The 144,179-nt window shown below is 40.2% G+C and overlaps 7 protein-coding genes and 2 non-coding genes across 19 annotated transcripts in view; 5 read left to right on the forward strand and 4 right to left on the reverse strand.

Annotated features, from left to right (window-relative positions):
- Nucleotides 1–29,819: 29,819 nt before the first annotated feature.
- LOC143896255 (uncharacterized) lies at nt 29,820–50,240 on the reverse strand. Its single transcript, XM_077403972.1, has 8 exons — nt 47,716–50,240; nt 47,167–47,397; nt 39,426–39,539; nt 39,134–39,220; nt 32,205–32,405; nt 31,883–32,068; nt 31,063–31,772; nt 29,820–30,894 (listed from the first exon to the last, which is right to left on the reverse strand). Exons 1-8 carry the CDS (start codon nt 48,017–48,019, stop codon nt 30,853–30,855), a joined length of 1,875 nt encoding a protein of 624 aa, XP_077260098.1. The 5' UTR covers nt 48,020–50,240; the 3' UTR covers nt 29,820–30,852.
- Nucleotides 50,241–61,933: 11,693 nt separating this feature from the next.
- On the forward strand, nt 61,934–63,980 carry LOC143896206 (ceramide-1-phosphate transfer protein). The gene is made up of 4 exons (XM_077403864.1): nt 61,934–62,511; nt 62,896–63,104; nt 63,178–63,353; nt 63,417–63,980. The coding sequence occupies exons 1-4, from the start codon at nt 62,384–62,386 to the stop codon at nt 63,537–63,539; spliced, it is 636 nt and encodes a 211-aa protein (XP_077259990.1). The 5' UTR covers nt 61,934–62,383; the 3' UTR covers nt 63,540–63,980.
- Nucleotides 63,603–68,508, reverse strand: Cnt2 (Concentrative nucleoside transporter 2). The gene is made up of 12 exons (XM_077403862.1): nt 67,856–68,508; nt 67,644–67,700; nt 67,173–67,341; nt 66,889–67,060; nt 66,651–66,816; nt 65,883–66,077; nt 65,555–65,716; nt 65,355–65,448; nt 65,108–65,267; nt 64,824–64,992; nt 64,402–64,741; nt 63,603–64,303 (listed from the first exon to the last, which is right to left on the reverse strand). The coding sequence occupies exons 1-12, from the start codon at nt 67,883–67,885 to the stop codon at nt 64,215–64,217; spliced, it is 1,803 nt and encodes a 600-aa protein (XP_077259988.1). The 5' UTR covers nt 67,886–68,508; the 3' UTR covers nt 63,603–64,214.
- An 8,464-nt stretch (nt 68,509–76,972) lies between these two features.
- LOC143896401 (uncharacterized) lies at nt 76,973–86,272 on the forward strand. Of its 3 annotated transcripts, XM_077404276.1 has the most exons (7): nt 76,974–77,365; nt 77,584–79,263; nt 79,519–79,545; nt 83,962–84,083; nt 84,200–84,442; nt 84,532–84,762; nt 85,232–86,272. In XM_077404276.1, exons 2-7 carry the CDS (start codon nt 77,726–77,728, stop codon nt 85,327–85,329), a joined length of 2,259 nt encoding a protein of 752 aa, XP_077260402.1. In that variant the 5' UTR covers nt 76,974–77,365; nt 77,584–77,725; the 3' UTR covers nt 85,330–86,272. The 3 variants fall into 3 exon arrangements, with proteins under 3 accessions (XP_077260403.1, XP_077260402.1, XP_077260404.1); XM_077404278.1 differs by having other exon boundaries at nt 76,977–79,263; nt 84,532–84,758; XM_077404277.1 differs by lacking the exon at nt 79,519–79,545 and having other exon boundaries at nt 76,973–79,263.
- Nucleotides 86,273–86,569: 297 nt separating this feature from the next.
- LOC143896402 (NAD kinase) lies at nt 86,570–106,571 on the reverse strand. Of its 9 annotated transcripts, XM_077404283.1 has the most exons (9): nt 106,003–106,571; nt 105,161–105,217; nt 93,921–94,004; nt 90,499–90,628; nt 89,688–89,813; nt 89,246–89,417; nt 88,815–89,167; nt 88,063–88,145; nt 86,570–87,278 (listed from the first exon to the last, which is right to left on the reverse strand). In XM_077404283.1, the coding sequence occupies exons 1-9, from the start codon at nt 106,119–106,121 to the stop codon at nt 87,086–87,088; spliced, it is 1,317 nt and encodes a 438-aa protein (XP_077260409.1). In that variant the 5' UTR covers nt 106,122–106,571; the 3' UTR covers nt 86,570–87,085. The 9 variants fall into 9 exon arrangements, with proteins under 9 accessions (XP_077260409.1, XP_077260412.1, XP_077260411.1 ...); XM_077404286.1 differs by lacking the exon at nt 105,161–105,217; XM_077404285.1 differs by lacking the exons at nt 105,161–105,217; nt 106,003–106,571 and adding an exon at nt 103,557–103,685.
- Trnag-ucc (transfer RNA glycine (anticodon UCC)) lies at nt 102,306–102,377 on the forward strand. Its single transcript has one exon. It is a non-coding gene; the product is annotated as a tRNA-Gly (tRNA).
- Nucleotides 102,725–102,795, forward strand: Trnag-ccc (transfer RNA glycine (anticodon CCC)). The gene has a single exon. It is a non-coding gene; the product is annotated as a tRNA-Gly (tRNA).
- Nucleotides 106,572–112,489: 5,918 nt separating the features above from the next.
- Nucleotides 112,490–144,179, forward strand: part of LOC143896317 (uncharacterized) — a 70,974-nt gene continuing 39,284 nt past the window's right edge. Inside the window, exon 1 of the mRNA XM_077404104.1 lies at nt 112,490–112,653. The gene's annotated coding sequence lies outside the window, so the exon portion shown is untranslated. The remainder of the gene's footprint in view (nt 112,654–144,179) is intronic.
- LOC143896315 (uncharacterized) overlaps nt 117,824–144,179 on the reverse strand; it is a 28,204-nt gene continuing 1,848 nt past the window's right edge. The window contains exons 2-3 of the mRNA XM_077404098.1: nt 123,851–124,056; nt 117,824–121,515 (exon numbers count right to left, since the gene is read on the reverse strand). Coding sequence (XP_077260224.1) covers nt 119,959–121,515; nt 123,851–124,056 — 1,763 coding nt within the window. The 3' untranslated portion in view covers nt 117,824–119,958. The remainder of the gene's footprint in view (nt 121,516–123,850; nt 124,057–144,179) is intronic.

Here is a 144,179-nt window from a genome sequence, read left to right on the forward strand (position 1 = left end):
GAGACCCGATCATTTCGCATTTCGAACGAGATACGAGTCGGATTCGAGACGTCTCGGGGAAAGGGTGTCGTATGAATATCGTGATAAACCACGTTCCATTCTTTGTTACGAGCTGTTTGGTTGAGTAATAATTAAGCAAATAATAATTAGTTGATCCAAGAAATTAATCTTTTTTATTGTATTTTATTTTTACCGCAGTTACTAAAATAGACTTATCATAGAATTTTCTTTATTTTACTACGTTGAGGTCAGTTATTAGATGATGTTAAAAAGTAGAGGAGAGATCGTTATTATATATTTTATATTTTATAAATTAGACTCTTAATTTTATACATTTTTATTCAAATTTTTATTCAACATATGTGAACATAATTATCATATTTTAAGATCGCATTAAATTCTTAGTAGACAACATCGTATTAAATTCCACGCTGATTCGTGCATTGCATGACGATGCCTGGAAATAAGAGAGAGACTTGACGAAGTGTGCCCGCGGGGCCACCAGCCCTTGATTACCAAGATCTTCATCTACATGCTAAACATCGCTCCACGGCACCGTCTTGAATACTCTTGTACTTACGTATGTATCTAGATCCATGGCCCGCGGATCCCCGTTCCCCGTCTCCGTTCGCTTGCAGCACCCGAGGTATTCCACCCTTCTCGATCTCCCTGACACCCCCTGAAACGCATTGCCGTACCATCTGTATGATGTTTGCTTAGATTAAATTAACCGACCGTGAAGCCGTCCTTTGTTCTTCGTGCAGCGTGGCGAAAATGCCGACACGCCGAAAGGAATGGGAAAAGAGGGAACGTCGGGGAAAAAAGCTTCGCTTGTACGGTGATTCTGGGATTTTTCGCGTGTTCGGATTGTGAAGCGAAATCAGACCTGTTACAATTTATCAACGGTACAAAATATTTATAGCGTTGAAATATAAGCAATGTTGCAACAATTCGCAACCGGGAAAGATACATACGGTTTTTTCTTGTATTTTACAGCAATAGAAAAGGAAAAGGACTTGGATAAGATGTAAAAAGTATAATTTATTGTATTAATAAGATTCTTTAAAGAAGGCGCCATCTTTCTTAGTGGTGACTAAGCGTACTGGTGGGTTCTTAAAAGACGCTTGCCGGCGGTGCACCTTCTTTAAGAAAATATCCTTATTCTTTCTTTCTTACCGACTCGTTTTGCTCCAAGTTTAATAGCTATTCACCCGCTAATCTTACGTCGATTCAGCAGCAAATGTACAAGTTATGAAAGTCGAGTCTTTGAAATGAGGGACTTTATACTGTCTTTCTTAATTCTTAAATATTTTTCTGATTTAAGAAAACCAAGTTTCCGTGAGAAAAAATATTTCTGAATCTCTGAAAAATAAAAAATTGGAAGGTTGGCCTCTTAAAGATGTTAAGTTAACGAATTTACTGATGAATTATATTACGTTAGTGATAAATGCTTCTTGCATTTTTTAAAACTCGTTTTTTACCGACCTTTTGGCGAGCTGCCTTACCACGAGGGTGACGTTTTCTTAGAGCTAAAGAAGGCTGAGAGAAGGAGGAGGGTGAGTCTTCTTAAAAGTCTTTACCATTTTCCTCGTACGAGGGCGACACCAGTATCGCCTTAGGAAAAAAGATTGATAAGACAATGAGATTATCTTAATCTCATTATGTATACTTTGCATTTCCTCAAATTTGGACTTCAGTTTTTTGTCATTAATAACGAGTTTGCAAAGTTTAATTCGCGGTGAGTTGCAGCGAGAACTTTTATGATTATCTCAAATTAATCTATTTAAAAGAGATTGCAAAATAAAGTTTATAATTATTTTATTCCACCGCGAATAATTTTTCTATCCTTTTATTTCTCGCCCTTGTGACATCTGAATAACTTTACTAGAAAGAAACTTTCTTACGAGAATATATTTATCCAAGGAAATATTTTAAAATATCTGCTATTTGTAAAGTACATAAAAAAATGCGTCTCTAAGATTGTTTTTCAAAAAGAAAATACAAGAGAAAAATGTTTCTTTACTTTCTAAATATAAATATATTTTTGTATTATACATTAATTTTGACGTGCAAGAGTATTAGTATTACTTGTTCTGAATGCGACATTCAACAATATTTGATCCGCCGAGTTTTCGTGTGAATCATGAGCATCCGCGCATCGGGTCATCGTCAAGTTGGTCGGTTAGCCATTTCTCAGCGTTCGATTCTCCGACTCCGAAGAACCTGGTCAAACGCGCCAGAGAAATATGCGAGAGCCTGACCTGAAGCAGTAGAGAGAGATCTCGGAGTATCTTGGCCGGGTCTCGCCGGTAGCTAGGCAACCCACCCCCAGGGCCCACCGTCTCCTCCTTCTCTCCTCATCTCTACTCTCGCTCTCTACCCCTTGCCACCTTTTCCTCCACGAGACTGTGCCTTCTCCTTCTCCTCGTCCTCCTCCTTCTCCTGCTCCTCTTCCTCCTTCTCTTCCTCTCCTCCAACTACCTTTACCACTACCACCTCGACCACCGACCCTCTTTCAAAATCCTCCCCCCCTCTGGTTTCTCGACCATCCATCCGGCACCCCCCTACGGTCGCGCACTCACCTCCCTCACCGCGGGGGTGCGCGGGTTCCCCCAGTCGCTGCCGCAACGGCCACGCTGGGGTACCTCAGAACCCCCAGGCTGCAACCTGCCAGGTTGCCCACCTCCGCGAGGTGTCAAGACTCGTGAGAACTCTCATGGAAAAATTCTAGTCGATCGCCGTAACTTGACGACGGCTATTCAGAACGGGCATCACCGGGGAGATGAAACAGAAACGCGACATGATTTCTACGTGAACGCACTCTACATTGTCATGACGGATGTCCTATTGTCCTTCTTTTCAAGATAAAAATAAAATTAGAATAAAAAGATAAATCTTTTTTGAACTTATGTTAAATTGGTATTATGCTGACCGATATATGTATTAGATGAATATTAAAATTTTGGCAGTCTATTATGTAAAGCAAGTTAATGCATATAACGTAGGCATTCACTTCTGTTGGCCATGTAGACTAGGTAGAGTATGGTATTAATAAGAAATGTGTGTGACGTGTATTAATTATGAGCGATAAGAAGTTTTGTCAAGATTTCTTTAAAAGACGGTCCGCTCAGTAAGTCCCTTTTTCGTTTATAATATTCGCAATTATCGCGTTTAATTCAAATTTCTCGGAGAATCGCCTTGAATCGCCGACCTACCGTTGAAAATCTTAACAGTTTCCTGGGCTCCATTTTGTTTTGCGGTTGGAATGCGCGGTGCGTGCATGAACGAGGCGGTTCTGCGCATCGTCTTGCGGTTGGTTTGTGGTTCTGGGGGTGGCTAGGCCCGATCATTGGCCGCGGGGGTGTCAGGGGTGGTTTTTGGGGGTGTGGTGGCACCTTGCGGTTTGCGGGCTGATCTGCCACCAGAAGGGGGCGGCCCTCTTATCGACCTTCCATTGGTTCTCCTTACGATGGTGAGGAATTGACTTTAGAGTGAAGGATTCAATCAACATGCTGACTGATTTCCTGTAGTCTCCCTATATTAATTTTCTTTTTTTTTTATTATTTACTGACTATTATATACAGGGGAAGAAAAACTGTATACAGTTATTTTATAATTAAAATACACAGTCAGCGATCATAAAGTAACAAAGTATTTTTTATTTTTCTAATACATTTTAATACGAAATATTAAATAATATAAATTAGAAACATTTAAAAAACATTCCTTTTTCCCTTGGATAAGTTTTAGATGTACCTATACTGAGATATAATGCACATAAATACGAGGTTTTAACAAGTTGCCGCAATCTTTTGTGTGTTATAGAAGACAATGATTGGCTCAGTGATGGGCTCAGTGCGCATACCGTATATGTCAAACATGAGCAAGTGGATAGAAATTAAACGATCTTTTCAAATTCGTAGGCTTGTATATTACTTGGCTCACTCAGCCAGCATTGAAACAACCCTCGCCTGGGGAAGCTACTCCCGACGTTTAATTACGCGTCCCTCCGTGAAGCGACGAAGGCTCCCTTTCATTAAGGCAATAATTTTAATAATTTTTATCTTTCTGTATAATCTGCCTAATTAAAATTACGCTTTGATCGCGCCGCAGTACCCGCCCCTACTTAATACCGTTTCCCCGACGGCATTTTGCACCGTCTGCCGTCTTAATATATGGTATCATTCAGAAAGTCCTTATCTTTCCCCGTGATACCAAAAATCTATGAAGTATTATACTTAAATTTAATATACATTAATATAAATTGCTTTTCGATTATTATAAACAATTTCGGATTGTAAGAGTTAAGGAAAATAAAATTAAAAAGGAGCGTAATATCTTTTCAAAGTAAAACCAGAAATCCATGGAAAGTGAAGAGAGCATCGTATCAAACCGAGTATCTTTTAGAAAACTACGAGGTTTACGTTATCAGAGCGTGTTCCTTTAACGCTTTTCGTTTCAACCAACACTTTTGAAAACTTCCCAACCCGCTCGTCCTTTCTCATTCATTTTGCTTTTCTCAGCTCTTTTCGCTAGCTGGCCGTCTACGCAAAAAGATCCAAAGGGCTGGAGGTTGTTTAGGTAGATCTGGAAAAGTGGTGAGAGAGAGAGAGAGAGAGGGGGGGGGGAAAGGGAGGGAAGGAGGAAGAGGAAGAAACACGAGAGAAAGGGAAAGAAAGATAGATCGATTCGCAGAGGAAAAGGAGGCACGTATTCAAATGTTGATGAAATTGACCAGACGCACTTTGATCTGGCCTCTTCAAATATTCGCCAAGAGATTGGAGTGAACATCTGAGGAGAGCGAGAATTATCTTTGCCGGTTGGAGAAAAAGGAAATCTGACGAGCACGCTTCACTGCGCATGCATCATCCAAATTATTCGCTCGCGATCACTGATTACTGCGTGCGTGAATTTTTACGCCGAGACTAAAGCAATTTTAAATTAAAGTATAACATATACCGTAATTAAAAAAGGTATTACATAATTAGGTATCTCCATAATTCAATGATTGACTTATGACATTTAAATTTATTTTATGCAAATAGCAAATATAAGTGCTATTTTTCTTTTTTTTTTTATTAAACTAAAGAAGTTAGGCGCACGCGCGCGCACGCACACACACACACACACACTACGAACTATAGGTACAACCAAGTATTTTCCATTGTAATAAACGAGCCGTCGTTTTTCCGAGCAACGGAAGTCGCAGACTTTCTACAAGTTTGCACATGTCGGTGTGTAGCATTTGTTCCTCGTTCAACTGAGCGGGCTGCGCATTAGTGTGCTTTATGTGAGGAACGGCTGCCGCGAAACGAAGGTAGGGCATGCACCCTCCGTTGGATTTAATATTTAAAAGCGCATCTGAAATATGTCGATTCTGGCACCATAAACACGAGGGCACCCTGCACCGACTCGCCTTTTAGTCGCTCGGAGTGTCTCGCATGATTTATTCGTCGCGTTACTACCCGGACTGTGAGGTTTACCCGAGACGGAATTTGCATTCTCACGTACATCCTCAGTCAGTGAACTATTTAAACGAGCAGTTCGGCAGGCTTTGAAATCATTTCAGCAGCGAATTATTCGCACTCAAAAATGTAATGATTTTCTTTCCTATACCAGCAAAAATTTTCTGTAGTTAGATTCTCAATGCTTTTCTTCTGATGTTTTAGTTATGAAAGTTACTATTGAGCGATTTTTTTACAGTTACAAACGAAATAATCGTTTCACGTTACCGATAGCTAACGCTCTCTGATATCTCATCAGAGTTGTACGTAACTAGAAACTCATTTTATAATCGGTATTACGGTCGCGAATGGCATGTACCTAGAAATTTCTCGGCAGACTGCAGAGTCCAATAAGAACTCCCTCATCTCCTTCGAAAATTATGCGCAACGTTTGGCGTACCCTACAACACTGTAAATCCCCACGTAACGTACACACATGAGACGCAGCCCACCCCTAGGTAGCATTGTAGCCTTTACAGCCCTCTCCACGGTGGCACCATCGACTCCCTTAAACGCGAATTTGATATTCGTAAATCTGCCGGCCGGTCTCCATAAATCAAAACTACCCTCCCTTGGTCTGGTCCGCGGAGAGAGATCCACGCGGTGATGAGAGAGGAGAAGCAAAGTACCCTCTTGGTAGAGTCTGCAACATCCGCTCGACATCTTTCGTTCTCTTAAAAATTGATTTCTTGCGCGCGCTTTGATGCCGCGCGGGAACCTGGAATTCTTTTAGACGACTTAACGTGCACTTTATTCGTCGATGAACTTGACTCTCATCATTTTAATATTTTATCGTTAGAATGTCAACGCTACGGCTATAAGATATTGTTGTTGTCAACCTGCTCATGCTTTCCCCGCTTAGACAGCGTCTATAATTTTCACAATATGTGCGTATGTAACGTATATAACAAACGTAACGTTATATACGTTTTATGCTTTCTATTTAAAGCATCACGTTTGTCGATAGCAATACAAGTTAACACAAATGATTAAATAACGCTGCGTTCAAGTTGAAGCGCATCGCGAGAAGGGGTAAGCGCTGCTTCGGTGGGCGGAGGGAGGTTTTTCGACGAAATACCTCGCGCGATACCGCGCATTCTTGCCGTGGGAGTCACCACCGCGCCCTTAATTAAAAATCCAACGAACCCCCAAAAATGAGCCCCCGCGGTAGCGCGCGTAAGAGAGACGCGCTCAGAGAGAAAGGGCACTCTCTCTCCCCGCGAAAGAGAGAAGGAGAAGGGGCCAGAGGGCCACGGTTAAGGGTGGGTAGGTTGTACGTCGAGGCAGACCGCATTCTTTCGTTTAATTCCCGCGAATTTATAGGAGCGAGAGACGACAAACCGTGCCGCAATACCCGTTGCACAGCCTTTTCCGTGTTCCTCCTCGTTGCGGACTCACCCTTAAAAAGTATTGCCATCCCACGTGCCCGTAATTGGATCCGACGCTGTCGTAGGAGGACCACGCGCCTTTATTGCCACTCTCCTCGCCCGTATCTTTGTAATCCTGCGTTTTAACAATATTTTATTTAAATTTTCAGTAGAGAGATACATTGCAATAGTTGTACGCAGTTACGAGTGTGCTATATAAACAAAAACTATTCGTGAGCAATTGCTGTTACATAAGGGATTAATCGAGCGATCGTATTCAGACATATACTAGGCATCGAGAAATCAGTGCACGTAGTGGTATCGTCGAGATGATGTTCGATAATCGAGAGAAAATCTATACCGCATGTCGTCGACGTCGTTTAGTTTTGAGGGAAACCGAGACCGAGGCTCGTGAACGAGGGTAACCGAGAAAGGCGGCCAAGGAGGGAGCCAGCTGAAATAATTAAACCGACGCAAGTTTTTACGACAAGGTGTTCATTACCGTGGGTAATTAAGACGCCCCTTAACTAGACCCGCTAACCACCCCCGGGGGTGGTAAACCAACTTCTCGGTCGGCACCGCGTGGGGGACGTTACCGCCTTGGAGAAAGTGGGAAGTCGACTCGGCGGCAGGAGACTCAACGAAGAAAAGTTTTCCCGTTTTTATAAGCGTAGCCGGACTATTATCGGCGATTATGTTAACATCGGCTTTTCTGCTATCGTCGAAAACTACGACGAATTGTTTTTATGAAATGCTTCTTCGTACATTTTTAAATCTTTTCGTTATCGAAGTGATTAATCTTTTTACCATTAGAATGTATTTTTTTTAACTTTCAATCATTAACCCGACCGAATTGTTACGAACGATAATTACTTAAACTTAATTCAATTTATTCTAGATATCAGATTAACAAATTTTCGCGAATGGCTGCAAGAACTGAATAGAACCGCTGCTGTTTTGAAAGACAAGCAGGCCCTAAGTACGTCGAGTCGGGTATTAGCAAGGATCCAAATATCGGCTAAGTCCTTTCTAAGCTGTGCTCTGGCTAGGGAATTAGCTTGGCCCTGCGCCCGCATTAATAAGTGACCGTCCTGGTCAAACAACGTCAGTGATCCCTTGATTTCAAGGCTAGCAGGATTCTCTATGTTAGCGCTAAACTTTATAGGAGATCACGATGCTTTTGAGACGTTTCGGCACATTTTCTCATCTGTCAGTTTATTCATATGATAATCTTATTTGATTAGTGTTATTATAATGTAAATTAAAAATATCTAATTAATTTATCGAGAACATGAATGGATATTTGATAAATTTATATATATATATATATATATATATCTTTTTTTAATTTATATTTTTAATAATTTCTATATTACCAATCGTAAATATCTATATCGAGGATGCCTAATTTCCTGCATGCTTTACATTGGCGAGACCTAATCGGGGAATCGATCCTAATCTTATCCGAGACACTGGAATACTTGTGGGTAAAGGTAAGGCAGTCAGGGTCAACAAATCTTCGACCGGCGCAAACCTCAGACAGATCTTGATATATATATCGAAAACAGCGGCATGTATCCAGACCTCGCAGACAGAGGATAGAGAGCGCGAGATAGTCAGAGTCTGCTGGGGTGTAGGTAGTAGGTACGACGTAGAATCGTGCGCTTGAGGGGGGCATAACTCATCCCCCGGAGCCAGTGTCGGTGATGTACGGCGGTTGTGGGACAGTCCGGAGGATGAGGTCTATCGGTAGGAGACAATGGCGAGGGCGAATCAGCCCTTAATAAGGCAGAGTGCACGCGAGCCGAGTGCAAAAGAGAGTGGACAGAGATAGAATCGAATGCTTTCCTAGCTGCAGGTTTAAACGCGAGAATCTTGGGCCTTGGTCGTCATTTAATGCCGAAAACTACTCTTAAGATAAACCGTTCTTGAAATAAAAAGTGATATTGCATAATTCTTTTAGATTTTATACGTCACGAAATTGAGCATATAAATTACCGGCTTGCATTGTAATTAAGAATCGTCAAAGCGATATATCGGATATTATGGTTAGCATATCGTAAAAATTGTTTAAGATATCATGAAATATTTATTGCTTGATGTCCGAAGAATGAAGAACAATTTATTTTTATCGGAGTATAAATTGTAAACGTGTATAAGTATCTCGTTGAATTTGCTATCAAATTTGTTGATGTATATGTTTGAGAACGAAGTGGACTCTTAAAACAAAATGCGCGGTGAATCATGAGTGCGAAACAAACCGGAGCGTAGATATACCTACCGATCGTCGTCGAAGAGAACGGAGGGGAGAGGGAGGTGTCTGTATGCCGAAGCGTAGAACACAGAGGCACCGACCACCACCGCCACCACCTCACGAAAGGGGAAATTCCATGTGGCAGAGTTATGGCCCTTGGAGGTGTCGCTGGAGAGCTTGTCTCCAGGCTGGCTCTCGAAGAGCCCTCTCTTTTTTGCATCCGGCCCCCGGTGACAAAAAAAAAGAAGAAAGGGACAGAGGAGAAGAACGGCCGAAGAAGAGGAGAGCGCCCGCACCATCGGCTTCTCCAGTCTCGTTTAAAAGTGATAAATGCGCAGTTGGGAATATGACTGAGAAAAATAACGCCGAGGGCTTGGCGGAAGAGAGCGGGTTGCCGAAGCGGGACAGGGAGGGGGTCGCCGATTGGGGCTCGAGAAATCGAAAAACTAATATCCGCCCCCGGAGGCCGTTTGTTTCGTATTGTTTCGGACGCCAGACTCCCAGGCGGTTGTCTTTGGCGTGATTGAGTATCGCCATTCTTCATGAATTTTGCGCTTTCTTTTTATCGCGTCTCGAGTTTCCCGATGACGACCGGTGTAACGAAGGGCAGAAGGAAGGAGCTGATTGAAGTGCCAACAACATGGTCTCGCATAATCTATATGCGAGATTTTCAAGTTAATGTGAAATCATTTCTTGTAGTATATACGCAATAGCTTACAATGAGATTAATTATAATTTTGAAAAGGTAGACTCGATAAATGACAATCTGTTATTTACAGTATGAGATAGAATTAATATCCATGTAATAGGTAATCTGCGAATTACTCCTACAAACATAAGGGATACTGAAGTTTGCCCCTTTCTACTTAGTTGGTCAACAAACTCAAGGGCATCGTGCTTTAAGGGAGGTTAATACGAATACCCTAAAGGGTGTAAATACGAGACCATCCAATATCTCTAGTTCTCGTAAGCCCCATCATCCTTAATTATCGTATACCGAGATGAACCACAATGAAACCGATTAGGAGGTTTAATATGTGAACAATATGATATCTCCGTCAGTTTTTTGGAAATGTCGGAGAAATAAAAAGAAAAATTTAGGAGAAATGTATGTCGTGTTTTGCTTAAAATTGGCACGATACATTTCGAGAAGAGACAGCACAAAGCAGCGCTCGGTGCACAGTGCTACAGCAGTTTGTTCTGCAAGGCAGGTAATGACCATTTAAATGCATGGAATTAATGTAATGTGGAGGAAATGTTCTCGTCGCGTCTACGGAAGCAGCCACTATAGCCGAATAAAATTCGCGGTGTTGTACCCACGTGCCTCGTTCGTCCCTCCACAGGCCGCTTCGATTCAACTAACTGGAAAGTCATCCCAGATTTTAACCGCGAGAGCTTAACCGAAAAAAATAACTTCGGACTGTTCAATCGACACTTTTGCAGATTTTTGTCGATCGATGAATCCGCAAAGCGATTTGCGATTATATTTTAGGGTGCGTGCGATGCGATTATTTGTTTAAATGATGATGACAAATCTTATTTTTTATTCTCGGTGAAACTGACCATTATTCGGATTTCTTTAAATCATAGGAATCTCCTTCCTGTTATTTGGCAAAATATTTTCTCTTCGCTTCTTGACGACGTGACTTTTTAATTCGACGGATTTTTCAATTTGATTGGCCAGACCTCGCTGCAATTGCGTGGGGTTGCGCGAAATAAAACGACGGGCGGCGTCTGCGTAACCGAATTTAGCGATTTTTAATTCCCAGGATCGGGCGCTTGGAGCCAATACAAGGGGCGGCCCACCCTAAATCACTAATAAGGCTTCGCAAGCCTCCGTACATCCCGCCGACAGGGATTTTCCTACTCGGTTCTCATCCCGAATGCTACACGCGGCCATCCGATTAATCCAGACGAATCCCGATAAGAGTTATCGCAAGGGAGAGCAAATTTTGGCGACTCAATTTTGAAACGCTTTTTTCGCGTTAATGTATTACAAAAATGTTGTTCAGAGATACGTACGTCTTAAAATTATTTTTCACAAAATTATATAAAAAATTTGTAATTTATTGAAATTTTGTCGCTCTTGCGCCAACTTGAAACAAATCTCTGTTGTATAAATGTTCCGAGAAAATTGGTTTACATCAGCCGTAATTCGCAGCCGCAGCAGCTCGATGCAATTAATTTTCTTGCTGCAGCTGCATCCGTAGACTTTCTATGCTTTAGATACGTTCTTGCTGCAAGAAACAATCTGCTTACTCGGCAGTCGAGTTTCTCGCATACACATCGCCGATCGATCCTGTCCCTAATTTATATACTGTGCAAAATATTACTTTCAGCTGTCAATTGATTAGATTATGTAATTACAGCAAGCGCAAATATGTGTCTTTGTTACAGAGAGAGCTCTTCTTGACATTTTACCATAAAAGAAATTTTGTGAGATTTCTTTTACCAAGAAAGAAATATTGTGAGATTTTTTTAAAGCTAATAATTACAAAATTATGTATATAATTGTGTATTATATATAATTTAATATTTTTTATCTTTATATTATATACACTTGTATCTTCTTTTGAGATAGCATAGTTAACTTGTATAGATGTGCAGATTATTTAATGTTTGGCTTTTTCGAAAGATCTGAGAACCGCTGGGTATTGATGCTCGATCAGGCAGCCCCTGGAGGTTTAATTAAATACAACCCCCCCCCCCACTCTCCGACGTGGCTCGGCTTCTATCGCCTGTAAAACGAGCAATATTTTTCACGAAAACCGCCTCAACGGATGAGCTCATATCTGGCCTCAGTGTCAGAAGTCAGACATGATAAATATCGTTAAACGTTAAAATATCTTAATTAAAATATGCAGTATTTTGTATTCTAATATTTGAATTACGTTTTCGTTTTTTCTTTTCACATCCTTTGACGTCTCTCGCATGTCTGAATTTAATTATTTATGGATAGATAACTGGCAATTACTGATTCTTCGATATTTGCTATTGAATAGTAATGAGAAACGATTGGTTATCTCCGTTTATTTTTAAGCTGATTGCCAGAGGTTTATCATTTGCAGGTACACACACAGCAGCCACTATATATATATATATATATATATATATATATATATATACATATACATATACATATACATATACATATACATATATACATATATCATGGAGGAAAGGGCGTTATCCTACATTAGGTTGATCGCGTCAGCGTACGATCCTATCGTACCGATCGGCGCGTGACGTTGGCAGTAATGCTGCTGGGGATATGACAGGCGCGCATGGCACGGGGTGTTGCAACACCCCCCGCGTCAAGAATTCATGCAGGCCCGATGGGGGACCATAATTAACCGAATACCGATACTCACCCGCTTACCCGACTCCATCTGCGACATACGCGACGCATATATAGCCACCAGCGCGTAATTCTACGCACACCTGTCCATGCGAGAGTATATTATGTGTTATATGCATTTTTCATAAAAAAAAAGGCAGATCCTTTTATAGAACTTCCATTTAATGCGATAACAGAAGAATATATTTGCAAATGAATAAGATATATACGTAGAAGTTTGGTAACTGTAACTAAACACTATCTTGTTAAATATTATAAAGATAAAGATAAAAGGAAGATTGTCTCTCTATGTTCGATGTATATAGATTAAACATGGATATCATTTCAAGTTGTTGTCGAACCAACTTACGATTTTATCATTATCTGTTTTAACATAAAATAATCTTGCAGCGTATAGGTTCTACAAAAGTGTTTCATATTCGATATCGTTTCTGCGCGTATTCTCGTCTGATATTAATTGGACGCCCGAAAATCCGTGGGTGAAAATTGTAACGTTAATGCCGTCTCGAACCGAGTTTTTCTCGGTCAGCGATAACGGCAACGGAATGGCAAGGGCAGAAGAAGATCGGACGGTAGAAGGCCGATTAAAAATTCCGTCTATCCTGTACCGAAAAGGCAGTCGACGCACTCTTATCCACGTCCGTCGGTGTAACATCTGCGCCGCCTGTGCAAAAAGGAGGCGACGAAGCGAGGAAGGAGGAAGACCTTGCCGAGTGTCTCCGTCGTACTTCTTGCGAAGGAGCGAGGTTGCGTCTCTGCCCCCACCTCACACGAAACCCCGCTTTTCCTGTGTCGTCTCTACCCTGGTGAGGCAAGCTGCCCCGTTAACCCCTCGCCACCCATTCGGAGAGAGAGAGAGAGAACCCCCGCCCCTTTACGGGTCTGCTGGCGGTGGCGGCGGTGTCGTATCTTGGCCTCCGTGGCGCGCCGCTCTATCGACGTACAGCCACCCTCGGCTCACCTCCTCACCTTCTCCACTCCGTTTCCTATTCTCTCTCTTTCCGACTTGGCCTCACGCTCCCTCGCGGTCTTCCTCTTTCCGATATACTCTCGCGTTCTCCGTCCTTTTCTCTCCTAGACATGCTTCCCGCGTCCGTCTATCCGGATTTCTCTCCGACACGTTCGCTTCACCGACCTCTGTAACTCGCGATTGCCGAGATAGCGAGAATATAGATGCAGTCGCAGGACTGCCTCGGCTGCTTGCCTCCTGCGAGGCCTACGAACGAGCGAAATCAACACATTATTGAGACGTCTGTCGGCGAATTAGGGCTTTCCATGTCTTATCATTTTAGACGTAGCCTTAGACGTAGATTATGCCGACTATAAACCAGATCTAATAATTTAGCAAGATGAAAGTCTTGCGGAAAATAATCTATTAATCCGATTATGAAACGAGTCTTTCGTTGAATACACACACGAGAACGGAATAAGAAAGATTAAATTTATCGCGAAATTATTTATTTGAAATTATATCTTATTCGTGATATTCAAGTTTACTTATTATTGCTACTGGAATAAACTATTGAGAATAAGTAACACTTACGATATTAATAGTATAAGAAATTAGTATAGGATCAGTCTAACTCAAACTAATATTATTATTTTATGAAATACCTTTAAGTACGAGCGATGTTGGCGATTAAGTTGATGGGCGCGATATTTCGTCGAAGAGAATAACGCGGATCCGCAAAATACTGAAAGATCAGACTGGTCAGGCAGTACTCGCGGTGTACTTGGGGAATACGCGTGGCCCTAAATCAGGGTTGATATCCTCGAAACAATTCGACCCTCCGAGGATGGTGTCCGGCAGCAGGCACTGGCCCGGGCGGGTAGCACGGAAGAAGATTTAATTAAGCCGGGACCGATTTATCTCTCTGACAGCTAACCCCGTCCTTTCTAGACCCCCTCTTTCCTCTTTCCCTCCTCATTTGGATTTTCGGTCCCTCAAACCTCGCGACACTAGATTCTAGACTCGCCGAAAGGGCAAAACCCTTTTGCGTATAAACGACAGAGTAGGTATCCCATCGGCATCCACCTTCTATCGATACTTTCTATCGGTACCACAAAATCTCAAAACATTCTATGAATTGAATCTAATCAGTCTTTAATGATCTTATAATTACTAAGGTAGAAAAGATACAAACGAGTCTTGATAAAATTAGCATTTTTTTATCTTAAGAGCTTTGCTTTTTTAAAGATTATTATCACGATTATTGTTTTTAATCTGAAAATGAAAATATCGTTTGCAAATCAAAGTATATTTACATTTTCTGCTAATTTGAAAAATGCAATTTATCGAGATTGCAAGGGTAAGGCAAGAACGTGATAGCGCGGGTGAATGCACTTTGCTCCGAATTATCGGCGAGCCTTTCGCGCCAACCGATGGATGCACTTTGTAACGAGATAAAGACGCGACTCGAGAAAAGAAAGGTGAACGTACTTTGTTGACGACGATCGATGATCTCTACTTGCTGTTAGCTGCACGTATGGTCCTCTGGCTCTCACCTCTCGGTCTTCCTCTTTCTCTTCTCTCTTCTCCTTTCTCTCTCTCCCGTCTCTTTCTCTCTCTCTCTTTCTCTCCCTCGAGGGACTGGTGGCACCCTCCTGCAATTATTAATTAACGCTCCCCTCTCAAGGCATTAACGCGGCTAAGAGCAACCCCTCTTACGTCTCCGCCAACCCGTACGACCTCCTCCAACTCCTTGCCACTGACTCAAAGCACCATGAAGTAACGATACACCTTGGCTAGGGAGACGACTCGACGTAGAAGGAAGGAGGAAGTCGGAAGAGGTCCGACCTGGCGACCTCATCGACTTTGCTCCACAAAGAGAAAGACCCTTGTTATGGGGAGAGCGTTCAGATACGCACGGCGTGAAAACGGCGTTCAATGGGAAGGGTTAACTCGTTCGCGGGGAAGGCCGCTATATTTTCTCATCTTTGTTCGTTCGTGTCTTCTCTTTTCAGTATATATACGCAGATAATATATCTCAAAATTGTGCATGTGCGCGTATTTATTTATGTTATTGTTGTACGCTATTAGGTATATGCAAAATTAAAGAAAATTATAAAATTAGTTGATTTTTTTCTAGTATTTAAGAAAATGGTATTATAATTATTAAATAATAAATAAATGTGCTCGGAACTGTAAAGAATAAACAATTGTGCGAGTTTTAGATAGATTAACCCGATACCTAATTATTTATTTTTATAAAATGAAACATAACGCGCGTAACATAAATCCATGGCAGTCTGCTCATAAGCATCAGTTCGTTACCGCGGTTCGGTAGTCGGAAGGAGACCGTGGTGAACGGACAAAGGGCGCGTGAATCCAGCATAACGCGAATCCTGCGACAGAGGACAAGATCCTCGACGTGCACACGGAGTCGGAGGGTTCTGGCGGTCCGCGCGAAGCGGGATAAGGATTTATAGTTTAATATCTCGGGCGGCCGGGTCGTCGTCACATTTTCAACCCCCGAGAGAAACTATACACACGAACCCGCCACCATCCGCCACTGCCCCCCCTTCTCTTGGCTCCCTTTATGCCGCTACTCCATCCGCGGAGATCGTCCTAGGTTTCGCTGTAGCTGGTTTTCGCTTTTGTGTCTCTCCGTTAGTTCGGGCGGTAGGAGATCACCGGGCAAGGATTTCAAGAAAGATTTGTTTCGGTTTGATGGGGCCGTTTAGACGTGTAGATGCGCTCGTTAGATTGGAAATGCGTGCCCGGGATCGATGTTAAACCCCGTGTAAGAGAAAACGGGAACGTGGGCGGGGGTGGATGAGGGCGAATGGATAAAAAAGAAGGGTGGTAGCGGTTTATTGGAAACCCGGAGCTATAAAGCTCGCGCTAGATCGTACAACTAGAGGACGCGTAGAGCGTGCTTGCGAAATTGTCTAAAAAAATTTACTTCTTTCTTGATAGCGGCAAATTCGTTAAGATGTTTTATATAGCGCCTTATTCGACTTTTATTTCTTTAGATATGGAATAGACATGTGTTTTTGACTGTCATAGTATTATCCATAATTTCGCGACATTGCTGTAATTAATTGTTTTGTGCGATATATATATATATATATATATATATATATATATATATAGACTTTAAAACATTTTAAATAAATAACAAATATGAAATTGAAGCAATACGGGAATTTGTAGGAATTGTTGCAATGGTTTAGTTGAAACGAAAGGACATCCCGCGTTTTCTTCTGGACCTTTTTTGGCTTAAATATACGGCGCCATGCACCCTTTCGTTTCTTCTCTCTTCATTGGCCAAATCTCTCACAGCACACGCACGTCATTAGAGCATGCTCGGACTATCGATACCTAGCCTATGCTGGACGCTAGTGCGTGGATCGTGTTAAGCGAATAAAAAGCCTATTGCTCTCTTATATAACGACAATGATATAATGGTGTCTGGTAGTCGCCAGATAACCGAATATAGTTTTTGCATCGTGTCGATTGTCGAATAACAAATTATCTAATAGAAAAAGATAAATTTACAATTCTTTTGCAATTTAATGCTTAAAACACATTTTTAATGTCGTTTTAATTTTATAAATTTGCCGAGTTGTGCGGCATTGTATTATATATATTACTGACATTTTTTATTTATTAATCGCTATAAATGGTATATTTATTATAATAAAAGTACAAGATATAAAATTATTTAACATTTTCTGATTGTGCAAATAATAATAGATTCTTTAATGTAAAATATAAGTTATATAATATATATAAGTTATATCATAATATAATTATATAATATATTAATATCAGAAAGCATTGAATACTTTCTAGTTTATAAACTTTTTGAATTGGAATATGAGGAATTATGATTCTGTGTTAAAATGAAGCTTTGTGCGTAAGTTTTTTTTGCTGCCGTTTTTACCCTTCGTACGCAAGGTTCAAACATTTAGACGCCGGATGCGAGACGCCTGCCGGTGGCATGAACCCGCCGGAAGTTCCTAAGACTCGCGAGAGTACTGTAGGTCGCTGGGTACGGATTTCGATAGGGTGGCCACCTACGGATATTAAAGGAAATGGCGGTATGATTAGTCGAATACGTGCGCTGGTTTCGTTTTAAGTAAGCACGTATTCGAAGCTTCCGATTGGTTTTGACGCGAGATTTGCGTTATTATAGATCAATATATCTATCTATTTCTATATATGAGCATTTCTACTTATCGTAACGTTATATAAATGCAATATCAAATAATCAAGCAATTTATTTGTTCAAATAAATTTTGTATATAATTTGACAAAAACTTTGTATAAATATTATATTCAATGTCATAACGCTCGCGAGTAGATACAGAAAGAGGCAGTATTGCTGAATGACCGAAAAATCAGAGACATCGTAATTCTGGACATTGTCGGAACCGCAAATGACCAACCAGCTGCGTAACTGCTTGGTTCTCGTGTTTTTGGGGGTTGTTTGCTTGATTTAGGGGCTGAAAACCGCGTATCACGTCACGTGGGTAACCCTTTCTCGCGCACATCAATAGCTCATTATGCCTACCAAAGATATGTCTTCTAATCGGTTCAAATTTATCTTTGACATTTTATATCTATAATAATTCTGCTAATCGAAACTCCGTCGATCTTCTAAAATATTTGCTCTAGATCTTTTAGAAAATTTTTGAAAATTTTTTAAATGTATTTTATTGTAACAAAGACATATGTGCGTTTGCTTATTGCTATCTATATCCCATACAGAATTATTTTTAATCAGCTAAAATTTATGAATCTTTACGAGAATTTGAGCTCGTTGAATCATCAAATACAACGATCAGATATTCCTGGTTAAAATGGTCTGAAAATCAAGATGTTACAAACGCAATTAAAGTCCGAGTTCTCCAGAGTCCAGAGAGCCAGCCAGTTCGTACAAACATCCTGGTTATTTACATACGGGCGCATCTCTCTCTTCCGCGCCCTGGTGTTCTCCTGGTTTGTCTTATAATATTAATAAGGGTAGTTTCCGCCCTGGCGTGCCGCGGAATAGGGGCGGGGGAGGGTCTGGCAAGAGCTATGCTCGCAATGTCCGGCAAGGGTGGTATGTTGTAGATAGTCCTCGACGCAGCCCCCTGAGGGATGAAGTCTGGACCTTGTTAGAACGAGAATGCTAATTTATTAGGGAGCGCTGGTGGGATGGGAATACCAACTGGAGTCCGCGATTTCACGATTTTTCGTCGCATGTGATTACCTCAATTATAACCTAGGTTTAATTGACAATTTTTTACATATTAGCGTAATTGATAAGGATTGTGTTGCGGATTATAAGAATATCAAATATTAACGGCACATGATATTTTTATTAAGAAAAAAAAATCAAGTATAAAATAAAATAACACATTGTAGATAAAAGCAAGCACGATTAAGCCTGTCTAACAATATGTTACGTATATTAAAAGAGGTGAAAATAAAGTTAATGTGAGTATTACGAAATAATCATCATTCAAGAAAAAGTGAAATCCGTGATCAATGCCGATGGGGATAGATATCAGAAGTTATACTTTTAATAAAGAGATTCCTGAGTATCTCTACCGAGAAACGATATCCACTACCATCAGCAGCCTCGGTATTGCCGACACACCAATGTGCTGGTCGGATAGCGTCGACCGGCGGGGATAGGGGGTGGTTGGATGCGCGAGCGCCACACGTGTCTTGAGGGTGGTAATTACGCGGCATCTGCAGCCAGCCCACACTACCCTGCGTCCGCCACCTCCGCCTCTACCTCCGACTTGCCCCACAGCCTTAGATGGGATCGGAGGGGGAGGGGGAGGTGGGGGGGATTAGTAGGAAGGGGGAGGAGGGTTAAGGATGAGGCAAAGGGGTGTCGAGGGATGGGTGGCCACAGTATTGATTTTGTCCAAGACAGCCGACGCCGCCGCCGCCGACGCCGCGGCCAACCAGACCCACCTCTGGTGGTACCCACTCGGCTACAACACCAACCCCCACCCCACATTCCACCCCGACTCGTCTCTTACTCCTTCTCCTTCGGGCACCGTCACTCAACCCCTCGTCCCTCTCGTCTTCTCGCATGCGATTTCTCTCTCTCTCTCTCTCTCTCTCTCTCTCTCTCTCTCTCTCTCTCTCTCTCTCTCTCTCTTCTCTTCTCTTCTCTTTCTATCCCTCTTCCACTTTGTCTCTCTTAGAATCTACGCTATCCTCTCGCCGTTCATGTTCGCAACGGGTGCTAGATAAGATGCCTCGCAAGCCCCGTGTCTGTGGAACACCCGCTTCGTCGGCCCGCTTTATCGACATCTACATATAGGATCAAACGAATCGTCCACTCTATAATCGTAGATCGTGTTTAAATCATGAAAATTATATTCGTAATTTCAATATAATAATAACGCACTGCTGATGAATTTGTCTCCAAAAAAATACCTACAGAAAATATTGTTTAATGTTTTATTATTGTTTGAATTATCGTTAATGCTTAATTCTTCTTAATCATTTGCGGTACTGCCAATTTGATAATTTTTTTAAAACAAACATGACGCAAATTTAAAACTAGAATGTAATTTCTGATTTAAATTAGCCAAAGAAATTCTCAATGAAGATGGTTTCTTATTATTTGACGAGCTTCTAACGGGAATCGCTTTCGTGTTGAGTATAGCCAGAAGTTCAAAGTGGAGGCTGTCTTTAGGATTCAAGGCCCCACATCCTTGGCCCGAGTAACGATAGTTTAGAAACTTGACGATGCCTGGGCGACGGGACAGCGTGAGAGCCGCGGCATCTGGCCGGTAGTTAAAATGCATGTAGTCCTCCGAGAGTCCCGTATTCAAATACAGGATCAGTCCTTCTTCGACCTTACCCCGTAACTGATCCCGATCCCGATCTCGATCTCTCCCGCTGGCTGCTTCGGGAGAAGAACTTTTCGTCTTGTCGCATAGAGGGAGAAGAGGATGGAAAGGGCCTCGAGAATTCGCGACGTGCTCCGCGCGACTTGAATTTTCCCACACGAGTTTTTGGCCGACGGTTCGCGAGAACCAAGACGGAATGACCGGCGATCAATCTCTCAGAATAATCTATATTCTCTATTCTTCGCTAGCGTTTGCGTCGTGATAAAACTGCACGTTCCTTTACGTATCGCCACAACGCGAGATTGGCACGTTAAAATAGTTGTCGCAACAGAGATTGAAAATATGGATATCTTTCGGATATGGCAGGAAACGAACGAAAGCGTCGAAGGCTGTTTCGCCTTGGCGTTTTTATCGCCAATTCTGACTTTATCCCATCCGGCACAGCCGCATCCCCGCTTCTTACCATTCGATATTGTATTCATAGTCGATGCTAAGAGACAGAGATATCAGAGTGATTCACGGCTGTGGAGCCGACGGAATTCATATTAGGAGAAAAATATCCCCCCGTTCTTCTAGGGTAAGCGAATTGGCTGGACATCCAGCAAGCTGATCTGATCATAACATTTGCATATTTTCTTTTATAATATTATACATATATCGATTAGTTGATTTCTGCTCGTAAAGTGGTTTAATTTTATACAGTATGTTAAGTAAATCGTTAAATTTTCTTTGTTTTTCAATATCTATTTGTTATCTTTAAACAATTGCGTTAGATTGTGTCGCGTTCTAAAATTTTACTCGCAAAAATTTTTAGAATCTTTATTGCTTGTAACATAAAATCGATATCTCGACAAAGAAGAATTTCTTTCATGAATCATTAAAAAAATCTGTAAACGAACAAAGTAAAAAGACAACAATTTTATAAACTAATAAAATTTGAATAATGCAACATTTGATGAGTCGGAGTTTCTCATTCTCCGAATTGCCTCGGAAATTCTCGAAACGTCGGTTGTACTCGACTAATGCGCTCGCCAAATAAGCTAAACATAGGTTCCGGTCCAGTCTTGTGTCGTATCGAGAGAGTTGTTCCGTGGCAGTTCGCGAAGAGCAAAGAGGATCACGGGGTCGAACAAAAGAGCGAGAGCTGGCGCAGGGCGCAGGCCGCTTCGTGGGACCCTCGCATGTATCCAGCTTAGCCGCTACCGCAGTTTAAGGAGCTTTGGCTTTTGTTTAATCCCGAGTGAGTAAAAACGAAAAGAAGCGATCTAACCGGCCGCTCGGTGCCGCAGTCACTCCTCGGTCTCTCATTCGCGTGGAAATCCCCGCTATTCGCCGACGCGAAGGCAGTAGGATCAAGCCGGAAGCTGACAGCGTCATCAGTAGCAGTTGAGGAACAGTTTCCCTAAACTTTGAACTCGCATCGAGCTGACAAGCATCCGATGATCTTTACTTTTATTTTTATACGTATTAATATGCAATACCGAAAACGTTTCACGCTTGAGAGCTTCTCGACGAATCTCCTTACGCGTTGCGAGTTGCGATCTTAGTTATGGCTCGCCGCGCGCCGTGGCGCGCGAGATAATATCAATTTATATAATGATACTTGTCAAAAAATAAATAATAGCAAACATTATGGCACGCATATCATTAAGATATTTTTGTTTTCGAGAAAATTGAAATTATATGTCTATCACAATCTTTTTAATTAGATGCTTTATATAGGTATATTTTTATTTAAAAGTTGAAATGTAATTGGTCATTTTTTAGAATAAAATTGCAAACGGTTTATGGGTAAATGTTTGGTGAGCACGAGCGCGAACGTGATTTTTTGGGTCGAACGGAATCACCATATGCACGAAAAGTTATTTCGACCAAGGGTAAGCCGAAAGTTGATTAATCGCAGGTCAAAACGCTCGCGGAGGGAGGAGAGGGGGGAAATGCGAGCTTTACTCGACTCTGCCGCGAAATGACGGTTTGCATCGTGTTTTCTCCTCAATTACGTCAATCCACTCACGACCCCCGCGTAACGGAGCGACTACTCGAATCGAAGCCCTCCGCTTTGGTCCTTAATCGGTCAAGTGATCGTAGACCCCACCCGATGACCGAAGTCCATGCTAGTCGCGGCAAGAAGAAGGGGAGTGCAAGCGGGAGAAGTCCGAGCGAGCGCGAAGAAAGAGAGAGAGAGAGAGAGAGAGAGAGAGAGAGAGAGAGGGAGAGAGAGAGAGAGAGAGAGAGAGAGAGAGAGAGAGAGAGAGAGAGAGAGACAGAAGGAGGGACGATGAAGAAGAAGAGAGAGTGAGAGAGAGAAGCCAGGAGAAATGGCTAATTCCGGATATTTATGTGGGGGTAAAGTAGGGGTTGTTACGGGCCTTGAGATCGCCACTATAACCCTGGAGAGCCAGAAGCGACCAACTGACCAGAAAATTAACCCTCCCGTCGATCCAATGGAGCTAGACCATGAGAACCGGCCAAATCCTTGGTAACTTTTCGCGTAGAGTACTTTCAATCTTTTTTCATTTTATATCGAACCTTTTTAAATTAGCTTCTGTTGATATGGGAAATCTGGTTGATTGTCGCCGAGCGAGCAAGTAGCGTTTTCAATTGACGATGTTCGATGAAATAATAGTTACATTTCTATCAAAATTAATGTCGCTTAATTCTGTTCGTTCGCTTAAATAAGAACAAAATAATCGTCACGTGAAACGTACGATGAGAATTATATCGCGTTGCAAAAGAGAGATGTCTTACTTTATTAATCACGGTCTCGCACCGTCGGATACCGGGAGCCACGTACCAACACAGGCGCGTCTGCCAGCATCCCCCAATAAAAGTCAACAAAAGACTAACGATTCATCCGGCTAATGGAAAAGTCCGAAAACAGAAGCATGCCCGCGCCAACTCGCCTCGGATATCCTCGCGCCACTACCGCTCATAATTAAGCAGACTTTTAGCAGATTACATGTTCGCGATTTCGCACACGCTGGTCCATTCTGTGCACTGTCGCGACAAATTGTCAAGGATTCTTTTTCGGACGCCGCGCCGTGTGCTCAGAAGAAGCGCAAGATTACGACTGTGTTTTCGAGTATCTTTCTCCTCTCTCCGTGATTTCAGATCTCGACTTCTTAGAAGAATTGGAAAAATTTACGCATTTGTTGTTTGCATTGCACGCAACGTCGTTATTTTACGAAACATTGAACGACGACGAGAGTACTTGAGAACATTTCCATTTTATTGTACACGTGACAAAAAAACACACACACACAAAAACAAACACTATACGTCTTCGTCAGTCTGGTAGAACCCTTTCGCGTTAAGCAGTTCGTCAAGTAGAGTCTCCTTTTTCACCAAATGATTTCGCCAAGTCTAGATTAGGTGGACTTAATCTGTTCGACGACTAAGTAAGAAGGAACAGGGCTGAGTGAAAAAATCCTTGCACCCTCTTAATCTGTCGTCGAGTTTCTTCTTAAGGCGGGTGTCGTAAGCTTCTTGTCGGCATATTGCGACGATTCGCGGCTATAAAAACTCACGAAGGCGGCGAGCGAGAGAAGAAAACGGAGACGCGCGAGGGAGCGAGAGAAGCGAAAGGGGTTGTTGGCTTGCCCGAGTGACAAATGGTTCGGAATAATACCACCCAGCCGAACGCCCGGCACCCAACATCCAACATCCGGCGCTGGTTCCCGTCAGCCACGGCTCGGAGGAACCATCTCTGGTCCCCCGAGGGGATTTCTGTGACAATATCGTTAAATGCTCGTCTTTGTTTTCGTTTCGAGCCCGATTCGGTACGAGACGTAAGGCTGGCACTGATCGTCTTCTGTATCGCGCTTTGTAATATTCTCCTTGAATCACGACGAGGCAAATTTTCTGTGCTTGATCGAGATCGATATTCGAAAGAATAAGATTTATAATTGCTACGAAAATAAGCGATAAATGTGTATGTATGGAAAAATAGATCGATGTAAAAGATCTTGGTGTTTTTTGATTAAATTTATTGTCAATTTTTGTTCAAATTATTCATATAATTAACTATAAGACACGATTCTGTGTATAAGTTTCTTTTTCTTTTCTTAATTTTGCTGGTCATCCACATAGAAAAGCGGATCCGTGAGTCAAATCTATCTGTGATCCAGATCTAGATCCAAATCCATGGACCAGGGGGCAAAAAGAGGGTTTGGCAATCGCGAGGACACAAAGCTACTTTAAATAAAGGAGCGTTCCAACCATTGAACCTATTGTCAACCTTTGACATTGACTGAACGAACGGCAGGTTCGTCGAATCCATCATCTCCATAGAAAACCTTAATTATTTTTTGATGAAAGAAATCCCCTTCCCGACGTGGCTTGCTCTTTCTCCTGCTGCGTCTTTCGTCATTGTCGTTCTTTTTTTTGCGAACTTTCCAATGTCCAAGATGTTCTCGGCAATCTCAAGAATCTCAAAAAGAGGTCAGGCTTAAATTTTCCTTGACTTCACCGTCGCTCATATAATTACTTTCACTAAAATTCAATCTTGTTACGATTTTCAAGTTATAATTTTCGTAAAAACATTCAGTTGTTATTAGTTCGCTTCTAATAATAATAAATTTATACATTGATCGTGCTTGAAATGGTATGCAATGGACATTGGAATGGCACAGTAAAGCTTAGATGAAAGAGTGCTTCTTTCCGGTGGCATTCAAATGTAGCCTTTTTAAACCATACAACCCCATGTTTCTCGCGTCTTTCTCCGCGAATGCACCACGAACTCTTTTTCACCCCCTCGAATCTCGAGAAGCCACGAGCCCATCCAGGCCGCCAAACAAATGACGCTTGAAACAAACGAAAGACGACGGCGTTTGTCTTTTGTCCGTGCTGGCACGCACGGAATTTAACCACCCTCCGGTCGCCCGCCTATCACGGGGAAGGGAATAGAAAAATATCGCTGGATTTTTGTCTCGGTTAGCCAAACGCTTCTGCTCAATGGTTCGCGCGACTCTTTCGAAGGGATGCCTTAAGCAAACCATGATGTGACACTCCGATGCGGAAGAATAAGTTTCTAGGATGCACGAAGATGGGGAGATTTTAATTTTAAAACGCTTTATTTTCTTCTGTGTCATTTGCGATACCTAACCAACTTGCATTTCGAATAATGGACGATCGAAATATCAACGCAAAAATGTACCTTATGTTGCAATATATTGATTTAAAATTTTCATTCAGGAGAAAGAAATAATCGAGCCTAGTAAAATTTTTCTTAATGTTAAAATATGAAAATCGAAACATATATTGCAAATGCAAAAAATAAGGGATCGAGCAGAAACACCGTTTAGTACACTCCACTCTTCTTCCTTTCAATATTTTAATGTTAGTCGGCGTTACGGGTCTTTGTCTTGGATTTGTCCCCCTCCTGCGCGTGGTGCAAAGGGGTTTTCACCCAAGTCGTACTCGAGGATGAAGCTTTATTTAGCAGATGATATTTACGACTTCCAATCCCGCGAGACCCTCCCAACTTTTATATTGTCTTTGGCAGAGTTACGCTTTTGGCGATGCTGCCACCTCCTGCTTCGCTTCCCCTTTCATCGACTCGTTCCGTTCGATTCGTTCGTCTCAACCATTGAAAAGATGCTACCGACGATTTGGAAAGCGCACCTAAATGGAATTAAGGTCGTTGACGGTTTGCTGTACAGTTCGATTTTACCGCTGAATATCTAGAATAAAATAGAGGAGGATTTCAAGATTTACCAACAATACTTAAGATTAAAATCACCGTTGAGATTTTGGTTAGTTTTATAATTTTTAGAAAAAAAAAATATATATATAAAGATATGATATCCAGGATTAACATAATTCTTAATTACTAGATTATTATATGTCGCATATTATTAAATATTTTGTGCACCCAGGAAACAAATACAGATATATCCACCTTACCGAGCCACCCTTCATTCGAAATATCGTCATCCGGAGCACGGGGAGTCGCAAACACCAGAAGCAAACATAATATGACGAACGCTTCGGGCTACACGAGGAATAAACCTCTTCTCTTACAGTTATTTCTGCGTTGACATCTGATCCGCGGGAGAGTCACGATCCTTTGTAAAGCAATCCTCGAGTCAAAACTGATCATTGTAATATAAAAAGTGTGCACGCTAACATTACTTGAGAAGATTTAAAAGTAAAATTAATTTTGAAAATTTAATAGAATCTTAGAAATTTTGCGTTTACAATCGCGTGTAACTAAGGTTTAATAAATGATTAGTTTTAGTTTGCAAAAGAAATTGTACGACCGGTTGATCTCATTGCTGGGCTGTCGATAGTATAGCGCTTCATTTTTCATCCGGCTAACCGAATTTGTCGAACTCGGACCTGCGCCAAGGGTAGGATCTAATTTCAGGGCCATTCCGATGGATACGAGCTTCCACCCTCGTCAACCGATAGTCGTGAACTATCATTTGTACGAATTACATCGCCATCCCTCCTTGCATCGTCGATCGTTTGTTATTATTAGCTTCAACGTGCAGCATGTAATAGTTTCGTTATATTTCCTACAAAAGAGAAAAAGAGATGGAAGCGGACGTCTTACATTGCACACAGTTTTGTTTATATGTTTGAAACGTTTCTGATATATATAATTTAATGCTGATATACTTGATAGTTGATACTAAGATACTTGCATAATAGAAAGAGATTACTATTTTATATTTGCGTATAGATTTAATTTATTTCAAGATAAGTTACGTTTATCTAGCAATTAACATGCTGAATATTGCAAAAATGATAATGGCTGTGGCGAATCTAACTGGCCGAACCGCATCAAAAGAATCGACAGGATAATTACGTCAGGCGGTCGGCTATTCCTAATCTTTCTGGCTGAAGCTTTCATCTTCAGGAAGCATGAGGAGACTCTGATATCCGCTGATAGGGTTCGAGCTTGTCCCGATAGTAAGTGGGAGGCAAGGGGGTTGCGCGCGCGGTGCGATGGAAATTATACATACATAAGAGGAACGGAAGGTGAGAGACTGGTACGTTAAAGAAATTAGAGAGATAATTCCTCGGACGAATACCCAATTTACCCTTTCGTCCGTAGCGAGCGCCCTGGCCTTATTATCTAAAGTGCTCGGCTGGCGAGAGAGGGTAGCGAAAAAATAAAAAAGAACACCCTCTCCTAACGGAAAAGGCGGAGGGTCGGGCGGAACCGGTGGCAGCTTGGAAGGACAAAAAGTACTAAAGTACATACCTCTGACCTTCTCCTAGCGAGCGTCGCGCTATCCGGAACTCGGAGCGGCAGCGGGATACGGGATGCCGCGCCGGTGTGCTGGGGAACTTTTTTCGGCTCTTATAATTTATTTATGGCTGAGATATTTTTCTCTGAGCTTCAACACCTTCGCCAACGTGGAAAAAGAAATAAACGAGCATCCCTTGAGCGATCTGCCTTTCTTATTCGATCCGTGATTGCTTCTTTCTTCTTTTTTCTATTCTATTGATATGCCCATGTTTATTTTTATCTCTTCTTCCTCAGTGTCTGTTTTACGAACGTACTTAATTTTGATAGATATTTGATTCTGTGTGTTGAACTTTTTTTTTTGGTCAATGTTTATTATTTGTCAAATAGAAAGCGTACATTATTCTCATAAACTTTTATTTAAAAAGTTAATTAATTAAGAACTACACAAATACAAATTTTATGTTTGAGATTAAGAGTACTTGACACAAATGACCAATTCGGTTAATGTGTTAAACAAAGTTGTACTTCCTCTGCATTTAAAATATCTGTCAGGATTTGTGAAAGGCACACAAAGCTCCGTTTGTTATCGTGATCGAAAGAATCAGCCAATCAGCCTACGAGCTGTCGCGAAATGCATTTTCCTATATCCGGCGACTTGCTGGCGGCGGTTTTAGTGTCGCGAGCCTGTATACGAACTACGCGCCATGAGAGGACTAGTCTTTGTCGCTATTTTGGGGAATGGACGCAGGGACGACGCGAATACGTTCGATCGATGAATCACTCAGTATACCGTGACGTTGACGCGGCGCGTTGGCGCGAGGGAGACGAGGGCCACGAGTTCCATGCTGGAACCGGCCGGAAAGGGAGAATGAGGGGGATATCGCTCGCGTAGAGGGGTTGGATGCACCCCGTCATCCGTATATATGTATATATATGGTATGGCAGCTCACCGGTTGCGGGTGCAGCCTATGCAGGTGCGGGTGTATTAAAAAGCGGGGGTGGCTGCGGTCGCGTACCAATCACCTAACAGGGACGAGGGGGTGGCGGAGCCGTGGGACGAGAGACGGGCTACGGGGATCGGATAGAACGGCAACCGGACGATCGGGGGCAGTCACGGCGCAGAGAGGGATCATATAGAAACGGTTTGTTGAGAGAGAGAGAGAGAGAGAGAGAGAGAGAGAGAGAGAGAGAGAGAGAGAGAGAGAGAGAGAGGGAGGGAGAGAGAGAGAGAAAGGAGAAGAGAGGAAGAGAAAGTGGGAGAGCGCGTTCGAGCTCATGCAGCTTGCCGTGAAATTTTAATCGTGTCGTCATTGGGGTAGTTTGTTGCGATAACCCGACCAGTATAGACATATACGGATTTCGGGGAAAAAAGAGAACGAAGGGTAGAAAACTGTGCCGTCGCCGAACATAACCGTCCTTTTTTTTATACGTTTTTTCGTGCTCTTCTGGGGACGGTACATCGATCACGTACTAAGCACGACACGCGTTACCCGTTGCATTCATTAACGGTACGAAAGTAAAAGTTGACTAAAATTTATTTGTATGGCGGAAATTCGAATATTTCTCGACAATTTATGCAAATTGCACAAACTGATCCAGTTTCCGTTTACGGATTTCGTACAAATATTTATAATTAGATAAATGTAGACAGTTATCCCGTAACCAAAATAATTGTGATATAAAGATGTCACGAGTGATCGCAGGACGGAGATAGATTGACTCGTTGAAAAATGTGAAACAAAGAGAAATTCGTGGAGGCGACGTGTTGGCATTATTGCTCATTTGATCCGGCGCGCATCGGAAAATAATGTAGAAAATTGTTTTGCGGTCTTTTTATCTCGATTTCAGGGACGCTGGTCAGCGCGCGGGGCCGACGGGTGCTTTGTCTGTTTTCCATCAATCACGCGGACCTTTTCACCATGCGGATATCGAGCCTGCCCGTTTTTGCGTGCGGTGCATCCCGCTCGATTGCAATCGTGGCGAATTATTGAATCTGCTGCATCTCGTCCGACCGGATTAGGTTGCACGCGTGGATCGTTCGATACACGATTGCAATTTGTTCACTTTATCGCGAAGCGCTTTAAGAATATTTCAAGTGTAATGCATTTTTAAGAAGTAATGGAAGTAAGATTGTTTAAGCGCGTATATATGTATATGTATGTATGTATGTATATATGTATATATGTATGTACATGTATTTGTATATATGTATTCAAACAAGTGTATATTAATGTCAATTATTATTTGATGTATAGTGATTTAACTAATTATCGCGCAAAGCGTATCAAAAGAATATGAGATGTTTTATTTTAAAAATAATTATTGTTTTTATGAAAAGATAACGCTTTGACAAATAATTATCCTATGATATATAATTAAACAATATTGCACTTACCAATTTGAACTGCATGACACGTCTTCAGCGCAATTCTACTCTGATCACATAAGAGAGTAAATCGATATCATGGGAACGGATGATATTACTTTATTTGATGATGTACTTAAACAATGAATGATTTTGATTGAAGCCAATACTCACGAATACATACAGCGTCGTCAAAACGACTCGTAGATCATGTAAATGATAATTGTATAATGACATTTTTCTGGATATCGATATCTCTGTACCTCAAAAATGACGTTGTTTTATAAAAAGAAGACAATGGCTTAATATATGAAGGTTGTGACTCGGCCAGGATTTGAAATTTTTAATATAGTGATATTTACAACGTAGGCTGCTCGTAATTTCGCTTGTACCAGAAAACCCCCTAAATGTCATCTGCCACACGAGTATTTTCTTTTCTGAAATCGACAACATTTCATAGAAGTAAAATAAATACGATCACTGAAAAACATATATTCTAATTTAAGAAATTTGTTCTTCAGGATTAAGACACACATGTATGCGCGCCGCGCGCGCTTCAATAGCATATTCGTGTAGTCGATAAGACATTCAGAAAGTTGAAGTATTCTTAATTGGAATGACAAGAGGGTAGTGTGCTTAACGTTTACTGGAAACATTAACTTATATAATAATCGGACGTCATTGTATATATGTACATACTATATGCGAACGTAAACCCTGGTTAGTCCTCGAGTCCATGACAGTTCTTAGACGATACCGCAACGGGCACACGAATAGATAAATAACTTTGACAAAAAAGTTCGTCCGAAAGTTCTGATAATTAATTTCCAAGCAGACGATTACCGCATTACGCGCGAGATGTTCGAGCACCCAACGGGTATGTTCCGTTTATCTCTCGACAACTTGACGATGATGATATATCGCTTAGCATTGCTAAACTACTCTACAACATCGTGCAAGTTCCACTTTTGGGATTAGTCTCAGATTATCGACGGGATTAATCAATATTCGTTGATTTCTCAACGAAACAAAGTTTTTTCTGAAAAAGAAACACGTGATAAAATTTGCCTAGAACATACTAAATTCATTCCGACTTGTTCGACAATCAAATTTCTCGTCTTGATTATCGAATTCGTTAAAATCATCGCGTTTGAAGAATTCTCGCAGAACAATATACTGACTTTAATTCTTAATAAGGTCTCCACACCTGTCTAGGCTTAGGACTTCTTTCTCTTCGTGATCTAATGGGTTCTCTTTCGACATCTATCCCATCCTCCTTTCTTCGCGTCGTCAGATCCTGACCGACATTTTCCTTATCTTGACCCTTTTTCGTGCTAAGATCGACCGTACCTTCTAAACGAATTTTTACAGTGAGGTCACCGCGACGGACGATCTGATCCTGATCGATTTGGAGGTCCGAGTCGTTTAAATTTTCTATGCTCTGCCGTAGGTGGATCGATGCTTCTTGGAAGGTGGCGTCTGTGGACGCGGCATCTTCCAGGTCGCTTCTGATCGGCGAAATTCTCGGGGAATCTTGTTCGGGTATAGATTCGTCGCTTCTAACGCGGTCTCTATTCAAATCTTGATCGTTCTTATCGTCCACTTCGATACTATCGTCAGGACTATCCAGTCCGGATCGACGTAAAGCGCCTTGATCGTCTCCTCTCCGTTCTTCGTCTTTCGTGCTGCTCTCGGGACTGTCGCTGCTGCTTCTGAGTTTCCTGAGTTCCTCCAATCGGGCCTGATCCGGCCTCTGCAATCGCTGTTGAGCCATTCTCAAGGCCAGAGCGTGCCATTCCGGCTCCAGGATGTACTGTTGCGTGTGATACAGGGGATTGTAGAGCCAAGAGGACTGTGGTAACAATGGCGCGAATATCGATCCGAAGATGGATCCCGTAGCACCCAGCAGATGAAGACCTGTGTTATAAACAAGATATTAGTTTCTTTGGGCCATGAAGAATATATGAAGAATCGGATCTTTAAGCAGATATCTTGTGTTTGTGTGTGTGTGTCTGTGTGTCTTTTACCTTGAAAGTGCGAATGATGTCCAGACGGACTGGATGTCGTAGTAGTAGTGGTCGACTCGGCGGGAGGCGTCGGTGCCGTCACAGAAGCTGTCGTCAGCAAGCCCGGTCCGGGGTTCCCGGGTGACGTTGTCGGCGTTACTTCCCTCACCGACACACTGATAGGACCCAAGTCATTCCTCGAAGATTCTTATAGACATATGAAATTACACGTCTATTAATCGCCTGAGAAAATGCCGTCTTACTCAAATAAAGTTGTTCTCTCGTTCGAATTAAACTTTCTCTGAAATTCTTATTCTTCATAACGAGAATTTCGTATCTTTACCGGCGTTAGGTCCAGGCAGCCTCGGGGATCTCTGTTCGATGGCATGATGGAAGGGGTTGAAGGCCGATGCACCAACCGGCTGTGGATGTGTGTGTGGGTGATGACCGGGAGGCGGTGGAAGACAGTGCGGTGGTAGAGATCCTCGAGGTAACCCACCCCATCCCTGGCCCGCGCCTTGCTCCAGACCCAGGTGTTGCAATCCTGTGCAATCAAAGAAATGCAGATTACACGTTTCCAAGGATTCTATTTGTTCAGCGTCTCCGCTGTCATCACGCCACGCCGCGGTGACCTCCATATCGTTTAGAAATATTTGCGATGAAAGACACATATAATATATGTGTAATTTATTTACGTCTACACATTAAAATAATCTAAAGATGTTTAGATATATTAATAATCATTTATATGAAAAATTAAATTATATATATATGTATATATTTATACACAATTGAATACGATTTTTCGGAACTGAGTAACGCAATGTAGACGACAGCATCTGAAAGTGACTGATACGATCGTTTTGTGACAAGACGTAACATATTTCTAGGCATCACGGTGGCGTTGTATAATTTTTGGCAGGTAAACGGTGATCGACTGACAGTTGGAGTCGTAGAAACGCATCCCTTTGACGTAGAGGCGGTTTTGACGTGGATGGACAGTTAAATTTATCCAACAGAGAATGCAGAGACGATCGATCACCTTTTTTTCGATAATAGCCAATATCGCGCGGCCGCACAAGCATGTGTTTGAATGCAATTAAATTTATGACATCAAAAAGTTCGTTCAAGGGTGATCGGTTGGACAAACCAACTGACATAAGTCGCATCACTGCTCTCACTGCGTATTTATTTATAAAACAATAACTTGATTTTCATCATGTTTTTACAAGCAAAATATATTTGTTTCACAAAGATTACCTGGATTATCGAAAGATTATGAAAAGAAAATTCCATTTTTTTTTATTTACATAATGAGTAAGTAACGCGTAACGTGATTGATTTTCGGCACGTCGCGGTGCAAGAAGAACGGTGCAAGAAGTAAGCACCGTGATCATCAACGTGGTATCGGTTTTTCGAAAGACCTTGATCAATAACAGATTATGCCGTCATCTGTGCGGGGCAGTTTAAAAATTCCGTGAAGGCTGCCGCGAAGCCACCGTGCACGACGGGGGTAGGAGTTCCGGCGGGGTGGCAAACAGGGGAAATTTGCTTCGACGGAGCGGGGAGAATTGTCCGGTCACTGGCACGAGGGCGTGACCATAAAGACGCGCAGATCGCCCCATTGGTTGCTCGTACGCTCCCACCAGTCGCGCTGCGACGGGTGGTGGGATGTGAAAAAGCTCGGTAGGGGTCGAAGGGGTGATTTTTAAGCTCTTTTTAAGCCGCGCGCGCTCGCCAGGGAGGACACCGCTATCTCGCGTTCTACCACACCGGCATGGCATACTGAACGGACTAGCCGTGTGAGAACTCGTAGCCCTCCTGCTTTATGAGAGGGATTAAGAAAACGATAAGAGACGCGCGAAAGCACCGCTGCCACCGAGCTTACGGAGGCCAACGGACGGCTTCTGTTGGCAGGTGCATGAATAAGAACCGCTTCGGTAAGCTCTCCAGACACCCGGATTCTTATTAGATGACGGAAGCATTGTGCGAACATTGTTCGATAACTGACAATCAGTTTCTTGTTTGTTAATCAGATTGTCACCTTAAAAATAAAATCTTTCACCAGTATCATCGATAAAGTTTGAATAAAGGTTGGATTATTGAATATATCGCAATGGTGAAACATTTGTGTGACAAAATTACACAAGGAGATATGATTTAATAATTGTAACAATTATGATGGGCTTTCTATAATTACTAAGATATAATATAAATTTTTTTCGAAAAAATGTTTGATATATAAAGGATATTTAGATAGAACCTTCTCTCTTTCTCTCTTTTTACCGAAAACAGCTTTGTCAATTTTGCATGAAGTAAAAACATTCGACATTCGACACGACATGCATCCTTTTTAGAACGGGTGTAACATATTTTCAATTTAATAAACCTCGAAAATGCCGCGCACCCTCTTTCGACGGAACTCGCGTGCCGGGTTGGGTTCGGCTGGCGGGCGATAATTCCGAAAACAAATGAAGACTAATGAGGGGTGGGACCCGGCGAGATCTGGGAAAGAGTGAGAGGAGCGAGGGAGACAGAACGCGGGAGACGCGAGGCTGAAAGGGTTCAAGGAGCCGCTGCTACCCTTTAAGGGGTGAGAAATGTTAAGCTTAAACGTTACGGCCCTAGGGTTAGTTGCCTTTGCGTGTGCCTTCCATCGGGGGCTTTAAGGGATGATGTATTATCGAGCAGCGTGCTCAAAATGTGCTACGTACTTTGGTCGCGCCGTTCCCGAGATGCGGTAATGTGACGTCACGTGTAATATGAGCTTTTAAGCGTAGCTTTATATACGTTTCGCCGCCGAGCCACCCGCGGGGTGAATTAAATTTGGTCACGTCGATTACAGAACTCGTTGGCGCGACACGATTTCAAATTTCGACTACACTTTTCACTCGCTCACTAAATCACTATTATAATATCGTTTTTTCGAGCCTAAAAATAAATCGCGTAGATTATATCTTATAAACGGATCGTATCTTATAAACTGTCTTGAATGTTCGACGTCTTAACTTTTACGCGTGGGTTTGCAGCGATGAAATTTAAGAAATGTTTTAAAGACATTGATTTGAAAATTGTCACGCAGCTTGTGAACGAGAAGGGGGAAGTCATTCAAGTTCTTCGCCTTAAACCTCCTTGATCTCACCACTCTGAGATACATAATAAATTAATTCGCGTATTTTCCTGTCTGTCTTATCTATTCAAATCTATGCAAAACAGGCGTTAAAAACGCCCTTCTTGCTGCCAAGGCGTTAACCCTTGCGGAGCTCGATCTCCTCCCCTTTCCACAACCTCTTCGTTTCCTCTCTGTTACTCTCTCCGACTCGTTCGTCGTTCCTCTTTCCACCCCGTGTTCTATCCTCTAGCTACTGCTGGTTGGATGTCTTTGCACACCCACCCTTTGCGCCCGTTCTCATTATCGCGTCGCAGCAACCCCTAAAATGCCACCCTGGAAAGGTCCCTGGCACCGATCTAAGCTCTACGAGGAGATATTTCGAGAAAGGACGAGAAAATTGCTATCTCTCTCTCTCCCTTCTACTCTATCTTTATATCCTGCTGTCGCGAGATTTTCTCTTTGAAGTTGAGAAAGAGTGCAAAAATGACGAATCTTTTAAGAAATTGGCAATTCTCAGTGGTGCATAAATTTTCATTCTTATCATTTATTATGTTCCATGATTATATAAATAATTTTAATTTTAATGTTGATTTATCATCATTAATTGTGTAATAATTGATTCAATGGATGCGCCAAAAAATTATATAATTTTATTAAGTTTGCTGTTTTACAATTGAGCATGTAAAATAAAAAGAATAATTTTATCAACACACATAGCACTTTTTTCATTTAATAATTAAAACTTTGCTAAATGTATACGCAAGTTTTTTATAATCATTATTAATAAAGCGTTTTAAAAAAGTAAGTATTAAGTTTAATAGCTGCGCGTATCAGCCTGTGTGGATGTGATCCCATGACATCACATAAATGTAGAATAGTGTTGAAGAGAAATCGGATTGAGATAGATCAATTTCGAGGATATATCGCGAGACGCTATCGGGTTTCTATCTCTTAGGCTCGGTGGATTTTCGACGATAGGAAAGAAGATGAGAGATGAGACTGAGGCTAGAGAGAGTGTCATTAGTTACCGTCGCTTCCAGAGAAAGGTCCCGGTAGCCGGACCTGATTAAAAGACGGAACACCCCGAGACGCTCTTGCAAGACGCACTGAGGGGGTGAAATGTGACGCGAATTTAAAGGATCCGCAGTGATTCGACACGGGGGTGGACAGGAACAACCCTTAAAAAGGTTTCCTTTAAGGACCGCACGCCCGAAGGGTTGCCGCCGCGTACGGTTTTCCGTATATACGTGAAAGAGCCCTTTAAACGCGTCGCATCGTAAATCAGGTACAATGGTACCCAAGTTTGGAAAAGGAATATAATCTGACGATCGTAGCAGACCGCGATAGAACTTGTCGCGATTAGGCCAATCTAGCAGTCAATAAGATTTACGTTATTTTCACGTAATTTAGAGTTATAGCAGTAGTATTATAAGAATAGCGATATACCTATATATGCATAAAATATAAGTCTCAGTAATACAGAGTATATAGAATAAAATTTCTACATTTATCATAATTGTTGGTCGCAAATTATATGTTCGATAAGAAGAGAGATCCGCTTTAAAGAAAGTCGCGAATTTACTGCAAAACGATCCAGAAACGAAGCGACAGTTTTAAACTGAGCGTTCCTAACAATCTCCCCCAAATGAGGTAAAGGCCACCTTATTGAAACAGGGGTCGCGATTTTTCCGGTTCTCTCCTCAACTCCTCTACCACCCTGCTTCTCCCTCGTAGGCGGTTAATTGACACGGGAGAGCGGAAAGAGGGAGGGCAGATTGGGGCTGCACGAGCTGTTCTTGTTAACTCGAATCTTGGCACCTCGCGATTTTTCATCCCCTTAGCCAGACTGACAAAGACGACGGGCTCGGCCTCCCGGGACGCGCGCGATCGGGGTGTTTTCGTTCGTGGACAATCTCAGCGACGATCTACCGTGTGGTATCTGTCGCCGGATACATTAATTTTCCCTAAGCTTGCTAGTGATCGCTCTTGAATGTATTTTGAAGCTCTTAAATATTATTGTAGCAGAAAAGCCGGAAATAATTCACCTTGCACAGCTTTTTGGAACATTACAAGATTTTTGCGATTTAGAATTCTATTTTTAATACTTCACGCATCTATTATGATTAATGCAAGTAATTTTTAGTAAAAATAAGAAAAATATTATATGGACTATCGAAGAAAATATTTTTGTAATAAAAATTGTAAATGTTGCTTTTCTAAGCAAGACAAAGATACTTGTGCAATATAAAATTAATTACATCGTAAAAGTGAGTAACATGTCATTTCGATATATTGAGATTGATGAAAAAGACGAAATTGAAAGCGATATCGGAGATCGAAAGGAAGAAAAGACGCATAGCCCGTCCGTCGGACCTCGGCGTTCTCACGAAGCCCTTGGGGAGATCATAAAATTCGTCCCTGCTGTCGAGGTAGGCCCAAACGAAATTTAATAACATCCCCCTAGTTACACCTCAATGGGCACCTTAACAACCCTGCACGGCCAGCCACTCGTCTCACACCCTCGATAGTGCTCTTCCCTTTCTCCTTATCAACCCTCCCCTGTCGCAGATATCTAATAAACCACCTCTTGAACACCCTTACCTAGTCAGCGATACCCAGCGACTGGGCGGCTTTGAAAGTTTGAAAGGTACTCGACTGACCGACCCTCTGCTGGACTGGATGGAGGCGCAACCTGTGAGCCGACCGGCGAACCCCGAGCGAAAGGGTTGAAAAAACTCGCGAGCACATCACTCGAAATAAACCGATCGATATTCGTTGAGTGCCGTTTGCACCCTAGCCGAAACAATGTAGGTGACCCAATTGTGCGAATACAATTAATCCGATGACGTGCTAAAACCGTACGTCATCAATAATTTGCATTATATCTCTAACGAATTGATATACTTTAATATTGACAAAGAACTCTGGCATTCCAACGAAGTTGAGCTTGTGAAAATTTTCATAACGTAATTTTTTTTTCTTATTTCATCCTACATTAGTAGTTCCTGGGATTTATTTTAAAAATGTTGAATGATTTTTCTGATTATTTAGTCCGAGTGCCAATGATTTGTTGAGAAATTATGTTAGAACAATCCGTGGATCGAATCGCGATGACGCAAGAGACGCAAAGAGAAGAAAAGTTAAAGCTCCGGCGTACTACCGGGCGCGGTAGTGGCTGATTCTTGATTGAGCAGACCGGGGTTGCGGGGTTGGACGGGAGTATAGCGGCGAGAAATCGACGGCAGGACTGCCATCCCGTAGTACGCCTCGGGGATAGGAGGGAGCGAAGCTCCGTTAAGCCGCTTATCATGCCGAAACAATACACTGTCGGTGCACCAGTATCAGTACCCGACCCTCACTGCTCCGGGCTAGTCCCATCAAAATTTGGAGCTTCGAACGAGTTTCAATGGAATTCGTGCCACCCGACTGTCCTGTCGAACCGGCCGGATACCTGAAAACTTTTTCGAAAACGTTGGCGACGGTGAAATCGTTTAAACCATCATTTATATTACAGCGAACGCATTATCGGCCCTCCGAGAAAAAGACTGATTGTGAGTACACACTAAAAACAATCCGCAGCAATATTTCGTTATTTATTTATTTAATGAAATCTTTTATAAAAGAAAATACTGCAAATATCAAAATTGTGATGTTAAAAGTAAAAAAGAAAAAAAATGCTTCAACTTGATCGTTTAAGTTGGTGAGGTATTTTACCGCGTCGTAAGCCACTCGATGGCAAAGTTAAGGGAGCTAAAGTTTATTCGTGACTTCTCCGTAAGCGCGGGGACCGAGCGGCTTCCTCGAAACGAAAAGGCATCAGAGTTCGCGCCCGGGGCTTAATCAGAGTCTTCTTCACTTAGAGGCCGGTGGCAAAACTCAATTTTGAGTCGGTGCCTGCCGACGCTCAATTTTGACACCCTTCGCAGCCACGAAGCTAGCGCGCGAGAAGAGGGCGTCGACCCTGGCCCGCCGAAGTTGCCGCAGTTGCTCTCCTCTCGGGAAGAGCACGGCACGGGGTTGTAAACTTAGTTATCTATCGACGGGGAGGGCGTGCCGAGAGGCTGAAGGTGAGCCTCATTGGAACCAGGTATCCGCGCAAATTCGCCGCGACGAAGATGATGGAGGCCGCGCGTGTCTTTGATTAGAGAGTACCGACTTACCCGACAGTTTGAATCCCAACGGGTCCTGTGGGTGTCCGAAGGGGAATGGACGAGGTCCGAAGTGAAAGGGATGAAAGGCCTGGTGTCCTACAACGTGGGATGAATTCATGAATTGTCGTCGTGCGATTCGATGATAAATCGCGACAATGCGCGATCGTGCATCTTTCCCGTCGAATAATATTCGTCGGTTTGTCTCGTCAATTAAAATTCTTAATTAACTTTTTCCACACACATATAGACAGCTCGATTTTAGGACAAAGTTATTATCCTCGGTAGATAACGTTGTACTCACTTGTCTTCGATCGCGGTTCTCTTGGACCGTCTACGGTTACCTTGATCGCCTTCGACAAGGTGGCCACTTGCGGTGGCGATGTCTGCAGCATGATCGTCAAGGTGAAGCTTTTCCCTGAAACAAAAATCAACACAGAGATGTTGGGAGAAAGAACGAGATGAGAAAGAATTATCCCCTGGCGGTAAAACGAGAGACGAGTTTTTCCCAATGGGACGATGTAGCGTATCGCGCTTTGGCTCCGTTGCCAGATCAAAAACCATAAAGACACGGTTGATTCCGCGCTCCTTGGTTTTCGTAGACTCTATTATTCATATCCAATTCGCCGACCACGAAAAGAAATATTTTCAGGACGCACAATCTCATGAATTGCATTCGCTTTCGCGATTTATGTTCTGCATTGTTTAACGTTTAACCAAATACTCTATATCTACATTTGCATGTCGAAGTGAAACGAATGTATTTTACAAGCGTTCACGTAATGATGACCGCCACTTTATGTATATATATATTTATCGAATTATATTATATATAATACACCAACGGTTTGGCTGGCAGCTATCGCGATTGATTGGATTGAAATTTCTTGGCAGATTTAATCCGTTGCTATCGCGAAGGATATGTGCTCGACGGCATGCACGAGCAAAACGGCAATGCGCGCGTGGTGCGCTCGCTGGAAACAAAACACAAATGTGCCGGAAGTAAGGGGTGAACGAGTGACGCCAGTGCGTCGATGTTTGTTCCCGTATAGGCTGGAATATGTTAATGTTGCCGGCGCTAAACGCGACCCCCTAAAATACGCAGTTTCCCGTCACGCGCGATTTCGTTGTTTTATCTTTCAACAACATTCGGTAGTTCGATAGATGAGATATTCTCCCCTTCGAAATTTTGAGACGATAATTTGCCCGATCTTGAAATATTGCTTTTAACAACATATATTTACAATACTGTATAATAATTGTACTGTCTTTATATTGTTATTTTTATTAATAATATTTCAATAGTTTTTAAGTATAAGCATATTTGTATCTTATTTATTTATTTTTTTCAACGATATATATACTTTCTTATGATTACAAAGTTACGATACATTGAAGTACAGATTCTGATTTTTATAATTTAAATATCTCGTATGCGTGTGTTAATATGTTTTTCGCACGTTAGCGTTTTTCGTTCTCCAAGTCCGTCGATGACCTGGAACAATATTGGCAAACGCGCAGATGAAGCGCGACTCGTAACTGGCCGGGCCGTTTACTAAATTTCTCGATGTTTTCGGCACAAATATTTCAATCGATGACGCGCGCGTCGCATGGAATTCGTCACGCGTTCGACGCATCGAACTCGGTCCCGGTAATCGCGCGTACGCGAAATAAAACACGGGGGCGGCCAGCCATCTCGTCGCGTCGCATCGCGTCGCATTGCAATACCAAACGAAGAAAATAGCAGCGACGAAATATATGCAGGGCAAAGCGGGGCATTTACGCGTTTTTCCGCGCTCCGCGACAATAAAGTTATACAGCTTACAATGGCGTCGCCAAGTGCGGCCGGTATGTACACGCGCGTGGTCGGGTAGTTTTATTTTATGGTGGCGCGGCTGGCCCCCGGTAAACGACCGCGTTTTTACGGTGAACCACGACATTTAACCGGCTTACCACCCGTCGCTGGGCGAAATACCGGACTTAAACTTCGCCAAGGGAGCCGTGCCATTTCCAGCGCGTTCTCTTTTGCGTCGCGCGGTGATTGGCCGCTATTTTCGCGCTATATAATGTTGTTTCACGATGTCTATCCAAACATCCAAAGTCCTATCAGAACTGATTTTCTCGTATTCTCTCTCATATCAAGATATTAGGTGATCTCGATCTTATATTTCTTTCGTTTCTCCGAAAAAATAAATTTTCCAAGTAATAAGCGATTTGTCATACGTATTTAAATACACATCTTCAATGTGAAAACGATGTATCGAAACTCACGTGTCTCACGATGGGTGTGAAAGATTTCGTTGGAGAGATTTCGTGGCTGAGAGTTAACGAGACCGAAGTTTATTGCCAACGTGGTGTCAGGCGCGAGAGGGCGACGGCAATGTGATGGCAGGGGTGATGGCAGGCATTTTGAGGGTGTTTATGAGGCATTATGTGTAACTCGCTGGAAGAACGATCTACCCTTCGGGGTCTACAACACTCTCCCCTCTTCCCCTCTTCCCCGACTTATCTACGTCTAGCGAGATTCTAATTCATCGGTTGTACACGAATGATTCATGGTGCGGTCAATTGCACGTGAAAATGGCTTTCTCAGTCTTAGAAATTTTTCAATAATCCGATTGCAACAAAATTGATTCTGATTTACCACGCGATTTATGAGATTGGAAAACATTGTGCAAAACTTTTTTGGCCGCTTTCTTGCTTTAAGCGCTTCTTTATGTACCGAGGATTTTACTCATTCTAGCATCCTTTGTACTCGCAAACAAGTTTGAAAAAATTACTAATCCACACGCATCGTACGTCACTTTTATCCAACAAAATATTGCCTGGTCGCAGACGCGATTGAGAGGATCCATAAAGATTATGATGTCCGAGTGGGATGTAGAATTTTTCGTCGTACTGGACTTTTTCGAAAGATTACTGAAGGGCTCGCTATTTTTGCGCGGCAATATCCTGTATTAGCATTTCTTAAATCTAGAGTTTAAAATTTATTATCTAGAGTTGAAAGGATAAATGCGGGTATGCAATTCTTGTATAAGGCGATTGATTGTAACTGGGATGCGTCCAGTTTTAAGTTTTTGCAAGAACGCAAAATGTTCTCAGGTATCCTTCGGATGAGTTCAAACGAATCGGCTGAGAAATTAATTCGGGCAAAGTTGGCCCGCGTCCACTTACACGACAGGAATTGTGCTAGAAGACACGAGAATGCTGGCGTTTACCCTAAGTTTACTCAGGGATCATGCAGTGTTAAAAACTCTCCATGTTTGCCGGTGAAGCGAGTGCGAGTGCGAGGGTTGCTCGGATCGTTATTTCGGAGTGTTTGTCGTGTTTTAAGATTCTGACGTTTTGACTACCCGAATCATGGTAAACGAGGCTGAGCGTGTGCCGCCGTGACATGTTTGAAAGGAAATTTTTTTTTATCTTTATTTCACACGCGCATTCGTTCAAAGTAAAAATTGGTTATTATAAATTTGATTATAAATACTAATAATTTGTATTTTTATCAATTTTTTGACGTTACGGCGTTATTGTTGAAAATAGATCGTTGATTACAAGAAGAAAGCGTCATCGCAAATATGTTTGGTGATTGTTCCGCGATGATTTCGCCGGAATCGGGAATCTTGCAGCAGAATAAATTTCTGTCAGGATCAATTCCCACTGGCAATAATCGCAACGTCGAGCATAACGACTTTTAGATGCGACGGCGCGACCGGGCGAGCGGTCATTGAAGCGTTTGCAAAAGCCTGCCTTGCTGTTGGCGCGACGGAATGTGAGGAGCGAAAAATATCGAGAAAATAAAGTAGGGAAACGTGGAATTAATATATGTGAAAGAAACGGATATGTACGTACGTATGCGACTCATACTACAGACCAGAGCGGAAAATAATGTTTAATCGGTAGAAAATCTCGGCGCAGTCATCCGCCATAGGACCGTGCGTTCCTCGACTCCCCTCGCGCTCTTGCAGTCCCTTCCGCGATCCCTTACTTGACCGAGGGATGGATTTTTTAATTTTTAATTGGCAAAAAACGTCGCCGCGAGATGGTCGCTGGCGAGATTTGCCAACCGCTCTCACAGATTTAAAACTGGCGTATTCGGATTCTTGAAAACGCTAAAATATCTTCTGACGTTGGTAGTTATACAGTCTTTCTTTAGGGAATTGTTTGTCGTTGTCACCGGAAATTAATTTTCGTATTTCAAAATTAGATTTATTTTGAAACGTTGACGTCTGTTAAAGCTTCAAGTGAATCTATTAGAAAAGTGAATGAAACATAACTGTTTTACATCAATTATTATTTTTTGAAAAAAAAAGACGCTTTTATTCGTTATTCAGCAGATTTTTTTAGGTGAAAGTTACTAATGAAGTGTCTGTGGCCTTGTTATAATTCGGGAGATTAGTAAATTGAGGGGAACTTTTTAGTGGATTGGACACGCTTCAAAGCAAAGTGTATTGCCGATGCAGGGGCAAATGATTGCAACAGCTGTTTGGTCGACCGAACAGAGATCCGCTATTTTAAAAGGTCGATGAAAACGAACGTCGACCCTTTTCAACGACGACGGACCTTTACGACTTATTAAATCATTTTTGTCTCGTACGAAACTCTTCACGGCAGCTTCCACGAATAGCTTCTCGCAGTTCCGTTATCATGAAAGAATTTTGTGCTGTTTTACATAAAATAATAATTATTTGTTTATATTTTTAATCAACTGAGAACATATTATTTTTTTTGACAAGAAATATCGCTGCACGTAGTAAAATCTTGGCAATTTAGAAGCACTCTGTAGTGTGATAATAATGATCAAAGGTTCGATATTCGAACCACGCGTTTTTCTTTCGACTCATAAAGGAGATATCGAAGATTCGGATCTGCATTCGTGACAGCGGCAGACTCGAACTCGTATGTTGCAACGCTTGCCATGCGGTGGCGAATCTAAAACGAGTCCTCCTTCCACGAGAAGGGAGAAAAAGAGAGAACGGAGAACGGAGAACGGAGAACGGAGAGCGGAGGCGGCTCTACGGGCGAGACGGGGATCCATTGCGCCAGGACATCGGTCAGGATCTGGCTGTCGATAGTCGGAGCTTTCCCTCGGATTCTCGCGCTCTCTTCCTGCCTATACCTCGGCCGGACCGTCATAAAACACAGGTAACTCCGGTATTTATGCCCGTCGTTTTTACGCCCGTCGCCACCCTCTCCCGTCGCGCCGCACCGCGCCGCGCCGTGCCGTGCTCTCCGCTCATCCGCGCCCCAACACCAATGCATCGCAGAGAAACACGTATATATATAGCCGCGTCTCCGTACGGCCCGTGACTCCTAGCAGTCGGAGGTTGACGCTAATCCCTGTCGGGAGCGAAAGGGGTGGCCGAGTGATATACGCCCCTGCGCCGGTATGATAATATTCCGCCGTCACCCCCGTAACCCCTGACCGTAGTCGTTACACTCGCTAGCCGCACACATCGCACTAGAAGAGGTCTCTCTTTTGGGTCAGCGCGTAAGACCGAATGAAAGCGATTATAGTCGATTAAAAAGGGTCGGAGCGAATCGGTGAGTCAGGAAAAAAACTTGTCGGCTTGACACCGTCCAAGTTTTTCTCACATTTGACTTCATCCGTGTTTATCCGTAACAAAAATGACAATTTCTCGGGAAACAATCGACTAGCATCTGCGAGAGAAACTGGACAAATGGTATTTCGTCCAATAACACGACGATATACTAAATTCATCATCATCCGTTATTTTTATATAGAAAATTATTTTTATGCAGAATTATGTATTTAGAAATATTTCCAAGATTCCAAGAGCTCTTGGAAATTGAGAGTTAAAAAAATTTATACTTTATTAAACTATAAATTTGCTGTTCGGCGAATATGACTGGCAATTTTGCACCGACACAAGAACTACGCAAGCAGATAAGCTCTACTCTTCGTTTTCTTCGTACGCGGATTTCGGCCGCCACCCCATCAACGTCGTCACGCATTTCGACCACGATCAATTCTCTACGTCCGCATTCGCAATATTAAATTGGCCTGACAAAGCCCGCGGGCGAGCATGAGACAAATATTTGCAGCCGAAAAAGTCGGTAGTGCGCGGGCACGGGATGCGTGCAAAACAACGAAGGCAAAAAAGCGAGTGGTACGCGTGAGGAATCTGTATATAAAATGCATCCGGGGCTCCTCGTCTCGTTGTGGTATTATGCAGCGCGATATGCGCGACGTGACTCGTTAACAAACATCATAAATTTTTGATTTATTTAACAGGATCTGTTTGCTCTTTCTTTTACAGATAATAACGTTTCACCTCTTCTATAGTTGGTCTTTACACAGCGCGCTTAATTTTCTTTCCCCTTCTTTCAAATATTCTTTTCTTTCATTGCATTTGTAGCGCGCGCGCGCATAATTTCCAACTAGTATATTTGAAACATATTGCGATGGACAGGATTCAAATTTATCTCAACACGGAAATTTGCTGGCGTCAGATATGCGGAAAGAAAAATCCAGCGGCGATTGTGATACGCGCGTGGAACGATCTTGCATCACTTTCATATAGGGAATCTAGAGGCAAATCGTTGCATACCGGCGATAGTTAGGGGCTGCCCGTAATACAGTAATGAGGGCTTACTGCCATGGAAACCAAAGCCGCTTACAGCCAACCACTCTACCTCCATCTATCCCCCTCGCACTCCGTCCTTCTCGCTCGCGCTTCGCCATCCCATCCCACAATTTCCTATATATCCGCGATATCTTCATTCGCGAGTCCCGCTAAAAAATTCTGGAAACCGTTTCCCGGTCTCCATTGTTCTATAACGAGTATCTTGGATCTCTCCATTTTTTGAGTGGAAGAGGCCAATGTGGAATGGGACTAACGGTATCCTAACACGCCGCTGCGCCGCCGTTTGGATGACGCTTCAAATTGATATCGCTCGTAAGTAGGTTGATATGCAGACAAAAATACGACAACAAATAATAATAATTTATCATTCTGCGCCCCAAACGAATCGTCGGAATAAGTCAATGGGAGGGAGGAGAGTGCCGTCTACCGTTTAGGGTCTACCGTCGGACAAAAGTAGTGCGGAACCCACCGATATTGCAAACCCCGCAATTTCCTTTTCCAATTTGCCATAAACAAGTCGACCACCCCCTCGTTAACCGGGTACGCCCGTGACTGCTCTCTCGAAAGTTCGACGTCGTCGGAAAAAGATGAGAAAAGGGAGAGCGACGGGAGAAGGCGGACGAAAAGAACGGTGGTGCAACTCGGTCGAATTAAAGGAATTAAAGGACGCTTCGTTATTCGTATCTTCCGATTCTCTACCTCGACTCCTATACGTGGAAAAAGGAGAGACGAGGGAGAGAAAAAAAGGATGTTGGAAAGTTTGCTCCTTTCCCGCTGCGATCTAGGTTCTCTCGTGCCGCTTCTTCCCCCCCCCTCTCCCTACTTCAGCTCCTCTTCAAGGAGCGAACGTTTGCATTAACCGTCCGTAATGGCTGCGATTATTAGGGAGCATTATTCAGAGACCTCGGACCCCAATTTTTTCTCCCCTCGTCGCCCTACGTTCCGCTTTCTCGGACGAAAGAAACGTTGAATTATTGAAACGCGGAGCCGGGAATTAAAAAATCTCCACGTGCGCTCTCTTATCCTGGCATGGCATGGAGTGGGTGGCAGTCGTGAGGAGATACCGGGTCACGATATTTGTCGCGTGAATTAAAAATGAGGATGGAACGAGGGGCCAGGTGGTAGCCCGTGCTTGGCTTTCGACACGGGAAAAACGAGGCCATCAGTCGGGGCACCACCTTAATGTAGCGAGGTCTGAATGATTTAAGATAGGAAGAGAAGGTGAACCAGCAGAAAACTGATCAAGTTTTCGACGTCAATCAGTGAGAGTTATTTTTATAAAGCAAATATACAAAGATATCAAGAATGAGAAAAGAGAAAATATATTCTCTAGTGTTTTATCATATTAATATTTAAGGCGTAATTATATAGATTAAGGTAAGGATTACTTAAAGATAATTGTTATATAAGGAAATGTAGGTTGTGCGGTGTAGGACTTACCTCTACCACTTCGACCGACGAACCTAAGATCATTGAATTTGGCGACCTGGTTCTTCATTAGAGCAGTAGAATTTCGTAGTTCCGCGCAGCAATTCTCATCGTTTCCAGCCCGAACGGTCACGAGGGTACCATCTCCGACCTCGCCGAGGGCTACTACTTTGAAGGCTACCGGCAAAGTCTTGTTCGATCTCCAATGTGACGGCAATACCGTGCACACCACATGTGGGGAACCTTATATTAACATAAAAATAAAACGCTATAGTCTTTACCTACATTGACAAATTTGTTTTCATTAAGTCTATTAATCAATCATATAGTACCATCGGATTTACATCTCATATATTAGAAGATTATTTTCCGAAACTTGAGATTATTTAAAAAAAAAATAAAACGTTTCTATATAGTTTTTTGAAGAAGTTAAAATTACATTTCTACTACATTTTTTATTTTTACTTCGTGTTTGTATACTATAAATATAATAAATATAAAAATATAATAACGAATCTTTTATATATATTCTATAAATGTTGTTTTTAAATATAATTTTACCTGTGCGAACAAGTTCGCCAGGATGCTCGGCGAGAAGTCCATCCAATGTCCTCTCGGCAAGCAAATCGGCGGTGAGAGCATAATCGGGAAGATGATTTCCGCCGGCCGAACCTTGAGGAGGAACCTCGTTGGCCAAGTGCATTCTTCTCCTCGAGGACGAAGCCCGGGTCCTCCGTATTCTGGGCCCGCCGATTTGACTCACTGTTTGATGTGCCTGATGACTGCCGCGTACTGATCTAGGATCAGGATAGTCTAGGCCGGGAGGCCGTTCCTCGGGTCGAACATCTCGCGAAGGATTCGTCATGAGAACGATATCATTGATTCTCTTGATCGAGATGTTACCTTTCCCTGCAAGCTTTCCGAATGATTTCGGCTGCTCAATTGTTAACGTCTTGTCTTTCCCGAATTCTAGATGAAGTATCTGTACACGTGATCCCCGTGAGAAGATCGATCCTTGTAATCAATTTCGATATGATGCTTGGTCCTTTGATGATACGTCTGCGTTTGTGATATACTTTATTATGTAAGTAGTTACAATCCCTTATTCCACAAACTGTAGTTTTGTCATTAGAATTGATTGTTATATTCGACATGCGCGATCAGTCAATATATCGAGTCCACTCGATAACGGTTTAAAAATCTTACGAGCACAAATTGGTCTCACCAATGGCGAGGAACACATTACGAATGTACGCCGATATCTTCTTCCGGCGAGAATTGGATTTGTTTTCTTCGGAATAGAGAGGCACGCGCGACTTTTCGGCGGCTTTCTCGGGCTTTCCCTCGCGGGCCTTAGGTTTCTTTGATCCTTATTTCATTATCCTGCTGCGGGGCGGAGGCAAGGGCATCCGTTTGCAAATTCTTCTTCGTCTCGATTGCCAACTCGCGGAGAAAATTCGTTTTATTGGAATCGTCGGCAATCTCGACGACCCTTGTTTTCCACGTATTCTCGATTCTTTGATCGAGTCCTCAGCCTGCCGTCTTCTTATCGAAGACGAAGGAGCACTCGCGACTGTTTGAAACACTTAAATCTGATCATCGAATCGAAAGTCCAGTTTCGGAAACAGGCTTAGAGAGATGGCTTTCTTACCGCGCGCTTAAAACACTGTTGCGCACCGGTGATCCTTATCATTGATGGCATTATTTCATACACTTTCTTTTTTTCTGTATTTTCACTAAAATTGCATTAGGATATATATCAGAAAGCTTTTCAAATCAAACCATATGTTTCCGTACGTGGCGCTCACCGCGCCAAGTTTCACCGAACTTTGGCGAGGACCGCGCACGTCACGTGTATCTCTCTCGTCGATCGAAGTCTTGATCAATCACGAAAATATATTATCTGTACATATCAAATAACGATTAAAAATTCGTGAACACTGACGTTAGAATTTCAACTTGCAATCGAGGCGATGATCACAATCCACGCGGTATATCTTCATTCGCGCACATCAACACCGATCCGAAATTTTTCTGCTTCAAGGATCGCAGATGTCTATCCCAAATGTCCTTCGCCGTCAGAATCGGTCGCCGTCGCGGCGACGGTGATTCTTCACCTGGCCGTTGCTTCAACGGGTGGCAGGGCAGCTTCTACTCGGAGGAAGTAGGATAGGGTGTTTAACTCGCGCGGTCTCGTTTCGGTTCGGCGGTGGAAGATGGCGGCTTCTGCGGTGGAGCCGCGCGGTGTGGTTGCGGTGTATTTTTGAGGCTGCCGCCCCCAGCCACCACCGAGACCACCCTGGGTAACCCTCCTCGCCCCCTCTTTTCGTCGCCCCCGCAGCCCGCCGCGCGTCTCTTCCACGCCGCCGCCACCGCCGCCTGCCCCCACGGTACCCGGCTGGTGGGGGGTTGGTTTTTCCAAGCGGTGGGGAAAAATCTCGCTACCTCTCTCTCTGGAACTTGGGCTCTCTTTTTCTCTCTTTGTCCCGTCACTGCTGCGCGCACAACCTCCCGCAGGACTGCCGCCGCGTTCCTGACGATACTGCCGCCGATGACGACTCGCATCAGACTACTCAAACCTCGCGCTGTCTTCCGGACTTCGTCGTTGTTGCACCGGACGACGGGGGACCCGTGGGATGTTCAGGGGGAGATGATTTTCCGGAGATGAATCTCGGCACCGCGTATCACTGCGCCGCATGATTGCGGTGCGAGATTGACACTCTAGTCGATGATTTTAACTATACACAGTCGTGAGACATTTTACGTGAAGCACGGCTAGACAACGTCTTGGAGGATGTAGATCCAAACACGGTGCACGATAGCTCGCACTATACGCAACAAATTATTTCGCTTTGCCATTCAACAACAATAACATTCGAGAAAAATATTTTTTTCGCACGTACGTTATATGTGAAACATATCACGAATTATTTATTGTGATATTTTTACTTATTGTTAGTATTTATGAAGCGTTGTAATTACACTTTAAACATCATGATGTTTCACTTTTAGTGTCACTATTTAAACTTTTTAAATTATTCACAAATTAGATCCGATCACTTATTCATACATGATGATTGATAAGTTAATTAATAAAATTTTTACATAATATTAATATTGTATTAATATTTACGAAGAAAGAAATTTAACTCTTTTTTCTTTTTAATCTACTTTAGTAGAGTGATTTGATTATGCAGCTGTAGCAGATAGCAAATAAAGACAATTAATTAACTCTGTGCAGTATTTGAAGATCCATTTGTCAGAAGTAAACAATATTTTTGATGGTTCTCTCGCGCGATCGCTTGTCTGTCGGTCGGCTTTTTGCCCTTCTCGGTTGATTTCTTCCTGCTTCCGTCGTTCAACGATCACCCCGCGCGAGACTGCGAAACGACACTGGGAAGAAAGGGAAAACAAAGACTGCAGAAAGGCCCCTTGTGTAGTTGCGTTTAGCACCGAGGAATACGGGGGTTGTGCGACGCTTGGGGGTTCTCGGAGAGTGTGGACCAGGAACGGAGTCGAAGACGAACGCCGCCAGTCCGGGTGAGAGAAAGAGAGGGACATGTTGTAACACACAAGTAGTCATTCCCAGACCAGATTCACCAGACCAAATAAAGAAATATGGCATAAATTATGGTAAGACGTATCACAAAAATTTTGTACGCAACATGACATAATGTGACTCGTTATAGCAAAGATATAAACACAATACAAACATTGCATTTACGAAAATTTTAATAATGTGAATTTTTTTTACATTCTACGTTCTTTCTACGTTATTATTAATTTTTTGACAAAGATCATACGTTTAATTTCATCAATCATTGATCTTATATCACGAAAGCAATTTTGTCATATTATAAGAGGCGGCCGACGGAATTTGAAGGATGGATTGTAGATTACTGAATAAAACGGAACGCGACGCGCGAATTGTAACACGTCACTCTTTCGAGAGACAACACGAGACTATCGATCATAACGTATCTGTACCGAGCCGAGAACCCCTAAACGAGACGAGCCCCCTATATAATCCTGCGCCCCTACGAGGAACAATGCGACGCCTCCGCGTCCCTAAATGCAGACCTTCCGAGATGCATTTCGTCATGCGTAGGTTCTTTCACCGTGCAATGATGTCCCCTTTCAATTACATCCGCTAATATTCCGGACCTTGGTGTATGTATTTTACAAAAGATATAACATTGAGAGAAGAGCATTGTAACTTATTTATTATAGTTTAATAGACATGTTTCCAAGGACAAAATTTAAAATAAATTTCAATGTTGCGAATGTTGCATTTTTGTATAAATTTTACTTTGAAATAAAAGAGAAATGTTAGAAAAAGATGAGAAATATAGTTTCACCCTTCAATATTGTCAAAAAATGTTTCGGAATTGCGTGACATTTTTAAATTTTTGTCTCGTAGGAGAAACGAGTTAGGGTGAGAATGTAGTGAGAGAGAATGCGATTGGTATGCCAAGAAAACTCTAGGGCAATTTAACCGTTGGCAGACAAATAGTGTCAAAAGATCGAACATAACGATATCAAGTATTGTAGATTTGATACATAATCTGAAAATCGTTATATAAAAAAAAGAATTTATATTTAATCATGCTGCGATGTTGAATTATTTTTAATAAATATGACTTTTTGCTGATTATTTAAATGAAAGAACAATTAAAAATATTATATTATTTTATATCTTTGATATCCTCTCGATGATAGCAAAATTTTTATTAACTATCATGTCTTTATACAAAAAAATACGTATGATATTATATTTATTTTATTTTATATGCGCTTTTAAAATCTAATAGTCTTCCAATATCTGTTGACGAGCATTGTAATCGTACGATGTGAATAGCAACAAAATAAAAACTCAATAACTTCACTACCACGCGTAGCCAAAACGATTGGTTTCTGTTTGCGTTTCGGCTATTTTTTTCGCCGATGTCCTTTCGACGGTAACGATATTCTATAACCCGCATACGACACGGTTCACATAATCGGTGAATCGATGAATGCACGACGATTACCGACGCACTTTTCCGTTCAAATTAATTGGACCAATTATCGATGCCGAACAATTATCTGCTGGCGACCAATTAGATCGACAGGATTTGTCGATGACGTGTTGCCTAGCAAAGAATAATTGGAGCTTATACATTGTTGAAAAAAAAAAGAACCAGTAAAAAGTTACTTTAATAGATAATCGGTTTAATAAAAATTTGCAAGATGATTTCGATAAATAATCGTGAATTAAAAAATATATTAATGCCTTGGAGAACATTTTAAGAGTGTTATTTTAACAATAAATAAAAACTTATATTTGACATATTTTATAAAATTACCTTCATTTTTAGTGTAAACTTTTCGACAAAAAAATTATAAAAAATTGTGAAAAATATAAATTGCGATAAATTAACATCGTTGGCTTAAAAAGTATATAAAATATTGAAACATTTTTTTCACGCACACAAAATTTCTTCTTCTTTTTTTTTTAATAAACTATTATATTTTCACAACACCCTGATGTTTAATCACAGTCACTGGTGGGTTCGCTCGTGAAAAACTATGTCTTTAACGTGAGTTCGGTTACTTCTTGGCGATTATCCGCTTGTACGACACAATATGCACCTGTTTACCGGCCCGAAAAAATTGTTAATTTCAGTCTTTCTCGTTGCCGCGGCACTTTGATTTTCGCGGGCGCAAAAAAGGCAGATCGACGAGAAGGTGATAAAGCGGTGATAGCGGGGCGAGCTAACGGGGGAGTGCGGATAGCGCGGGTGCGTCCGCGTTGTAGAGCGAAGGTAATCACACACGGTTAGCACATGTTACCCGGGGGGCAATTCTCGAAAAAGGTCGCGGATCGTTCCGGACGACGTCTTATGAGGGGCGAAGGGGTGCAGGGGTGGAAGAGATCTCGGGGCCCTCCATGGACCAGGGGCTCGAGGGGGGTCAGAGGGATGTCAGAGACGATAGAGGCGGCGCCGGAGGCGGGCCGCAGTTTTTCAGGAGTTTGCGCATGCGGGTACTTTTATTCCCCACCAGAGCGTCACCACCGCCTTGGCGTTCTTAGAAGCTTCTTAGGGTGAGTTTTGTCCCCTGCGAGGCGCCCTCCACCTACCCACCCACTCACACCGCCGCACGGTTGTCGCGGAGGAGTCGGCGGATGCTTCGACTCGTCTGACTCAAAAGGGTTGTATCTACTACCTGCGGCGTTTGCGGACTTTATGACGAGTTTTGAATGGCCTTGTAAGCATTTTTTCGAGGTTACATTTTTGAATGTAACCTTCAGAGCTACATTTATGATTAGTAGAATCGAATGGACCAAATTATTTGGAGGTATGAATTCATAGAATTGTCGTGGTTACAACTTTCTTGTTCGGGTGACGTTTTCTACATGCAAACGATGCGAGGTTCCTAAGGCTGTCTAATGGAGGTAACGAGATTATCGAGAGAAACCAACGGAGTAGCGTTAAGGAGTTTTCGGTCTGGAGGTAGCTGAAATCGGATTAGCAATGAAACGAGTAATCGGTACCGGGGCTTCTCATCAGTCTTTCGCACTATCGGACATTGTGTCTTCATGAGGAGATCTAACACAATGACATTCGACGAAAACACATTTTAAGCTATTTTCAATAGTGCACCGTTATTTTAATGAAATAGGCAACATTTGCAAAAAATGTTCTCAAAATTTCTAAGGGAGTGATATTATAACAAATTAAAATTAGAGAACAGTGACTTTTAATTATTGTTTTTATTTCACTGTGTTCTATTTTGATTATAAAGCTACACCTTATATTTGTTCAGAAAAGTTGCAGAGAAAAGATCTCGAAATACAGTCAAAGTATTCCTTGAAGAATTCTTTCGAATAAGGATTCTCAAAGAATTTATTTCAAGGAAGGAATCCTTTCGGGTCAGTCGTGTCGTGATTTAATTCTCGCGCGTTTCTGTAGGCATCAGCTGTCTGCATCGAGAGGAAAATTGGCGAAGCAGGAGTCCGCGGGGTGCGAGAAATCGGGTTCTTAAGCAAGGGTAGCAACGCGACGAGCATTCAGCGAATGGTGAAAGCCAAGGAAAAGAGAGAGAGAGAGAGCGAGAGAGAAAAGAGAACACGGCAGGAGCTCCGTAACGGAGAAAATAAGAAAGCAAATTACCTAGCAGTCACCTACCCTCGGGGTGAGGTGTCGATATGACATGTAGGGAGAGGGAGAGGGGGACCCACTGGTGGCAACCCCTGGGGTTTATTACAAGGGTGGAATCAAATACACCGGGTGTCAAAAAATGAAATGCCACCCCTACTGCGTTCCTTGCCAACCCCCTTTTTGATGGGAGGATGGGATCATGGTGAGTTACGAAAGAGAGGAAAAGAAAAGCCGTAATAGGGTAAGATCGCCGCTCTTCGCAGATAAAAGATCGCAGATCGTTTTTTCCTTCGATGTCCGATGTGCTTCAGATATTTAATTAGATATTAAACAAGACAACTCTCATTCTCCATATTTTTCTATATTTTGCTCTTATGTTGCAACACCATAGTTATCTACTTATATAATATATTGAAATTAAAATTTTTTTTCTACGTATCTTGCTCCTCCATAAATTTTTGTTTTATATAAATGTGTTATATAGGATCGTGACTTTAGTTGAACGATTGCTTTCCTTCGTGAAACAATCTCGAAGGGGTGGCACGAACCCGATGCGACATAGTCACCCCATTTGCCAGCTTCGCGCTCCTGTTTGTTTCGTAATCTTTAAGATCGGAAGGGTTCGAAGTATTCATGGTGATGTGAAAATATTGTCAAACTTGATCTTGTTGAATTTTTAACAATTTGGCATCAATGACATTTATTATTTTTCTTTCTTGTCATTGTTGATTTATTATCTTGGCGATAGTAATAAATAATAAAATAGTTTTATTTGTATAATTTTTTATATAATATTGCGATTATAGTTTCTTCAATTTGGACGATATATTTTCCGCTCGCAACGGAACTTCTTACAGAAACTGCCTTCAGAGGGAGAAGAAACGAGTAGTGATTAAATATTATGACCGGCTCAGTCTTCCGCGACGCGACGCCTGTGGGAGACGTTACTTAGCGTAATTAAAGGATCTCTTTGCCGAATATCTATGAGACAAACCGCGTGCCAATGAAAATCTCTTTCTTAAATCGTGTCTTAAATCATAATTAACAATAAGACAAGGTCGAATATTGCACAAGCTTTTAGAAATTATATTACTGAATTGACGATCACACCGATCATACATAAATACATGTGTGTGATAAATATTTCTTTTTATTAATTTTATTTTCATTATATGCTAAATATATCTACGGTTCATTTTTAATAGTTACAATATAATGACGCGTAGACATTTGCTACTAAATCTTGAAGTAGCAGATGTCTCAAGCAAGACGGTTGTCTAGGATGATGTATGATGAAAATGTCTTGTAACTATCAAGTAATGTCTTGTCGGGTGCAAGTACGAGGAAACGACGAGGGTCCGTTAGCAGCGTCGCGAGATGACTCGTTGTCCGAAGGGTGAGCGTGCCGCGTGTTCCGCCACTTTCAACACGCTATCTTCTAACTTCTTCATCGTTTCCAAGCAACCTTTGTAGCATAGTTACATAAAATTTTCCATTTTCACGAAAAATTAATTGATATGATTTATATATGATTTGCATTATGTATGCTTTATATATTTTGCATCTTAAACTCTTTTATTTTATTGCATGTACGGGTAATCACATGCAAACGAATAAGAATTTATTTATACCTACAAATTTTGTAGCATTGATTATAAAAGATAAATAATGTACAAAGATTATCACAATTGAAATTTAATACTAAATTTATAATAATTTTAAAAATCATATTATTGCATATAAGTATCGACCGCAGACGGCGGGTTATAGCTGCTCGAGAAACAGAATCTCCTTAATCAGGATAGTTTCGTTATTCTGCCCTTCGCAATCGTCATCGCGTCTGACCAAGAACAACCCTAGAGAGCTAGCGGAGGCTGTCCCAGGGTCATTTCCATTTGCCCCTTGCAAAGTGGAATCATTTCCCAAGAGTCTACGTTCCCCCGACCTTCGGGTTCTCGTGGCACAGCTGTGTTGGCCAGTAGTTCCCTTTTCCTTTCATTCAATCGATGAAGCTAGCCCAGTCATAAGGATCGATCATCGATTTTAGTTCTTTTATTTATGAATTATTTTCATCAATTGACATTTGTAATAAACAGAGAACCTACATGAGTAAATCCAGATATCTTATCGATATCGTATAGATTTAAAAGCTGTCGTATAAAGCTTTACTTCCTTACAATCTCTATTCTGGTTTATGCTCCGGTGGTTTCATCAAAGGCAGGCTTCCACCCGGAACTAACTACTAATGCAGCAATCTTTCTTAAGATCTTGTGTAGCCAACTTATGATCACGCAATTTACATGGAAATGGAAACGTAACGTTTGTTAATTTACCGGGTTATCCATTTGAACCTCGCATAAAGAGCCCCGCATAATTCTGCGTTCCACGAAAATTATATCTCATGATTTGACATATAAAACCGTGTTTCATCATACTCGTGAAATTTTCAACGTTGGAAAACCAAAATGGGTATTGAACGAAGAAATTCAATAGTCAAGAAATTCTCTCAAGTTCTCGGCTAGTTTCGGATAACATGGTCGTACGCTCGTGACAGTTTATCAAATTGCAAGGCTGCCCTCGGTACCCGTAAAGGGATGTAAGGGTCGTAACGTGGAACGAGGTTTGAGGGGGTAGCTTATTAGAGCCGCGACAGCGACCCCGACTCCACCTTGAAACCTCCGGCCAACCGCCGCCCTGCCAGAGTCTTACCACCTTGCTTCCTTCCATCTATCCTTTCCTACCACCTGTCTTCGACGCTCCTTACACCCCCTTTCGTCGCGATCTTCTCATCTTACCAGTTCACGACCGTATAGTTCAAACACCATGAAAAAGATGGTCCGACATAAAGGGTCGCATGGGACTAAAATACTTGGTGTTCCTCTTTAATCTTCAAAGAGATCGAACTACGAGGGCCGTCTTCTAAGTGATCGGAAGGCGGCGTATATTTACGCATATGTATTTATTTACGTATATGTTGACGTATCACAAATATCTAGTTCTGACTGAGAGAACTTCAATGTCAGTCTTCTGAATGACAACGAGGGATATACGCATATATCGATGCGCGATCCCGAGGGATATGTAGTTTCTTACGCAAGAACAGAACCGCACACAGTCTGATTTCAAAAGACGCAGAGCTTCCTGCTTTTCTCTGGAGGATAGTTTTAAAATTCAACCCCATGCGAAGGACTAGGGGGATGTGTGTTACACGGCACTCATATCAATCCCGAAGATCGATATGAAGCTGTGATAGTTCGTGGCGTGGGGTGGGAGATATATATATTGGTTTCTAATATATTTTTTAATTATATCGCGCGATAAAAACGATATTGCCATTCTAAAATAATTACATTTATTAAGTATTATAGTTTTATAATCTCACTAATGCTAGAATGAAATATAACAAACGCTCTGCTTTTATCTTCTACGTAACATGAAAACATGTGATTGAAATACTAGCGATTCAGATCAATGTAGTTATCCGGAGTCAAATTGACAACTTAATTCTTTTCACGAAACGTTTTTATTTCCCTGTTTTCCAATTAATCACCTCTATGCACGACAAAATCATGGATTCTAGGTTACGTTCGGATGCATGTTGTGCATATCAGAAGCGGCTGGCCACGTCGCGCTAATCGTATCGATCGAGCACTCTTAATCCATTAATGAACTTCCCAGGCTCGTTTTACCCTGGGTATCCGGGCTTTTCGCAGGCGCCGTCTGTATCTGTTACATCCCGCCGTTAAGTGTGTGTACGTGTATGTGAGAGTATGCGCCTTTACTTCACGTACGGTCATTGACAAAAGTTTAAATTAAAATTGCTTCAATTACTTTGATTTGTGGCTCTCTCTCTCTCTGCGTAGATAATTTTTAATATATATCTCAATACATATTTTTACATCTTTATTATATAGTACCACAGTAAAGAGAAATCGATTAATCATATGTAATGCGTTATTATTTAAAATATATTAAATGTTCATAAATGTTAAGAGACACAAGATTAATTTTTAAATGTACTTATATCTTTATTTGTACATTTCGCAAATTAAACTGCTTATTTTTATGTATTTTATTCTAGAAATGTTTTCGACGCGGCGATTATCGGCACTTTTGACTACGACTCTACAAGCGTGCGTATGTATGTATTTGTATAATGCGACACTTTACAGACTCTTGTTGGTTGACAGTGATTTTCCATGGGATACAAAACTGTCGTTAGACCCTTTTGCGAAAAGGTCTGTCTCCAACCCTCGTACGCAGTTCACCTAAAACTTTTCCTACGAACCGCACACGAGGGTGTAACGCTGTATATCGAAGGGTTAGAAATTTCTCATTGCTCCTCCGTCTGTTGTGTCTTTCTTCCATTCACGTCTGGCACTTTGCTAAAATTTAGCATTTCTTTCTTCTTGAACAATGATAATAAGTAATCAGATATTAATTGTAGCACACTTTAAGCACAAAGTAAAGCAAACATCACGCTCCTCACAAGATCACATTTTTCTGACGATGATTGACAATATAAACTAAAATTTAAAAAATATATATATATTCTTGGCAGTTTTTTTTGGCATCTTCTATATGCAAAACTATAAAAGTCGCTCCAAATTCCTTTTACAGAACCACCAAACAAGCGATGAGTCTCTTATACGCCGCCTTCATCCGACAACAAATTCCTCAAATATTTATCTGTCTTGCACCCTCGAATCCCTCTAGTACGTCGCCCCAAACGCCACTTCCGTTTCGCACTCGGCGAATGTGTCAATTCTGACGCCTATCGACATATGACAAACACCCTTCTCGTCTCCCGCTAGTTGTCGTCTTGTCGTTTCTGACATCCCTGACAATCGGGACAAAAGAACGATGAGAAAGGGAGAAAGATTGAGGGCGAAGATACGACGATTTCGACATTTTTTCAAAGATCCATTTATGATTTAATTTTTAGAATTAAGTTTGATAATACAGTTTTCTTAAAAATCAATCAACCAGTATTTCGACACATTTCAATATACATGTTAATCTTATGTAGTTATAGACAACTAGATGATACAAGAGTATACGCATAAAAAAATATTTTAACCGCAAAGTAGGCAAAAGAAATCCTATTTATCTTCTATACCAGATAGAGGAATCTTCGTCGATTAGATCGTATGTTCGTGACATGTCTCGCGCGCCGGCTGTGTGCAATTAATTTATTTTTTCCCGCCCGAGCGTTAATTGTTAAACTTAGATGGGCGGTCGTCGACGATTCCGCAGTTAGACTACGAGATCGAAAGAAGAAGATGGCGAGCTATTAAGAAGAGAGAAGAGAAGAGACAAGGATGCGACCGGACGTCCAATGTGAATGGGACGAAGAAAGACGAAGAAGGATGATCGCCGCGTACGAAAGACGATGGCAACGACGGCGGAGAAGAGTCGGAGGAGGGTTGCTGCTAGGCCGGCGCGGCGCGGTGCGGCGGCAGACCGAGACGACGAGAGAATCGAGAAGTTCCGAAGGGAGGCGGGAAGCCAAGACACGGGGCGCGACGCGACGGATAGATTGGGTTACTGAGATAATTAGAACGATGAGCGATGCACGCTTCGTTGAACGATTCTTTTTAGCCGGCCGGCGGTCGGGTTCATGTTTTCGAGAGCGAAGCGATAAAGGAACAAAAGTGCCCACTGAGGGAAGATACGATCGCTGAGCGTGTTATTGCCCTGGAATCAAGACCAGGGAGCACGGCGTATTTCCTCGTCGATAAGTCTCAACAACGGAGATATTACGGCACCCTAGTGACATATTTTTATGCGCCGCAGCTACGACGTTGTGCGATTGGTCGTTGAAGTCGGCGCCCCGTGAGATCGCTTGACCGGAAATGTGTAGCTGTCGTAAAAACTTCCATGGCACATTTGTCCGACCGGAATATTCATCGCGATTCTCCGCGAGGACGATATCCCTCGGCAATCTTCTTCTTCATCGGCAGGATTTTTGGAAACGATCGGCCAGAGATACATACGTCGCAACGCTGTAAGAAGTCTATTATCAGAAGTGAAGATCTGTTTTCGTTTCGACCTCGCATAGTTTTTAGATTACATGCGCTTCTGCGCTCGACGTCGCGCTTGACTTTACTCTATTTGCGTTGAGGGACATCTGAATATTTAATCGGCTCTTCAACCAACCCCGCCTCCTTCGTTCCTCCGCAAACCCCGCTTCTCGTCCGACTCTCAGTCCCAGTTGTGGTGAATTATTTAACGCCTACAGGGAGACCGGTTACCTATACGAACCGACGTGTCAGCGAGATTTTAGTGTATTCTTTGTTTATGTTTCCCTGTCACGTACGATATCAATGACTACGCAACTCTGAGCACCACTGTGTGCCATGAATTGCATCAATATGCAGTAATAATACTTGGAATGGGCCGAACATGTCATAAATTCAATTTATCAAACGCACAGTTGAATGAATGATCAAATTAGGCAGACAATTACTTGGAGAAATAAAGACTGAGGAGAATAAAATAGAATATTATTTTCGTTTTATGCATTCTTTTAACATATATGATTATACATATTTAATATGTTTCACATAATTTTTTATCACGAAGTAAATTTATATTACGATTAAACCAAAATTTATAATTATGAGAGAATGCAAAAATGATGATTCTATTCTGTATTTCGATATTAACTGAAGAGAAAAGTTGAGCTTGAAAATTCTGTCAGCGCGTATTTTTATCTCATTCACGTGCATAGAAATGCTAAAATATTCTGGGCCAAATAAGCCGAAGACGAGGTGGGAAGATATTTGCAGACGTTTCCCAGTTCCCCTTGTTGAAACCAAATCGGTAAACGCACACGGCGATTGTTCGACAAATAGAGGTCGGGAGTAAATAATGTGCAAATACAATTTCTGCTGTGTATCGAAAGACGTAGTCTTCAGCTATGCGTGTATTTTATTCAGTTATGCTTGTGTTTGATAGGGAAATCAAAGTACGATATTTCCACGATATAGAAATTTCATTATTGAATTAAATTTTTAGACATGTTTAAGTATGTATATATTTTTGTTTACAATATAAAATGTTGCTTGAATATATAATAGTTCATAATGAGTTCGAACGTAGCGCTTCTCGTGGAGGATGACGGTACTATGTAGGCAACCATATTCGAACGTGTATTGCTTAGCGAAATATCTTATTTTTCTTCTATTGGTAACGCTTTTTCTCTAAATTATTTTTTTATTATTGCGAGAAAACATGATAGAGATTGCATACTCAAATTATCTAATATAGCAGCAACTTTGCGAGAAAGACGTTATAGCGATTTTTTTCTGCCCGATTTATATTATTCAAATATGTCTTGATCGTGGACGTTACCTTCCACATCACTATCTTCCTTTTCATTTTCATTCTTTGAATTTTTATCTTTCTAAACCTATTTTTACCTCAAATTACTGGCAAGACGATTTAAAAAACATATTATACATATATATAAATTAACTACATATATTATTATGCACATATATGTACATACAGTTATATTTTACACTACGCTTCAATAATGTATCATGTGAAGATTAGATATGATCTTAAGTAGAGTGCGCTAGGCTGCATTTCTCTGTTCGTTCTTTGTTGTACCAGAGAGAAACCTGAGAGAGGCCATCCCTTTGTTCTTACCGAGAACGCATTTTCCGGTGTGTCTTCTGAGAAAGTGCGACTCAACTACGTCGTTTGGCTCGGTGACTGTACATGGTTCGCGTCCGTGCTAATGGTTCGTGTTCGGTGGATGGCCGGTGGATTAAACGCAGACCGGTGGATGGCTGGTAGGTGGCTCAGGTTTCTCTGGTTGTACGGAATAGCTTCGAATTATGAACGTAAATGCTCAAATGATAAGTGCGAGAATAAACTGTCATCTATCTTAAAATGACGCCGTCACAATGTTGAATACGTCATGCACCATGCACCATCTTAATCTGATAAGCAGATGGTCATGTCTGATTTCAACGATTTAACGGATTCAAGGAGATAACGTAACGACCTAATCGTAACCGTGGCGCAAAAGCAGATTCGATTTTAGTGTTTGTTGGGTTGAATACAGTAACTCTATAATGGCGGAGGGGCCGGAATTAAGTTTCTTCGATTTACGAACGGTACACGATCATTTTGATCAAGCTCTCGTGGAAAATGATGATGTCGATCTAAAAGCATACTTAGAGGCCTACAATGAACTATACAAGTAAGTTAAATCGCTGATTTGTGTTTCATTATCTAACATAACCTTGCTATATCGTGTATATGGATTTCAAATGATTAGGTTTTTTGACTTATTACGGTTGACATTTGACAGCTAATCTACGACATCTTTGCGACATATCAAAGTGAAATAAATAATTAAAAGCAAATAACCGCGTTATACTAAGTAATTATTTACATTACTGCATTAAAAATATTTGTTACATTATGTGTTATCTTAATATATGAATTACATATATTGTCTTTATCTTTTGTTTGCCTCGTTAACTCAGCAGAATAATTGTTATCTTTTATTAGTCTGTATTAGATTTGAGATTACATCTATATAAGATATTTGTGTTTCGTAACATGCTACGTGCACACACAGATTTTTTCAGCTGATGGGCAGTGTCTTCAGCTTTGTCTCTTCTGATCTGAAGCAAAAGATAGACGTCTTGACTGACTTGATAAATAAAAACACTCAGAACTATACGACTATTAAATCTATGATTGAATATGAGAGAGAAAACAAACTTTTAGAGAAAGCCGATTTTGTCAATGGCTCACGTACTTTATTGCGACTACACAGAGGTTTAGGTACCTACTACATCGTTATCCCTTGATACTATTTAGAAATTTGCAGCCTGTCTTATGTTGTTTGGTCTTCTAGATTTTATTAGAGAATTTTTACAACAATTGAATGATCTCACAGACATTGATAAAACAGTTTGTTGTTGTCAAGACGCATATAACAAAACCCTGGCCAAGCATCATTCATGGGTGATCAGAAAAGCTGCAATAGTTGCGATGTACACTATGCCTACTAGAGAGGCTTTATTCAAAAAGGTAACCAGGTTAACTTATCTTACGGGTAATTTCTTGAATGATTTATTTCACTTGCACTCTCAGGTTTGCGGTGAAAATGTTCAGCGGAACATAGACGTTTTGCCCAAAATGTTGGAGGTGACTGCCGACGTGTTCAACCGCACTGACAGCATTTACAAAACTTACCAATTGCACACTCTACCGTAAGCGATCACAGCAAATAAAAACAATATTTTATCTGATACTTTTGAGTTTATGAAGCACGGCACGTGGCATTCCACATATTCGAGATATTGTGATATTACTGCATTACGATATTATCAATTGTATAGTTAGTTTTGAATAAATAAGTATGCTTATTTTTGGGAATATGTATTGCTTTATAATCGATATATGTACAATTATTATGCTGACAACGTACAAATAATGGCACAAGCGTACAATAAGTATATCACTTATGTAATGTGACCTTGTCAATTTAACTTAGTATGTGTTATTGCGCTCGAAATTTATTTTACTAGGTTTAAGCATCGTTTCCGGTCAGACTCGATCTTGTGTGTGTGCTATTTATAAACTATATTTCGATGTTGTATAAAAACTTATTACTGATAAAAAGAATATAATACAATTTATTTATCTCTCCTTTTACTTTTTTTATCGTTAGTATCTGCAATATTATTTGCTTACAATTACTTCGCAAGAGCAATTCTTTGCGTACTGCTATTTCTTCTCAAAGTGAAAGATTTTAAAGATGAGATCAAAATATGAATCTTAATGCGATTATGTATATATCACTGTGATGCAATTTCCTAATTTTAATGTATATATGTATGTACACTGACCGGCAGAAATGCCGGTAGAGTGTACCTTTTCAAATTATATCTAACGAAGTGTTAGTGTCGTTAAAGTGACATTTGGTATTGTCGTTGTAATGTTAGCGGAAGATAATGAAGCGTCATCGATTAACATACCTGAAATAATAAAATAAAATTCGATAATGCGTAATATTCGGTGCAACTTAAGGGAAGCGGTATACAGTCATAAAATCAAATCGGGATTTCAACTTTACCGGCGACACTAGCTGTGAGAAAACAGACGGCGCTACCAGCAACAAAGGCTCGCACAACGACGTTCGTTACTTGCTCTTTCTTTTCTGGCGCCAAAGACGAAAAAACTCCGACCTGAATGCCAATTGATCCTGGATTCGCGAAACCGCAGATCGCGAATGTGGCTATTGCTTCCGATCTTCCGTATAATCGGCCCTGCTCCTTGAATTCGCCCATCCTTTGGTATGCGACTAACTCATTGACCACTGTCTTCAAACCTATCAACGTCCCCACAACTTCGCAATCTTCCCAAGGAACGCCCATCATCCAACTTAGTGGCATAAAAACTTTCGCCAATATGATCTGCAAAACTACAATTCTAAAATCTGACCAAAAGAATATATTTTTAGATGATGGAAAAATCAGCGTCGAAAAATTATTTTACCTCGAGACTTAATTCGTCTAAACCAACCAGACCACCGAACCAAGAGAGAATTCCATTTAAAAATGCAACGAAGGATACAAAAGCTACAATATTTGCGATTATGCCCAAAACGATTGGGAGTGCTGCTAATGCACCATTCGTTGCGGCATCCAAAATACCAGTGTCCGATCTAATTGTAAAAGTAATTGTAATTGTAAAAGTTTTAATAACAGCCATTATATTAATTGTATGATTAATGATTGGATGATGATCGATAAATAATAAATGATTTATAAAGCACTTACGACTTTTCAAGTTTTATATTTTCGGATTTCGTGAGACTTTGCTCAGTTTCTGGATAAAATAGTTTGGAATAGGCTAAAGAAGTCGGTGCAGACATTATGGAAGCGGTTATTAAATGAACCGGTTTAGCACCAAATGCTATATAAGCGGCCAATACCGTACCTGCAAATACGGGTGGGAAAATACAATTATAAATTAAAATTTAAAATGCTATCAGTGACTTATGCTTATGAAACGTGTGCGACAAACCAGAAACCGTAGAAAATCCTGAGCTCAATATAGCATGTAGTTCTGAAGAAGTCAATTGATTGATATATTGTTTAATCAGAAGGGGGGATTCGGACTAAAAGACAAAATAAGTTAGCAGCTTTAAACTGGAATTAAAAATATTATGTGAGAATACAAACGACTTAATTTTAAATTATTTAAAAAATGTTATAATATTATACCATTCCAATGAAAGGGTTAGCAACGGCAGATAATGACTCACACAGCGTTGTACCCATTATGCTTTGCAAAATCCATCCTAATTTCACGATAATCCATTGCATTGTACCGAGATAGCACATAATTTGTACCACGAAGCTGAAGAAAAAAATCACAGGCAGTACCTAGTGAACGAATTTATACCAATAGTAGTAGTAGTTTGCAACAATACAAAATTAAAAATTAAACAAAAGCAATTATAAAGATAAACGAAGCAATGAAAAAATTTCCTAATAATAAAATTAATTATTTTATATTTCTAAATACACGCAATAATGCAAATTAACTAACGGCAAAAGCGAAGACTCCTTTGTCAACTATTTCCTTTGAGAATACAAAGTTGGCGCCAGCTTTAGCATAATCCAAGAAAGTGACCACTTTGCCAGATACACAGTCGAAAATGCTATGACCAACAGGCCATCGAAGCATAATAAGTCCAAATATAAATTGTAAAATCAAGCCCCAAACGACAGGTTTCCAATCGATCTGCATACATTTAACAAAATTATTAAAATAATTAGAAGCTACAAAAAAATAAAAAAGGAACTATTTCACATTTTATTAAAAAGATTTAAGTTATTTTATATTTGTATTTCGATTTTTTCTTTTCTCTTCTAAAAAGTAGAATACCTTGCTGAGGAATAGAATACTGAATTATATGAATATGTGTGTGTGTGTGTGACGTATACTACACACACACACACACACAAAATTTATAAACAAGAGATCTGCGTGCATTAAGTACATTAGACGATTTAATGAAGTGGGTTAATTCCAGCGGAATTGGCGACGCGTCTATCCACATGCCTTCAGCAATTTTCTCCGACACCACTCGTGTATGTGTCATAATAATTGGAACGCGTTCGAGCCGATGCGACAGATGGGAATAATTATTACAGTAAAATATAAAATCCACGAATCAATTATTCTCTCGTAGATTTGCTTCAAGCAATAGCGAGAAGAAATCCATTTTCTATCAATGTAATAATTGATAGATATGATCGGAGTCGGAGATTTATATAACTACATGACTTAAGCTTCAAGATACAATCTACTTGCCTGTCCCGGATGTTTGGAGAACATCCAACCTAATCCTAATATGACGATGACACAGAGAATACTAGTTAGCCTGTATCTTGATCCTGCGGTATCGATGATAAGAAAAGTAATGATGGCTATTAGTATAATTAAATAAAGAGTCGTCACTCCGATGCGCGTCCCATATCTAAAAATTTTCATGTCAGTATAAAAATAATTTCTATATATTATATCGGATCAAATAATATTAATTTCTTACTTGGTATTTCGCAAGCGCTCCAAGGAATTCGTTGCTGGCTGACAGCATTGTAAGATGTACTTCCAAAAATATCGTTTTACAATCAAAAAATAAAATAAGCCAAAATAAGTTAGTCCTGCAAGTATGAGTAGTAAACCGTAGCCTTTACACCATTGAAAATCGCAATCTTTTTCTAAAATAAAAACGTATCGTTATGTCAAAATTCGCTATGTAAATTTAACTATAATATTTTATCAATTAATTAATCAAAATTAAATTTTGCTGAAACAAATTAATATACTCACGATTATTTTTCCAATATATACCAGCATAGATTACATAGGCTATGACAAGAAGGTTTAAAATTGTTAAACCAAAAGTCTTAAAAACCCTTCGATGTTTTGAAAGATAAGCATTGATCGCATTGCTGGTAGTCGCCCAAGGCTTCTTTGCTTTACGATAAGAATTAGTATTCTGTGAAAATAACATAACTATATGCTAATATTGCTTTGGATTATTCTTATATTTACTATGCAAAATTTTGAACGGCAGTAATGTAAAGTTTCTACGTCCTGTTTATTTTAATTTCTAATAACGTTGCATTAGTAGTATTACTTATTTAACTGTATAGCAAATTATATATTCTGCGTTTTGTCCATGTAAATTATCTTCAATTATTTACGCGCAGAAATACGTTAGAAACTATAATTGGGTGATTGAGCACTTATTCGAGCAAGTTTTTTTCCGTTATGATGATAAATAGAAAATATGCTTACCTGATGCATAGGTTCACTTTCCCGGCGACCATCTTCTAATATATCTAATCGATTGTCCTATTGATCGAAAGTATAACAAATATATTCTTGACAATAAAAAATTCTTGAATATGAACAATAAAAAATATATTCTTGAATATTTAGAAAATCTTACTGATTACGTTTTATGAAAATTATTTGGTAAAAATTATTGATAGTAAAAGAGAAATTACTTCAAATGCCAGGTTTACTCTTCCAGACATGTCACTTGCTTTTCACCACACTTTATTAAAATATGTGTATACATGTAGTTTCTTTTCAATGCTCTTTTCGCTATACTGACACAAAATGAAAGAATGTGTTTCGCGACATGCGAGGGAATCATAATTCTCGTATACTTTGTAATCTCATTGAAGTCGCACCAATAGATAACGTTGATAACAGGACGTTGCAAAACCTTGACCGTAGTTTGAATGTAGGTAATCGGCACACACTATTGTAATTTTCATGTATTAAATAATACAAAGTAATATAGTTTGATTAATTATCTGAAAATTTTTTCAAATTGATCCTTGTTAAATCGCTTTTCTAACTTGTAAACTGATAAAACTTTTGATAATAATTTTATCACAATTTTTAATATCAATTAATCAGATTATCTGCTTCCGTTGACGTATTGATGTTTTGCGATAAATACTTGAACTGCATTGCACGAAGAAAATTTTTTGACGGCAAATAAAAAACATGTACACTGTAAAAACGTTTGATATTGCTTTTTAACTACGTGCAACATGATAAGACGCCCGAAGAACTACTGAAAATCGGTGACAAGATATAGCCGTTGTGCAAGGCACAACGAGGTACGAGGAATACGAGTGGGGATACTCCCTTCTTACTGTGACATTTTGAATGAAAAAAGATAATGTGAATCCTTTTTTGCAATCGTGAAACTATGATGGATTTTGCTGAGGTACAGAACGTCTCGGATTCATCACATTTCCTTTCACTTATGAATTCTTGTGAGTGATTATCTTGAAACAAGCTTTTTAAACCTTCAACTCTATTTTATTATTATGTACAATATACTTTGAGCATTGTGTGTTATTTACGATACACGAAGATAGAAGAATGCTTGATTGTAAAAGAAAATATATATATGTATATGTATACACATATACTACAAGACTTTTCTTACATATCATTGTAATTATAAATTTCTCATCGCTTGTTGTATTGTATATCTTAAAATATATGTATTTTCTAGATATACCTCTAGTTTATTGGAAATATATCTTTTAAATTAACACTTGAAATATTTTGATGGAAATGACATTTGAATATATTTCCTCTATCTACACCTATCACACAATTTATTAATGGAACCAGTAGGCCTGTTCTGTAATTCTCAATGACAGTTTCGTTGTCTTTATATTGTCATTGTACAGCTTTTTTATCATATACAATATCTGCGCAACATAAATATAACGATAACGAAACTGTCGTTAAGAGTTACAGAATAGGCCTACAGGTCCTTTTCAAATTTATCTCATCGTTAATGACAAACAAATGACAAAGAGCGATTTGTTAGCAATTGATATCAAGAAACGAATAGAAAATATCCAAATGCATTTTGCTTCCTGTCATTCTCGCATGCATACACGTGCCACCATCACACAACGTGTCTTAACGGATCGCTGCGAGGTCCGACGCGTGAAATGCAACCTAAACAGGTACATAAAAATTCCTGCGTCGCCACGACGTATGGCTCAGATGTATGGGCGTGCAGTTGATCGGTATTGCCGATGAATTGGACGAGACGTGGAAACTGGAGAACTAAACCGGAAGACAAAGCTATATATATACATCGCGCACGGTCCGTGACCGTAACAAAGATAAAAATGTTTTGAAATAGACATTACGTATGGTTGCGTAATATAATGACCGTGACATAATTGAAAGAAACGTTTTTGTTCCTTAGACGATAAAAAATAATGTTTTAACGGGCAGAAAATTACCTACGTTTTGACGATATTGAGAAAGCCAATGCGAGGCCATTCGGATACATTTAACGATAATGTTAAACGTATCACAATTGTTATTTACATCTAGATATAGAGTTATCTTGAGTTGTGCACAATTCAAAAATTCACAGTTTTCAGAAGAAAAAAAAACAAATTTAATTCAATTTTTTTGAATTGTGAGATAACTAACGCAATTACGATTATGATATTTTGTTATAATAAAACTTATGCTGTTTCTTGAAGAGGTATGCTGTGATTCACTTGTCAATTCACTTATGACACTATATATTCAAGAAACCGCAACATAACCAGTTTAAAAGAATAACGACACTTCTGCTTCATGCAGCGGATTTCGCATATAGACCTGTAACACTTATTATAGGATATAGGTAACATCTTGGGCATACTTTTTATGGGCTTAATTCAAAATTGAAATGTTTTGATTTGTGACAGTATTTTTCTCGGGATGCAATATGTTAAAAAAATCAAACGTATAATTAATTAGGAAAAAATAAAGTATAATTATTTTTAATTATATAGATACGGAGAACATGGAAATTCGAAATACAAGAAAACATATATTTTATATAGTACATATAATTGCATTGCGTGTTCATAGTATTTGTAACGATCTAATTTTGGAAAATCGTATGCATTTGTTATTTAAAAATATGCAGTGAGTTGTATGGTATATTTTGCGGTATATATTTTATAATACAATCAAGTAACTAATCCTAAATTAGTTGAAGAGTTTAACGTTAAAATATTATTTGCATGATCTATTTTTCGCGTGTGATACCCTACATGTTTATTATCTTAAATCTATACAGAGCTATATAGATTGTCCCGTAAATCACGAAGCAGGAAGTCCGAGTAATCGGAGGCTCTCAAGGCTAAACTGTCTGGCTGCTGGCGAGGAACAAAAAAATCGGGAAGATGAGCTTATCTCGTCGAGACGACGCGACGAGAGAACATTATTTTGCCGAGAATCATGTTCGAATTTTTGTTTGAAGCGATGCACGACGGATCGAGTTCTTCCTCGCTGTAAGCGTTCTCCCTTCCGTTTGATAAAGTCGAGTTACTTAATTCCATTTCTCGGGCGAGACTATTAGTAAGTTGTAAGAAGAGTGCTGTTCTGTAAAAATCACTTTTTTAAAGCCGCGCTACCATCTCAATTGTTTTCGATTTATGCACTTTGTATATCATAAACAGCGGAGTTTTATAAATTGTCACGTAAATGTTTTGATTAGATCAGCGTAATTTTTACGATATAAACAGAAATAATTCTCGCCGACGTAAGGTCTACTTTCACTAGTGGATTATATTCTGCTTGGGCTCCCTTTTCGTCACTGTCATATGACGTAATAATGTGTTTAGTCTGCCGAATGTTTTAGACTTCGTGGTATTTACAAACGGTATAGTCTGCTGTTACTCGAGGAAGAGAACAAAGGTTTTTGAGAGGAAAGAAATTAGCCCTCAACATTTTGTTATCTTACATAATTACAGGAAACGATTAAAATAATAAGATTTCTATTAAAATTTATAGTAAATTTCACTTGATTACAAACTAACTATATTAAAACTCCGATCTATTTATTGCGTTACACAGCATATATTTACATTGCTCCATCTGATCACCATAAGTCCAGACTATATATTTAGGCAATAGATCTTTTTCTATTTACGTCTGCCTTACTGCGCGGCCTTGATAACTCCATGCGAAAATTATTCTATTTTCTATGCGCACGTAGTAGCGTAGCTAGGCGAGCCAGTTTTAGATTTCTGGCATCGTGCCAAAAGCAACATAAATAACCAAATTTGAAAATCATTCGTGGCGACTGACGAGCTACTATGCGTTTTACGATATTAATTGTTGAAATCACCGTGGATGGTTTGTGATAAGCCATCGTATTAATGTCGAATAATGTCACGATTCTCCGAGACGAATCCGAGACGCGCGAAAATGCGGACTCACTGTCTCGCGCGCGGAAATAGTACCTGATGCTGATTTGCCTGATACTGGACACACGAGTAGAGCACAGGAAAATCAAGTATTCCACAAAATTCCATCATCCTTCTCCTTCATTACTCTATACTCCCCGTCGTCTTCGCCCATTTCAAACGTCTCCTTGGAACGACTTTTTCGCGTCATCAACATCGACGTCCCGTCATTTCTTATCGCCTCCCTTGACTCGAAAACAAGAGCATCGAATTCGACCATTCACCATTTCATTAGAACAGAAATGCGTACACAACTTTGTCTTGTGTCATTCGAGCCTATAAAATCTGAACTAATAACAAGACTTACAAACAGATGATTTTTACATTGTCAGCTTCAACAGCTTCATGCGCGGTACGTCTTACAGTTTTTATTTTTTATTTGATTCCGTTTGTGTTATAAATCAATATAACTTTTCTACTTTCTAATGTAATAAGTAATAGGATATTGTAGAATATATTACGTTATATAAAAGAAGATCGTGGCACTGGTCGAAATGTTAAAGTTGGAGTTACATAATCGCGATGCGCGACAACGAAATCGTTTGTCGCGTACGTGGCATAATTCGTGATTAAGCATCTCGTCATTATGCGATTTAACCAGACGGAACGCATACGTAACTGCGCGTACGCTTCCTTCCTCGTGTTCTCGTGTTCCTTCTTTACTCTCGTTTCGTTGGAATGCCGATTCATCCGTCATCGTCTGTCGCAGCACGCGACACCCTTCGGCGGCTATACAGCTCGTGTTCCACCTTGTAATTCTCCTACATCACTTCCGACTTGCCCTTCTCTTAATTTCATTGTTATATTTTTCATTTAAAAATGGAAACTTTATTTGAGATACTCGGATCTCTGCACTTATTTTTATCAATTTATTTTATCAATTAGGAATCTATTTTTTGTAAAAGAGATACAGATCTAAATTCAATTGTAATATTTATAATCGTGTTGTTAAATTTAGCAATTTATGATTTATATGCGCGTTTCTCTCTCTTTTTCTGTTCTCATATAATTTGCAAGAAATATTTCATTTTTAATTATTTAAAATTTAAGGATTGCGAGAGATATACATATATATGACTTTTGAACTTTTCGTTTTAAAAATGTGCGCATGCAAAAAGGGGTTTACGCTTAGCTTAGAAAGTTTATAAAAATGCGTCTCGCATTTCGGTCTTAAAGTGTACGTCTGCGCTACGAAACAAGCGTGAAATATCGAAGAGTCAAGAGGCAATAGTGAGCTAGGGATAAAGAGGGGGGGGGAACAGGGAGATCTCTCCTCAGTCCTCCGGCGATTTGCGTGTTCCCGATAGGCAGGTATTGGTTTTAAAATGACCGTCTGGTCTGAAAACGATTGCGTTGCGCGCCCACGCGTGGGTGCCGACGCGCGGATTGCGCAATCCACTCCGAAATTCAAATCCCGATTCCACGAAGCGATCGGAGAATCGGGAAGGCGGACCGAGAACGTAGTATCCCCTGACGGATCCCGAGAAGAGAGACCTTATCTTGATTGCTGTCTACCTCCGTTCTTTCGCAGGCGAAGACATCGAGGGCCGAGTGTTGGCCGGAGAGACCATGCAAATTGCACGATTTCCATTTCTTTTTTGTTCTGTTTCTGCATCTTCCTCCTTCCCCGTTACCATATCGCCACAGCCGTCTCGCGAGTCCTCGCGCCACGCCGCGCCGCGCCGCGCTGGTCAGATCGGCCGGACAGTGTCGGTGGAATTCTTTTTTTTTTTTTTTTGTTACATTTTACAATTCTGATCGGAGGAAACGGGCATAAGGCGGAATAATTTGGCGCGCGTGGGCAGAGCGTCTTAAATTCTCACTCGAACGTTCCTCGTGCCTCTCGGGGGAGAAGCAGAAAGAGCAGAAGGCCCAGAGGAAAGAAGACTCTGTCATTAAGGAAGGCGTATCTCGGATGCACCGCGCCGCGACTCAACTCAACGCCAGGTGAGACCGCATGTTCTCCGAGAGACCAGAAGCCCGATGTTTACCCGCGGGTTTTTCTGCTCTGATATGTTGCTCTCTCCCCGATGTTGTCTGCATCGACTGCGTCGCCATCGAACAGCCAACGCGCGTTATCCTCCTTACATGTTATCCTCCCTCCGGGCTATGAAAACAATTCCAAGAAACACCGTCGGACATATTATGCCGGTTGTTATGCTCAAGTCCCATTATGATTGCGAAAAACCTGTTGCATATTTATTTTCAATCTTTTTTTTTTTTTTAATAAAGGAACACATTGGTGTTCCTAGATACTTGATGATCGAATTAAGTGGCATTCAAACGACCCGGACGATCCGGTTCAAGTAGTCGAAATTTTTTATCATTCGTCAATTAATCACGGTCAGATCACGAATAGTTTTCAACGATATAACAGAAAGATATCTTTACCGTGGCTCCGCAGTCTGATCGACGCGTCGCTCGATGAGTCGAGCGAAGCGGAGGGACTCTCATTCAGATGGTTCTTCGTAGCATCCCCCATGAGCCAACAGGAGGCGGTGGGACATGCTACCGATAAGGACGACAAACGACGAGTATTACGAGTGTGCGAAACAACAATTTGACTTGGCGAGGCGAGGTCCGGCGCATTATTTATTTTGGTACGTCTAGACGCCAGATTGTCTGTCCGCATGTCCGATCCGCGACGGAGAATTCGGTGGTGACGTCAGGCAGCCGTTGCATCGCCGCCGCCACCGCGCCATTCTCTCGCACGCGAGATCAAATTGCATCGTGCGTCTCTCCTTCGCTCACCCTATAACCCTCCGACGTACATGTCGTACGCAGTTAAGCCCGCGTGTCTGCACGCCCGCGCGTGATCGCACGTGGGTACTTTATGTGCCCGACGTGTCTTCCGAGTCTGAGGGCCGGTTTCACCAACGTCGCGTAACTTTAACCTTAGCTTAACTCATCCTTTGTCTCTTTCTAAGGGGGACAGAAGCGAGAAATAACGGTGGCTTTACCGATTCACTATTCCCACTTGAGACTAGAGCTAGAAATAGCTGGTTTCACTAACGTCGGTTAATTTTGACCACTGATTCGCGGTTTCTAGTTCTAGTTCCAGTTACAGAAAGTAGCCGAGAGACAAAGTAAAATATTGTATTTTTTTTAATTAAAATAAATGAAATAGGATTGTTAATCGATCCTTCGACGAGAATAGTTCTTCGAAATATTTGTTTGAATTCTTCGACAGTTACGATTTAAGCGAACGAAAAGAAGCGATTTATAAAATAGATTTTAGTGAAGTTTATAAATGTATTTAGAAAATACATATTCGATTTGCAGACGTCACACGCACTCATTCATACGCAATTTAAATGTATAAAGTGTGCGAGATTAAGTATAAGGTATGAAAAACGTGTGTGGGTGCATGTGTGTATCTGAAACACCGTAATGCACTTCTTTCGACCCACGTGCTTCTACGTCAACCAGCCTGGTTTGAACAGGGGTGAATAAGTGGCTACGTCTCGGTCTCGATTCATCGATTTGTTTATAGCAACCGTTCTATTTTTTTCTCGTACGTTCATCACTGTGAATAAATTTGAAGAATATGCATTAGGTTACATTTTTACAAAATATCGTATTATAGCGATAGTTTACATCAGATAAAAATAATAATGTACGTTGAATATCTAACATAATTGTCGCAACAATTTGCTTGCGACCTTTTTGGGGGGTAGGAGCGAGAACTCTACGCACGTATCTGTTTTTAAATATGATTCAGAGTGTCCATCCTCGAATATGATGATTGATCTTTTCGTAAAAATAAATTACAAATTACATTATTTTTACTTTACAATATATCAAAGATAATTCTGCAGTCGATTTGAAAATATATAAATAGTTTCTTCTTTCATGACAAATCTGAATTTATTGAATTTACTTACATCTTAGTCTAATTCTTTATTAAAGATTTCTGATTAAAATTTCGAGTCATTGTAGTAATTAAGGACAATCGAAGCTTGCAAATTTCCATGGAGATTTCCGCACGTGGAAGTAAATTGAATATGTCACGGCCGCCGCCTCTTTCTTTTTTTATTCTCCCTTTTTTCTTTTTTAGACTTCTGCCGCCGGCGTGCGTTGCCACGCATCGTATTTTCACGCACGCACGCGGAGGCTGCATTTATTAAAAGTGATACATTATGATTCAAAGATCATATCTTTCGATTCGTCTAGACAGCGGAGAGGGAGGCACCCTATAAAGTTGTACGTGGCTGCCCCTGAAACAACCATCCGAATACGACGTGCCTCCTTGTACATTTCTTTCGTGTAAGCCTCGTGTGCCATGCTCCCGTCGTACATCGTTATACCTGCTACTCCTTTTTTTTCCGTCAGTTCCCTCGCATTTCGTCGCACGTTCCCTGAAGCCGTTCAATCAGGCGAACTCTATCTTGCCGAACAACCGAGACTTCGTGGAAACAGACAAAGAGGAGAGAGAAACTCTTTCTCTTTTCGTTGCCTTCGCGCTAATCGAAATATATGAGAGAGCGACGGTGTCCTGGCTAAAAAGAGGCCACGATTCGATCGAGTTATCGCACGGTAGGAGATCGAGATTGATTTTTTGGTAGCGAAAGCCCGGCGCGCGCGTAGAGCATCATTTGCGGTCGCGGTGAAAGGAGGAAAAAATTTGACAATATTCACCTGCGCCACAAAGCCACATCTACATTGTATATATATGTCAGTATATACAGATTTCTGAGTGCCACGTGAGTATTTGCATGATTGAGACACGAAGCCGAAGATCCGCGAAACGATTTGCGAACTTTGAAATGACCGGTACAGATATCACAGATAAGTGACGGAGGAAAAGAAGATCAGGACACAATCAGAAATTTGGTCAAGGAACCAATTCGATTCGGCACGATTTCTGGTAATAATCAACGGGAGGCAGATTCGCGCCGAGGAAGAATATAAAAAAGTGTACGAAAAAGAAGAGGAAACGGTGGCGAAGAAGGGGCAGAAGAAGAAAGAGGTAAAACGTCGCGAGGAGAGAAAAGGCTGTTCTCCGCGGGATTTCGGTGCGCGACGAAAAGGGGTTACCCGGGTTTGAACGAGTGGAGGAGAAAGAGTGGAGCCGACGTGAGAGGCAAAACGGTGGTGGAGAGAAAAAGAGAGACGGAGAGAGGGGGGGAGAGAGAGAGAGAGAGAGAGAGAGAGAGAGAGAGAGAGAGAGAGAGAGATTGAGAGGGAGAAAGAAAGAGAGGGGGAGGAAAGGGAAGAAAAAAGGAGTCATCGTAGTAACACACCGGCGCGTCTCCTCTCGCGGCTTCGTGGTTGTCTCGGAATTAGTGAGTAGACAGAATTATGTCTGTGAGCTGGCCAGCACGGCTCAGTTGAGACTTACTGCTCAGAGCGTGCACACGCATACTACGAATCCTTCCTACTTACGCACCTCGCGCCTTCCTCGTGCGATTAGAACTTAGTCCGCGACTGCCGGCAGACCAATCACGGTCCATTTTGCTAACGCGCCTCCGTACGAAACGGTGCCCTCCTCTTCATGTGTTGAACGCGTGCTACGGAGTTCTCTTGTCTTTGAAGAAGCGTCAGGTAGCTAGGTGACGGAATCGCACGGAGCCACCCGTTCCGAGGAGACGGTGACGTCTCCAAGACCCACATCGCCTCGAAGAAATTTCGACGAAACCTCAGAGAACCAGAAGACGCACGCGATTAAGATACTTTCTTAATCACGCTTCTTGCCGTCATCTTCTTCCGTGATTCTGCGAGGTGAGCGAGATACAGATCGCAAATAGAGACTAATGTAGCACAATATCGAATGGTTTGTCAATGGACTTTGAGAATTTAACAGCGAGAAGATCTCGACGAAAAATTCTCTTAAAAGCAAAAGCTATTATTTTCTTCCGGAAATTTGGAGATTACTTGTAAGCTGCAGCCGTCAAGCACGTTTTACGAGATTTTCAGGGCTCGACGTTTATTTTTTTCAGTGAGTCATCCACTCAGGTTTAAAATTATTCTTGGAGACAAAATCGAGCATTCCAAGCTATTTTATTTCTTACAAGATTACCCAATTTTTGGAACACGAGTGCTTCGATCGTCCTTGTAACCGAATATCATTCGAGTGCGACAATGAGCATTAAATTCTGCGTGCTTTTTTTATTAATATCCATCACGGCCAATGCGCGGTCTCATCGTCATCACCATCATCATCATCATCATGAATATTATCCAGAACATAGAAAAGAAAATAGTCACGTAAATTTTGTCGAACAAAAATCTAACTTTGGAAACGAAGAAACCACAGATACCGTACAATCAGAATCATCGAAGAAAAATGTAGAATATTCCGAGGTCTTAGATAGCAAAGGATCAATTCCCTTCAGTGCTCGGAGATTAGAGAAAATGTTGGAGAAGGCAATCCTGAAGATAATCACAGGTGATCTCGGCACGGCAGAGATGCTCCTGTTGAAGAGCTTGAATTACACGCCGGAAGAAGTGCTGGCGATTCGCGAGCGGGAACTTGATAACCGAAAGGATGAAGAATTGAGAAAAATAGAGGAATCCAATGAAAAAAAATACAACAATGAGAATCTATATAGAGACAAAGCAAAGCATTGGAATTATAATTCTATGGAATTGGAGTCATCTTCTCGCAATGACCCCGACGTAGATGTGGCGAGAAATGAAAGGAAGAAGAACCGATACAAAGGAAAAGCCTCTTACGACAAGGACTTTGACTTTGACGCTTATAATCGCCAAGCGGTAATCGATTACGAAAACTTGGCTTCCAAGCTTGAGCTGCAGCAATCGTGGTCCGAACCTGCGAATTTTGATTATGAAACCGAGTCAAGAAACTCCGAAGAGCAGAACCCGTCGCAAAACATTCATCAAGACTTCGACCGAGCTATGGAGCCCCACGTGATCTTCAAAATCCCCTACGACGATTCCAAGTTCGATTCCAGTTTCGGGTCTAATGAGAAATCGAAATTTATAGACAGAGACGCCCTTGTTTTGTCGAAAGATCTGAAACATCGCATTCCTTTGTCCTTGAGACATACGACTGCGAGGAATGTTGCAAACTCCTTTCACGCTTCGTCATTGTCTACTACTTCTTCTTCTTCTTCTTCGTCTGCTTCTTCTGCGACTACTGGGCACACTCCACTTCCCATAGTATACCAGCTGAGGAATTTTGAAGACGTCAGGTCAGATCACCCGAAGAATCAACCTTCCTTCAGCACGACGGAGTTTCCGGAACCTATTACCACGAGCGCTATTATTACAAATGTTACATCAAATGCGACTTTCAACATAACAGATTTTGCCGATTCAGCGAACGACGATAAATTGTCTGTCAAAGATGCAGATAATACGACCAACAGAAAAATCAGCGAGTACGAAGGGCTAGAATGGGTTGGAGACGATGTTTATAGGGTGATACCGGCTTTTGCGGACTCATTGGGTTACGACAACACTGATGAGACATCAGACGACGAGGAGCAAAATCTTGATATCTTCCCAGAGGGAAACGAAAACGATACTGTGGAATACCAGAATGATGCTTTAGATCCGACAAAGCTTTTCACAGCCAATGCCAATGGCTCCATTGAGAACGCATCACAGACCAATCTGACTCTCTATCAACAACTAGCGCGCGCTCATCGTTTGGGGTAAGTTGAAATAAAAGAATACTGTTGCATATATAGTATGGGAAAAGGTGAAAGTGGCTTAACATTACTCTCAATGATGAATATCTCGGTAGAAAGGCATCTATATGTCACCCTGATTTCGTTTTATTTAAACTGACATTTCTCCTCGCACTGAATCATAATTGAATCATAATTTTATTAAATGTTGTTTATCACCTGCTCCGCTTAGCAAACGCATATCTAGTATTTACAATATGTGCTTCTTGTATCTTTTAGAGAAAACGTAACTTCAAGCTTCGCCAGGTAAGCCTCTCTGGAGGCCTTTATTATTCGGTAAGGCATTCGGTGTGCCGTGACTTTTTTTGACCATTTTATTTTTAAGTGCACTTTTAACAATCGCTTAGCTTGCGCATTACTTCTATTTTTGTGTTTTGCATGAATTGCATGAAACGTATTATATCGCGAATGCTCTTATAGCGAGAGACTGATGTGGAGTTGTAATTGCATAATTTTCCAGATATTTTGCTTTCTCTCTCTCTCTCTTTCTCTTCCTCGCGAATACATATTTTGCGAACAATATGATATATCAACAAATACTAATTTACGTAATTTTTTTTCCACATGTATATAAATTTTTACTGTGTATTCTGAAAGATTGATAAAATATCAAGAAGAGATTGCAAAAGTCTTGTATTATGTGTTATTGGTAAAGTTTAAAAGCTTCGCAATAATATCTCTTTAATCCCCTTTAGAGTTCTTCGTTACATATAATAACGCCACGCATATTTTTACATTGCAGCAAACATATCATAGTATTACTTTTTTGCAATTTTTTAATCTTGAGCAAGATTATGATTTGACGGTATGCGATAAATAAATTTTCCAGAAGTTGACGTAAACTCGTTGTTGCATGATGCCGAGTAATCACGAGTTTTTCACGCGGCGTATTCATTTTACGTGCGTAGTATGCACAAGCATCCTGGAAATTAGAGGATTCGATGCGTAATACACAAGAGGCAAATCCGCCGACGTCGGTCGACGACGCCGACGGTCGGCATCGGCGTTCTCAGCGAAACGTTGCCCTCGTCACGTAAAAATATCTCGATGAACCGATAAAAGTATCGCGTCGAGGAGAGCAAAGAAAAGCTCAGTGGAGCAGGGAAATTCCGCGTTTGTGATCCTCGCACGTAATAAATAATTTCTTGTTATGTATTCTATCGTATCGTTAGGGCACAAAATATGTATAGAGAAAATTTTCATCTTAATTTCTCTCTCAATCTCTGAAGAGATTTAATCTCTAGAAATACCTGTGGGTGTTACAGCATCGTAAAATCTAATTGATGAATGTGTCGATGATTAATGCGTCAATTAAATATAATATATATTACGGTTTTCGTATAGGGAAAATAAAATGGTTTCTCATGAAGAGATAAGTTTGAAGGCGCAATAAAGTTTGCGCGAGGGACAGGTTTAGGATAGTGTTCTCAGCCAGGAAGGATACGCAGTGGAAATTCCGCTGCGGTCTCTAGCTGTGTTTTTAAATCGCCCTCTCCTGTTTCCCCACGACTGCTCGCAGCCCCACTCGTGCGGGTGTGCGCGGGCGTTTCTTTTATTTTATTAAGTCTAGACGCGTAAATGCATTCGTGCCGGCACTGGCGTAGCCCGTCTCGAGAGTCCTCCGAGCGCGTGCTGTTGCCGGTTGCCGTTGCATTCGTGCATCGCTCGCACGGTCGTGCGCGCGGTTGCAGCGAGGATCCGCCAGCTATTATCCTCGAAGCTTTCACATAGCGTCTTCATTTCTAATTCATCCACTTTATTTCAATTTATTCTGCAAGTTTGCAACTCTCCTAAAGGAGAGTAAATTAATCTTGACTGCGAAATTTCAATAGACGTCAAAGTCTATCTTCAATTTATTCAACCTGCATGCATTTTTTTTTAAATAGCGGTCCTTTTAGTTTTAATTGTTTCATATAAGTGATCGCTAATTCGGCGCGATAAAAATGTCGAGAGTGCTCGATTCAAACGGTGATAGAGATAGAGAGAGGGAGAAAGGATGTTCACGTCTGGACGGAACTCTTTCGCGGCGGGACACAATAGGAGCGAGAAGCGAGAAGCGCGTGACGAATGTCGCTCGCATAATTTGAGTCCGAGACATCGAGACATCGAGTTGAGCACCCCCGTAATCGCCGGGTGTCTAGTCGGGCTGCAGTTAGAACTCTCTTACGAGGTTACGTAACACATTTCAATTTAATGCGTTGACCTTGTCTATGCGTCTCTCTTCCTATGTCGACGGAGACGGAGCGACGGTGCGCGCGACGGAGAGAGAGGAGGAAGTTTTCGCCGGTGATCCCCTCGGTCCACCATTCTCTCCTCTCTACCTCTCACCCTGCATTCCGCCGCCGCCGCCGTCGCACCGCCAGACGGTGCAATGTGCATTTTTACGGACGGCCCAATCAGGCCGCCGCGCCGGTTACGCATCCTCGGCCTATCGCGTCGCGAGAAACCGTTCTTTTGCTATTCTTCCTCACCGTTTTCTTTTTTTCCCCTCTCTCTAATCGTATTTTTTTCCTTTTTCTTTTAAGCTGTAATTAATGCCCCAGATCAAGACATTCAAATTTTCATCAAAGCTCTCCTTCTTTCTCTCTTTCTCTTTTTTTCCTTTTCTCTTTCTTTTTCTCCTATTTCCCATTTTCCTTATCTAATCTTCAAATAGCGCCAAATACGCCGACACGGCGATTCCCGGCTATGCTCCAGTGAATTTTATTATCGCGACGCCCGGTCCACGAGGCAAGCGAGGAGAATCCACCGTGCACCGGCGCGCCGCGCCGGTTCTCATGATGCAACGGCCTCCAGACTCTCCAGGTCCTTCCCTTTCCCAGACGGCGGACAGACGTGGCACGTACGCAACGAGTCGGCGCGAAACGCGTGACTTGGCCGCAGCTAGATTAACGAACATGCCTAGAATCGAACGCGCGAGGGCTCGGCCGCAGCCACTGCCGCAGCCGAGCCGAGATTTCGGAGAAGAGCGCCGTAACTTCTCTGCTATCTCACGAGAAAAACAGGGTCTATTTTCTAGATAACCCCATAAGACTAGGATAAATAACAGATTTTGCCTTTTAGTTATTATTTTTGAGTTCTTCAAAGGCGGCATTCGAATCTTCATGATAGCTCATTTATCTTTTCCTTTTAGAGATTGGGAGAAGTGAAGACAGATCTGTAAAATTTCAAGAATTATAAAGAAAAGTTTTATATTTGTTTTCTCTCCTGTTGTTTGAGTTTGTTAGATTCGATTTCTTTAGTTTTTCTTTTACTTTCTTCCACTACCTACTTTTTCTCTCTTACTTTCTACGTATCTTCTTCTTTTCTTCTCTTTTCTGTTATTCCGGGAAATACAGTTTCCTGGTATTCAAATAACCAATGAGGTCGTTGACGTGGAAGCTGCACTGAAACCTCCCGAGTAAGCGTCTCGCGGACACCTTGTCGATGACGTAGAGAGAAATGACGCTCATCCTTCTTCTCCTTTCGCTCCATTCGTCGTTCTTTTTTCCTATTCCATCAGTCATTGCTTAATGACTCAAAAATTTATTATGCAATCCTGCGGCGTCTCGGCTGATCGTCCAACAACGTAGCGCCGTCATCTTTCGAAACACGACATCAGTCTGCTCGTGATGAAAGTCTCGGAGGCCGTGAAACCTGACGCCCAAATAAACAAGTTTTTCATCGACGAAAATCATAAGATCGCAATTTCATTGTTGTAAACACGAAATCTAAAAACTACAATAGCATCGAACAGAGGCGACGGATGAGACGGGTCACATCGTTATTATACGTCGCGTCAGGAAAAAGAGTGAAATTCTATCAGTCACGCGAACGCGAACAACCGACGTTCAGTGCCGAAGAAAAAGTCTCTGTAGGCCGAGGCAGGGCGATGCAAATGAGTCTGGCCGAGAGGTCTTGGGAATGAACTTAAGATTCGAGATGCGGCCTTAAGAAATTAAAGTTCCGCTGAGACCAGACGGAAAGTCGAGGTGATTGGGGTGCCGGTGTATCCGCCGACTGTCTAGCCGCTGTCTGCAACGTGTAATAAATGCCTTCGAGCCATACCGTGCCTCTGTAGGTCACTGACCATCGTCCATTGGCCCGTGTCGGCACCCGGAAGAGTCCGCCGGGAACCTGGAGGTGAAAATTCTCCAGCCGGCAAACGCGCCACCGCGCACTAGGTTCATGAAGCAAAACGATATTTTCTAGATTGCGAAATCTAGATCTTCTAAGATTCTATAAACTCAGAATTCTCTTAGGAAACTCCAAAAAATATGTCCAAAAACATTTCGATAATATTTAGAACATTTTTAGAGCGACTTCTAAATGTCTCTGCATGTTTAAATGTTTTTAAATATTTGGGTCTTGGATTTTTCCAAGTTGAGCACATTATTTTGTCTCTCTCTCAAAAAATAGCTTGACACTCAATTTATATTTTATCGCTTTATGGAGGAGAACAATCTTCTGAAATTTTTAAATATTTTAGCTTAAACGCTTACATTTCTTTTTTTAAAGCAATATCTCGTGCAAGATTAACACTATTCCAATAATACGCTGAAGCTTTGAAATTGGTGTGCTATCATATCATTGCTCATTAAATGTTCAAAGGCTTGGCACGATATCGTACCATTTCATTTAGGCATTTCGCGTAGCTTGATAAACTTTGATCCGTCTGTGCAGTCTGAGCCAAAAGGTGATCGACAATATTAAGATACAAATTCTCATGGTTACTGGGAGATGGAACCTTAGCACCGACACCAATCAGGTTCAACGCGAGAAACTTACCATGTTTCCGCCTGCTTGTAAGTAATTTAATAATTCGTTCATTTCTGTGATGCGTTATTAAAAGAAAGAAGATACAGTGATAGAGTCTTTGAGGATATTGTTTATTAAACGGAATGCGCGATTCGTTATATAGGTCAGATACCTCGAAACGCGGATCCTGAGGCATGGATGGATCCATTTTCGATGAACATGTACTTTCAATTGAATTTTACTGCCCGCGATTACATTGTCGCTGCGAGATTGCGAATTTCTAAGTTACCGCAAGAAAATGTCACGACTTCCGACTTCCGACTTTCGAACCCTTTCGACGAGGATGAAGATGAGAAGATCAGGATATCCGTTTACTACTATACCAAAGCGCTGAGGAAGCATCGATGTGAGTATTTAATCGTTCATCGGGTTACTGACTTACCGATACGCGCGGCGTGAATATTCCGAGACTTTTGAGAATTGCAATTTCTGTAGCAAAGAAACGGCTGATGGATTCCATCGTGACGTCTCTGACGGGCAATGATACTCCTCTGGCGCTGGATGTCAGGCATGGCCTGAGAGCCTGGCGACCGTCTCCGCGAAATCAACATGGTAACAATCACGGTTTGGTGATTGAAATAGAGGACCAGGACGGTCGGCCGCTAAAACCGGCTCAATACATCCAACAACCGACTTGCGGAGACCACGATTTGGATAAGAAGGCATGTGAGTGTGTGATCTAACAATACTAACTCCCGTTTGAGATTTGGATTGAGCCTTGGCTCTCACATTTTTGTATGAGACTAAATAACGCGTGTAGTAACACTGGAAACAAAACTGTGTTAATAATATAATGTGTTTTGCACGGAAATTGAAATTCAAAGTATTTATGCACAGCTTAAATTAATTATCGATATCGATTTGAATCAGCAAATGGAAATTTTTTAATTATTTGAAATGTATTTTGAGTAGACATCTGCTGAAAATACCTTTAAATTGTTTATGACTTAATAATTTAATTAATAATTATTAGTGTCCTAGTAATTTAATGAAGGAAAATGGAAAATAAGCTCTTAAAGAGCAAAAATTCATATTTTTTTTATAAATTATGGATTTGTGCATGTTTTTCAATTAATCCATTTTTAGACTGCGATAATTTTGGATTGCCTTAAAATTTTCTTTTCTTTCTCTACAGCCGAGCGCACACCTGCACTTTTCGTCCGAGCCTGTCCTCGTTATATTCGTATCGTAAATGACAAAAAAGTCATGTATATAAATTGTAGTAGGCATTGATGGCAAATTTTACCTGACCACAAAGCAAAAGAATTTATTGCGAAATAAGGAAAATTGACTTAAAATATTGTTATTATCTTTATTTAGAAATATTTGCCATTAACACGTAAAGAAACGTGCACTTTTATTGTATAAACTCAGAGTCGTATAGAGAATCTATCTACCCAGAAGTACGATATAAGAATGAATCCTAAATACTGGATTTTAAATTTTAGGAATTAAGAAATTCCATATCAAATCTAATGATCGAAGAATAGACTAGTAAATATATAAATGCAGAGATAGAATTACCAAGTGAAATGTCTGTTTTAAACAGCTTTGCTTTTATAGCAAATGCAATTTTTCAATGATTGCTTATCTTTTCCGAAATTTATTCGAAAAAAAAGGTTCGGCTTTAAATACACAATAATAGTCTAATTGTAAAAAATTGATATGGTTTTCTAAGAGTTCTTTATATAGACTGTTTACTATTAACTTAAAGAAGAATTATTTAAATACAGTATAAATATATAGATATATATACAGTAAGATATATAAAGTAAACTATCTCGTTTAAGCATCGTATTATAATGTATATATAATTAAATGTAAAATAGCGTATCGATGACTTATGCATTCGCCAACGTGTCAACATGCTCATGACTGATATAGCCAAATGTAAAAATTTAGGTTCATATATCTATTTATATTAAATATAGTTAGATTGATTAAGAGATCTTTTCTCCGAATCTTTAGTTAGACGAATTCACGGAGAGTTTCTCTGCGAAAACGTTGCAGATTTCTAAGAAAGTTTTTCTTGTCTTTGAAATTGCAACGACTTCTTATGATACTTACAACGTATGTGACAAAAGAAGCGTAATGTTTAATGCCTTCTGCGGTGTATATAATGTATATTTCCATGTCATGTTGCAGATAAATAAATTCATTTGTAGGAAGAGATATACATATATGTATATAACACATTTACTCTACCCAAAGGTGACGACAAATGATAATCTTTCCCCTCTTTTTATAAATTTTATGAAGTTTTATATATATATAACTGTAGAGTTATTAAAGAAAGAATATATAATATATATATTGTATTAAACATATTTTTTTATTAAAAAGTTTTATAGGAAAATTCAACATTTACAAATCGATTTACACTAAATCGATTACGATTATAATCAGTAAAAAAACAAGAATATGGTCTCACATTTGAACCATATTAAAGAAAACTAGAAAATAAAAATATCTATACAAGTAAAAAATTCTCATGTATTCAATAAAATCGATGGGTCATTTTACAGACAAAGACGCAGTTATTAATAAATATGTTGTATATGCGCGCATTCTCGGATTATTAATAGTATATCATTTCTTCATCATGACAATATTTAAACAATATTTCGCATAACACATATTCTCTTCGAAGACAAATGCACTTTGTTATTAGGAATTGAGATTTTTCACACTATCATATTGTGATCTAAATTGTATAATATCCATCTTCAACCGTAGACTTTATACACAGATGTTTCCTAGAGAGAGAACGATCTCATGGGACACAACTTTACTGACAACCAATCAGTTTTTTACCGGTTTTCTTCCACTGCGTTTAACAAGATTTTGTTAAAAAAGTTTTAATCGATAAAGGCGAGATTATTTAGAAACATCGAATAATCGATTTTAATTACTCAGTTTCTCAGCCGAGTTATATTTGGCCAAATATTGTCAATTATGATACAGTCTATATATGAGTATCCCCCTTGACCTAACTATCTCGATCGAAGGAATCTAAAGTATCGTTGCTGGATGAATGCGTGAGGTCACTTAACTCGTCCAAGTGCTTCTGCCGTTTTCTGACGTTCCAGTGAAGGCATTCGGCTAAGGAATCGAACCAGTCGGTGATTTGATCGGCTGCGCAAATGCTAGGCACCGGGTACACAGAAGTAGTTACCTTGAGACTGAAAAACCGTGCGATTTTCTTTTTAACAATTATTCAATCTGATGAAATTAAATTATCTAAGCGAAAGCTGATATGCTATGTCAAAAATTTACTCTGACACAAAATAAATTGGTACAAGCAAAATTTATTTAAGTTGTTTCTTAATTATATTTATGACTATTAGTAGAAAAATGTATTTATAAGAAAATGATTCATATATTTAATAAAAATAGTATTCTTATGTAAAGGAATATTTACTCGTGGTAATTTCGTTGCGAAATGCAAAAGCTTTTAGTTTAATGTTTATGTAAAACGTTATAAAATATTCATTTTGTCTTCTTCACAAGTATAAATAATAAAATTTAAAGAGTACCGTCACCCTGTAGTACAGCCAACGTCTCCAGAAAGATATTCTAACGTAAAATATGGACAGCAAAATGAATATTAAAATTAGGCAAAGAAAATTATTAGAAAGAGATGATCATCTTATTCGCAGTGATTTATATAAAATTCATAAATATGATTTTGAAAAAGAAAAACAAATTATATATATATATGTATATATATACAGAAACATATCGTTTAATGTAACGAGGCATATATATATATATAGAGAGAGAAAAGCGAATACGGCGCTCTTTGCGAAAGCAGGACAAACCTGTCCCCGACACGCAGCTCTTGCTGATTGCTACCATCGAAGGAGACGTAAGCTGTACTGCGGGCATTGCTGTTGCCCATTATCTGAAATAATTGTAAAAAAAAGGCAAACGATTAGACGGAACTGCCAAGCGTTTCGGTTTTACCTGTCACCGTGGAAGAGCTCCTGTCTATTTCTACCGTCGAAGGACACCCATGAGGTATTTCTGCTGTCGGGTGAAACCGAGATCTGCGGTGGAAAGCAAGACGATCATGTTAATCGCTAACGATTACAGCGGTATCGTCACGGTTCGTTTGACTCGAAATAACACATTAATTTCTTGGACATTTTTTCAAAGGCTGTTGCTTCACAAGTGCTTTTTACGAATTCCATCATTATCATTCTTCCTGAATGTATGAGAAAAAATTTTTTTGACTTTAAATTTTAAATTGGAATAAATTAACACATCAGAAATAATTTCGAAATAATTTTGATTATTACGGAAACAATTGTTCTTTAATAACAGCAAGTTGTTTCGTGAGAAGAGATGAATTATTTCCTACCGAACAGTTTAAAAAAAAACTTTTGAGTGAAAACTTCGAGCGCATCGTCTAGGAAATATTGGGAAATAAGTGGGTGACATTCATCGGTACCAGATTTCCTTCTATTGTGAGATGAGTCAAAGATCTTCGCATGATATGGGTGATACATCATACGAAGAACACTGACATGGGTCATAGATCCCCGCACGAAAAATGAATTTTTACCGACTCGAAGTAAAAACGCTGCATCGCGTGCTAATCAATTAGTGCCTATTATATATAAAGCTTAAAAATAAGCTTTTAACCCGCCACTACAATCGTTGGTGGTAAAACATTCCATTAGCGCGCTTCTTCATAGAAAAGTTTAAAGACCAACCTTGAGTTCGACACCGGCAGGTACGACGATCGGCCTGAAGGACAAAGAGTGAGGGCAGATCGGTGTGATCATGATTGCAGGAACTGAAGGATGAATCATACTGGCTCCAGCGGCAACTGCATAAGCGGTCGACCCGGTCGGTGTGCTCACGATCAAGCCATCACCTTGGACGCTCGTCACGTGTTTGCCATCAATGAATAGGTCGATATTCGAAAGGTAAGGCGAGGGCCCTCGATCCACTACAACCTCATTCAATACCAAGAGGTTCGTCGGTGGTTCAGCCGGTTGACTGTCTTCATTCTTGCGTACAATGACGCATCTCAGACGACTCCTTAAAGTTAAAGCCGCATTACCTAGGGTCGGAAACAAGATATAATATGAATTTGGCGATTAAAAGAAACAGAAAAACATAAAATAAATTAACAACTAACCTTCGAGAACATTGGTCACTTGCTCCTGAAAATTGTCAAATTCGAAGGGTGTGAGAAATCCTAAGGAACCAAGGTGGAATGCCATTACAGGTGGCACTGACTGTTGGAATAACAGACTGGCATAAAGAAGTGTGCCGTCGCCTCCCAAGCAAACGATAAAATCAATTTTATCCTGAAAACAGAAAATAATGCGATCCATTTAAAGCAAAAAAGAAGTGAAAAATACATTGAAAAGTAATACAAATTTTATCGTTTATTAATCTTTGTTCATTATATATAATATTGTTTATTTTTGTCGTCCGATAAATAACTAAATTGAATCCAATGTAAATATGCATATATAAATAAACTTTTAGTTTTACGAGAAACATGAAAAATTATAATAAAACACATAGTTTGTAACTTTCGTAAAATATATTTCGAAACAAGTGAACGGTGTTACCTGCAAGTCATCTGTGCCGTCTCTAAAAGTTTGTAATCTATCTCGAACACTTCGAAACTTTGGATCTCTGGCCAAAGCTGGGTCCTCCAGAACAGAAGCTTCCACAAAGACCACCATTCGTTTTTCCTGTATTATGGGAACAACCGTAAAATTCTATTCAAAATGTCCTATTATTTCTATATCAATATATCCTATTAATACCTAGCAGAAAAATATTATAATTCTTGGAAGAATAAAAGGTTATTTTCCTCTAAAGAATGACTTTTTATATTGACAGATATTTGGCATCTTGACGGCATTTTGACGATGCATTCACAATGTGGAATAGGATAATATGATTAAAAAAAAAAAAAGAATATTCATATATATAATATAATATAATAATAATATTTGTGTGATTTCTCTTACTTATAAAATAAAAATAATTATGAAGATAAAAGAAATTATAAAAGAAATCAATTTTGATTATACGATAATATACAAATTAATTTTTGTCATGATTTCTTTACATCGTATAGATAATAATTACAACAGTATCGTACAGAGATAATATTTCTTATATTTTCTGAATATATGCAGATGTAAGAATTGGGTACTAGATTAATATCTATGAAATTAATATTAAGAACACGCGGAAAAAATATGAATTAAAAATTAGGATAGCTTCTTCATGCAAATGAAATGAATTAATTTTTTATAATATTTAATTATGGAAAGTGAGCTGACATCACTTTGTGGATTCACTAATCAACCTTTTCAAATAGGCATATCGTAATCTTTTGATATTTTAAATGATTTTATTAACATTTACCTCTATTAACCATGTGACCAACTCAACAAACGGTGGCAGAACTGATGAATCGCGGACCTTTTTAATGACCAAAACAGAGAGCGGTGGCTTGTACCACGTCAATCTCTGAGAGGCCGGGTCCTGAATGGTCCTGAAATGAGCAAGGAAAACCATTATGATAGTTACATTTTCTCCTCTAGTCTGTAATTATCAGCTGAACTGAATTACGATTTCGTGCGTTCTTTGTATCAGAGTTATATTTTATAGAGTATTGTATAAAAACAAACTTATCGCAGGCTGAGGTCGTGGGCTAAAATAAGATAAGTGAAGTATACTTTATGCAAGTGTGGTCAGAAGAATCTCGTGTGTACGAGCTCCCGATGATCTATCCTACACGCCTATTATACCTATCGACAATTGTACAAGCTTCGTCTAATTATTTGTGAGGCATCATTGTATCCTGTATGAACGTCAAAAAACAATCGAAGCAAAGAGACAAAGGTGACGACTGATGAAATGTAAAAGAGCATCGACCCCGGTGACGATTTATTTTACTATTCATTTCTTGTATGTACTGTAATTACATATTATATTTTACCGAAATTTTATGCAGACTGCAAATTCAGTTGCACATTTTATGCATCAAAAAAGTAATCGAACGAAATTAAAATTTATAACAATATAATATGTAGTAAACAATGATTGATTAAGATTACCTGGAGAAGAAAAACAGCGAAACAAGAAAAATTGCACAATTAATATGTTTTTCCCAAATATTTATCTGCGAAGATCAGCCAGAGATAAGTAGAAATTTCAAGTGACATTTAAAATATATTCGAGATTGTAAAAATATTGATAGCCACGTGATTTTTTATATGACAACCGGTTAAGGATCACCTGTCAATAAAACTTAAATAAATCTGCTTGATGATACCAAGTATATAATACGACGATAACTTTGTTACGAGCATCACGCACTGACTAAATGTCAATAATTTCCGTTCTTTTTTCTTGCTAATTGAACTAATACACACGCGTTTTTTTCACGTAGCAACCCGAGTCACCTCAAACTGTCATTTTCTACGAATATTACATGCATTCGATAAAATTACAATTACAAATCATGTGAATATCTATGTTAATGTGTTGTTGCAACTCTATAAATATTCGTCGGATAATCTTAGAATATTTATGCATCAGAGTCAAATAAAGAATCGATAACTTGTCTGACTGCCAAACTCTCCACGAGTTTGATTGAAACAAAGTGGGCTTTATGATGTTGCTAATGTTTCGAACAATCCTTAAATATCTTGTAGGAGAAAAAAGTGACAGGACAAATTATTAATTTGAGAAATATATATAAATGATTAAAACTTACGTTGAATTTACTAACTTAATAAAAATTTCAGAATAATTCATATTAAAGACACTTAGCACCGGTAATATTTATTATAAGACTTTCTCTTTCATGAAAACTTCAGTTTGTGTTTACTGGACAATTTATCACTGAAGCAACGAAAAGTTATCGTTTGCAACTGCCATCCAATGCTTAGGGAAGTACAATCTTGTGTGTGACACGAAGTAATAAGCGCGGTCGACTAGTATCTGAACACTTAAAAAGTATCGTATGTATCGACACCTACCTCGCAGTTCCAACCATGATGCGGCACTGGTTGAGGAACGCGCGCTTACTGACCACTCAACTAAAAGATAGATATTTAAACGGAAACGTCGCGCACGCGCGTGCACATCATATGCACGCGCGGGAAATCACGTCGCCGGCGTCTGATTTATTGTATATATACAACTATGTGTTTTCGAGTTGAAAGACGATTACATATTCATGATGAAGCGACCACTATTTATTATCTCCAGAAATTTTTTGGTGCATAGATATTCATTACACGAAATAAATCAGTTATAAAGGTAAACATGAAGTTTTCAATTTTTCTATGTATAGAATGTCTTTTACAATAAAATTATATACGTCTAAACTAGATTTTTCAAATGTATAATTACTAAAAAAAAAACAGAAATTAACTTAATTAAGTCAGTGCTACGTATAAAATAATATAAGAATAGAATACATTGTAACATAATAATTAACTAGCGGATAAAAAGTAACTTGTAAGTGGATATTTTTAAAGAGGGTAAGAAAGACCGCAAAAATAATAATATTGTACATTTAATTTAAAACATTTTCTTGGTATCACGCTTAGTCATCATTCCTTGCAAAAAGAAACGCAAATGAGTTTCGTCGATCGTTTCTAAGTGTGTTCGACATTGATTACGTGAACGTCGCGATTACCATCTCGATATATATGATTGTTTGCTAATGAAGATGATCGTTAAGCTTTTCCATCCTCAAAGAAAGCGAATATCACCCAACAAATAAAACGCTACACGTATGGAATTCTTTTTTCGCTTTTTTTTCTAAAGATTGATAATTATTTTTAATTAACAATTAACTGTGATAATATCGATCTACAAGTATTTCAAATTTAAATGAAGTGTTCTTCTGTAAATTAATTAACGATGCTAATATAAAATGGGGGCATAATCGAGGACGATTCTTTGTGCGTTACATTGTGTATGTTGACATGAATAATAGTAAAATGTTCAATCAAGGGAGAAGTAATAGAAATATGTAATAATTAATTGTGTCTTTCAACGTCATTGACAACAAGTAAAAAATAGTGCAAATTAGAAATTTGCACTTGGCTTCCTCATAGAGGAAGTGACGTCTTAAGATGCTAATACAGCCCTCTGATTGGCTGATGACGCCTTAAGACTATACTTAAGACGATCTTGAATATAAGACCCGACTATGAATACCGGCCTTAAAGAATTACATAAAATAGAAATAGAGAAGACTGAAGAATATAACAAAATAAAAAATAGACCGATATCTTTTAAAATTTCTAGAAGTTAAAGTTATTACAGACATTTTTCTAAAAATTAGGGACCTTTCATCGCGTATAAAGCTGAGTCTAATCAACCAAATCCTAAAGAATTATATATGAAATAGGGGTAGAAAAGACTGAAAAATATAATAAAATTAGAAATAGATCGATATCTCCAAATTTGCGGAAATTAAAGCATAAACAAACATTTCTGCAAATTCAAAATTTTATTAAAAAAGAACCCCTTGATTATATATTAACAATTTTTATTAATTCTATTATATTCTTCAGTTTTTTCTACCCCTATTTCATATATATATTTCGTTAAGATTTGGTTGATTAGTTCTGGAGTTATAGAAATTTCGGTAAATTTGGCACATACATACACACATACACACATACCGACATTTTTTTAAAATAGCGATTTTTCGACGTTTTAGAACATTCTGAACACATTGGCAAAAGCAACTCAAAAAAATTTTTTTTTACGAAAACAAAGCTTCCTCTACGAGGAAGCAAAATATCATATAAATTACTTACATAACCATCGCAGGATTTTTCATGATACGCCCACATCGCCCGAAGTGTTGAACGGGACTGGGCGCATTTAGACTCCTCGTTCTCCTGTGAAATAAAAAGAAAACAAATGTTAAATATGAAAAATCATCAGATTCGCCGAGTAATTTCGCCAGTTTCATCGAATAAAGATGTCACCAAAAATATACGAGTGTATTCAACCCAAGACCCTGACCTTCGAAGTGATATCTTCTCCATTCCTCTCATTAATCATTCTCTATGGGAAAAAATGGTGAAAGGATCAGTTTATCTTGCTTCCTCATGTCAAAAAGTAACTTCTCTTTATTAATATATTTATTTCAAAAAATATGCAAAATAGGTATTTTATTTAGCAATAAGAATGAATTAATACGTTGTAAATATATTAAAATTATGTTTTTAATATCGCGTGTCGTTTTGTATTTAAAAATGGTTGTTTTATTTTTCAAGTACGTGATGTCGATCGTAAAAACAAATTCAAAATGTGATTAGTTGCGCATACTGCATCATGCATTATTCGCGATTGTGCTGAGTCAAGACAATTGCTAGTCATGACATAATTCGATACATGAACAGGTTGTAATTATGGCGCATCAGTGTATTAGTTTTTTTTAATATTAGTAGAACTAAGTTTTTCTATATCTTGTTACCGCGGCGCAACTTACGTCATATTTGTTTTGTGAGTCTAACAAATATTATGCAGCAATGACAGCACATACGCACACCTATATTATGTAGGAAAACACAACAGAACTTCAACTCCATTTCAGAACTGGCTTCATCAAATTTCGCTAGTTTTTAATTCACTAGTTTTTAATTTCGTTCCTTCACGAATTTCTGGTAATTAAGCGTCAGATAGCGACGTCGATGTTATATGGTAATTATTTATATACACGTGCACATACGCACACAATATTAACTTAGATATTTTTTTATAAATAACCAGTTAGCTTCCAATATTTGATACTACTGATTATAACATTTAGAAGATACTTTTTTGTGGCAAGCGATAATTATCGAGGAAGGTCTACCTGAGGATGCGATTTTGTGGATTGCTGTCCATTGACGAGTTATTTGATCCATCGTCTTGCGAGTCAACGTCACAAACAAAATCATATTGTACACTGATTTCATTGTCATTTAAGAATGATATTTGATCAGTCATATCTGGCATCAGATGATAAGAAAATTCGCACAAATAAAAAGTTTCTTTGCAACTACACATAAGCACAGGATACTTTAAGATATTTGTGATGTGTGTGTGTGTGAGTGTGTGAATGGTATATAGATAAATTGTATAGATAATGGTATAGATTAATATTGATTTAACTAATAATTATCACGAGAAGAATAAAGATCACGTATAAAATAAGCGATATATAAAGAAATAAAGTAAAACGAGATAAAACATAATCGGACAACGTCGATAAGATACTAAGAATTATCATAAGTGAGCGAATTATGATCACGAATCACACGTAAATATCGTGAAACATATGTAGCATGTATCTCTGATGCCAAAATAATTTTATTTTTAGATTCGCGTATGATTAACGGGAAGAAATCACGGTTACTAAAATTAACACACATCATCTATTTCCATACATTTTAAATCGGGACTGCAATTGCTTTACCGCTAATTAAAATATGTCTTGTATGTTTATAAAAATGGTATATTTAAAAATAAAGTCAAATAGGTAAAAATAAATCTTTATATTTCTGAAATAATTTGTTTTATTATTTTAAGATTCGTTTAATTTTTGTTTCTTATTCTATTTGAAACTTTCTTTTATCCAGCCTGTTAAAGTTTCTTAGAACATTCTGTAATTTCACGATTATCAAGTACGCGATTTTCACGAGCGCAATTGTACAATTTTTAGATTAAATTTATGAACTCTTTCGATTGAACCAACACATTTTATTCGCTTCTTATTGAATATTTAAATCCTAAAAATCGATCTCTTGTTTCAAAGTGACAGCGTCCTTCGCTCGTTGGAATGCCTTCGAAATCGTTCTCAAGGACAAGCTTTCCTTTTCTCAAAGATATTAATCGAGATAAGATTTTAATGAGAAGCTGCGGATTTCATTGCTGCTCTATCGTTATACCGCGCGTTGAACAAAAAATTAACCGATTTATGCGTTAATTAAAAAAGAACAGTATCGCTGCGGTAGAATGACAGAGACTTATTTTGAATCAATGCATCGAGCTCACCCAAAAAAGAACGCATTTACAACATAAAAAGTTTTTCCTGAATAAGTCACTCGGTATTCACAAATATGGCATATCACGGACCTTGAACTTCGTTCGAAACTTTGCATTGAAACTGCTACGACTTATATATGCTTGACTGCGATATCTTTTTTTTATTCAAACTCCCGATATAGACATTGCGATTGCGCATAAAATAAATTTCTTTCACTTCCACTTTACTATTTTAACGTTTCCAGCAATTCACTGCACCATATTAAAACTAATAAAGGCACCAGTCTCGCGTACCGATCAAAATTACAGAATGTTAATTGTTAACTTTTAAATGTTTATCTTTACGCGTGTTTTTCACAACAACTTTAATCTTGATAATTCAGACACATAACAGCGACTGATTGTGAGTGGCGACGAGTGGCGAGATGGCCGTGTGCGGAATGACGCGTCTGGAATGAAAGTGTGGCTCCCAATTACGACAAGATTCTCTGTCGCTGGCGGTCGGTAATGACTCGTTCCACAATTCGCGTCGATGCTGCAGGTAGTAACCTTCTAACGCGTGTTGCAAACGATGCGCGATGCTGAGATAATTCTGGCACTGAATTCACGAGATGAAACACGTTGCGCGTCGACGTCTGTACAATCGAGGATATTTTTGTCGTCTGCCCGGTCGCTGCACCTCCTCGATCGCGTATTTGTCCTTTTTTTTTATTAAGACATACTGATGTAACACCGCTCTCTTGGAGATTTTGCACAGTTACACACGTGACAACGAATTATTTTTATATACATTACTTTTGTCTAAAATAACTGCCTTTTTTAATAGGAGAATAAATATCAATTTATACATTACGTTTTTAAAAGTGTTACGAGACAAGTCTGGTTGTTCAAAGAAATGTTAGCTTTTTTTCTTTTCAATTTTATTTGACAGATCAAAAGAGAAGACACTTTTTTGAGGAATAATATCCGCACGTTCTCTTTCTAAATTAAAAGAAGATTTCTCATACAAAAACCGGTTGTATTATGATGAACACATCGACCAAAATATCATGCCAAAAATATCAGCATGTTCATTAAATTCAAGTAATGTTGTTGCAACAACTGCATCCATCACAACGATTAGATTGAGAACGTAACATCTCTAACGGTGAGATCCACCGTGGAGTAAAATCTGCATCTTCATAATAAGTGATCCGTTAAGATGACACGTGGACTATTTGGACCCAATCAACGAAGAGAAAACGGAGAGAACGGTTCTGTAATCGATTGCATCGAACGCGAATACCTGAAATTCCGATTGACGACGCAACGGAGGCGCCATGGGTGCGAGCTATACGGGACTTAAGGGAGCCCATCGAGCAAAAGCCGGATCGAATGGAATGTGCGGCGAAAGGTGAACGCGTTCTCGCTCTCGAAAGGAGCAACAAGAAGTGCTCCCGCAGCGATTCAAGTGGATGCTGATGCTAAGATACACGTGCACAATTATCAATGCAGAGATCTCTCACAAATCTAGGAAATCATCCCTATTTGCCGTACCCTTCGCATCCGACATATCGTCGATGAGAAATAATCGCATTTTACACTTGTAGTAGATGAAGATGGCAGGTTGTATGCCTTTAATAAAATATGAGTTTATGGTAATGAAAGAAATAACGATTTTCGTTATCATAATTCTTATTTTATTAAAGGCATACGACCTGCCATCTTCATACACCACGAGTGTAAAGTGAAGTGCGATTATTTCTCGACGATATGTCGGACGCGAAGGGCAAATAAGGAGGATTTTGTGGATTTTATAGGAATTTTGGCAATACCTCAACTCAGCTTCATCCATGTGTGCCGATCTCGCAACCGGTACACGTTAAATCCTTTGAGAGACAGGTGGAAGAGAAACGACGTTCGTGATAATTAGAGCAACGCGGATCAACAGCGATTAAGGCACACTTCGGCACTGACACACCACGAGAGACAAGTCGGGTATTGGCAATGGTCTCGTAGGTCGTGAACACGCCGACGCCGACGTCGTGACGCCTAACCAGACACGCAAGCGCGACCAGAGAACGCCGATCAATTCCAAACACGCAACCCGCGTTTGTTTGTTCGTTCCAGTTATAATCTCACTCGTATTTTATTTTTTTATTTTATTTTTTTTTACAGAATTCTATCGGTTGATCGAGTTTGATAAATTTGATCGAGACTTCCAATTAGATAAAATTTTATTCGTAGAAAATGTAAAAAATTTTTTTAAACATTTTGGATATGTTAAAATTATATTATTAGTTCTCTCTCTTTCTCTCTAGTTATTTGATATTTATCACTTTTATCGGTTTAATCTTTCATCTAAAAATTTTACTAAAATTTGCGACAATTAAATTAAGTTACCTTAATGATAATTAATAATAAATGATAATTAATTAAGTTCAATGTCTTGTCTGAAAAAACCTGTTCAACGAGAACGATGACGTCATAGCGCAGCGTATGGCAAAAGCGTTGAGTAAGGTATCGTATATTGAGCCTCATGTTACATGCGAGATGGAATCAAATTACGTGATTTTATCTTAATTATGAAATAAAACAATATGCTTTTGTGTTAGCAAAATTGCCAGTTCGCACTTGGCGTGATTTTCCAATATAAAATAATGTATATATCAACTAATTAACGACGATGTGTTTAGCAGCATATTAACTGTGTTACTTGTAGTTTAAGTCAATCGATTATGTACGTTTTGTGCAACATTAATAAAAAATTAGTTTTTAATTAACAATAAAAGAATAATAAAGATCTCTTGGTATTGCAAATCAAAAAGCGTCCCGAATGGAAAGTCCTAGTCGCTAGACTGAAATTGAGATCACGTGTATTACTCCATTTAATTAGTAAACTCTAAAAAATACTAAAACCTGGATTAGAATTATTTAACCTTTAACCAATTAAAAGGACATCCGTTATTCAAGCCTACATTATGAAGAGTGGTGAAATAAGACGCTTCTGTAATCTAAAATGAAAAGTTAGATAACGATGCCAATCTATTTTGTAACCGCGTTTCGAGATTGCCGTCATGTTAACATTATCGTTCGCATGTTCGTTTGCAACCAGACGTTTAAATACAGCTCGACGTAATTTTCTAAACAAAAGAGGAAATAAAAATGTGCTTTTGGATGCGGTCAGTTTACGTTTAAAGATTTTGTTCAATGTTCATATCGGAAAGACGTTATATATATTGCCAGTCAGATCGATTTAAATTACTTTAATTGTTTAAAGATTTTGCTTCCTGCTGGAAACCACTACTTGGCAAAACCTCCGCCGTTGCTCGCAACTCTTCGCCGTGGGAGATACAGATTAACAGATTGGCAGGAAAACAGTAGACTGGATTTCGTAGTTTACGTAGATATTTTCAAAAGCTGTCACCACCTGTTTCAATTCTACTATTTCCCGAAAAATTGGAGTAATGTTTTTACTCACGGCCAAGTACCGGATCGTCTCCGTCTGCGTGTTTCTGGTTCTCTGTCATAATCTTCCAGCAAGAGTCCTGCATTATCGTTTTCGTCTCCGGCGCTGGTGCCCTTGCACTCAGCTAAGCATCTCCAATGGAGCAGCTCGCTCACGCTTCGTCTACGCGGTTTTTCCTTCACCATTTCCATCGTCCGAGAAACATCTCCTTTAATTTTGCCACGCGCGTCCTACTTCTTGCGTCGCCAATTGAAATTGTCCGATTTTACCTCCGCACAACCGCGTGCTGCAAATTGCAGCCGAGCGCTTTTGCATTATTGTTTCTAATAAATGTCCTTACATAAACCAACATTAGCAACTTCTTTCAAACAGTTCGTATGTCGTCGCCTGAACGTCGCGATTAGCTTCGAACGTATTGATTCCAAATAACGATCAGCTGCTGCGATCTCATATCCTCCCGCCGCGTGTCACTTTCGAATGCACGGTAAATTATGCGTTTTCTTCTTTTCGCAATAATAATCGTTCTTGACATTTAAGGACCATCTTTTGCGATGGATGAACTCGTGATTCGTACGTGCGGCGAGGCGAATAGGAAGTCTGATTAATCAATCGTAACATAATTCTCGGTAACACTCGTAATAATATTGTTTTTACCTCGCTTCTTGCATGTACAATATGTAAATAATACATTCAAGGACATAACTACTTGCGATTCTGATCGTACTTTATGCACATTGCATGTACATGGACTTTAGTAATGATTGCTTTAGGTTTATTAGAATTAGTAATAATTGCCTTGAACTTTGAGCTCATCGAATCTACGTATTGAAAACTTTCGAAAGAATGTCTCACGGGCTTCGTTCTTGTTTCATATTAACGTCTGTTTGCGACCTACTTCCAACCGAGGAATTTCACTTGCCGATGGACGAGTGGCCGATAATGAGTCCCACAGTGCTCGCAAATGTCACGTTTGACTTTTTATCTTATCTGGTTGGTATCCAGGCAGACTGGCCATGCAAAACCTTTAGTTTGCAAAATTTACTCGTAAACATTTTATTCTGCGAATCTATTAATGTAGCTAATGCAATATTTGTAGATACACTACAACGTGTATTTGTAAACGTAATCTTCGTGGATATTTAAATATATTTTAGCACGCGTACATATATATAACATTATTTGCAAAAAAATACCTTTTATATATTTTTTAAAACGATTGACGGCACGACGTTATTAAAATCTTATTTTGCGAAGATTATGATTAAGTTTGATCACTAGCGTATCGCAGTTTTATGTGAGCTTCGAAATGTACGGATACACGTCTTCACAGATTTTGAAATTAATTTCTCTTCAATAATTTGTAAAGGAAAACATTATATCGAAGAGAAAAGTGGTCTAATATTACTCGTTAATGGGAGCGATGAAATGAGGTCTCGAAGTTGGCACACACAACGCGCAACAACTACGATCGACGACTGCTGAAGGTTCACTGAGAAACGATTTTACCGGCCGTAGCCGGCCGAGAGACAGTTAAGGCTTTCTAACCCGCGTCTCTTTCCCCACCATCACATGCCCTCGTTATCGTCGCGCTCGTGATATTGAAAAATTTACGAAAGGGTCGGGAGTTCGAGCGATTCATGATGCATTACGATTTCAACTACACAAGATTAATCAAAGATCGGGACATATAATATATATGCATGCGCGAAATAACAAAATTGTCATTGTTTTTTTTTTTTTTTATCAATCTTCATTATTTGAAGAATAAAAATGTTTAGATTATTAGCAATTTCCTTATAATTAGTCGTTTTGTAAGAAATGAACAGTCTTTCACATTTCTGCAATAATCTCTAATGAATTTTGATGAAGCTATTCATTCTGGCGAAATAAATCTGCCCTTTCGGCAACTATAATAATATTTCATTCTTGACCAAGCTGTTATCATAGTCATGCCGAAAATCTTTATGTCTCGTTGTTGTCAACTCGGTTGTCAATAAAACCAATAAAGGCGCAGATAAATTTCTGCGCAGTAAGAATTCGTGTAGAAGAGATACTGAATTTCTAAAGGTGTTTTTGCCAAACTAACATAACTCATTTTTATTTATCTTCTTTCTAATACTGAAAGAGCACATTCATTCGTCTCGGCTTGTTTACACCGTGTCATGTAACGTACTTTCTCAATCTGCCGCATGTTCAGCCATATTTCTTTTAAAGCATGACAATATTGAATAATGCATGATATGTTGTAGATGCCTTATAACATGACGAGTTTTTACATCACACGACAACGTACCTATAGTAGCTAACTGTTCTTACTTTCGCTTGTATTAATTCAGACTCTAGTGAGACTTCTAACGAAATTTTTTGGAAAATAAAAAAATCGGATGATCATTTATTTTAATAGACAACAAATAAATGTAATGAGTCTATTTTTGAATATTTTTAGCGCTGAAATCTATAGTAACAAAAGTTATTTGAATTATATGAAGTTGATGTCATATTATTATGACATATCTTTATTCAAATAATTCTTTCTATAATTTTAAATATTAGTATATATTTTCTAGGAAACAAATGTTCTTTTAGTTATTTTCAAGATTAAAAAATTTCTTCTCATATATATATTGAAGGCAACTTTTAATAAATAATAATATATTCCAATTTATAATTATGTCAAAATAAATATTCTTCCTTACTAGTGATATGTAATATAACATGTGCGATGGTGGTGTAATGGTCAGCATAGTTGCCTTCCAAGCAGTTGATCCGGGTTCGATTCCCGGCCATCGCACAAAATTTACTTTTTAAAGAATTTTTTATTGCAATTTTTTATTTTGATTAAAACATTTTTATCAATATACAGCTGAACAAATTAGTAACCCACATTGTGTAAGATTCTATCGCAATTATAATGTCATTATTATAGTCAGAGTTATTTCACTTATGTCGAACACTATGACAGACTGTCCAGAATTTACAAGCTGCATTATTTCAATTTCATAGACATGCCCCCCCCAACGTTACGTTATATAAATAAAATAAATTACTTAAAATACAATTTAATTTATTGATGAAAATTTTCGGTACGACTGGACGACTGGACATATATCCTCTAAAGAATAGCCGACAATTCAAAGAGCACTGCTGGTGTAGTGGCATCATGCAAGATTCCCATTCTTGCGACCCGGGTTCGATTCCCGGGCAGTGCAATTTCTTTTTTTCTTAGAATTTTGAAAAAATTTAAGAAGAGATTGGTATAAAAGGAGACGTCTTTCTGTTTATGAAAATCCTTGTTGAATTTTTCTGCAGTTTTTAATTTCTCGTATGTTGATTGTATTATTGAGCTAATGATATATGATACGTTAAGTTATAATCAATTTCATCGTCGAATTTTTTAAGGAAATTAATGAGAGAAGAGTTGTCTTTTAAACTTTTATATTGTATTATACCGATAATAGTTTCATCGTATTTTTTTAATTGACGATGATTTATTCATTCAATAAATTAGCAGCTACAATTTCTCATTTTGTATCTATCCATCAAGAAGACTTATTATATCCAATAAATTGTAAGATTGCCATGAGAAAAAAAACATCATAAATATGACATATCATATAATTTCATATTCCTTAAGTGAGTCAAAACATTGCAAAAGCATTTTATAATTGGATATTATGTTAAAATGATATTTATATATACATATAATATATGTATATATATATAGTAGTTTATATATACATATAATATATGAAGATATACATATAATACATGTCTATTTTTTTTAGAAAAATATTTAGATAGAAAGAATATACACACACATATTATTTTGATAAATTCATAAAACGTAATTTCTGCTTGTTTGTTATAAACATAATTTCTAAATGAAAACTCGAAATAAACGTGCGATACGATAATATAGGCACGTAAGACTACATATGTCTTATAATAAACCGAGTCGCATTCACAATACCTGTCGGTAGAATGGATAAGAGTATTTCTTGTGCGCATCACCACTTGGAAAAGGATATTTCTACTACGTAGCATCACTATATAATTGGCATCACTATACTGAAGATGAATTTGCAACGATTCCATTCTTCGACGAACACGGTGTATCGTCAAAGAAGAAAAGAAAAATGTTTCTCACGATAAGGGGAACCTCAGCGATAACCCAGTCTCACCGAGAAGAACAAACCGATCGCGTGCCAATGCTCGTGTCAAGTGTGGCGTGATTGGTCTGAGATACTGATATTAATCTCGTGAATTTGTTAAAAGAACAGCTGATACGCAGATAATATTCAATTGCCCGAGGTATTACACGTCGGTTAGTTGAGCTTGATAATCAAACGTTGGAGAGCAGTTTGGAGTGGAAATGATGTATAATTAATTGGATGTGCGTATTCGCAAAACAACGCAGTTATTATCGTCAAGATACTTCAGCAGTTTTGTAAATGCATTTACAAAACAATAAGATATTTTTAATCCCAGTTATGTGCATCAGTACATGCTATATATCATTATACCACAATATCTGCATGCACTGTGAAAACGATGAGATACTCGTCCGAAACTTTGAAGTCTATACGACCTATACGTAGTTTAAGATGCCATGAACTGAATGTAAATTCGTTTTCTTTTTTTCAGTATAATCTGCATAATTGTTATGTTACATTTTTTATTTTTTGCAACAGAAAATAAAATGATAATCACATGAGCTCGGTGCAACCGCGATAATGTTTCGTGAAGAAACTAATTGATTGGCACTAATTAGTAAGGTCATGATCAGAATTATTGGAAATTACAAAAAATGAATAACGAGTTCAACATTGTTTTTACTTATCCGTAAAATAGGTATTATTTTTACTTGATATATTTTTATCGAGATGACACTATTGAGCAGACGATTGGGTAAACAAAAAATCTTTATTTGATTAAAAATAAAACGACAATGAGTGCCAAGTGCAACATAAAACATTCCCATGCTACATCAATACGGAACACGTATAGCTGTAGTACGATAAATTGTGCATCAGTGTGCGAATTGTCAGAGAGCGAACATTATAAGTTTTCAAAGTGTGTCTGTGCCCAATAGCTTTACATAAAGAGGTCGTAGTATGTAAAGGCATAGCGTGTACAAAGAACAGCTAAAGCGCATTTGTATAAAAATTGATAAAACTTTAGGCTATCAAAAATTTTAAAAGGAATGGCAGAGTAATTTTGTCACTTCTTCATAATAATGGTTTGCGTAGAAGAAGAAGAAGAGACTTTGAGAAATTATTGTTTCATCAGCCCTCGCGCGAATTATTATTACCCACTTTTGAATAATGAAAAGTTTATTATACTGTATAACAAATTATGTATACGTGATACTATAATCAAATGAGTGCTCTGAATTCGCATTGCGTGCCAAATTTCATATGATTTAAATAATAATTACAGGAAGCGATCAAAACATTTCTACAGAACATGATTGTACCAACGATGTTCACTAGGGAAAGGAAAGTCTTCATGCAGGTTGTGGCAGTTGGCGCTAGCTACAATTTACACTGAACACACTGTAAAAAACTGCATTACCTTCGCGGCTCCATCATCTCGGCGTGATGATCGACCGTTAACTCGGACCGCACGTTGCTTCAAGAAAAAAATGATATTAAAAATCGCCGATAGTGATCTAATGAGTTGCAACATTTATCATCGTAATATCCTAATAACAAAATATCGTACGACTAGCGAAATTATTGAAGTTCAGTTCGATTAGATATACCTATCGCTTATATCCAAACGTAAAGCCGTAAACCAATCAAAGGAAGCGTATTATGTTAGACGAGTATGGCAAAGTCCATTTTTTATGGCCTTGACACAGATCTCTTTTTATGTGTTTTTTCGATCGTGTCGAACGCTCGTAAGACACAATCGTTTACGCAATTGTAAATCAAGTAATTGACTCCAATAAAATACAATCGAGGTTGTTTAATATATCATAAGAATAAGAATATTTAAAAAGAAAAGTCCTTGATTTTTAACATAATCTAAATAGAGTTATTAGTTTTATGCTTCGCTCGTTTATAAAATTAGCCTACTTCGTTGTGAGCATTCCAATTAGTTAATATAGGAATATAGGTAATATAGAAATTTTGAATTTTGCACGATGTATTTCCTCGAATTTCAAATAGATAGAAATTCGCAGCATTGTAGAAAACCTCAAACTTCGAATGTCACATGAGTCATTCATTAACATGGTTAATTAACATAGTTTTATGTCGACGTGGTAAATATTTTTCTGAATTCTACAAGCCAGCAAATAACTTCTTGAAGATAAAACGCATTTGTAGACAATAATTTTACTTAAATTTAAATAGATACGAATCGTAACTGAAACTCAAATAGTATCCAGCAGAGGTCAAGGATGGTCTTACCTGAAGGTTTGTTGTTTGTCTTTTATTTTAGACTCGACGGTCTTTTCTGGGTACGTGTTCTCTTCTGGGTCGTTTATTTCCATATCGGCCATTGACTTCGCTATTTTCTCCTCATCCATTTTTCTTCTGCTCACTAATTGCAATCGCGATGAAAAACTCGGCGAATGTGCAACGTTCCTCGATGACGCCTACGACCGCACGAACCACACCGAGAGAAGTCTCGTAGCGTACTGAAAGGGCTCTCTGTCGCCGACAGAGTTAACCTGATCGAGCGTCTCCACCATTTGAACATGTGTCGGTTCGAGAGTCTAACTCCGTTGTTCCGTGTTATCCGCCGTCTTTATCACTATTTCCTCGGGCCTCTCTTTCTCTCGCGATCACAATTGTTACCGGTGAATATTGTCGTGTAAATAACCCCTCATGTGTGTGTGTATGTGTGTGTGGCGAATACAACTGGTATATTATAATAAGCAGGTCCCGGGTTCCGGCTCTAGCGTATTATCGGCGTATTAATAAACTTTTTGAATGGCTTCCGTGACTCCCGCTTGCCGACAAACTCGCATTGACAGTATGTGCGGGAGCATTCAATGGAGCCGTTCACGTCACGTCGCGCTCAATAACGCAGCGTGAATGCGTATTTTTTTTACATATATGTATATTTATATTTCCCGTGAGGCTGGTGACATTGCTTGGTTAGCTTTAACATTTCTGCAACTTCAGTGCGTGCTTATTGATGAAATGATGCTCTTTTTACACACCTCGCTCTACACCTATTGCATGGCATTTATACAATATTAATATTTTTAATGTACACGTCTTCTCTTGTTTGTATAGATAAAAAAAATGATTTATTAAAAATTGAAATATTTAAAAGATAAGGGTAATAGCAGTCCAAGCGAAATATGTCAGTAGTTACAGATGGCATGATGTGCTTATTCCTAAGATCAGAGAGAAGCCTGAAAGAGGCCATCCCGGCCTTTTTCGCGAGACCCTACATCCATTTTCGAAATTGGTACTACGTAACCACGTTTATTTTCCGACACTGCCGATAAAACATCCTTTTACATATGTCATGATAATAAAATGTTATCCGTTGATGGGTAAGGTACTTCTTTCGCAGTATCTAGTCAAGTAACAGTCCGTCATGAAGTAATTGAAAACAAACATATCGCAATAATTATAATTATTATTCCAATAATTATAATTATATAAAATATAATTTTACACGCACGATTTAATCGTATTTAATTGTTTAATAATAAAAAAATATCACATTAGTAATGCGGTTGGACTCGATTTAGGTTAGAATCGAGTCCAACCGTACTACTATTGTGATATTTTTTTAATTAGTAAATAATTAAATACGATTAAATCGTGCGTGTAAATGATATTTTATATTATTATAATTATTGGGATGTTGCAATATGTTTGTTTTCAATTACCTCATGACGGACTGTTACTTGACTAGGTGCTGCGAAAGGACTTACCTTAATTGCCGAATAAAATATTTACGTTATAATAGTTATCAAATATATTTTATTCAATATAGATATAGTATATATATTGTGCACCAAGGGGCGAAAGTAGTGTTTTTCAGACGAGTGTGAAGTTTGCCGTCCGAGCCATTTCTTATATACAATATATATAATTATATATAAATATATACAATTTAATTACATAATATACACAATATATATATACATAATACATATTTAATATATACGTAGTTATTACAATAAAATACGATGGAATACAATCTTCTGTAAAAATTGTTATTATTTGAAATTTAAAATTAGTATTTAATATAAAATACTAATTTTTAAAATATATTAAATAAGTTTTAATATAAAAATTAATATTATTAAATATACATTTATATATATATATATATATATATATATATATATATATAAGTTGTTATTAGATATTAAAAATATAATAATAATAAATAATTATATTTATTATTATTATATTAAGAATATTGCTTTTATTTTGTCTATCATACAATTTTTTCTATCGAGTTATATCCCCTTGTCCCTGCCTACCCGAATCCCTACCTACCTATACCCGTATTCCAATCTATATAGTCCTACCTATCCAATTTCCTACGTACTATACCCATGTTATAATATCTAATACACAAAGCTTTAATTAAGTCCGCGACACGATTTATAAGGGGTTTGATTTGTTGGTTGATCCAGCGGGTTGGTACCTGAACGGGATATCTCAAAGTGAAACCGATCACTTGAGATGTGAAAAATGTGAAAGTGAGGATTTTAAGACGCGCGCGGTGATTGGGATTTAATAGCAATTTTTTCTCTATATTTTTCGCACGTATGCGAGAAAATATAGAAAATGTAGCCCTTTGGGCAAATAAATAAATATCGAAAACCATTTTATATGTTTCATCTCATACCTTATCTCAGTGGTCAATGTTGACCACTTACCTTTATCGTATTCAATCTTCTTTCTTCAGGCCAGATTGGACTTACCTTTGTCGCTCCTGGCCATATACAGTTTGGTCGCATTTCGACCAGATCAAAGGGAAGAGAAAAATTTTTTCCATTGTCGTATCATTATCATTGCCGAAAGATAATATATTACGTTCGATTCCAATTACGCGCGAATATCGATTGTATCAAAAAATGCACAACGAGAAGTTAAAATTTACAAAAAAATATTAATTTATAAAATAACTGCACAAGGTTGATCAGAAATATTTCTATTACTAATTTCGTTATTTACTTGAAAATATTGATTGTCCATTTTTTTGTGATCCATTCTTTTAATTTGGAAATGTAATCATCAAGTACAGAAAAAAATTTTACTTCGCGTTCTATGAATATTGCGTTATACATATAAATATCTCAATTATATCCCATGAAAAATTAAAATTTATAATGTAGATGAAATTAAAAAATTAATAATGAAAAATTTCTCAAAAAACCGACCGCGAAAACACAAAGATGCGAAATATTTGTTATCAACCTTGTGCAGTCATTTTATAAACTAATATTTTTTTGTAAATGAACTTCTCGTTGTGCATTTTTTTGATACAATCGATACTCGCGCGTAATTCGAATCAAACGTATATATTATCTTTCGGCAATGATAATGATACGACAATGGAAGGAATTTTTCTCTTTCCTTTGATCTGGTCGATGCCTGTGGTTCATGCGGTATGCATCTCGAAAATATATCAAATAAGATGTACAGAATAAAATGACGTGAGATCCGAAAAAAAGAAACTTCCCGCACAATTGATATTATAATTGAACAATTAAATAATATATGCAAATCTTTATTTTATGATTATTGATATAAATGTATTGTTATGTCTTTCACTTTCAAAATTATTTTGATACATTATATATTAATAATATACAATGTAGTCATATATTATTGCAAAACTGAATAATTGAATTATATCATCAATTCTAAAATAATTAAAAAATGTTCAGCGTTTCTCTCTCGACAGAATATTTAGAATCTCACGTCACGTTACTTGACTTTATCTGGCATAAAGCCAATTTTTCAATAAAAATTAGATGGATAGGCTACACAAAATTAGAGTATAATCGATGCTTTGTTAAAATAAATTTTAGTAATAAATAACAATTATCACGTTTTCTATCAAATAAATTTTAAATATATCTATATTATGCTTCCTTGCATCGATTTACATAATATTTGATCTTGGTTAAATAGATATGGAAGGAAAAATAAATGAATATAAATAAAACACATCCTAACTCAAAATTTTTTCCTATCTATAAATATTTTTTTCTTATAACATCTAACACAATATTTTACTTATTCTTATCTCTTTTATAAAAAAAAGTTATAAAAATAATTTTTTGAAGAAATCTTAAAAAATTTTCTATTTCAAAAATCATTACTTTAATTATCAGAGTATGATTTTACTTTTTCTCTTGTGTATCGAAAATATTCATTACTAACTCTAGTTTTAAATAGAATTCCCGAGAATTCCTCAATGTAATAAAATTTCAAAAATTTAATTTATTATGTAAATTTTATTAAGAAATTTTATTTAAAAGTAATTTGTATAGAACGCGGCAGTTTTGTTAACATAATTTGATGATTTTTTCGCGAGTTTGGTGCGTGCGAAGTGTGCGAGTATTTCCTCAAGCACACTAGCACAATCATAATAAATCAATAACAATCAATAAATAAAACAATAAACAAATGATACCAAGATTAAATATTTGCCATAATAAGTTTTAGCCCATCCATTTTAAGGCAACGGATCTACGAGACGTAATATTTTCATACTATAAATTGTTGTAGTTCGACACGTATCGAGATATATTTTTGCTCTATATTTGATTATTCGTAGATTCGCTACCTCAATAAAAAAGTTTCTCATTGACTCACCGATCCGATGCGCAACGGGCGGAGTTAGCCGCGTAGCTACGATGATACTGTAACATATAAACATAAAATTCATATTAAAGAAGCGTTCAAAATGATCAATATTTCAAAAAATAATTCTTACGCGCCTCTAATTCGTCTTTCAATAAAATATTTAGCGATGCAATTATCTATTCACCGAAAAAGATCTTTGCAAGAATAAAATTGTAGATATATAATTTCTCTTTCTCTAATAAATTCTTAACTTATCGAGATAAAACGAGAGTAAAATAAATGAGAATTATATTATGCACATAAGAGATTATACTCACCCCAAAGTTGCTCTGCCGGGGCCCGATGTCTCTCCCAGACCTCCTCCTCCTCTCAGAACGTCAGGCCTCCTCCTCCCGCCGCACAGAACACTCGCGGATAACAAAAACTACACGCGCGCGCGGACTAATTTCAGTAAGTCTTTCTCGCGCGATACTGTACGGCACTCCCGTTTAAAAAAGTCTTTTTTAGTCCGATTATTTGATTACGGCACTCCCGAAGCAAACGCGACGAACCGGCTGCGGTTCGTTCGTTCAATTAAATCGGCGGACGGGGGGTACGTTTATAGCTTCCCCGTCTTTGGATTTTTATCCAAGCAGAACGAGAGTTTTGCTTGGGTAAAATCCTCGTACTGGGTATACTGGGTCTTTCCACCTCGCCAAGGTCGTACCCCGGGGGAAGGTAGTACTTAAGGAAGTACCGTGAAATATAAAAGCTGGTAATATATCAAGATATCGATTTTCTACCACAGATTTTTTGCACACAAAATTGAAAGAGTCGCGATGCCGATTGCCTCGATTCGTTCCGCGTTCATCACTCTGCGTCGCGTTAATAACGACGAAATGTTCGAAGATCTTGACGCGTCACGCGAGATACTACGCGAATCAAGTGCGGACGGTTAGCAAAGCCTGAAGACACGCCGTTGATTAAACAAAAAAACACAATCAAAATTAAATATCGCGCGCGCACAACGTACGGTATCGAGCACGTAAATCTCGCGAACGTAAAACCGTACTATTGATACTTCGCACAACGAGGAGTCGGGACTGCGCGTGGGCCGTTAACTTTACGCTTATACGCGGCACGAAATGTATGAAAATGTTACGAAATATTAATGAACGAGCGCGTTGTATCGCAGCATTACTTACTCCTCCCGCTCTTCGAGAAGAATCGGAGATAATCGCACGACAATTTCGACATAGCGTTCAAAGCGCGACACGAGAATCACGAGATACGCGTAAATCAATGCCACATACCACACATTCGGGAGTCTAGAGTCCAGACATATATATGGCGGCGCGGGACGAGCGATTATCGCCCGCGAATATCACGTACGAAACTACAAATCACTCACAATTGATGCCGTACCTTCGCCTCGAGTGCCTCGACGTCTCCGTCTCGAGCGAGCGACGTCATTCACGACACGACCACGACACTTGATACACTTGCGAAATTATTGAGCGCCGAGCGCGTCGTCGATCATTCCCGCGAATCCCGCGCGGAACGAGGAGCAGGAGTGCCAATCGCACGAACGAGCGCGTTCCGAATAACAGCGCCCCACGGCACGAAACGCGGAGCACGGAGCACAAATTTATCGGGAGAACGACTGACAAGTAATATCCGCGGGTGACGGGTGACGGTACTCCGAGCGTCGACGAAAACAAGTATCAAGGCCGTCTCGCCGATAGAAACAGCCGTCCGCGCCCCGACTTTCAACGTACTACGTTGCTCCGAAATCGACGTGTTATTCGTTCAACGGTCGCGCGCGCCTGCCGCCCGCCTAGTACGACTGAACAATGGTATGTGGCGCGGCGTCGCGCCTACTGCGCCGGCGGCGGCGACAGCGGCGGCGGCGGCGACGAACGTGATTGGCCGGATTCGGGGGCTCGACTCGCGACGCGCGCGCAAGTAATACGTTGCTCGTTCAACATCGATTCATCGATACCGAGATCGATACGATACACAACGAGAAATGGCGACAAGTGTTGTAGCTCGTGTTTCTTTCTCCCTTTCTCGCGAACGCAAAGAAATCCGGTTACGGAGTGCGTGGTGTTACAAGCTGAACGTACGTCGAGAGAATATTCCGTTCCTTCTCGCGTCGACTCTCGACTGCAACGAGTGGGACGCCGTCGCTGGACGAAATGAACGCCGAACGCCGCGCGTGCTGGGGATCGACGTGTCACCCTCCCGGCTGTGATTTGGCGGATCTTCCGCAGTACTCCGCGATCGGTGAGTGAATTGTGCGTGAGAGACAAAATGATTCGAAGCGCGATATACGTCCGAATCTTAATGGAATCGTTGTTCCGCGTGTCGCGGTGAAACGATAACCTCTCTTGTCTCCGTTTCGATTTCTTCGAACGAGTGAATCGCGCGCCGGGAAGACGCTAAAGCGTCATTAAAACGAATAGCTCGAATCTCTCTTAAGTGCGAGAATTAATAATTAATTAAGTGATGCACTTTGCTTGTCGCGATCGCGAACGATCGTGAACGAGCTAGGGAGCGAGCTTGCTTCGAAATGCTTATATGAACGTATCAAGAGTGCGAACAAGCTGAAATGTGCATCGACACGAATACAATTCCGTTTTTTCTTCAAAAACAGACACGTAATTCGGTCGTTTACGCAATTCATTACGTTTACGAACGTTTCAAATTTATTCGTATGTGCTTTTTTATTCTTACCTCAACTTCTATACTTTATAGAAAATTGACATTAAATTGTATCGTTCGTAAAAATTTCGTCGCGATCGTTCTTGACGCGCGGTGATCGCACGCATGTGTAAAAGACGACGAACCGTCGTCGTCAAGATTCTTGAAAATTATCGAACATTCTTTGTTGCTTGTTCCCCAAATATATTATTCGTTTTGGTTACAAAATTTTCCATAATAAAGGCCTCGTGTCTCGTATTCGAATTTTTAAATTGATATAGGAGATACATATCTTTTATTTGAAATAACTCAGATAGCACGTACAAAAGCGGGGACATAAGACATCTTTTAGACATTTTTTAGATGTCTTACGAAAAAATGGTTAAAAGACGTGTTATGTCCCGATTTTGGACATTGCAGCATTGTGCCGTCTGGGAAGTGTGAAAATGAAAGAAGAGAAAAAGTAAGAGAGGGAGAGAGGAATATTAGAGATATATATATATATTTAACATATAATATAAATATATAAAATAAGTTACTATTTATCGATACATGCAACATATAAATATTAAACTGATCCTCAGCCAATTACAATCGAGAATCCTCAAGAACGAATAGACCGCCATTGTAAAATGGCTCTCGATGGTGATTGTTTTATTACGCTTCTCTGTGGGTGCGTCGTCTTTAACCAGTTTAGTCCGTATCAGAGAGAAGCCTGAGAGAGGCCATTCTGGCCTTTTTCGTGGGACCATCGAAAGCCTCTGTACGCTACCGCCAGTACATTCATTTTCGAAATTGTGGTACTGCGTAGCCACGTTCATTTTCCGACACTGCCGATAAAACATCATCCCGGTACGCATCCGCGCTGATCCGCGCCGGAATTAATGGCCTCTCTAGCTCAGGCTTCTCTCTGGACTCTCTGCTGAGACGTTCTTGAACAGTTCTTGAGATGTCGAAGCGCGCAGCACTATAGATGTCGCAGATATGATCGCAAGTTGGAAGACTTCGATTACAAGTGCGGGCAAAGCAGATAAATGATTTTATTTTACGTATAAAATAATACTTATGCTTGCTCATTGTAAAATCCAAGACTACAATAGTAGTTTTAACAGAGATACCGAATGTAATTAGTAATATTAAAATCGATTACGCAGATTCTTTCGCGGCGTGATTTAATTAAAGAAATGCCAAGACTTCTTTCGATCATAATAATCGCACTTGTTTCAACGCAGAAACTACTTATAAATTTTTCTAATTTTGCCGGATATAAGATTAAGAGACTAAAAAGAGATCCAGCCATAAATCATTTTCTTAATTGCTCATTATGATTGAATCACCACACATGCATTTCTTCCGTAACGATATAGTTTACGATTAAGTATAGATCCGTCAATCGATTGACGACTCGGTCAATCGAGCCGCAATATTCACTCCGCGCCTGCTTAAGAAGTCGAACCACTTACCAGTAGCTATCAAGGCCACTCACTTGCAAATTCGCGTTTCTTGCGAACTGAATGTAAAGTCATACAGAATAGCGCGTACATAAGCTCGCGATAAATACTTTAACGAGTAACTTGTGATCTATTAGGATCGTGGATCGGCAATTACTTTCTTCATAAATAATTGTTGACCTTTATGCGCTACCAATCGAACGTTACTCAATCACGTTGATAATTCGCCGTAGATCTTTTCTCATAAAATTCTCCGTATGTCGCATCCGAAACGGTTTCGGAGACCGTTCTGCTCGTTACGTGCAAAACCGTTTTCAGACTGCAATGTCCTCTCTATGACCGTCATCTGTGTGAGAGATGTGTTCTATATATAGTTAAATCATTGAAATATTAGTCTTTGCTTGATATAGATTGCGTTTTAAGAAAATATATGTATTTTTCTACCCGTTAAAACGAATAACATTTATTTTAATTATGTTATTAATCATACCATTACCTTTCATGTGAAATAATTTATATAATCACTTTGCTCGTTAAATTGAAAAATCTTTCAGCTGCACTCGATTCTTTTATTCGGCAAGTCTTTGGCCGCGTCGTCAAAATGATCCCTTAGACAAAGAAAATCGAAACGCATAGATTGCTCTCATCCGACGAGTATCGTCGACATTTAAATGTTCACCTGGCAATCGCGCTCCGGGATTGATATCACTCACGCCGAACGAACTTGAAACCGAACACGCGTTGAGAGAGAGAGAGAGAGAGACTCGCGTTGACCTTTCATTACGTGCGCGCGTTCGCGACCAATGTATTCTTTCAATTCTTCGTAAAACCTTTCGTTTCTGTGTCGATACTGATCTCGCCTTTCGTTTCTTCGCGTGCGCCAAACCAACCGCCGTCAGAGGTAAATCAAATCCAACTCGCTAAATTACGAGATGTGGTATGCAATCGTTCTTTTTACGCGCGATAATTAATTTTGCGTATGTTCGTCCAGACTCTGAAAAACACGCTGAAATTAGTGAGCTACACATCATCGTTGCGACGCGCGTTCAATGCGCTTCAAATAAAAAAGCGACGCAATATGCTGGAAATAAATTACGATGTGCCGTAGATGCGCGCGATTTCTGTGCGTGTTGCACCTATGTATTACGTACATATTCCAACTGGCATAACTGTGCAGCACGTATGCATTATAATAAATACGTTACATTAAGTGAATAGCGTTATGCGGACTTCGAATAAGTGTATTTTTTGTTTTGATAATATCTGTGGATTTCTATATTATATATAACATATAGGCTTTTTATTAAAAATCGCAGACTTTTTCTCGGTTACAGATACTGAACCGAGAGAAAGATTTAAAGTATGTAAGTATCTACGCTTCTCTTCCGCCATCATGGGACGCTAAAAACTTGAAATTTATCTCTCAAACAGGTTTCCTTAATATAATCGGAACGACGGTTTCAATGAATTTTGATGAGAAATATTTATCCAAAGAAAAAAGGAGTTCGCGTATATCTCAATTTAAAAATAACTTGGGTGGATATAACGGGTGAAAGTTGGCGATGTCTCTTCATCGATGTATAGGAATCGAAAGATATAAGTATCCGATATTTTTTATTCTAGAATTGGAAATTGATCGGTTGCAAAAAGAAAAACAGAATCCTTCACTTTTATTTTGAAAACTGTAATGAAACGCGGAGACGTGCGTTTGCCAGAGGCAAATCGTTGATCCACGGAGCTGCTATACGCGATCTTGACGGGTTCTGATTCCGTAAAAATTGCAAGTGCATCACCGCAGAATTCTCCGTCGGCGCGTTTTCCTCGTAAATTGATAGCTACCACTTTTACGCGAACACGCGGAACGAAAATTATATGCGCGTACGATACAGTAAGTGGGCGGTGATATAAACGCGCGAGCGAGTTCGTGCGTAAATAACTGAATGAATAAACATTGGAGTATAGTGTACCGATGGCCGTTATGTAAACGTGAATCTTAAATATACACGCCAATCTCGCGCAAACTTTAAAAGAAACGCTGTTCACATTGCAGATACTGAAATCAGAAATTGTTACTTCCGTTTCAATAAAGATTACTTGAATAATGTTTAAGAGGAGGATGCATACATACCTGTATCTTTATAAAAACACGTTCTGCGTTTTCTTGTTCTATTGGCAAGTGGCAAGTTTTCGTTTCCTTACAAAATGTAGATACTTTCCCGGGAGTTCGTGTAACAATCGCCACTCGTGAGTTTCTGACGTTTTATTATCCGGAAAACATTGCGCGATACTGCTCTCATATGAGAATACTGTAATATCGTACGCAATCTCTACCTGTCTGATCTTGCGAAAACTGGATATAATTAGCGAATTTTCACGAATGAAGGCAAGCTACGCATGGAAAGGAAAGCGACTGGAAACAATTATGAAACACACATTGCTAATGGAAATTAAAACGTCAATCATAATGTTCCCTCATTACCAAAAGCGTCAGAAATAATTTGAACGCATCAATAATTCGATCTTAGAAATCATGCTTAACGTTTATCCGAAAAAAGCAAATATATTCCCTTTATTTCGCGAAAATCAGCATCATACATCGAAATGCATCGCTAGAGAAAGGAGAGAAGGGAAACAATGATTTGCGTGGGCGCTTGAGTGAAATAGACATGAGCGTAAATAACCATTGTGGAAAAGAAACAGACTAGGAATGCTGACGCGTCGGTCACTAAGGCTCCGCCAGCTTTCTAACAACAATCACTTTTATGTAACGGCCATTATTCGTCCCTTTTTATTATAACAAAGGTAAATACAAAGAGGCGCAACTTTCGCCGCATAATTGCGCCGCGGACGATACGCAATTCGTATCGTTTGACAAATATTCGTATGAGATAATAAAAGTCGCGGAATATGTCGAGGAGTAGTTACATATGGGGGATAACCTTTCGGAATTATCCGACGAAGGACTAGAAGACCTCTTTGGCGACCAACCTTTCGTACCGGGTGGCACTGATAAATGACACCGTTCAACCGAATCTACTACAAAATATACGACAACGGAGTCATTTAAATCACCCTGTAGGCGGTTGTCGACTGCAGGCAACTTCGCGATCGGGTTCTGACAGTATTCTGGAATTCTTTTAAAAATATGAAAAAATGTTCAAATATTAGTTGGCAAAATTTAATGTTTAATGTCCACATATGTTAATATGTATAACAACTTTAATACGTAATGTGAGTTAATATGTAATAACAATATAACTAATTTTACTATAAATTGTCAATATTCTTTTCTGATATATATATATATATATATATATATATATATATATATATATATTATAAGTAAAAATTTACGGTCACATATAGAATTCCAGAACACTTTCAATGAGAACAATCTATATGCAATCTATATAAATAATTAATGAAGAAATATTATTAACTCTCGATCGCTCTGTCTCGAATTGATTATTTTCTACAATATTATCCTCCTTCTTTTGTTACATTACGCTCACAATTCTATAGATGTAACGCAAGAAAATCGCAGTTCATACACTATATGTATAACAAACGAGATATACAAAAATAAGTGGCAATGCTTTTCGAGCACAAAACGTCTCGATGGAAGAAAGAGTATAATTAACTGTATAAAATCATTTTCCAAATCTTAGCTACAACAAATTTTTTCAAAATAATCAATTTCGGCGAGCCTATGTAATACATAATTATCAAAATGTTAATTATCTTTTAAATAATTATCTGCTTACAAATCAGGGAGTATTATAATTTCTTCACTATTTATAAATTGGACAAACAATAAAGTTTTCTTTTAAGAAGTCTTTTTTTGTCAAACAATTTTTTTCTTTTTTACACTTATATCTTCTCACTTTATATAAAATTAGAATATATTTCTATCCCCACACGTTGTGTTATAAATTATGAAAAGAAACGAGAAAATGAGGGAAGTATTGTACGAGCGGAAATTATCGTTTCGATTCGAAATAAGCGGAAGTCGATAATCCGTATTCTGGTTCTTAACGGAAATTCAAGAGATTCAACGAAGGGTGATCGCCGCCCTAATGGCAAATATTACACATCAACACACTCAACAAAGACTATATATTATACATATATATATATATATATATATATATATATATACACATATAAACCATATAAATCGATAATTAGACATTTATTTACAATCGCAACGAGGACGTGTAACAAAAGTTAAACTATAGCCTAAGAAGAAGAAGACATAGAACCAACAATTTCAGGTACAGAATAAAATTAATCAATTATATACAAATTTCACTTGTAATTATTGTAATTGGGGAAACGCCATAAATATTCACGATGCTTACCATTCATTTCTTTGGATACTTAACGAATGAGCCTGATTAAAATCTAGACGATCGAGTTCAGGCTAATCGAAAAATGAGCTCGGCGATCGGCTCACTCTGTACGTACCTATAGTTTGTATACATACAGGTGTTCGACGTTGTGGCAATCGCTCGGTGAACGTAAATTACCGGTTTCTCCGATTCCCCCTCTCCATTCCGCTCTCTTTCTCTATTTCTCTGTCTCTCTTTCTTTTTCCGTCATTCCCTTCATGTCACGATCGGCCACGGTTGATCTCGCTGATACGCACAATCGAGGCGTTATATGTCAATTCTATAGTTTTAAATACAAACAATTAAATGCGGGTTGTCTATGATTCGAAACGATATTCGTGTAACGAATATGGGTGAAAAGTAATTCTAAGGTGAGAAATTTCTATGACGATCGGATTCACCGGTATTCTTTATTTTCACTTTCGTAAGACGCGCACATAACTTAGTACCGACATCTTTTTTCCTTCATTTTGATGGCTGATCGCGACAACCAGCAATCGAGGGAATCGAGCACAGTTCGGAGCCTCGAGCGTAAAAAAAGTACGCGCGCGCGGCGACTTTCTCTCGGCGCAAGTGTGACAATCGTCGCCCGCGACACAATCAACGGAGTTGATTCTAATCTAAGTGCATGATAAGCACGGTTAAATCGACTTAACTTCGATCGTATCGAAAATTCAGCGTCATCAAATCATCATGGCAAAGGGATTCTCGCGAACTTGGGCGATTCTAATTAATATTTACGATTTACATTCATTTATCAATCACGCGATAGAAACGGAATTCAGTCAGGCATGGTAATACATTTTTGGATTTTTGGGAAAAAGCTATCGTAATTTGTTCAATTGGAAAATATTTTCTAGCTTTACACTAGTCGCAGAAATCTGCATGATATATGAAAATTTATGCCGAGAGGAAGATATGAGAATAACGATAATGAGTGATTATTCCGTTACTTTGTGTTCGCTATTTCATTGAGATCGTGAACTCGAGGATGTTTTTATTCATAAGTTCTTAAACATCCTGAAAGAACGATTCACTAGTTGCGTTCACTTCAGATAATGTTTCTTTCTCGCGGAAGCGCTGATACATGGTGCCTCGTGTTTCGAATTCGGATCTTTCCACGTGTTCTTCGCGGGCGGATCGCTGAATCTCGTTTTCGCAAAATTCATCGCTTTTTGGCAAGCTTCCTGCTCCTTCGGAAGATCGCCTTCAAAAAACCGGCACATCTCTCTCACGGGCACAGCTCTGGCGCCTCGGTTGAGATCGTGAAGGGATCTGGCACGTTGTTTGCCCTTGGGACTGGGCTTAGAAGACGTTCTTCCAAGGTCTTCCGTGCTTCTAGCCAGGCGACCGCCTAATCTCGAAAGGGATTCGAACAAAGTCAGCTTCTCCCGCACCGTCACGTAGTGGTCCCCTTGACATCGCTCCAGAAGTTTGACAACATCCTCCTCGCAAGGTGGCATTATCAAGATCGGTGGAGAGTTCGGAGATGTAATTGCCGGACAATTCGCGGACTTTAGACAAGGCTGCAACGACTGACGTGGAACGGGGATTCTGGAAGACAGAAGAGCCAAACGCTCTTTTCGCTCCCGAAGAGTTTCTACGTTAGCGATGGTGGTACCGGTAAATTGCTGGGTCTGCAACAGCTGCCCCTTGTCACGAAAGATTCTCCTTTCCCTGGTTCGACTTCTCCTTTCGTTGATATCCAACCTGAATATTCCGGGACTGTTGCTTCCACTTCTCGGACTATTATTGTTTCGTTTGTCGTCCTCGTTCCGATGATTTTCCTCGGTGAATCTCACTGTGGCCGACTCGTTCGGCCTCAGTGGAGGTAGTCGATCGATAATCGAATTTTCGTTTTGCCTTCTCGTGTCGATCGACGTAATAAGTTCCTTTTTAGGCGAGCGAGTCGGATGAACATCAACAACAACATCGTTGTCGTTGGCGGAACAAATTCTGCTTCTGGTTCTACCATAGATCTTCGGTAAGTTGTTGTTATTCTCTTCGGCTCTCGCTTTTCGTCTCGCGTCCTCTTCAAGAACTCGTCGACTTCTCGCTTCGTTTTCGCGTCTGCGCGCCTCTTTGTACCTCTGTATCCTTTGTTCCCTTGTTTCTGGTTCCGGTAAAGGAACGCTGCGGGAGTCCACTGAGTCGACGCTCGACCGGCATACGCCACCCCAAGGGAGACTGTCGTCGCTACCCTCGCTGCTTTCGCTACAACCCCACGCTCTGCTGACCGGTTGGTCCTTGTTGCTTATCACAGTGGGTATGCTTCGAAATTCTCCCAAGAGGTCCTCGTCGCTCGAGTTACTGCTGGACCAACCGCGCAACTCGCTCCTTGCCCTTCTCCTAGAATCGTCGAGGATCGTCGTCGTGCACATTGCCGTCTTTTCCATCGGCGAGTCGCTCGGCCAGCAACGTAATTCGCTGCGAGATCGCCTCCTCGTTTCCGTCGGGCTATCCGGCAACGGAACCGGACCTCTCGGACAAATGGTCAATATCTCCAGGAAGTTCAAGCATCGTTGAGCGCGAAACGGCGTTTGCCGGACTAGTTCGGCCGCGATCGCTCTGACCCAAGACCAATAGATTGGTTCCGTGTCCGCCTAAACAGATAAAAGATTGACACGCTACATTAAAATATTTATTGATAACTTATCAGATATAGTGTATGTTTCTAGAACATTAATAATTGAAGAAAAAAAAATTTTTTTAAATATGTAGTTCAAAAAATACGTTCGCTTTTAGTGTGTTCTTATTTTTTTTAATAAAAAATTTTTATATTATACATGATTTTCGCATCATCTATTGATGATTATGTAGGCATACAGGCGTGATGAGTAAAAAAATATGTAACTTTTATAAGGAAAGTCTAGGCTTTCCACAGAGATATGAATATGGCGACAAATCAAGACGATTAAATGAAATTAAATTTGATAGACGATTGCGAAGACGATATCGAAGTTTTTATACAAATAGATATAGTCAGCAACATTGCCGACGGTTATGTATATTCGGAATTCATATTCTCGTACGGTAAGTATCTGGATGCTGCATGGAGTAGTCGAACGGGTCTGTCTACCCGCAGGATCGACCATGACACACGATTTCGCTGGCTGGCGAATCGAAATTCGCCGGTTCGCTCGAATGCGCGAACGACGAACTCCGACAACGTGGAATTTGCTCGTTAACCACCGGCGCGGCGGCGTGTCGATCATTACCATCCTCGATGGAAACAAATCTCTCTGTCGCCTAGCCTGGCTAGGCGACCTTCGTGCGTCGAATGGCGCGCACACGCGTTCAACGACACTGGCCGATATCAGGCTTGTCTGGAAAAAAGCTCGCCGACAGGTTTGTCCGTTCGTTGTCTATCTCGAGAACAACACGGAAAACCCGCTTTCGATCGGACACCATGACGCAGCGTCGAACTATGAATAAACGACGAGAGAAATATCGCGATAAAATGGCACGAGGGCTCGGCTACACACTTGTATTCCTATAGGCAACGGTGCTCATCGATCCGCGATGCTAATCGCGGCTCGCGATCATCAATGAGGTTCGCGTAGTTGCCGCAATTGCTTCAATTAGCATCGTTAAGTCGACTCAGCATGAAAACGCGGAACGTCCTATTACGGAATGTCGAAGGATTCGTCCGATTGACTGGCCGATGCGCTGGCAAGATATAGCGTCCTTGGAACGAGCCCAAGGAAGCGAAGGAACTCTCCTCGGCTACGAGAGCGCGCGCGACGTGGTGGGATTCCTTGACAATGGCGGGTCATGGGAGAGCGGTGCAACAATCTCCCACGCATTTATCACGGCAAGCGGATCGGTAAGCGGGTGTTGACCTTGCCTACTGGCCTTATTAAGATCTCGCGATTCGACGAACGGGCGAGTGTGTTACATCACGAGATTCACGAGCCGTCGTTTCTCCTCCGCCACTTGGACATTTGCGGCCTTGGCAAGGATACCTCATATACCTATCCCTATCCCATGTTGTTTAAGTTAGCGTTTCGAGAGCATGCTTTATCTTACATTCGTGTGCCGAAGCGTTTTCGTCAAGGTTAGTCGAGCGAGCGAGCGTCTCAACGCGGCTTAGGGAGATCGCCGTGCGCTAAGTGAGCTCTAATTGGATTATTTTGCGAGTAAAGAGAAAAAAGCAAGGTGAAAATCTGATGTTACACCAGGGCGAAACTCGTAAAACGAGTTTCGAGGACTCTTGGTGCGATCTGAAAGCGGTTGGAGATCGACGACGGCTCCTATGCAAAGCGAGGAGAAATCTGCACGCGGATTTGAATTTTGGGTGATTTTCTTAGGGAGAAAGATCGGAGATCGGAGCTTGACTCGCGGTAGATTCGCACGGACTGAAAATACATTCGCTCGCCGTTCGCTTAGCTTACAGGAATTGTATAACGCGTTAGAAATCGAATGGCGACGCTGGCGGGTCCGTATAATTAGAAGTTGCAGCGTTCAGCGAAACGGGAGCCCGCGTGGCTCGCCCGGCGCACGTGAAAGTGTTTACGGCTGAGGAAACGGATCGTGCCGGAGATAAAGGCCATTTACATGCAATTACATTGCGTGGTGCGGCATATTATTCCTCCCTCGGCCTCTCCCGTCTTGTCTTCGTCCACGCTTCTCTCGTGCCTTATAGTTGCCGCCGACCGGCGAAGAACGCCGGCGTCGCCGGCCAAGAATGGCCGATTCTGTCTTATGGAACTATGCCAAATCGCGCGAACGCTTTCGGCTCTCACGAAAGCCTCTCTAGCCCTCGAAACACGCGGCCGTTACGATGGTCAGGGTTCAAGAGTAATCGGAGAATTCCTTTCCGATCGACTACAAATCGATTTCTGTTACAAAATTGTGGAATTTGTGACAAAATCGGCAAATTAATGTGTATCAATCTATAAAAAATTGCGATAATGTTTAATTAGCGACAATAATTACCCAAAAGGTGACGAGCGAATGACCCTGTGAATCGCTCAAGGTAAAACCTAGAGCGAACGTATGTGGTTGACAGAGGCTGGGTGGTGCTTGACGAAGATTCAACGCTCGCAATGGTAACTTCGTCCCAGGATTACCTTCGACCCATATCCAGCCCATTCTGATGGAAACCATTCTTCTTTCGCCATAATGTTCCACATACAACTCGCCTGAAACCCAATAACAAAAATTGCAACAAAACGCATGTAAATAGATTAATTCGCTATTCTATAACAATTGAGAATTAATTCATTCACAGTGATTCAATCTCAATTCCGCTTAGAAATTCCCCGACGATAAACTTTCAGTTTCGTCGCGTTCAAATACAGCACATGCCGTAAATGGTAGTGGCGCTATTAATATTCGAGCCGCAATTTCAAGATTAAGTCAGAGGAGAATCGATGATTCACGCATTTATCGCGAATGTCCGTAACGAGTGACGGAAGAAACTTTGCATTACGAACAATCAGTATCTGCGTTACGATAGTATAAAGTATAAGTGCAATCGAAAAGGTAAAAGCTATAATACCGTATATCTCGTCAATGGCGCGATCGCGTTTATCAGTCTAATGAATATTTCATCACGGGTGAAACCGCGCGTTGTTGCAGCCTTTCGTGGAACGCGAACGTCGCAAAACCGATTTCCAGAATTTCCCGCCTCCCGATTTCGCTTTCGCTTTATCCCGAATTAGCCGATAGCGCTCGACGTAATCGATGCCCGACGTCATTTCGTGCCAAACCAATGAGTGTTTCGTCATTTAATTCGGTTCGCGCCCGAAAGACCGCTCCGTAAAAGGTGTACGTCACGAACGCTCGTTACCGTCGTGATTTACGACGTAAGCTCATCTTCCACTTTAGTGTGAAAAAAAAAGAGAGAATTTGCGCGCGGGGAAGAGGACTAGGATAAGGGCAACGAATCGAGAGATTGACGTCATTTGATCGAAAGACGTGGGCGATAAGCCCACGTAGTATCATCGGCACCCTGTGGTTATTTCTCGCTCATCTTGATTCAGACTGAACGACTATCGACCGAAAACAACGTCAAACACACCTACGTTTCTCAACGTGACACTCAGGCGACTATTTTCGCCAGAGCCCGGGATGGAAATAGATCCTGCCGCGACTCCTTCCTGCGATGGATAAAATACCCGTCGTCGCCCTCGTCTAATCTTACAACGTCTGCGAGACAATCTGAAGTCGTTTGCCGTCGGAATGGCGGCAATTTGCAATCTTCATTTGTGAATGAAAATATTATTCCACTCCCATCGGCAATATTAAATTACGGAGATAAAATTTTTCTCCCAATAATCCATTTCAGACCTTGTAAAAAGACTTTGTGATTTCTGCAATTACTGATTAATTGTCATTATATTCGATGCTATGGATTAAATCTACCAAGGAATTTAATGACTGTTAAGACATTTCGTCGCTCTTAAATGTCTTTGAAAAATGAGATCCATCAAATGTCTCATTTTCCAAAAGTTATCACAACCATAATTTTTAAGACATTTACGACCGCTAGAAAAGGACACATTAGGATACGATTGACTGAATGCTTAGAATTCTTCTGGTTGATAGTAAGAATCGGCGTTTATGCTATATGCCTTGGGGTATTTTACCTGCATTTCTTCTTTGCGTAGGTGCTGGATGTCGGTGGACGTGAATAAAAGAACGACCTATGACACGCCCTTTGTCCGGAAATATTTCTTTTCGATAATGACTCGCTCAAACAATCTCGTCGATTAACTCTTTGTTCTCCAATGTTAGGTAATCCTACTCATTTCGCTTTCTTACGTTGTCGCCATTATTACGACAGACAACAATGGAGAGTCTAATTCTAATAGAAAATTAGTCTCAAGGATTGCCATAAGTGCAACTAATTCTTCGTAATAGCGCCAAGTAATGCGCGTCAAAAATCGGGATTAACAATAAATATTGAAAAATTAAGGATTAGTATTGTTGAGCATTCAGCTTAAAGTACCTACTCGCGAATTTGTGCAATATTCGAGCGATGTATCTCGATCGTGATACGCGATAATTCATAAAAGCACACTGAATTGTGTATTGTGCTGCGTTTGGATAGCTAGGAAATAGCGTTACATTTATGAGTCCCATATTTCTCGGATGCTGAGTAAAAATCTCGCGGTGCATCATTAGAGTGAAAGCTCCGCTGTTTTCACGGGATGAAATTTGCATCAAGAATGCAAATTATCCCGTCGCAGTAAAATAATTTGATGATGTTTAATAACATCGCAATTGCTAAAATTTGCAGAGTGATAGAACTGGCGAGACATATTATATTCTCTCATTTTCTGTTTCCATCAATAAACCAGTGGAATTAAGAATCAAGTGGAACGAATTTTAAATTAATCTTGTAATGTTTCGTATCGATCACACAGATCGACATCAGATACTAGAATCACTTTTACGAAAATTATGTAAATAATTCTCGCAATTTAAAATAGATAAAAAAATGTATGATACTATTACAGATCACACTTTATTTTTTATTACAATTTTTTTTATCGGAGTCTCCACTTTTAGTAATCGACTTTTCTTTAATCCGAGATCATTAACAGACTATGAAGCAAAGATGAGTGAAGGCAAATTATGCCTATGGTTTCGCGGATTGTACGGATGTTACAAATGATGATCTTCTCTAACCGTGTAATGATTTTCACGCCAGTCATAGTGAGTCACCATAAATTCATGGCCATTCCATTTGTCTATGCCGACAAAGCTCTCTACGCGTGAGATTTTTCCACGAACGCGTTACGAAGTACTGACTCATCATAGTAAATTTCGCGAAGTGCTTAAATTTTTTTTAAATTAAAGCAGCCAAGCGCATCGATTGCGCCAACAATTATATCATTTGAAAATGTTAATTTGCTCTAATTGCGGAAGAGGTCATAAAGTTTCTAAACGAAAACTCGGGCGAAACTTGATGATCGAGCGAGGTTTCGAAAGTTAAATTTCACGTCGTTAATTCGACGGTTGCTCAAAAAATTTATAATATACGAATTTTTGAAGAACACAACAAACAACAGATGTTTCCGCAGCTTACAATGCCGAAGCATATGTTGAAGTTTTCTCTCCACGAACCTTAGTTTTCTGGTCGAAAAAGTACATTCTCAGGAAGCTCTCGAGCGGGAAACGCCGAGCTGTGAAAACCCTCGAGAGTCGAAGACTCTCCGAAAGAATATAGCGATGTCCGCTCTCACGGTCCATTAAGCTCCAGAAAGTGAGCGTGTCGCGCTCATAATGTGTGAATGATCCATAAATAAAGTGGTCGTTTCTAAACCCGCATCCTGCCGTTCTGAAAGCTTCTCGGACAAACGTATCGGGCTATTACTTGGAACGTACTGCGAAAGTCTATGCGTTAAATTTAAAGCCGCCGTTTTAATTTCTTCGCTGATGTATAACGAGATATATATCGTTCTACAATTTCTCCTACATTTATTTATTATCAATGTGCTATAAAATATAGTGACAAGAATTACGGTTTCTCACAAGTATATCCAGTGAAATATACACAGGTATATTTTAATGTAGTTTATGGGAATATGTGGAAGAAGCAAGTAGACGAAATTAATCTGGAACTGTGTCGCATTTCTCAGGCGTGCAAAACTTCTTATCTTGGCGTTACGAGCAGGAAAAAAGGAAAGTCGGGGCGACACTCTGCCATGCAATTGCAGAAGAACAATGACGCGTCGTATTGTATCGCAACTCTCTCTTTCTGTGAAAAAGCAACGTTCCTGTGCAAACACTGAAGAATGAACATTGAAGAAAAAGATATGTGACTACCTGTATGCATAACTACCTTTCGCGGCAAGGATTAACCCTGGCATTACCATGATCAGGAGAATGATATTTGTCTATTACTGATGTCAAAAAATTAATTATTAAAATGAACTACTATATAAATAAAAAATATAAAAAATTATGATTGTGTAGTTATAAAAAATTGTTATAGAGTCTGATTATTCGGATCATATGGCAAATTCATTTATTAAATATGCACAATCGGCAAAATCACCATGCCGAAAAGTGTCGATACGGCATCCTATGAATACGTACAAGAATGGAGGACATCACGCACGGTTGCGCGGTAGCAACTTAATGCACGTCGCTGCATGTCTCATTCCGCCCCTTGCGGTTAGCCCACGTCGCGTAAAACTCAGGAAGCCGTTTGTTCTTTTAGATTCTAAGATAGGACCCGGAATGTCTGTCCCATCCGTCTACCGAATATCTACCGGGTGAACTTTTCGAATCATTAAATTTTGAATCGACCGATTAATCATCGGTTACACTAATTTTCGCAACAAAAAGCTTGGAAGGGACGTGCAAGGATACACCGATAAAAACTACGGCTGACAAAAACTGCAAAGCCGGCTATATCGAGCCAGGAGAATCCTCTACGATAATCCTATGGTGGATAGGGTCAATGGTGGAATGGTTCCGAGGGAAATGCAAGGACCTAAACATCTCTTCCGCACTTTCTTTTTGCCACAACCACTTTTTTCCGTTGCGCTCGGTCAACACAGGAGATCCTGTTCAACAGTTATTCATTTTTCACCTCATTCCTTCACGCTCCTCTGCCTCCTGTCAGTCCTGGCATGTCATCACGACCAAACAGGACCCCGCCTTTTTTTCTTTCTTCGCGGCCGGTTGCGCCGCGTCTCTCGGAAGCACCATGAATTATTTATTCGTGAGGTTCATTGGGAGGAACACCTTCGAATTCCGGTGAATGTCCTCGATTTTCCACGCAGCCTGGCCTCCCTTCGCCCTTTTACCCTTTCCCGCGCGCGTTGCGAGGACGAAAATTAGAATTTCATGGCTGCTAGTGATGAGCGGAAAAAAAAATCCGGAGAAGGTCGGCAATGCGCTTTCTCTGTAAGCCCCGCATAATGAGATTTGCAACCGCATAAAGGAGGAAATATTACGAAATAAGATTATGCCTCTGACGCGAGAGCGATCACGTTTTCCACTTGAGTCAAATATATGACATATGTGTGGTATTTTTATCGAGACTAAAATATTCATGTTTTAATGCTATTAGCCTGAGCTTTTATTGAAACTATTTTCACACAATCTATTATAATAAAACTACATTAAAGAAAGATAAATTAATCTCTTATTATAGTTGTAAATTTTCTATTATATATTTATTTCTCAATGTGTAATGTAATTTGGAATTCTAGTATAGTTTCGTAGTAACTTATACGGGATAAAACTCTCGCGGTGACGAATGTGTCACGCATCCACCCCCAGCAGACCACCCCGGCGGAAAAAGTGTATGTTCGCGATGCGGCGTGAAGTGACCAACCCGTAATGTGCAGAGCATCGTCCGAAGCGGAGCCAGCGGTGGACCAGGGCGGCTTGTCGCGCGGCTTCCGGTTTCGCGAACGACAGACCGGGAAATGAACGGCGCGGTGATAGTGCCGCGGCATGTTCGCTGCCGTGCAAACTCACAACCGTGGCGTAGTCAGAAACTACGGCGGAAAAACGGTCACCGTTATCGCGCCGCTCCGTGCTACCGGAATTCGCGTACGGCCTCGTGTAACTGTTGCGAGTTGCGACGGTGCCGAGCATCGCCAGCGGAGTGTGGTATGTCAGTCAGTGCCCGGCCACTGGCGTAGAACACTCACTCGCCTTGCCAAATGCACCTGCCTGCGAACGCTTTCCAGTCGGATGCCCGCCACATGGCGACCGGCGAAGTTTACTCTGTCACGATTGATTCACGGCACGGGCGCCTCCGTGTAAATACTGTGTTTCCAGAATTTGCGATCGCGTGACCGATGTGAAACGCACTTTTCGTTACATCAGAGAGAATATACAAATGTGTGTGTTCAATCATAACAGAACTAAGTCTGGAGTTGTTACGTAACATACTCAGAATTGGATTCCGCTCTTGTTAAAAATGTATTATTTAATTTGACAATAAATTCAAGAATTTTGGTTATTTTATAAATCCATTCATATAAGCTATATGCAAAATTGATTTGATTATATGATTCAATAACTGTTTCATGTGATATCTATCCTTGAATCCTTTTTTTTCTCCTGTCAGAATTAAACCAATAATTTTGCGACAGAATGTCATAAATCGCGAGTGTATATATGAATGCCGCAAACATGCAGAAGTGGCTCGCATTGTCTCGTCTGGCGTAACAAACGGTTCGTTAACAGTAATTACAAGGCAAACCCGTTAGCGGCGCGTAGGAGGGAGCGTTTTTTTTTCAGTAGCGTATTCGCAACCGCATATGTTCGCGTCACGTTGAAATTATGGGAGGTCGTCGCGTTGTTCGTCGGTTTTGCGATGTGGAACAATTTTTGTCGTCTCCCCAGCCGCAAGTCCTTCGCGATTTAGTTCCAGTCGTATTTAATTAATCGCAGCCGTGATCGCTGAAGCTCGTAACCGCGTTATTCCGTTGTTTCAACAAACCACCTTTCCAAAACATCCTTCTTCGAGAATCCAATTTTCTCCCGGTGCTCCACTCGAGTACGCTTCCAAAACGAGGTAGTCATACCGCGAGATATTTCGCCGAAATGCGTCGACGATGCATATCGAACCCTGCGACAAGCGGCGAGTTTTGTCCTGTGAAAATAAATAATTCAAAGGGAGGGTGGGGGGTTAGCGACGCGAACTGACCAAGAGCACACGGAACACGCATCCCCTTCCTCGAGGCCATCGATCTTCTCATGTAAATCAAGCATTCGTCTTCGTGCGAGTCATTTATTATTATCTCGCTCTTTACATCGCTCTTCGCCCTCCTCCTCTCCGTCCTTCCTCCCTTTCACTCCAGTCTTTGCATCCCCCTCGCGATGTGTCGGACAATGCGGCACCGCGCCCATAAGCTTTTTGTGTGCATTTTGGACGCGCGCGCAGGCATGACTTTGCGGCCTTTCTTCGTGAGACACCTTGCACCACGAAGATCCGTTCCCTCGGTAGCATCCCGTTTTAGTCGCCGCGCTCTTTTACGTGCCTTTACCACCCGTCGCGTGGTCCGGTCGAGATTTTAAATCTGCTACAATACAAATAAACAGACGGAAGTTTCGCGTAATCTTTCTTTCGTTCGCAGATTTAATTTCACTGTTTCGATCATTCGCGCACCTCGCACCTCGAAAGAGATACGTGTACCGCGTGTACGACATTTTCGACATGACAAGCCTCATTCACGTACGGCTTTAGACGCATTTCTCGGCGATATATGTGCGCGATGGAAATTTCTCAAACAGGATACAAAACTTTACCATGTTGGTTTGTCGGATGACAAAGGCTATTGTCAATCTCCAAGCGTTGCCGCACAATGGCAGCCGAGAGAAATAGTCGTTCGATGTCAATGACTGGCAACGAAAGAAGTTACATCAAACAGAGTCGTTATGCATCAACATGGAAATACATTGGCATGAAAAACCAGAAGAAACGTTTCGATTCTGCCGACCTCGTATCATATCGTATCTTGCTTCAATTTATAACTTCGTCGCCTTTATTTTGGTCTCGCGTTATCTCTAGTGCTACACCCATTAATCTACATGGTCAGAGATCTCTCTTGCTCGCCGCGCGCGCGACATCGCCATTTCTTCTTATTTTCTTTATCGTCTTTTGTTCATCCGTTACATATATGATAAGGCAAAAACATCGAGGAAGAAAGCGGAATGAGAGCGAGGAGGGGTGCGAGTGTCTGCGCGAGATGAAGAAACGAAGCGAAGGATAGCGGGGGGCGAGTGGAAGAGCAACGGGCGTGTGAAAACAGAGGAAGCATTCATATAAGTGCGACACGTGTTTCCTTGCTGGCTTCTTCATATCGTCTCTCTCAACTGGGCATTTCTCGAGACGCGAAGCAGCTTAATTAAACGCGAAATTTCTCCGCAAACGAACCGGGAAGTCACCATGAGAAAATTTCTAGCGTAGAAAAGCCGTGACGAGGCCGGGCGTCTTCAGCTGGCGAAAGCTACTTTCAGAATATCGTATATACAAACATTTCGTTGACGAAATCGCTTAAAACAAATTTCATATAAAACGACAGCAAGCTATAAAGAATATAAACAAAAAATTCATAAAAGTACTTGTTCTCTATATAATGTCAGCTAAAGATTCTGTAATAAACGACTGTCGCAAAACTGCTATTTATTAAATAAATTCGATATTATAAATACTTTTTTAACGAATGGCGTGATGATGAATCGTGGCAATTCTTAAATTAGCTCCTCGCTACCAGTCGAACGTGTCGGGGATTTGAAGCGAGATGATGACGCGACGAAACACGAACAGGGGGAGGTGTAGAATGATTGAAAGACGAACAAAACAAGGAAAGAACATCCTGTGTTAGCGAATCCATTGTGCAAATTGTAGGTAGGAGGAAAAACGCGTGTATCTTTCTATTAAAATTTAACGGCATCGCCCATAATGACAGTCAGATTGAATTAAGCAAGTGGTTTGACAAATGAAAATTTGTACGATTTGGACTGGCGAGGAAACCGAAAAGGATGGGGCTGGAATCTGCAACGGTCGGGACATCATTTATCTTGATGATTGACGAGCACGATGCACAAAAGAGCTTCCGGAATCCCCTAAACGGTACGACAAGAAACAAGATGTGAGGGACAATAGTTCTGTTTATCCGTAGAAATTATACAACCCAAATTCGAGTACAAATTCCAGAATAAGCGCATTTTATGTGAAACGTTCGAACTCCAAGTTTTTCTTTTTTTTTCTGCTTTTTCTTTCATATGTATTATTAGATTAAAAAAATCATCGTTATTTCTGCTCACTCTAAAAAAAATTCTTCGTTTACTTAATACCTACAGGAAGGATCGAGGCTTCTTGAAGCTCGCGCTACAGCTCGCGCAATTCGCGTCAAGTACTTATTCGTTCAAGTTCGAACCGGTATAAGATTTTTCTTTCACCGACCGATCGATCGTGCGACCAAGTCGATTCGCCGCTTTTTTCTTCGCGCGCACAAAACGAGTGCATTATGCTTAGCGAAACAATACCGTAAGGCTTCCGCGGAGCTCTCACGTGCGGCGGGATATTGGAGGACAGCTGGCTGGGAGCCTGAGAGGCCTCCTGCGACAAGTGCTGTGATCGGCAGTCGATTGTTCTCGAGCCGATCGATACAGCCTCGTATTGGAGACGCTGAGTTCAGTTAAAATGGTCTGAAAATGTCACTGGTTGATTCAGTCGATTGTAATAACTTTCGTGCCGCGATTGCATTGCAGATTGCGAAAGATAATATACGGTTTAGCGAAACCAATATTTTGTAATAATAATTTTAATAGAGAAGCATAAGTACGGCTCGTTCTCGATGAAAACTTTAAGAGGCTATTAAATACATTATAAAGGGTATCGTGTATATGCGGGTGAAATTTAATACTCCTCTTGGAGAACCTATCAAATTTTTCTTTTGACAGCCTCACGTAAACTTTCTTCGCATTTGAAAAGCTGGATTGTGCGGCTAGTTTTTTTCCGACCTTTATTTTATTTTTAGCGCAAAAAGATTATTCATATGATAATTACGGCTTGATTTGCAATGGCAATTCAGTTTGATGAGGTCGATATACGAACTTGCGTGTTCAAACGCGTTACGTGCAAATTTGCGCGGGGTCGCTTATGCAATGAGACACAGTTACTCCGTTAATTAAGGAAGTAGTGTTTTATTGTTTCTTTGCTCGCATCATTTACGCATGCCGAAGTATATGTAAATGAAAACACGCGGAGGCTGTTTGTTTTAATTCTGCTGATCAATCCTGATTGCCTCGATTTTATTTGTGAATATAAAAATGTTTGGTTACTGCGATGAACTTTGTGATGGTAAAAAAAGGAAAGCTATTCAATCTGTTAAATGTTAAATGTGTCTTTAATTATTTTAACATTAATAAATATTTGAATCTGGGTAGATTTCCCTTCGCATTGTTGTTTTAAAGTTCATAATTTATTTAAAACATATGACTCAATATATGATCTATAAGATTTTTCAGTAACCTAATTTTTATTATATCCAATATTATTCTAAACTACAGCTTGTAACTTTATCTTCGAAGAAATCAACATTTATCTTATTTTAAGCTCTGTCATCTGTGCATGGCTGAAAGAATCATGGCTAGAACATTCCGCAAAGATCATCCTATATTGCATAATAATCGAGGGATCATTGCGAGATCACGATGAGAGTTGCAGAGACGCATTCTCGACGATCCGTACAATCGTCTTGTTAATGGTTGCACTAACTACCTTCCTGTGTACGCCCTTTGACACGATTACGCCGACACCGATAAATTTGTCAGGCATATATCGTCGCTGGGAAGAGAACGAAGAGCGTGCGGCGATGCATACGTTACGCCAATGAAGAAGCCCCGTTTGTCGAGCCTTTCGACACGGTCATTTTCCGACCGGTAAATTTCCATACAAACTGCGCGAGCCATTTGTGCCCAGTATTCGCGCACTCGCGAAGGGCACAAAATAAATTGACACAGCCCGTATCGTAGCCCTTTCATAAATTAAGTGTGTCGCCTGCGATTACGATTCCTTTCAACATTCCGTCGTAAAAAGGAAGCGTATCTTTCTGTATAGCGTGAAAAGAGACGGCGCGGCGTCGCCCAAATATTACGGTAACGTTTCATGGTATCGTCCTTCTGATCTAAAACACTTTTTTTCCGGCCGCAGGGCGACGGCATTCGCTTTCCCATAGAGGAGCTAAGAAAGGTTGGGAGATGCCTGTCCGGATAAATCAATTTTCCGCGATACGAAAAGCGGGTAGCCGCCAACTGGTCGGCCGCCGCGCCGTCTCTTCTCGAACCGAGACCCTATCTCGATGCCTACCCTCGGGGCATCTCATCCGAGGACTCCGGACGGCGTGGCGGAGCCCTCGAAAAAAGACGGATCCTCCTCATGGTGTCGAGGTGTCGCGCGTGAGAAAGGGGTGCGAAAGCTCGTCTTGTCTCTGTAGCTGCTGCTGCACGCTATGGTGCTTCCGAGGCTCTTTTGTCAGTGATTATGGTTTTCTGTCGCCTGTGAATGCTCCTTCTCTGCATCCGTGCAAAGAGGAAGGAAAGGAAAGGAGGCGCGCACACGGGAGGCACGGCAGAACGCGACGCGGACGCAGGCCTATAAAGGTAGAAACCTGATTCCGTTTTTCCATCCCCTCCCCCCCCTCTCTCTCTCTCTCTCTCTCTCTCTCTCCGAATTCCACGTATGCAGTCTGTTCTCCCTTTCTCGTGTACTCGTTCACTCTCTCATCCCCCGACTCCAATGTCGCCGTTTTTCTGTCTCTCCTGTCCCGGCCACGTGACAACGACCCGGAGCTAAGTAAACATCATCGTTGGACTCTAATGGAAATCGAATCGAGCCGCGAGACACGACACGATGCAACGCAAGCTTCCGCAGCGCGCGCGAACTAAACGGCGCCGTCATGGAAGACCGGTTCCGCGTTTAGCCTGTGAACCCTTTTCTTTTCTTTTAGGAATTACTCGACCAAAATGTTCTCCGCTTCTCTCTCTCTCTCTCTCTCTCTCTCTCTCATTCTCTTGGCCAGCCTCTTGGCTCCACGACATGACATTAAAAAGCTCGCGGACCGGAAAGGGGTGCGTGCTTGTTTGCTTTCACGTGAAAGCCAACCTTTGCTTTGTGCCGAATTCCTTTCATCACCGATGGCAAACGAGGATAAATTGTTGGCGCCATTGTAAACGATTTCGGTTTACCACAGCGGTCTTGTAATCGCGTTAAATAACTTCTTGTTGAGATCCAATCGATCGCGATACAACGAAGGAGGGAATCTGCGAAAGGAATCCGCGCTTGCCTATTTAATTGCATTCTGAAGAGGAGGCAAAAAAAACAAAGTTTTCCTCTCGCACGATAGATTTCTCGTCGTTCGACAAAGGAAGGCCCCTTAACCCGATTGCTTGACGACTCAATCCCAGCGACGACCCCACAATGCGAGAGCAGATCGAGATAACATTGTCGCACGATTTTTCGTGACGACCATTGTGACGCACAGCTGGCCGAAGGGTTGCACCGCCATTACGGCGATTTTGTCCCTTGATTCCAGATGGGTCGACCCTCCAAGGAGATACACAGACGGCTTCGTAACTCTTTCCTTTGGAAATTAATTGTTGCACCAGTCCCGCCGCGCGGCGCGAAATGCTTCTTATCGCGTTGCGAGTCCACGAAGCAATCTAAAAGGACGAGGTGACGAGTTTTCACGCGAACGTGTAATCGAACTGTATTTCTGCAAAACGATTTTTCATCGTGCGATTCTGTGGATCGTCTTTCGCGACTTTTTCTTCTTTTATCCTTTGCCAGAGGGTACAACGTAGGGTGTAATACGATATGGGGATTATGTCGCGCCTCGACGGCACCTAATTGAACATACCGGAGGTACCGGATATTGTATGTGTTGTGACCGTTAGTCGACCAATTCCCGGACGACTTCATTCATCTGCTTTTTACAATGAGCTACTTTGATGCAACAGAATACAATACGAATAACGATATTCGTATTATTTCACGAGAAATAATTTTATATTACTTAGTTCGCTACATTTACTCGATAGAAATAATTAAATTCGATTATGAAGTTACATAATTTTATATAAAATTATAGATACTATGCAGATATGTGCATATTTCTGCAATATTATATAATATTTTTGCTTTAAATGTAACATCCATTACAACACATCTCAACGTTACGTTGTAGCAATAACAATCGATAGCCTTACAAGATGGTTTATATATCGAAAGGTATAAAAATATCGCGGACTCCGGCGGCAGAGGGAAGTTAAACGGCCTACCGTGGGCGTGCAAGATTTCCCTTTCAAACACCACGATTGAATTTTATTCAAAGGTTGCGTCGTACATTTCGTTGCGATGGCAAAAGGGTTGACACGGCCTTGTCGAATCGTCTCCGAGCACCTTTTCTCGCACGGGGGTCGAACTCTGGTAACAGCTGGCGTCACTAACGTCGCGTGACTATCACCTATCGTAGGGGTGTCGCGTACGTTATTTGGATTACGAAACGGGGGTTGCTGACCTCGGCGTACGCTGGCACGTTTACGAAAGAAGGAAATATTTTTCAGTAAAGCTGCAGCTTCGACGATAAATACCTGCGTGCTGCTTGCAAGCTGCGAAAGCCAGCACGCGCGACACGAGCATAAGTGCCAACACACACGTGCACCGTGCAGGATATTTTTCCAGGACATGCAAGCCGGGAAGACCAGTTTCTACGGGCGATTCTGGTTCTCTTGAGAGGAAGGGCCGAGGTGAACGCAACTTCCGACGGCGGCGACCATTTATTTTGACAGTGAGCATATAGGGACCGAGTGTGATCTAGCTCGTTGACGCGTCTATAGCGTAAATAACCGCGATGAAAGAAAGCGCGGAAGCGAAAGAGATTTCGAGAGACGTCAAAGAAGTTGGAAAAAAATTAATACGACTTGATATGATCTTCTCTCTCTCTCTCTCTCTCTCTCACACACACACACACACACACACACACACACACACACACACACACACACACACACACACACACACACACACACACACACACACACACACACACACACACACACACACACACACACACACACACACATTGTATAATATACCTGATTTATCAAAACATTCTGTATGTGTGAGAGGAATATGATTAATGAAATGCTCGTAAAAAATGTCGGATGTATTGCGTAGTTTATACCTCGCAAGGAGTGTAGTCTCGAGACTCGAGCGCGCGCGCGATATCGGATTAACCGACACGTTATATCCCGGTACTCGTAACGAGAATTAATGAATTCGAGCGCAATCGGATAGTTCTGGGTCAGCGCGATGCATATAATGAGAAATCAAGAAAGGCTACGTAATAATCGAGATAACGTTAACGCACAGGATTTAATAACCGGCGCAGCGCGCAATCCAATCTAGGTCGAGAGCCGATTTTCTCGAAAATCATGTGTATATCCCACGTTATATGAAAGAGGAAATCGCCATGTTGAAGATCGGAGGTCCGATTAGTCGCCTATTCCGAAATCCGATCCAGTAATTTAGGAGCGTTGAAAAACGTCCAACGGAAACGCCACCCGTCGCGCGTCGCATAAAGCCAAGATGCGTAAAGAGCGGAATGAAACTTGGATGCAATCGTGCGATTACGATTCGATGTAACGTGCCTAACTCTGTAATTACGTCGTTACCGCTCCCATGGGTTCAACGGGGCGGCTCCTTCGTGCGTGTCCGTCTAAGCAGAAACGTCGTGAGATCCCTTTTACCGTCTCTTTCCGGCACGGAATATGCTAGTTCTAGACAATTTTAATTAATTTGAAAAGAGAAAAGATTTAGATGTTCTGTTTCTGGCAAACTTATATTATGAAATTCAAAAGCCGTTTTAAAGTATATAGAATATTAAAATATCAATTATTATTAAAATTAAATAGAATTATAAATTATTATTAGAATTAAATAGAATAAAGTACATGTATAGACCTTTGCACAGCGGTCGACATGTACGCGTTATATATATACGCAAGAGGAACTAGACGAGAGGAAGAGCGAAATGAGCTTACAAAAAACGAACTTGTGTGCGTAACGACATGCGTGTGAACACTCGTAACCGTTCCACTTATCAATGTAGTGGGGCTAGGTAACCCATAAAAAATTTCTAGCGGATTCTAGGGCGGCCTCGCGCTGACAGAACAAGCGCGCGAGAAGGTTTGTAAGAAGCTCGATTGACATTGATAAAGACGCCCCTCGCGCGTGTCTTTTAAATATATTCGCATGTTACGTGTACGCCTCGTACGGTTCAAAGAGAAATTGCACTCATTACTTGCGAAATCATTTTCTGCCGCTTCGCGAGACACGAGTGTAGATATGCGGATGTTATTTAAGTGATCTGATTCCTTTGTGATTAATAGGATATACGTATACTTCATTCACAAATTAGGATGTAAAAACACTTTCCAATCTTTTTCTTTTGATGTAATTCGTTATATCATTTTACTTATTAATTTCTCGGTCAAAAAGTATATTATATATATTTCTATTTAAATATATTTTTTGTTATCAATGGCAATTCTCCTTAAGCAGACTAGTGAACTAGTTTCGGTTACTATTTTCCTGTTCCGCTGAAAGTAGAGTATCGATCAAACGGCGAAGATAACGATTGTGCGATATATAGACGTCTTGGCGAAATTCTAAAATTGCGCAGTCCTTGCCAATCGGATAAGAATCCCGCGGGAGAAAGGGAAATAGAAATACGACTGCCGAGAAATCTAAACGGAGCGGTGCCCGCAGAGAACACTGGGTCACAGCGTCACAGCAAACGGTGCAACGCCCTGACGTACTCCGTCCTCGTCCGATTTGCCTTACGCGCTGCAATGTCCTTTCTCGCTCGCTCGTCTCGCGTATCATCGATTCACCGCTCGCTGTCGTTCTCGCGATCGCGAGAATAGCGTAGGTCCGTCTCTCCCGCCGCCAGCAACGACTATATCTCGCCTGTAACGTCGACTTCCGTCCCACGAATACCAAGCTACTGTCGTACCGTTGCTGCCTTTTTCATCAGGCCAGCCACAGTGTCTCGTTTTCTCTCTCTCTCTCGCGTCGCAGACGACCGTTTGTTTTCTCTTTTTCCCAGGTAGTCGTTTTCCGAACGCACCGGTCAGCTGCTCTCCCACATCTGGCTTTTCGTTGACGACGCATCTCTCATGGAGAAAGCAGATGTAAAAATTTCAAATTGAAAGTTTACGAGTCGTGTCAAAAGTTAATGGTCACTTTTCACTCGTTGAAAATATTCGTATACATTGCGCGATAATTGCCATTAGCTACCTCGGTCTTTAAATTAATTAAGTGAAAATAATTAGGATCATCGTCCAGGATGTCGATCAAGAGGTCATCGAATTGTTACTGCTGTATACAAAGTGCCTGTAAACATCTTTCGCGGTCTGGTGGGTTTCTTTCATTGTTTCTTTTTCTCTTTTTTAATTAGATACTTTCCAGAACCAGATGCTCTTCCATCTCTCTCACAACGAATTGGAGCCTTCTTTGTTCTATCAACTTGAGCTTCCCATGTAGCTTTTTTCCTTCTCTCTCGTTCCCGCATATGTTTGTCACTGTCGCTCGATCGAGTAGAATGAAAGAACACGAGTCGTTCCTGTAGCTAACACATAGGGACAGGGGAAGACCGGGAAAGACCATTTCCTGTCCGCCGCCGACATTATTCTCGTCAGTTGTTCGAAACAGAGATAGAAAGATTATTTCGATCCTTCTCTCGCGCATCATTCGTGCCGATGAATTCGGACGCACGCTATTAAATAGTTCTTCTCTGTTTCATCTCCTTTATCATCTCTATATATCTAGTTATTATCGAACCAACCTTCCCCCCCCCCCCCCGATACGCCGCATCGTACTTCATCTGCATAGTTGACCGACGTACAGTATCACGCACGATATTAAGTCTAACAATAAAGCTCTTTGAAACGTACTTCCTAAAATTGAACGATAAATTGCTTCAAGTCTGGCTTCTCTCGTCGCTTCTCGTTGAAGCGATTTTCTTTCTCCGCTGCTGTTGATGACACGATGCTCTCTTCTATGGTCCTCTTCACGATGCGACACAGTGAAGGGCATCTAATTACACCCACTTGAAAAACCAGCATTCCCCTCGTCAAGCGGCGCTAATTAATTTGTGTGCGAGAAACCGACGACGAGACACGTGTGCCCAGAAAAAGTATCTTGGTGTCGACGCACTTATATTCAAGAGAGATCGTCAAGATGACGTCCCACTCTAGAGAGATCGTCCAGATAACGCTGAAAACTGCGAACCGGAGGTTACTAGTAAATCATTCGAATCACGAGTCAACTGCTATCGTCACTGCAAAATATATTTCGGTTTTTATAAAGATATAGATAAATGATACGTGTAAAATTGAATGAAATTGCGAGAAAATATGCGATAGTCACGATAGCAGATCCTGAATCAGGCAAGTATACGACTGTGCAAAACATTTTCACAACCGCTTTTCTCCGGCAGGACTGGTTACGCGAATCGGGGAAGCAGAACCCGGTTCGAGGCAATGCGGTGATCGTAGAAAATCCAGCTTGAAACGCGATTTCGCTGTAACGTCTGAGGTCGAGGACGACACAGAAAAGAGTCGAGATTTGCGATAGTCATAGAATGACGATGATTCATTTGAAACGGTGATATCAATCGACTGATAGTGGTCATATAAACAACCTGCGTTGGTATCTTAAAGATTAATTGAAGATAAATCAACGTATTAAGACGCAAAAGATTTTATTTCATTTTACTCGTATTTTAATTTATTATTTTTTAAAAAAGCTTAAAACCATTATTTTTTATATGTACCAATAATTATCACGAATAACGCTCGACGATCGGAACTCCGTAATGAACGTCGTGTAACTCCGGATGTGTTATCGCCCGCAGGCGTGATAAGGAGTGAGGCAGTGCAACGAGATACCGGGCGCGCATACGCATCGCTCGGGCGCGCAGACGACGCGCAGAAATGTCCACGGAGGAGCCGATACGCGATGATCTTGAAGAGCGGTATCACTCTTGAGAGAAAATAACATTGTTCAACAAGCGAACTTGATTTTTCACGTCCGCTCGCGACGGCGATTTACACATGGTAAATGGCACGAAGTAGTTGCCGCGGATGCCGAATACACATGTAGAAGACGAAGAGCGAACATCTAGCGAAAGGCAACGCGCGTCTTCCATGGCCGAGATTTGAGTCGATCGAGCCTAAGCTAAGTCACGAACCCCCTATAGGCTCCGGGTGTCGTATCGCCTCGCTCCGTTCCACCCGGAGCGGAACACCCGGTATACGCGCGCGCGATTATTCGCGATTTATTATTCGCGCTCGTGCGAGGAGCGGTCGGCTCACTCGGCTGTCGTTGTAATTTGTTTAGACTCGTGACGCATATAGGCTCTGTCTCACTCCCTCTCTCTTTCTTCCGATCTGCCGGACACGTCGACAGAAATGATCCTCTTTTGCCTCCCTTAGCTCAATTGAGCCTTTTTAACCGCAAGGCCCGCGTCTTTGCATCGTGACGCGCAAGCTCAATTTCGTCCTCTGAATAGCGATACTTAGGGGATTACTTCACGAAACGTGTAACGCCAGCCAGGGATTTCTCAGGAGGATTCTCAAGTATCAAAAGGATTCCTAGAGAATCGCAGAAACTCGAATACGGATGGGGTCCGACTTTATCTACATGTGTATATCTTAATCCCCGGTCGCGGCGAGTTCCTCGTGAATGGCACTTGTGGACCGTGCTTAATTCGGCACTGTGACCCTAATTTAAGTCGTCCGGACTCCGAGGAGAGAAAAAGAGAAGAGAGAAAGAAAGAAAGAGAGAGATGCTCGTCGCGCAAAAACGAGCGGAGCGCGAATCAAACGTTATATACGGATTGGTTTCTCTTGCGAATATCTTCGAAACCGCCGAATCGAAAACGACGAATCGTACCAACGGAGAAGAGAGACCACCATGTAACACCTTGAAATCCAGTTTCCCGCTGCCTGCACACGCTGAAGAACGAGAAATGTGAAACTCGCGTCACCGTTCAGGTCGACAGCAATGCGAGCGTCTTGTGGATTTTTTTTAAGGATCCCATTGGCTATTTACATGGCCACAGTGCCCCTTCGTGTTACAAAGAGCTCCTTTATGTCTCCGAGGCTCGACTCTTATTTCGCGAAAAAGTGCGAACCGAGTCGGGGAGGAGAAAGAGGGACGAGGATGGAGCGAAAAAATTTTCACCAACTCTCGCAATATCAGTTCTCGAGAAACATTTTCTCGAGTCTCACGAAAATTATCAAAATGATTTAGACTAAGGCTAATTAAAACTTACATAACGTTCCGTTCTGCAAACGCATAAGTACGATATTTCTCGTGCCACTTCGTGCCGGGAGATAATTAACGAGCAAGCGTGTTGCAGTCGAAATTATAATATAAAACCGCTATCGAGCAGGTATATGCCTTGTTGTACGGGGCGGTTTCGCAATGACGGGATTGGCGTGTGCCGATGTCGTAATCGTTTGTCGAATGTGCAATGAAACGGAAAATCCGGGAAGTTTAATAAGGTTCCCGTTGGAAGAGAAAGGGTTGGCTCTTGTCGGACGATAGTCGAGCTCGCGGGGAGGAAAGTCAAAGGTAGGTATACAGGGATTTGATACGGCCGTGAAAACCGGCACGAGAATAACGTCGCTCGGCGCGATAAGTCCCTGCCCGCTTTCTTTTTACTGTTTCTTGACCTGCCGTAAACCGTCAGGAATTTAGGTATCTCGTTTCGCATTAAACAAAAATTAATCTACCGCGTAATTTCGCCTGCTATAAACCCTTGTACAAACCTGACAGAAAAAGACTAATTTATTTATTTTTATACGAAACGCTTGTCAGTTGATTGGAATAAGACGTTTATTTTAGGTGGTATCGCGCGATGGGATAATCTTATCGAAACATCAACGCCTATTTACTCGAAGTACAGTTCGATTAAACGTTCGACTCTCTGGCGTGAGGCAACAATGATCTATTTTTGCGGCACTTCCACGCGAAACGTCATCGTCATTTTCGGCGCTGAGCAATATGGGTTAAAGTTAACGCGCCAATCTCTAAAATACCGCGTCATCGTCCAAATTATATATCACGTTACTGCAATATCAGGATTATTGGACGAATAATATCGTACGCGCGGTTCGCTATTATTCTCGGGTTCCTAATGTATATTTTGTAAAATATTACATGTATTTCTGGTATCCAAAACATACGTTTTTCGCTTGCTAGAGAGTCCGTTTTCATGTTCCCCGTGGATGAACGGCCACGTAAAAGTATCCCGTTACCACGGTAGCCCAGATACCGGATTACGGAGCACGAATTGTCAATCGCGTGCGAACGAGACGGGCTTCTAAAAGGCCTTTCAAATGTTGTGGCAAGGCGTCTAGACGGACTTCATCGTCTGATATTTGTTCGAAACACTAGAAACTCACGCGAGTCGGGTTTCCCTAGAAATTCCAACATCGCTCGTTGTTATCCTAGAATTCTAAGGAAAGGGACGTACGTATAAACCCTAAATTATTTGAGAAATTCTATTCCCTCGGAGTTATGTGCAGCAATAAAAATCAAAAAATTTCAGATAAATGATTTATGGTTGACTGAAACCTGACGATGTGTGTGCATTTAACAGAAAAAAAAATAAAATACCAAAATATATTTATATTCGTTTTTCATCAACGTGCTCATCTATTCGTATGAGATCAACTTACGCTGTTATATCGTAACGTGTCGTCGTTC

Source organism: Temnothorax americanus, unplaced genomic scaffold (genome assembly GCF_048541705.1).
Source record: "Temnothorax americanus isolate GAGA-0224 unplaced genomic scaffold, ASM4854170v1 Scaffold18, whole genome shotgun sequence".
In the NCBI taxonomy this organism is placed as follows: Eukaryota; Metazoa; Arthropoda; class Insecta; order Hymenoptera; family Formicidae; genus Temnothorax; species Temnothorax americanus.

Bases quoted from the DNA above. Each gene is read 5' to 3' on its own strand.
- LOC143896255 (XM_077403972.1), bottom strand. From the start codon at position 48,019: ATGACGAATCCTTCGCGAGATGTTCGACCCGAGGAACGGCCTCCCGGC. The intron at 39,540-47,166 runs GTAAGTCCTACA...TTTTTGTTTCAG, and splicing joins CGTCGGTCGAAGTGGTAGAG to GGAAAAGCTTCACCTTGACG. The intron at 39,221-39,425 runs GTGAGTACAACG...CCCACGTTGTAG, and splicing joins AGAACCGCGATCGAAGACAA to GACACCAGGCCTTTCATCCC.
- LOC143896206 (XM_077403864.1), top strand. From the start codon at position 62,384: ATGGCGGAGGGGCCGGAATTAAGTTTCTTCGATTTACGAACGGTACAC. The intron at 62,512-62,895 runs GTAAGTTAAATC...GTGCACACACAG, and splicing joins GCCTACAATGAACTATACAA to ATTTTTTCAGCTGATGGGCA. The intron at 63,105-63,177 runs GTACCTACTACA...TTGGTCTTCTAG, and splicing joins GCGACTACACAGAGGTTTAG to ATTTTATTAGAGAATTTTTA.
- Cnt2 (XM_077403862.1), bottom strand. From the start codon at position 67,885: ATGTCTGGAAGAGTAAACCTGGCATTTGAA. The intron at 67,701-67,855 runs GTAATTTCTCTT...TTCGATCAATAG, and splicing joins GAGTAAACCTGGCATTTGAA to GACAATCGATTAGATATATT. The intron at 66,078-66,650 runs GCAAGTAGATTG...AAATGTATGCAG, and splicing joins TCTCCAAACATCCGGGACAG to ATCGATTGGAAACCTGTCGT.
- LOC143896401 (XM_077404276.1), top strand. From the start codon at position 77,726: ATGAGCATTAAATTCTGCGTGCTTTTTTTATTAATATCCATCACGGCC. The intron at 84,084-84,199 runs GTAAGTAATTTA...TTCGTTATATAG, and splicing joins TACCATGTTTCCGCCTGCTT to GTCAGATACCTCGAAACGCG. The intron at 84,443-84,531 runs GTGAGTATTTAA...CAATTTCTGTAG, and splicing joins AGCGCTGAGGAAGCATCGAT to CAAAGAAACGGCTGATGGAT.
- LOC143896402 (XM_077404282.1), bottom strand. From the start codon at position 99,777: ATGGAAATGGTGAAGGAAAAACCGCGTAGACGAAGCGTGAGCGAGCTG. The intron at 89,814-90,498 runs GTAAATGTTAAT...CCCATAATACAG, and splicing joins TGGTCACATGGTTAATAGAG to GAAAAACGAATGGTGGTCTT. The intron at 89,418-89,687 runs GTAACACCGTTC...TTCTGTTTTCAG, and splicing joins ACGGCACAGATGACTTGCAG to GATAAAATTGATTTTATCGT.